General features: G+C 36.4%; 3 protein-coding genes and 1 long non-coding RNA gene across 5 annotated transcripts; 2 read left to right on the top strand and 2 right to left on the bottom strand.

Moving 5' to 3' along the window:
- Nucleotides 1-7,312: 7,312 nt before the first annotated feature.
- On the top strand, nt 7,313-13,968 carry LOC149785611 (uncharacterized). Its single transcript, XR_016425425.1, has 2 exons — nt 7,313-7,474; nt 13,875-13,968. It is a non-coding gene; the product is annotated as an uncharacterized LOC149785611 (long non-coding RNA).
- A 17,237-nt stretch (nt 13,969-31,205) lies between these two features.
- LOC149785610 (arylsulfatase B-like) lies at nt 31,206-58,498 on the top strand. 2 transcript variants are annotated; one of them, XM_089979423.1, is made up of 15 exons: nt 31,206-31,332; nt 31,491-31,616; nt 40,365-40,476; nt 40,766-40,817; nt 41,514-41,617; nt 42,547-42,653; nt 43,171-43,235; nt 44,601-44,705; nt 47,065-47,128; nt 49,151-49,248; nt 53,788-53,927; nt 54,429-54,487; nt 56,758-56,869; nt 57,313-57,485; nt 58,205-58,498. In XM_089979423.1, the coding sequence occupies exons 2-15, from the start codon at nt 31,517-31,519 to the stop codon at nt 58,375-58,377; spliced, it is 1,464 nt and encodes a 487-aa protein (XP_089835549.1). In that variant the 5' UTR covers nt 31,206-31,332; nt 31,491-31,516; the 3' UTR covers nt 58,378-58,498. The 2 variants fall into 2 exon arrangements, with proteins under 2 accessions (XP_089835549.1, XP_089835548.1); XM_089979422.1 differs by lacking the exon at nt 31,206-31,332 and having other exon boundaries at nt 31,359-31,616.
- Nucleotides 58,499-60,959: 2,461 nt separating this feature from the next.
- LOC149785609 (arylsulfatase B-like) lies at nt 60,960-81,974 on the bottom strand. Its single transcript, XM_089979424.1, has 14 exons — nt 81,795-81,974; nt 80,539-80,650; nt 79,909-79,960; nt 78,831-78,934; nt 73,528-73,634; nt 73,346-73,410; nt 72,361-72,465; nt 69,924-69,987; nt 69,334-69,431; nt 67,322-67,461; nt 66,663-66,721; nt 66,088-66,199; nt 65,661-65,806; nt 60,960-63,794 (listed from the first exon to the last, which is right to left on the bottom strand). The coding sequence occupies exons 1-14, from the start codon at nt 81,898-81,900 to the stop codon at nt 63,622-63,624; spliced, it is 1,443 nt and encodes a 480-aa protein (XP_089835550.1). The 5' UTR covers nt 81,901-81,974; the 3' UTR covers nt 60,960-63,621.
- An 8,552-nt stretch (nt 81,975-90,526) lies between these two features.
- On the bottom strand, nt 90,527-137,789 carry LOC149785608 (arylsulfatase I-like). The gene is made up of 14 exons (XM_089979421.1): nt 137,453-137,789; nt 127,283-127,394; nt 126,749-126,800; nt 126,058-126,161; nt 123,226-123,332; nt 101,919-101,983; nt 96,787-96,891; nt 95,543-95,606; nt 94,886-94,983; nt 94,305-94,444; nt 93,216-93,274; nt 91,941-92,052; nt 91,292-91,449; nt 90,527-91,005 (listed from the first exon to the last, which is right to left on the bottom strand). Exons 1-14 carry the CDS (start codon nt 137,556-137,558, stop codon nt 90,833-90,835), a joined length of 1,455 nt encoding a protein of 484 aa, XP_089835547.1. The 5' UTR covers nt 137,559-137,789; the 3' UTR covers nt 90,527-90,832.
- Nucleotides 137,790-140,790: the final 3,001 nt, after the last annotated feature.

Here is a 140,790-nt window from a genome sequence, read left to right as displayed (position 1 = left end):
TTATATTTTAAAGACAAAGTCCCATCATGACCTTGGAAACAACCATTTTAAAATAATAGAAACTTGTTTACGAAGGTTGCTACAAATTCTGAAACATGGTCAGGCTTTAGATCAACACCTGGTGTTTATAAACTGACAGTCAAGGTCAAACTATTTTCTAAAAAAAAGTATCATCTCTAGTGAATAAATTTACATTACAATATCATGTAATGAAAAATAAAAAAATAAAAACTGACAAACAATTAAATTGAAATAAATATATATTAAATCAGTATAATTAAATCAAATATACATAACACCCAAGCTTTCGAGTTTACATTTAGATACATGTACATTTGTTGAAGAATGATAAGATCTTAAGGCTTATCAGCTAACACTAATGAACTGAAGAAGTAGGACACATTTAAAACAAAGATGTATATTTCATTTATTTTAGTTTTGTAACTGTCAATTTGAATACCTAGATTCGATATATGACTGAATTACTGCACAGAACGTAGACAAGTGGTGGGGAAACATTTGCTTACACGCTTGTTAGAACGGCTCTAGGTCTGATTGATTTTCACAAATTGTGTCACCCTGGCTGTAGATAGACGCAGCTGTAAATTAAAGCCAAAGCCAAAACCAAAGTGACCAGGCTAGTACTGCACAATGGATTTTTAAAATCGGGGGGGGGGGGGGGGAATGCTCCCCACCCCCTTCCAATGCAGATGCCAATGATTCTCCGTTTACTTTAAACAAAGAGCGTCCTTTCGATTTGGACTAGACGCCCTGATGCGTCACGAGTCAGGCTACTGATTGCGAACCAGTCATCTGATGGCAATTAATTTGTCAACGTGTACAAAGAACATCTGCTATATGACTGTATTGATAAATATTATTATACATCATTTTACCGGCATACAACAATATGTAGTTACCGTAAAACACCTGAAACATTCTAAATTATAAACATGCCTCTATCGATAAATATTATTGTGCATCATTTTACGGGTATACAACAATATGTAGTTACAGCAAAACCTCTGAAACATTCTAAATTATAAACAAGAGCAATGTCCTTGCAATGTACGAAGTGTGATTTCTTACAAAGAAAAGGGTATCGGTGCGCTTTTAAGATGTTCACAAATCCGTTTAAGTATTTTGCATTAAGGCTTTGCGTGTGTGTGTGTGTGTGTGTGTGTGTGATTTGGACTTTTAACGTAGCTTTAACACTTTTTCAGTCATATCGCTAAGATGTTTGCAGTGTGATAGTTTTTAGTAATGTCTATCACTGGGGCATGGTGACGCAGACATGTAACATGATGTCCCACCCAGTCACATCATCCTGTCCTAACACTAATATCTTAATGCTGAGCGTCTAGCGAGGCAGCTGTTAGTACCATTTTTATAAGTCTTTGGTATGACTCGGCTGGAGTTCGAACCCGCGTCTTCTTGCATTCGAGGCGGACGCTCAAACCACTTATCGTATTTTGCATTTGTTCGTTTTGGTGTTTTACTGCACATCAACACATGTAGGTTATTTAGTGTCGAGCCAGTTGCAGTAAAGTGCCTTGCCCAAGGACGCACCATAGTAGCTGATCCAGGCCGGTCAGATATCGAGTCCAGCTCTCTAACCACTGAGCCACCGCGGCCCAACTCACAAGTAGAGCGATGGACGTACATTAAGGAAAATAGACACAAAAACATCAACGGGTGGAGTCCTTATATTTGGCAAAGACACAGTTATTACAACTGAACATAAATGATTTTAAACATTATGAAATCATTTGTGTTAAAGTATAATGGCCGCCATGCATTGCCTCCTATCTGAAGCCAAAATAAAATGGCGCAAATAGTGTTGATGAATTTAAGAACTCGTTTCTTTTTAAGTCAGATAAAAGGAAACATTTGGCTTTTAAGTGATCTAAATCACCCCAAACTGTAACGGGACATGATGATATCCGTATCATATATCCCGGCTGTAGTTGCCATAAAATTTTTTTTAAAAAATCAGGATTTCCTGAGTCTCCTTGCTTTTTTCAGTCTGGTTCAAATAGTTACAAGTATCATCTATTCCTTGGCCATTTCTCTGATTGAACTGAACGTAGAAATGTCTGAGTTGCTGGAACAAAAATTCACAAGTTCCGGTGTTTGTGTTTTTTTTTTTTTTTTCTTTCTAGGCTAAACCCTGTTACTTTGTACAACAGGATTATTGACAGGTTTAGGTTATGTACTGAGTTTGTAAATCATGTATCCGATATTACGTAGCATAAGAAAAAGTGTCATTGTCAGATTTAATACATTATTTTTTGTCTTTTGTTTTGAAAGGCCATAAAAAGTCATTTTCGATTTGCTTGTTGTATTTCTTGATTTGTTCCCTTTCCTCATCTAATTAACTTCGAGTTACTTCTTGAAATATAATCAGCCAATTTAAATTTTCATCTATATTCTCTAGCTTGTTCAACTTTTCTTTTTTAATAATTCCCTACCACTCTGGGTCTAGAAAGAAAGCAGTGAAGCCTACAATTTGAAATAAATTCAACAAACTATTTATTTTCCTACAATGCAAAAATGAAATTGAAAAAGACTTACGTCATTTTGAATTAAATCTCAAATAATCCTAAATTACTATCACAAGTAAAAAAAATACAGAATATTCCGAATGAATTACAATAGTCTTGAATATCCCGATGTACCACATTGATACAATCCAGATTGTCTTTGAACGAGTTCAAAATATATCCAAAATAATGTACTAATCCAAAGTCAATGAGAACTTAGTAAAACCAATGATTATTTTAAATAAATAATTCCTCTCAAATTACATTTGAACACAGCTATTTAAGATTACTACATACCGATCTTGAAACAGGATGAGTTACTTGCTTATCAAATCCCAATTTATACATATTTCACTTGACCTATAGCAAAATTGAATATGAAGATTTCTGACATATAAATCTTGTCTTACTGTAGACAAGACTTACTTTGAAAACTTTCTATGAAAGTAAGTCTGTTTCTAGACAGTTTTGAACAAAGACGGTATGTCAACATGTTATTTACAACTTAAAATTTTTGACAAAAGTAAGTCATGTAAATATCCTGTGTACGAGAGACCATTATCATAAAGTGCAATCTACAATCATGGCCAAAAGTTAAGCACACCATATAATTATACATGGCACTTGAATAAGTTAGAAAATAGATTGAATGTTTCTTCTGCGGAGATTTTCTTGTTGGTTTTATAAAAGCATTTTTCACATTTTTCAGCTCTTATTGTTGGATATATTCTTTAGTCTTTTCTTTCTTGATTTCTTGGAGTTTCGTATTTTGAATCCATCTATCTCGTTAGGAGGTCCACTTTTAACATGTTGACACAGATTCTGCAGATCCTTTTTGAGGGCGGTAAAGGTACTGTTTAGATAACCTAATTATTCAAGTAGACAAGTTACTTGGATAGCTACTGAAAGTTACTGTTTTTCACGAAATATCTAGCAACCCCTATTAAGTACTAACTAAAGTCACTAACAGGTACTAAAGGTCCCTAATAGGCACTCTCATGTGGTAACTTGTAGTTATTTTGTTTAGTCTCTTTCAGTCAGTAGTTTGATAATGAATACATTCTTAAAATTAATTATCAATTCAAACAACTAATTATCAGTTAAAATGGTTTTTGATGCAAGTACAATTGCTGCTGCTGATTTCCATTAGCCCATATATAAAGCAATCCGAATCACTTTCAGAAAATATAATGAGAAAAGTTTCCACTCGAATTTAGGAAAAACAAAGATTGAAGGATGGCACATACAAAATGTATAAATAAGCAAAATGTTGAATGGGAGAGAGGGATTAAAGCATACAAGTACAAGAATATCGCTCATTGCAAATGTGGGAACAGTGGAAAAGATATTCGGTGGGAAATCATTTAGAGGGATGGAGTGATATATGATATGATTCCCCACCCACCCACTTGTTATGGCGCTTTTGGTTATCTTTATCTAGATGATCGACCACGATGTTTTGCCCAGATCGAGCAAACAATAAAATAAAATAAAATATGAAATTAATGGATGGAGTAACAGGGGTCTGAGTAAAGATATCGAATAGAACATGAGTCCTCGTATGTAAATATAATAATTTAATCAACTACATAAACAAAATGAAATTGAACATGACATTTTACTAATACACTTTTTCTCTAAGAAACATAATTACAAAATTTATGCGAAATGCAATTGATCTTCTGTTATACCGACAAAACAAATTTCGTCATAGAATCGAGTTACTGATCGAACTCAAACTGCCGGCATATCAGCATAACCTGGTTGCTTTAGGTCCTTTGCAAATCACTGTTGGTGACGGATCAACGGTTTCTCTCTCTCTCTCTCTCTCTCCAACCTCTTCGGGCCCTCAGCTGTAACTTGATTCCAGCCTTTTCCTATTACGGGGTGCACAGGTCTGGAACTAATAAATAAAGAAACGCAACCAAAATATTTGCCATGTTTTTTTTTTGGTTTTTTTTCTGGCGTCGAACAATATTCCCACACTTGTTATGTCCGATATCGTCTTATCGTAATTATGTAGACTAAGGCTATGTTCATTTCGCAACCTAATACTGGTACACAATCCTATTAACATAAATCTAATGTCTCTCTAGCAGCTACTCGCGTTCCTAACTGGGACTATGACATAACTAGACCTCTTCGCTAACTTTTACGTCCCACTGTGGGATGTAAACTACAACCTGAACAATGTCGCTCGACACTCGCGGATTCTCTCGGTCAAGAGAATTCACAGCTTAATAATTAATGGACTTCACATCTGGTCTTAACTACATTACTTGCTAGTAGTACTAGAATAAGAAAATGAGGGTTCGGGCTTACCCATTCCTTACTTCGTAAAGAGTGAGTGAGCTAGAGCGTCCACATGGGATTATGCTACTGGGTAATGGTGTTCTGGCTCACCTGCGCTCGAAGGGTGTTCTGGCTCACTTTGTTCCAAAAAAGGGGATGTTTTTCATTATAAGAAATTGGGGTTTCTGTCTCACCTGTGCTTGAACGATGTGGGTTTTGTCTCACTTTGTATCTTTGTGTCCATGAGCGAGTGTATTGCCGTCGATGCAGTATCGATTATCAATGAAGGGACATAATCCTTTTTTGTTTTTTTTAAAACTCATTTTGGCTTTTTTCATGAAGATATCATCGTCGCGCTGGTAATGCAGTACATTTTGGATCGAATTACTAGGAATTCTGTGATGGGTATGGCACAAGTTTCATCCTAATAAACATACTAAATGTTTAATACCACAGCAAATAAATAAATAAATAAAATAAAAAAAATTAAACAAAATAAAATAAAAATAAGACTAGACGATACAAATAAATAAATAGATATTGGATACAAGAAAGCGGATATTGAAACTTGTTAAATACTTAAATAATTTGTATTTATTTATCATTCTGTCTTTCACTAGAAAATGTTTCACAAGATTGATTTTGACATGTTCATTTCATTCAGCATTCCTCATCATTTACGTAGTAAAGAAGGTGGGAGCTTTTGGGACGCCGACGCGTTAGATTTTGAACTTCACTTTGGAAAAGTAACATTTGCTGATATGTGTGATGCAGGAAATGTTGAAGAAAAAAAATAGAAGAAAAAACGGCAGTGTCCAATAACTCTCACTGTCGTAACTACTAAGGAACAAACTTCACACAACGTATAACTGTCGTAACCGGAACTTGCTTGTTTCAAATCAGTGTATTCTGTCACTGTCTACCCTAACAACAAAACAAAACAAACCCCACTTTATCCTAGTTCCTTTCTTCCCTAATTTTAACATTGTACACTTTCATATATTTGCTTTTATTATTTGTTCTCTTTTTCTTCTCTTAATAATATGCAGACGCAGGGCCGGCACGACCATACAAGCGAACTGGGCAGTCGCCTAGTACGCCAGGCTTCAAGGGGCGCCAAAATTAGATGGTGGCAACGGGTGGGTGGGTGGGTGTTAGCGCCAACGTGATAAGTCCCATAAGGCGCTGGCCCTGTACATATGCATGGAGTTTCGTATAATTCTTGAGAGAGGGTCTCATATATATATATATATATATATATATATATATATATATATATATATATATATATATATATATATATATATATATATATATATATATATTCGGACCATATAGGCTATAGGCGAATAAAGTGGTTTTATGACATGAAAATAAAATATTTTTCCCCACAAGTAAAGTGTTATTACAGGGGACATTTGTTTATTTGTTTTTTTTTTGGTGGATTTTTGTTTTGTAATTTTAACATGGTTAAAGCCGGAAAGTCACATCAGTTCTACTTATAAATGCATGGCATGCTTGTTGGGATTTAAACTCTTGCATCATAAAGTTGGTGTTATCTGCTTTTCAGGCTTTTAACTATATGGCATAGATCTGAGACATCGGTCTCGTTCGGGGTTATACCACCTGAATGATTCACAGTAAATAAGCCACACACTAAAATACCGATATATTTTAAATAATTAATTCCCTAAAAGAGAAACGAACAGATATACCATTAATGTGATGATCTAATATGATTAATTTAGTGTTTCGAATATTTTCCTTACAATGAGCTATTTAAATGCACACACTCACCCCACCCCCCTCACATGAAATCAGAAATACTTGGCCTCGTGAACTATGGATTAAATGGATCAAATAAACAGATGTTTAAACCCAAGTGAGTCTCACATTTTCCATGATTAGTCAGAAATAGATTAAGCAGTGGAATCTATAAATAAATTTCGTTTTTGTGATTACAATTTTTTTTATGATTTCGGTGCTCTATGGATAGTAACTTTCCAGTTACAAAAAAACCCCCAAAAAAACCCACACTTCTAGCAGTATGTCCCTACAAAACTTTGAATACAATGAAAAAATAACAGCTTTCGAGGTCTGAAGAAATTGTAAAATCTACAGCTGTGCTTGCTAACAGGTTATATTTATTTTGTACAAACAGAGGCTATGGGATAGGTAGAGCAGACGTGATGTAGACCTACTACACCAGTACATGTTTACATTTATGATGATATAGCGTGAACTTTCGGCCTTGAAAGTGGTTGGCTCACTGCGTCATTTTCAACCAATAAATTTCCATCCTTCATTAGTAAACACAATCACATGACAGTAAAAGTATTTATATACCAACTACAGAGACGTGGCAAATAAAGAGATTGTATACAGTATTCGCGTAGCATAAACAGGGGAGGAAAAAAAATGTCAGCTGCAGACGAGCAGTACCTCGACAAATACGATGAATATAATATAGAACAAGACAAGTACATCCATTCCCACCATGGTGGAAAGGGGCGGACGAAAAAAGAAACTGCACAACAACATTCAAGTCACGCTGAACCTGGTGGTGACACAAGAAAAAATATGCAAAAGTTGGTGAACAATGCTCACAAACAGCAAGAACAAAAACAACATAAATAGAGGTATTTACTCTCTCTCTCTCTCTCTCTCTCTCTCTCTCTCTTATGGACAAATTAATATTCAAGATTTGAATGTAGATATAAACAATTTTAAACGTTACCTTTAGGACGGGTTTGTGTTCGTTGCGACACTGTAAAGGAAAAAAGTCGGAATGAATTTGTTACCAAGTTATTTGCTTCAGCTAAGACCCGAGTTAAGACGGCCAGTAGGAATGTCGGACATGAAACATTTAAAGTGTTTTATTTACTTTCTTACATGTTAAAGAAAACAAAAAAAGACGGATAGAAAGGGAAAGCAAATTACAATCTATGTGGGCTTGATTGACCAAAAAAATTGGACACCAAAGCGAAGGATATAATTTTGTGGGGTTGACGCCATTTATCAACACAAAGGAGAGCGCTTTATAGATGGCGTTATACATGGACAATATGACTAGTGGAGAAAGAACCCCGGGAAAACCCTAGGAAGTGTCCAGGAAAAAACCATTGAGCCACGGGAAGCTAATGGCAAGCTTTCTTACCCACCCACATTGGCCAAGCCAGAGACTCCATCCCATGTGGGCAGAATTGAGAGCAGTGATCGGTAAATGCGTGTATACCACTCTACCCCAGAGCCCCCGTCCCTTGTGATAGCGAAGAATTGCGAATGTGTATAATTACGAAGAATTGCGAATGTTTATAATTATGTAGTCATTATTATATACGCAAAATTTATAACGAGTTTTAAATGTATCTTAGAATAAGAATGTATAATAGGTATTGCAGTACATAACATTACAAGAAATAGTTTCTAAATTTTTTAAGTCGAATACGAATAGAACATAACATCTTAATGTACAGGGATGGACAGCAAAAAAAAAATAATGTACAAAGCAGCCAGATTTAAATGATAAAGTACCGTACTTATGGAAAAAGAATAAAGGCAATTAACTTTTAATCAAAATAATGTAGCAATAATTCAAACAATAAAGTGATAAGTATAGTACATATTCTAGTTAACACATTACCAAAGAATGCGTGAAATTAAATTATAAAAACATTCTTTGAAATTGTCGGATAAAAATCCTGGTCATGTTACAAAATGACTGACCTTGTGCTTAACGATCCACCGTATTGTATGTACAATCAGGTCTACGTGCATATGACTGCAGATTGTCATAACTAGGTCATACTTATACCTGCGGTATGGATCTGCTTGACATTGCTCACATAACCTAATTAGCATGCACTTTCCGCTGGCGAGATATCTGATCAGTGCACAACTTTACAGGCCTAATTATATACCGGATGTGTAGACCGAATTATTGTTTTAACACCAAACATTCAACATTTAAAATATGACACATTCGTTCGTACATGTACATTAATTACCTGGAAAAGACTATTTGCACGACCTACATGTATCTCATCCGGAACGATTCGCCGAGCCCCTGGACATAATTTACATGAAGCTAATCGTATGGTTGCATGTACCTGACATGTGAAGGTCATTCACCTAACTCGTATAGCAAATATGTTACACTATTGACATCTTTTTTAAATTTAAATTGTCAGAAATCAGACGTTTGGTCTTTTCTTCCATAAAAAAAATGAAATTAATTTTCGTTCTTGATTACATTTATATTAAATTTGTAAGCCAAAACTGGTTGCAATCACGGACCTTTGAAATTCTACCAGCGGTTCGAAAAATTCGTGTATATAACAAAAAAGTACAAAGGAACACACACACACACACACACACACACACACACACATATATATATATATATATATATATATATATATATATATATATATATATATATATATATATATATATATTCATATATATATATTCATTCGTATTCTTTCGAATCTTTAACATTTTTTGAACTTCAGTAATAGAATTTCAAAGGCCTGTGGTTCGTTGTTTCACTCATTCCTTTTACAGGCAAATGCATTTAAAAGTATCAGTTAATACATAATGTTTTGGGTGAGGGGTCCAATCCTGTAGGTTGAGCCGCCCACAGGCTCGCATGGTACAAGACGGATAAATGATCCTCCACGTAATAATATGTTAAAATCGTTCAAGCTCTGACTAGTGTTAGCAGTGAACGGTCAGTCAACTCAGTTCAAGAGCTATTTATCTCCATATGCACGTAAACAGTGTATGATAGTTGTTTATTCTTTGAATTTACTCTGGGCTTTTCTTTATTATGGTTTTATGTTTAGCTCGACTGGTCATAGATCAGAAGAGCTGATGGGATGGTTTGTTGTCCGATTTCCGTCCATAATATATTGTCCAACGACTGTCAATATAGCACATGTTTTGTTATCGCCACTCCTCCTTAACTACTTACAGGATTGCCATGAAACTTACCACACTCGTTCATCCCATGGTCAATTTCAGGCATGTGCAAGTTCCTCCAGGGTGCGGACAAAATAAACGATTTTAAAGTCACACTATATGGTGTAAATAAGCGGATAAAACCATACTGCGGACCGGATTCGGTCTGCGGGTCGTAGGTTGCACCTGCCTGGTTAAGTTGATTCCAGATGAAAATGCTGCTGCTCGCACATCCAGTATTGTAGCCAAAGCAGCCATCTTGAAAAACTTAATCGCTTCTCCTTCTAAATGGAAGGTCCTAAATAAAAATGGTGACGAAATAACAGCTAATATGGCCGCCACTGCAGCCATCTTGAATATTTTTGTTGTCGCTATTTCTATGAATGGACGGTCAGATCAGCAAGGGATTTTCACCGAAAAGCTACTTATGATGTATGACTGGTCCTTATTGAAAATTGCACTGATCTGACGTTCCTATCGCGCTTCGGCAGCCATAATGAAAATCTTGTTATCGCTTTTACTCCTGAATATATGGTCATATCAACATGGCGTTTTCGATAAAAGACTTCTTATCGTGTATAGCTGACCCCAAAGGAAATAGTCGCGATCTGGCGTCTAATATGGCCACAGCGGCCATTTTAAAAATCTTGTTATTGGTACTTCTTCAGTATGGATGGTCATATGAACATGGGATTTTCAATAGGAACTTATGACGCCTTATTTATCAAAAACGAAACTGGTGCCGATCTGATGTTCAATGTCGGCCATATTAAACATCTTGTTATTGCTGCTTTCCTGAAAGGATGGTTATATCAGCATGGGGTTTTCACTAAAAGACCTTATGATGTCTAGTTGCCTAAATGAAAATGGGGACGATCTCCTGCCAATATGGCCGCCGTGGTAGCCATATTGATAATCTTATTATAGCTACTCCTTCTAAATGGATCATCACATAAGCATGAAGTTTTCACTAATTGACCTGTCATGTCTAGTTGGTCCTAGTAAAAACGTGCCGAATAGAGTTCACGCCAGCCATTTTTAAAATATTGTTAGGCCAAATAAAGTGTGTTGTTATGGTTACACGCCAGACCCTATTTTTTATGCCGACCCTATATTTGTTTTTCGAAAAAATGATTGAAAAAAGAAAATACAATTTCGTAAGCTAGAAAACATAACAAAGGGATGTAACTTCGATGACAGTTCAACTGACGATGCGACAAACGCGTATTTTCTTGTTTATGCTTCATTTAAATCCATCTGGAACGCACACAAATGGTTGTACCAAACAAACTGCTCTAATAATTTTCAATATAACCTGAAGGACACTTTTCTGTCATTTTCACAGCACTACATGAACGGAACGGCATATTGTCCTAGAGTTTTCACCAGAAGACTTGTTTTGTGGTCTTGTTGATCGTAAATGAAAATCGTGCGAATCTGACGTCCAATATGGCCGACACATAGCGGCCATCATGAAAATTGTTATCGTTACTCCAGAACCGATGGTCCTTTCAACATGATGTTTTAACTTAAAGGTTTCTTATGGAATCTAGCTGGCCTTAAATAGTAATGGTGCTATTTTGACATAACAATTTGGCCCCCACAGCAGACAACTTGAAAATCTTGTTATTGTTTGCGTGTGTGTGTGTGTGTGTGATTTGGATTTTTAACGTAGCTTTTAAAAAGATTTCAGTCCTATCGCTACGATGTCTGCAGTGTGGCAGTTTATAGTGATGTCTAGCAGTGGGGCATCATGCCGCAGGATGTCTAGCAGTGGGGCATCATGCCGCAGACATGTGGCATGATGTCCCCCCCACCCCCGTCATATTATCCTGACACCGGGCCGACCAGTCCTAACACTAACATGTTAATACTGAGCGCCAAGCTAGGCAGCTGTTAGTACCATTTTTGTAAGTCTTTGGTATGACCCGGCCGGGGATCGAACCCACGACCTCCCGCATCCGAATCTTGTTATTGTTACACCTCTTGAACCGAAAGTCATATTCTGGAAAATATTGTGGTATGTAGACTTTTAGCTTCCCAAATGGACGGTGCATTAGTGTCGGGTTTTCATCAATGTACTTCTTATGATACCTAGTTGTTCATAAATGAAATTGGTTCCAGTCATATATCTAATATGGCTGCCATGACAACTGTCTTAAAATTTCTTGTTGTCATTACCAACACTTGACGGATGACATTGTGGCAGGGTGGTCTTCACAAAAGAATTGTCTGCTTTGTCCGAAATGAAAATGTTGCCAAGCTGACATCCGGTATGCGCTAGCTGACATCCAGTATATCTTGCTATCGCTGAAATATATTGGCAATGGCTTCAACATTTGACTGTTAAATGGAAGAAATCGTCTGTCTTAAATTCCTAGACATTATTTTCTCTCTAGAACGTCAGTCCCTTCAAGGGCCTCTTATTTTAAGAATGGTTAGTGCTACTAACATGTATCTTTATCATGGAGCCCACGTTAGTGCGAAGTGAGACGAATTACTTTTGCGACGGCGGCTGCGTCGTGAACAGTCAGTGATTTGGATAAGGTTTTTAATTTACACGCATTTCCTAAATTCTCGGATAGATTCTCATCCTACTTGAATCATTATGAAGATAATTCATTATATGGCATCCTTGCTTATCGTCAATCATTATAAAGCTAAGAGAATTCATTATATGGCATCCTTGCTTATCGTCAATCATTATAAAGCCAAGAGAATTCATTATATGGCATCCTTGCTTATCGTCAATCATTATAAAGCCAAGAGAATTCATTATATGGCATCCTTGCTTATCGTGAATCATTATAAAGCCAAGAGAATGCATTATATGGCATCCTTGCCTATCATGAATCATTATAAAGCCAAGAGAATGCATTATATGGCATCCTTGCTTATCATGAATCATTATAAAGCCAAGAGAATGCATTATATGGCATCCTTGCTTATCATGAATCATTATAAAGCCAAGAGAATTCATTATATGGCATCCTTGCTTATCGCTTTGACCTTAGGATTAGGACCAGTCATACACAATTGACGTGAAGGTTTCGGTTAACAAAAAGGTAGATTGGTGATGCATTTCTTTACGTTACAATATGTACCTAACATAATTCCTGTTGCGAAACGCTGGCTTGCCCCATTGACTGTAGGGTGAAGATCAGTAAGAAAATTTGCGTTTAGTGTTTGCTTCGATGTTGTTATATTTCCTAAACCCGCCGATTGATTTTCTTCGTACTTAGATTTAATCACTATGAATCTAAATATTCTGCTAACATTCCTGCTCAATCTTTTGACCTTTTTGTCACTGTCACAATTTACAGCAACGCTTTGATTCAAGGGTTGAATGTCCGCTGCCTCAATGAGTCTTTGAAAAAGGCACTTGGCTTTCATTTCCTTGGCATAATATAAAGAATAAAATGCCGTTAAAAACTTTACATCGAACCAACCAAGAACTTGTTTACCTATGTTATCCCACAGACTGCATCCCCCATGATCTAGTTATATATCCTAATCTTTGCGTCCAATATGTTTAATGTAGTAGACAAGTTTGGTTCCTTTAAGTGATTTTTATTTTCAACAACCGCGCCGGAATTCGTAATCTGTGTTGACGTCTGACAAAAATAAATCTGCATCTCTTTTGTTAGATTGAAGAGTAGCATTTTAACATAGGTGTAGTCGTATCATTTTAGTAAAGTGGATGAAATATTGGTCTTTTGGGATTGATGACTGAAATAGATGGAACTGAAACTAAGTTGTTTCGATCATTGACAATTAATTTGTTTTGAAAGTGTTGCTAGTTACAAGGTTTGAGCTGCGTAAAAAGGTATATTTATTTCATGCATAGCAACAACAAAAATGTTGTAAAATATCAACCTTGTGGATTGAAAAACGAGCAGTAATTTCTCAACAATATGGTCCCAAATAATTTTTGAAACAAAACAAATCTGTAACATTAGCTATGTTTCATTATAGGAGGGGATTGTAGATTAAAGTTCAATTTGAGAAAAAAAAAGTATTGATAACTAGCAGTGTTTTTTCGTTTAAATTTAACACTGATATTATGCTATTTTGCAGGAGACTTCTGGCATTGATAAACGTGGTTTTACAGACGACAAATGATTTCGGGGCATGTACGGACGAACCCTTTTGCAAACTGGACTGGTTACGATGATTTCTGGACATATAAATATATTGACTCTGTTGATAGAAGCAGAGCAGTGTGAATCTAGCCACATGGATGAGACGATGTGTTGTAGACAAGTTGTATAGATTACCACGTGTAGAGAATATCAAATTCGCCAAATTCCCATTACGTATTGGTTCACAAATGTGCTACAGTTGCCTCGTGCTCACATTAACGCTCACAAGGTCTGGTCAGGATTTGTATGTATTGCGTCACATATCACATTTTATATGTGGAGAGAGGTATACAGTTGTCACTTGTTGATTAATGGCTAGACGCACAGTCTAAGTGTTAGATAAATAAAGTTTTCAATCATGTATTTTTGTTGTGTAACGTCTGTCTTGTCTCTGTTATCTCTCTCTCTCTCTCTGATATATATATATATATATATATATATATATATATATATATATATATATATATATATATGGACACGCACACACCATGCCACTATCATTATGCCAATAAGATGCAGAAACGCTGACTTGCATAATTTTTGTATTGCCTCTAGGCAGACATTGGCGGGTATCGAAGAAACTCCGATACTGTTGGGCGGGGCCTAATGTTCAAATGTGTACAAGTAACAGGAAGCTGGGAAATGTATCTAAATATTCATAATATGTCTTGGCTGTACTTACTTGAAGAAGTAATAAAGGAGAAGGCATACTTTAGTGGCGAACGTCGATAAAGCTTTTTGCGTGAATGCTTTCATGAGCTGATACATGTATCGACCATTTATAACCTTATCTGAACATGGTATCATCTGTGAACCTGAGTAATGTGTTGTCTTTGAATTTGAACATGGTATCGTCTGTGAACCTGAGTAATGTGTTGTCTTTGAATTTGAACATGGTATCGTCTGTGAACCTGAGTAATGTGTTGTCTTTGAATTTGAACATGGTATCGCCTGTGAACCCGAGTAATGTGTTGTCTTTGAATTTGAACATGGTATCGTCTGTGAACCTGAGTAATGTTGTCTTTGAATTTGAACATGGTATTGTCTGTGAACATGATATTACGACTCTTTGGTCTTTAAATGAGCAATAGAAAGAGTAAGAAGCAACAAGCTTTGCAAATGTCAACAAATTATATATTTTAAACAAATATATTTTCCTAGAATATAAAGTGAAAAAACCTGTGAACAGAACATTCGGTTTTGTAAAAAATATCGCAAATAATCCAAGAATTTCTGACACGAGTCCTTATGATTCAAGTACTGAAAAAATGTATGTCGTATTTGAATAAAAAAACCAGTGCTGGAATTATTGATGTGACCGTGATAGTTTATGTCGTAGTGATGTTCCAAAAGTCTTTTGATGAATCGCAAAAATACAATCCAATTCTTCGTATTGCCGTTAACTTATCAAAAGCCTTCTGATACTTTTAAGACCAATGAAACTTGGTTTTCTTAATAAATTTGTCAGGGTTTCAGCAATTTTGGAAAAATTGGAAAATATTTCTTATAGTATCCAGCTATACCCAAAGTTCGCACGCATATGGCAAAACTCACTTTTGGATAAATTGTCAATTTTGCATCATTGAGTCTGTCGGTGAATTTCTGAATTGTCCCCAAGTGATCTTTCCAGGTGTCGATTTGTAGTTGATTACATCATCAATGTAAGCATCACAATTATCTAGACCAGATGTAAAAATGTTCATTAAACGAAGAAAAGTTGAAGGTGAAACTTTCATCCCAAACAGCATCACTTTATATTGATAAAGTACATCTGGAGTCACGAATGCCGAAATGTCTTTTTCCCATTACGTAAAGGAATTTTCAAGAATTCTTTCAGAATGTCAAATTTGGTGATATTTGTATTTCCAATTTTATCAATGCAGTCATCGATTTTGGCAATGGAAAGGAATGTTTTGGTCACGCTGTCCACGTTTCTACAGTCAGTACATAATTGGAAAGTATTATATGGTTTCGGTATCAGGGCAGATGGTGAACTCCAGTCACTTCTTTTTGATTCTATGAAATAATTCTCCAGCAAATACTGAATTTCTTGTACAACATTCATGTTTGAGAGGGTCCATCCTGTACGGACGTTGTTTCACAGGTGTGGAATCTACAATTTCAGTTTCATGGTAAATGTTTTTTGTTTGTGTTGGAACAACTGGAGACAAGTGCTGTTTAAGTTCATTACTTTCTTGTTGTTGCAGATGTGAAAGTTTCTGGTCTTGATAATTCATAATTTCTGAATTATGAAGATTGGTTGCACCAAGGCCACTATAATGTGATTGCATTCCATTGCTTAAACCCTCGCTATGTGGGACAGGTACAGTTAAATTGACCCCATGATGAACAGGACTACCGCTTGGAATATACGCTTTTAAAATATTTATATCCAACGAATATTATTGATGTAATTGAACTAATTTATTTCTTGTTAACTTTATAGAGACCATACTACATTATCTTAAGAAAACTTTGAAGACTGAGGAAGAGAGACAGAACTCCTTTGTAGTTCTGTCGTAGGTTAATTTCATTTTGGTCTTATGTGGTGGGTCGACACAATATACCATTATTCAGCTAAATGGTTCGTCCAGTGCAGGAACGGGTTGTAGATGACCTTTTGGTTTCTTCTGATTGTGTTTTCCTACTATTTGAAAAGTGTGACGAGTTCTGCAGTATGTACTAAGATCACCATTAATCTTGTGGCCGATAAAAAGGATTCAAGAGTTTGTGTGATAAGTCTTACTGGTCCCTAAATGACCAGCCAAAGGAGTTCATGAATAAACTAAGAATTTCCTGTCTATATTACTTTAGAGCTTCAGTTTGATATCACACTGACCCCTCGTCACGAGCTGATACCTCAAGGGATCTCCATTTACTCATAAATACACCATTGTTAAGAAAATAACATAGATGTACTCCTGTGGCTTAATTTTCGTTAATATCTCTCAAACAAACAGGAGATCTCAGGATCTTTTTCCTGTTCTACGAGAAGTGATGGTCGGTTATCACCCTGATTAGAATAAAGAGAATGAGTAGTAAAACATGATCACTGAGATCAAAATATTTTGATTGACCAATACAAGGAGCAAAAACAACCTCATCAAAAGCCTGACCAATATATGTGTCGTCTAAAGGAATACTTTTCCTGACCAACATCATTCTCAAGAGCTTTCTTTGCCATAACTCTAGTAATTACCTGAGCTGGGTATAAATCTGGGATTTCATTTTCAATAGGATCTACCTTCTCATCCAAAGAAGGTTTGTCAGATACACGTTCATTAACCACAATCTTGTCTACACTGGATCATTGCCTTGTAACAAATGAATACCCTCGATGGGTAAAGAAATCACTATTCGGACTGTCACGGTTCCTGAGACTTAAGTCTGATGAAAAATGTACACAGTGGAGAAGAATACTAAAATAAGGTGTCCTCTACTCCCAGAATAAGACCACATTCATTAGATGAAGACTTCTCAGAAAATTACTTAATAATAAAGGACTATGAGAAGCTCTCGTGTCTCTTACAATTTTAATAGGGATAGGATTGGCAGAATCACTCATGATGATATAGAACCTTTCGACCTTAATCGTTCATAGTTGTCCATAATACATTTAGACTGAAGATTCTTTCACGCAGCAAAATATATTTCTTTCAATACATGACCGTGACCTCGACCTCTTAGAAATAAAAGCATTTGCAGTAGGTTTGTCTTGATTTTGTTTCTTATTTTTCCATCCGTAGCATTCATAAATAGCATGCCCTTTCTTCCTGCAATAGATACACATAGGAAGAGATTATGATTTTTGTTCAATCTTATAAGAAATTTGATTCCAAAAAGTTGTGCCAGACAGAGATTTGGAAGTCCTCGTATTAGATTGAAATAGCTTTTTACCGGCAGCCTGCTGAGTGGAAAATTTACTGACAAAAGACACTTTTATGAGCTAAGGAATACTCGTAAGCTGTAAGAGCAGCATTTTCTAAAGTTTTCACCTTGTGTTTATCATGACGAGTCCTTACGTCACTACGGACGAAATTCCGAACTTTTCAACTAAAATGAGCTGTTTAGTAACCTTTTTAGTAACCTTTAACTTATCAAACAATTGTTCTCTTCTCTGGCACATTGCACATGGGTTTGTCCAGTTTCTTTTTATAGTTCCTCAACTTTTGTCGATAAGCCTCATTTACCAGCTCAAAACCTTTCTAGATGCAATCCTTAACCAGACCATGATCAGTACTTTGCTGACAAAGAAGTGTACATGTCACGAACTTCGCCAAAAAAGTGCACTTTATAATAACATTGATCAATGATCTCTTGGTCATTTCAAATTGTTAGCAAATTTCTCAAAATCAGGAAAATATTTATTTGCTTTGCTTACTCTAAAAGGGGGTACTAATCTAATATTTTAGTTGCATCAACATTTGAATGTATGTATAAAGTGGGGATGTGCATTTCACATGTAACCTCAAAGTCCTTTAATCTAAATGGAAATTTCCTTTCTTCCTTTTCTATTTTTATTTGCATTTTCATAGCTCTTTCTCTCTTTTTTCTTTCTGCAACTGAATTGTCTTCTCTCTCTCTCTCTTCTATCTAATTTCATTTGTCTATCTTCTGTATGAAGCTCAAGCTTTCTTGTCTAATTCATTCTTGCATTTTGAATTAAATTTCACAGCTTCTAAATTTGAGCCAGATGGAGACTTACTAATCAAATACAAAGCACTTTTATCCTAAACATTCTGTTCCACCAAATATTTAACCAAAATATATTTTTTCTTGCTTCCTTAAAGAAGCCTTCGCCTTAGAAAGATCCTATTATCTGGCAATCTGAATCAATTCATCCTTTTTCAAAGAGTCTTAATGTTCCTTGGTAGGATTTGAAAAAGCGATCTCCACTTTAGATGCCATTGTATAAGCTTGTTGGTTTCATTCAAACTAAATGTGAAATAATACCCGGGACTTAGACAATTCCAAATCAAAGCGAATTTAAATTTAAAAAACAAAGTGTTAAGGGATATTTTTAAAAAATTCATATCCTGGAGCGCACAAGTTTCTATTACGACTCGATGGTCTGAAAATAAGTAATAGGAAAGAGCGAAGTTCTGAATACGTTTTAGTCATATTCCATAATAAATCAAACGCTGGAAGTGTTGATGTGCCTTCGATGGAAATATATCAGGAGTTAAGTAAAAAATATATTGTAATGTCTCGAGTGGCTTCCACTCGTGACAAAAAACAATGTTTCCAGTTCACGACTGAACTATTTATATCTACTCCCCAAAAATGTGGATTTTATTTTTTATTATACTTTACTTAAGACAAATGTCTTCCTTTCGATTTTGATGGATTTATTTATCAATTTCTGTGTAAATGCGATTATCGACTGCATTAGTAAATACATGGATAAAGTTTAGAAATTTTACAATAATTTTAGGACAGCTACTTTTTACAAATTTAACTTGTACATATAATGTTTCAAGTTGGTGCATTTTGTCAAGTTAATGACTGTTTCATACGAAAATGAAGATGCTTTTCGTTTACACATTTCTTACGCGTATTGATACAGTGAACATACTGGGGTGGGGTGGGGGTGCTTTTAGTAGAAGCATGATAGAACGGTCCAACAAACTTCAGAGTGTAACATTTTTTAACAACGTATTTTAACGATTGTGAATTTACCTGTAAGGATTCTGGTTTCTACTTTGATTACCTCCTCATTTAACGTGAATGTTTGTTTTTGGCTAGGTTGCAGTATATTTCTGTAACATACGGTGTACCCAAATTTAGACTGTCACCAAATTTGGTTGCAATTAAAACTCGCGAATGCCTGCTTTCTCCATCATTTTCATACAAGAATGTGACGGGAGTTAAAATCGCTACTTATCCGGTTCTATTTTTATATTTGATCAGGAGTTGTTCTTAAAAATGTGCATCGTTTGTCCTTGGGCGTTACAGGTTTACGACAACCATATGGGTGACACGGAATATCCAATAGCAGCAGGTCAATGAAGTTCAGTCACTGACGATTTGAATGATTCATCTTGAAATATAATTATCAAAAGTTAATACTTGAGGCCTACATTTTTTGTGTGTTTTTTTGTGGTCCATTTTTAGGCAGTCTTCACAGCGCTTTCTCGTTATTGATTAAATAAACGTATACTAGAGTGAGGGCACCAGGTGGTTTAACGCGATCACACTTCCAGATCACTGCCATTTCACCTCCGCGTGGGTTGGAGTCTCTCGGACTCGGCTACGTGAGAATGTGTGTGTGTGTGATTTGGAATTTTAACGTAGTTTTTTAAAAAATTCAGTCATATCGCTACGATGTCTGCTGTGTGACACTTTATAGTGATGTCTAGCACTGGGGCATCATGCCGCAGACATGGAGCATGATGTCCCACCCAGTCACGTTATCCTGACGTAATGCCGACCAGCCCTACAACTAAACTCATAGTGCTGAGCGTCTAGCGAGGCAGATGTTAGCACCATTTTTCCAAATCTTTGGTATGACTCAACCGGGGTTCAAACCCGCGACCTCCCCGCACCCGAGGCGAACGCTCTAACCACTAGGCCACCGGAACGGCTCGGATACGTGAGATAGCTTGCCAGTAGCTTCTTGTGGGTTGCTGGTTTTTCCTCGGGTTCTTCCTTCACCAGTTATACTGGCCGCCATGTATAGTCTATAATATGAAAAATGGTGTTAAACCCCAAAACAACATATATACTATATCAACAGTCTTGTCACATTAAAACTGTTCATCCTGAGAGAGAGAGAGAGAGAGAGAGAGAGAGAGAGAGTAATACCCGAGTTTGCAAAATCCATTTTTCTTGTTACAAGAAAATACATTATGCGGACTTAATTAAAGTCATGTCACCTTCTGAAAGAAAATAACATTACCGTCCTATTTTACAGATTCTATAAATGCAATCTGTTGACAAGAAGTAATGTGTTTGTTGCACAAACCGATAACTCACATCTAACTGTGCTCTGAATCATGGATCAATATACAACTTTCAAGTCATAAAGGTCAGCAACAAATCGTTTCCGAATATTATATTTACTTTACATAAGTGATACTAATCACCAGGTACTTTGTTTAAAACTTTTGTCACGTACTTTATGAGTGATACACCAAAAAAAGAAACGGGAGTTCCGAACTGAAATTCAAAACGTTAGGTCTTCTATAGTAATTTGTAAAGTAAATATTGCCAATTAAAGCCAGTTATTAACAGTTCAGTAATCCGCTGTCACGTGATTCAATATGCTGTAATAAAAGGTATACTATCTTGTCGCCAACGAGAGAGAGAGAGAGAGAGAGAGAGAGAGAGAGAGAGAGTATAGCTTGTCTTTGATATAACAGTAATGTTCTCATTAAAAGGATACTTGGGGTAAAGTGGTATATAAACGATACAACGTATATAATATACGTATATTTTTATCTACATACAGTTTATAGGTAGTTTACATTTTAAAAGGGAGATAAAACTGAAGACCAGAAGTTGTGCAATCTGAAGGGAGTGAACTCTTCATATATACCCCCCCCCTTTTCTATATGCAACATCCGAAAAAAAATCTTTAGTAAGAATTTCCTTCAAGCTTCATTCACATTTATTAATATATGTTTATTTTGTGTTTCAAAAATAGTGATATGATACTGAGTTCCATCAAACATTTGGGAATTTAAGATAGTAGCCTGATAGCGTGCGGTTTAAAATCTGTTTATTATGGGGTTGGGGTTGACCTTATCATTATTTGGGGTGGGGTTGTTCCTCATGTAATTGGAGTATGTCTTTTGCTGTTTGTCACTGATGTTTGAGTAGATATTTATAGACTGTACATTTTTAAAGCCTGAAATTCGCATGATATCAGTTAGAGAAATGGTTTTGCCTCCTTTTTTTTAATTAGATACTTCCTGCTACTGGTGTTTATCAATTTCTTTCCACCAGTCATTCTTGCTTTCATTGATTTTTTAAAGAAAATCTTTTCATCATGCATCGCAGTTTCTTAATTCCGACGACTCGTTTTCTGAACCATTTTGTGGTTTTCGCTTTGACTTGCACATTATTCGGGGAAAAATAGAAGGAATTGGTCTTGGTGTCGTGGGAATTTAACGCCATTTATTTTAGCAAAGACGGGCCAATAAACGTTCAGTAAATCTTTGGTGGAGGGAGACCCCGGGAAGAACCATCAACCCAAAGGAAGCTCCTGCCATGTTTTGTTTTTTTTTTCACGTTGACGAACCGAAACCAATTTACGCGGACAAAGGTGAGATGTGCGAGTAATCTATAAAGGGTAGACCATTCGACCTACCGGGACTTCACAACAGAGAAGAGATCTTCTGGTTTACAAAATATACAGCTGGTTTTAGCTCTGCACAACTTTTGAATGTAACAGTCGGATCTGTCTTTTACTTGTCTTTGTTTTGATACATTATATGATTAATAAACATGATGTCTTTTCCCTGTTCTCATCTTTGTATTTGCCTATAGTGAAGTTCAAGGTAATCCCGGCCATTCACCTCTTGAGCTTGAGCTCGGGTCCATCTTTTTTTCTAAACAGCGTAAAGTTCGCCAAATGCCGATCTTTTTCAGATGGGGAATTTCCTCGATTAATATTTTTCAATAATTTAGTCACAAGCCTTAAGCAGCAGAGGGGGCGAACAGACCACTTGTCTGAAACCTAATTTGCTTAAAGTATAAGCTTCTTCCGAAATAAAAAAAAATAAGGTCACTACTAACCTGACCGAGAGTTGTGTTTACATATCAGAGGTCCCGCCCCCTCTGCTGCTATCAATTTATCCAAAAATTTTATCAAGTCCAATACGATATCTTGTTCTAGGATCATGTAAATTTATTGTTATAAACCCGTGCTGGGTTGATTGTGCTTGTGAAAAGAAATTTCTGAATTTATTTATATCCATGTCACCGCTGCACCAAGTTTGATGAATATTTCGCAACGTGTGCGTATCGACTCCATTAAACATAACTAAAATATTACAGTTATCTCTGATTACTTTTGGTATTTGTGTGTATCGCTGAGTAACATAAATCACATCAGTGTTTTTATGTCTGTCACGTGAAAACAATTCTGGCAGGATTTGATTGCTTGTCCATCATCACATCATCGTATACAACTAAATTATTAATAAATCCGTCTAAAACATCAACGCTCGGCGCTTCATCAATATCGGTTATAAACTCTATAACATCCTTATCTTCGTCCAGTAATCTTGCGTTTTCATTGAAATCTTTAAGTACATCATAACATCGTTGATCATCAACTGATGGTGCTACTAAATACAACTTATCCCATTTTAGCCATCTCATTATCACATTAAGTAATAATTGCGTCTTACCCGATCCAGATGGACCTATTATTATCATTCTGATCGAATTTGGCAACGCAGGATGGTGTTTAACTGGCTCTTGTTTTTGTGTCGCTGAGAAATCAATTATATCCATATATAAATAATATGAATCTATATTGTTTACGTTGCAGAGTTAAAACTCCAACTAATGATCTATCTACGGTTAGAACAAAAAATGCGAGAATAGCATATGGTGGAAGATGTGCAGTATGTAACAGAAAAAAGTTTTCTTTTTTACCCAGAAAAGATGGTGGTGATATTGCTAAATTAATGTCAAATTTCCCAGGAACCCCATGGGCTAAATACCCTGGAGAAAAACATCTACCAGGATATAATTATTGTGGTCCTGGTACTCGACTTGATATCAGGCTTGACAATCAGGATCAACCAAAACCAGATGAGTATCCCATAAATGATATTGATAAAGCATGTCACGTTCATGATGTGGCTTATAAAAATAAAGATCTACAACATAGGCATATTGCAGATGTGAAGTTGATTCATTCGCTAGATTCCATAAAAAAATAAAAATATCAGAGAATCATTAGCTAAATGGTTAGTAAAATCTGCAATGAAAGGTAAACTCGTATTAGGGGCTGGTAATTAATTATAAATGGAATCAATTTATTATAGTCCAAGGGGATACTGGAGGGGTAAAGCAGCAATTAGTAAACTCGCTGATGCAGCAGCGGTTAAACATTCTACTGCTAAAGCGTGGTTATCCGAACAAGCAATATGGCAAATTTACCTACCATCACCGAAACGAATTCAGTACGCGTATTTCGATGTTAGTGTTCCTAATGAAAGTTCATCAAGCAGATATTCTGTTTTTACCTTATGATACGATTAAAATACGTAGACGTCAAATAACATACAAATACGCGTTAACTGTCATTGACGTTGCAAGTAGATATAAAGAGGCAGAACCATTATCAGCAAAAACATTATCTGAAGTAGCCGATGCGTTTGAACGAATTTATCAACTAGGACCATTACGATGGCCACAGCTGCTACAGGTTGTTTTATCGTCTCAACGATTTGTTGTTTCACATCATCACTGTGGTTGTCAGAAAAGAAATTTCGTAGTTTGTTGATTGATTGTTTAAATTAAGAATTAACAGGATCGGAAAATGACTGAATAAATCCTTCATCGATGATTAGATTTATTTTATCATCGTGGTCATACAATCATCTTATTATTCTAGGAAGAATTTCACCATCAGGTGTAAGAAAGGTAACTCCAGCTAATTTCCAGGGATATACATCTCGATACCATGAAGTTGTTATAAATTTCTTTTCATCTGTAATAAAATCATCCCGACGTGGTTCTGGTGGTCCATGATATTTTGGCGCAATGCCAGGCCAACCTAGTACTGATCTTATCGATGATTGATAAATATCATCGGCGTAATCAGGAGAATGTATCTCAATCGTTGCTGATAACGTCGGCTCATGAACTTTAATCGATATTTTTGCTTCTTTTCCCGTTATTGATTTTTAACAGTGAGGTTAAGTAGACATATAACATTATTTTATTTTTTGTACACATTTCATGTTTTGCTGCCTTTCGAGAAGGAAAATACGGTTTGTTGAAATTATAGTAACTATGCATTTTCTGCATAATACTGCACCTTAAGTTGGTCGTTTCAGACTTTTGAAATGTCATCAATGAAAGAAGTTGTAGAACTGTGGAGTCCCGTAGATATTTTGTTCAAGAGAGAAATACAAGATAGAAAGGGAAGCCATGAAGGAGTTGATAGAATTAAAAAGCAGGCCGAGAAAAATAAGAGAGAATTAGAAAAACAGGCCGGAAAGGAAAGGATAGAATGGGAAAGGGAAGCAGAGAAGGAGAATATATAATTAGAGAAGGGAAATATCGAATTAAAGAAACAAGCAGAGAGGGAGAAGATAGAACTGCTTATAGAAGTAGAGGATATGAAGTTAGAAAGGGAAAAACAAGTGAGGTTAGAAACTTTGGAGATATAAGATAGAAACAGGGAGAGGGAGTATCAAAAACATTCTGAGCTATTGCAAACTAAAATGGAGGGGAACACGATGTTAAACTGAGAGGTCCAAAATTGCCCCCATTTGAAGACGACAAAGATAACATGGATAGTTATCTAAACAGGTTCGAAAGGTACGCCACGGTACAAAAATGGAAAAAGACGTCTGGTCGCTTCATCTTAGCGCGTTGTTGAAAGGTAAACCATTAGATATGTATTCGCGTTTGTCCGCGGCCGATTCGCTGAATTACCTCGCGTTGAAAGACGCACTTCTGAAGAAATACGAGCTAACCGAGCAAGGGTTTTGCAAGAAGTTTAAGTATAGCAAACCCGAGAGAGGCGAGACATTCACCCAATTCGCCAGTAGGACGTACTATTGCTTTCAGCAATGGGTGGAATGTGGTAAAGTCCATAAGACATTTAAGGGTCTTATCGATTTCTTGCTTCGGGATCATCTCCTGACAACTTGTGGCAAGGAGTTATATTTGTTCTTGAGGGAAAAGTCCTTCACGAATTTATATGACATGGCCACAGGCGGTTTTATTCACTGAAGCTCAGAGAGGCTCACAGATCGTCATCTCGTCGGACGGCAAGGGTGGGAATCAGTTCAAGGACGAAAAACCCAGGAAACCTGAAAAACCTTGTAGGGATAACAAAGGAAGACATAAGGACAAGCAAAGTCTCACTTGCAAGGAGTGGGGTCATATCTCCACCACTTGTTCTAAGTGGACGGGACCAGTCCTGAGAGTAACCATTGAAGGCAGACGGTCGGTAGATGGAAAACTCGATGTTTCTCAACGGGCTAAGCGAGAAGGAGTGTATGAGCCAGTGGTGCGTGCAGAGATCGACACGTGTATTTTCCCCAAGGCAAGGGTACCGACGATAAATGGCACTGTCAACGGACAAGAAGTGACCGTTTTACGAGACACAAGGTACACTACTTCAGTCGTGAAACGGAGCCTCGTCCGCGATGACCAATTGCTTGGGTTTAAATCGCCTTGTATGCTACTGGACCAAACAATCGACTACGTTCCTGTCGCAAGAATATGTATCGAAACACATTTCTTGACGGGAAGCGTGGAAGCGTTGTGCATAGCCAACCCGATCTATAAATTTACGATTGGCAATTTACAGGGATCGAGACTCCCAACCATGTCCGACTTTCGATTCTCAACCATCCAAGCAGTGCAAACCAGAGCTCAGGTAAAAGTGGATAACAAACTTCTACGTAAATTAAAACTACCGGAAGCCATTACTGATATCTTCCACGAAGAATTTCTGAACTAGCAAGAACGTGACGCGTCTTTAGACGCAACTGCTGCGAAAGTTTTATCCGGTACCGTGAAGAAGTATATGAACAGGGGTCCTCTAGATTTCTACATCGCAATGGTTTCGTGTATAGAGAGTATACTACGTATGATGGTAGGAACTTCATGCAGCTAGTTGTTCCCAAGAAATTCAGGTCGCATGTACTCAAGATGGCGGCGCACGAGTCGAGTACGGCAGGCCATTTGAGTATGAATAAAACAATGGTTAAGGTATTACGGTAATGTTATTGGCCCAAGGTTAACAGCGACGTAGCACGATTTTGTCATTCGTGCAAGGTTTGTCAGAAGACGGTCTCAAAGTAGGTTCAATATGCAGAAACTCTACGTCGAAAGACCTAGTCAAACAATTCATAAGCTGGTCTTGAACGTAGTATGTGTAGTGGTGATAGAGGATAGGTCGTGTGACGAATCGGAATTCGTCTCCAGTACCGAAATACCCCTTGAATACCCCATTGACGTCGGGAAAGAAGGTATAGACCAGATCAATGAATGCCCGGATTTATCCGAGGATCAGCGCACACAGATCTTGGAGGTTTTGTCCCAATACCCAGACGTGTTTACGGACAAACCAGACCGTACTGGGTTGATTCAACACGAGATCAAGTTGAATACCTCAGAGCCGATCAGGATTAAATGATATCCAATACCCTTTAATGCGCAGGAAACAATCAACGTTGAGGTGGGGAAAATGTTGATCAGGAAGTGATCGAGCCTTCCAGTTTCCCGTACTCGTCCCCCGTTGTGTTAGTCAGAAAGAAAGACGGGACAAACCATTTTTGCATTGACTTCCGGGAACTGAACAAAAACTGAACAAAATCACCATGTTCGATGCAGAACCAATTCCAGACATAGAACGTTTATTTTCAAAGATGGCAGGTCATAAATATGTTTCCAAGTAAGACCTTACCAAGGGATATTGGCAGATACCAATCGCTGATAATGTACGCGAGTTAACGGCTTTCGCAACTCCCAAAGATCTTAATCAATTTAAAGTCATACCTTTCGGTTTAGTCAACACCGGTGCGTCGTACGTTCTTCTCATGCGCAAACTGTTAATCGGTATGGAAAACGTCGACATTTTGCAGATGATATCTTTGTTTATACACATACCTGGGATGAACATGTTAAGGTATTAAGGAATCTGTTCGATAGACTTCACACTGCAAATCGTACAGCTAGGCCCACGAAATTTAGTATAGGGTATTTTAACCTAGAATGTCTAGGGCATCTTGTAAGTGAACTAGGCCAGTTGAAACCCACCCATATCAAATAGGAGCAGAGATGTACCTAGACCAGAAACTAAGAAACAAGTAAAATCTTTCCTAGGTTTGAATGGGTTTTACAGGAAATTTGTCCCCGATTTTGCGGCTATTGCCAGTCCATTGACAGATTTGACTAGGAAAGGGCAACCAAATAAAGTTTCCTGGGGTGTGTACACCAATCTTAATGTTGTCAGAATTGAACAAATCTTTTGTGCTGAGGACTGATGCGTCCGATATGGGTCTTGGGGCTGTTTTTCTACAAGAGCAAGAGGGGATAAAATTGCCCATTGCTTATGCAAGTAGGAAATTGCTCTCTACGGAGCAAAACTACACCGTGAGTGACAAGGAGTGCCTAACCTTAGTATGGGGGATAGGAACATTCCATACGTACCTTTTCGGGAGGGAGTTTACCTTACAAACGGACCATCAGCCGCTCTTATACTTGAACAAAGCAAAGATCGCCAACGCAAGATTGATGCGTTGGGCGTTGTCTTTGCAACCGTATAGTTTCCGAATCGAGGCGATTCTAGGGTCAGAATATATGGTTCTGATTTTGTAAGTAGGGTGTAATTAGCAGATCATTTTCGTTCAGTATTAAAAATTGGATGTTTTAACAATTGTTTATGTTCACATTCCGTTAATTTTCTAAAAGTGTTACCACTTTTTTAAAGGGGGGGGGGTATTGACATGGGGTTGTATAACTAATTTTATTTATTAAATACATGCACTCGGGTTTCGCATTTTGTGTACAACGATACCCGAGGATGATTTATGCATATTGTACAATATTTCGAAACAGTGAGTTCGGTTCATCCTATGACGCATGTGCGAAGTGCTTTCAATGGAAAAACCGAATGCTTCCAGCGCAAAGACTATGTATGACGACTTCGTCTGTGTATAAATGCCTCACCGTAAGATTAAATTTTCACATTACGGAACGTCTTGTCAGTGAACAGTCTACTTTAAGGACTTGCACATCTTCAGCTGTAGAGGTATGTGAATCATTAATTTCTTTTGTATAAGTTATAACTATTTTAGTACCACGTTTATGTTTGTATGTTTGCTATGTAGCTTTGGTTTACGTAGTGTAATGCAAATATTTTCTATTCTGATTTATGACTTAACAAGGGATTTATATTAACAATATAAAGCTACATTTTTAAGAAACGTGTAGTACCGTAGGTATATTGCCGGACACGATTAGGTTTACTTCTGAACCTGTTAATTGTTTTGTAATTATTGTGCCGATAATGTAATCTGTATCATTTACAGTATATAACGTCATTACGTGTTATGGTATATGCCCGTGTCATGCATAGTACACGGAGTTGGCTGTATTTTCAGCTCACCCGAGTGATCACAGAATGACCAGAGTGGTCGGACTGACCGGAGTGACCCGAGTGACCGAGCGATCCGAATTATCGGAGTCAACGGAGTCGACGTGGTGCCAGCTGCATAGCTAACCATCGAAGTCGACCATAACAGCTGTTCAGCTGAATAAATGGTGTTGCTGGTCGAATAGCAGGTGATCGGGCGTTGCTGATCGAGATTGGTGGGCACTGATTTCTTGATTGACCAACCTGGAATACTAACGTTTTGATTGGCCAGTGTGACTGGTAGCCGAGTGTGCTGGTGACGGAGTGTGTAACTCCATACATGTAATCTTTTAGCCGCGAGCTGATTTTTGGGGTTTGTAAAACCCAATGTGTTTTTGGGACTGTAAAGATAATTTATATAGGGGCCCCGAGTACCCGAGTGGTCTAATGCGCTCTCCGTTACGGATCACTGCCAGCTCACCTCTGTCTGCGTGGGTTCGAGTCTAGGATTCGGCCAATGTGGGTATGTGAGAAAGCTTGCCAGTAGCTTCTCGTGGGTCGGTGGTTCTTCCCGGGGATTTTACGGGTTCTTCCTCCACCATTAATACTGGCCGCCATACATAGCCTATCATGTGCTGAAAAATGGCGTTAAACCCCACAACAACAACAACAACAACAATACTTTGTGTATATGTCCTTTTTGTTTACATAATTACACTATTTGAGTGAATACATTTTACGAAATGTGTAAAATACTACATTTGTTTTACTATTAGAGTAAACCAGATCAATCATTTCGTTGCGAAATCCGTGTGAATCATTCACCCCTTGTCCTTGTACTGTGTAAGGTCATTTATTTGTATTTTCATTATTAAGTCCGTGCGTTTTATGTTAATTGATCCAATATTTGGATCATATACACGTACATATTAATCATAATTAATTGCTCATTCAAGTCGTTCGTTATTAAACATTGTATTTGTATCACCAACAAAAGTGTTCTGTTGTAAATCCGAAATCCCACCCGGTTATCATGTTACATCATCCAGTCCAAATTCTGTTTCACTCTCACTACAGATTTCTGTGTATTTTGTCCCTTATGTTTGAGTGGGGTGGGAGAACTAAAAGCAGATAGGATTGCGATGAAATTGTGTACCATTTTAAATTCATTTAGAAAACGATGATTGTTAATTCTTGTTGTCGTTATTTTCATATAATGGTTAATGAGTAGACATCAGATGGCATCAAAGGCGCCGTTAAAAGAATGTTTATATATGCGCATTATTGCGCCATGGGCGGATCACACTTTGATATGACAATAGTGTTGGTATATCAAATTGCTTTATACCAGCACTCTGAAAGTCATGTTATTTTTAATGTATGTGGCATAAGTAGATATATATATATATATATATATATATATATATATATATATATATATATATATATATATATATATATATATATATATATATATATATATTAGCCGAACGACACTGGATTATTAATAAAGTTCGCACTGAGAGTTCCGATTGTGTGTTCTGTCAGATGTGTAGTTAATATTGAAGGACCGGTGTGTTTATACAAATTGCGAATATTGTAAAGACAGGATATAAACCAGTTGTCAGTGTGTTTTTTAAAGTGTGTGTGTGTGTGTGTGTGTGTGTGTGTGTATGTCTGTGTGTGTTGAGATTTGATGGTGCAACCTATATCCAAATTTTTCTACTCGTCTTTTACTAGCTTCGCATTCAAATGTATGCCCTGACATTACAACCTATTATCTGAAACATAACACTGCCACGTTCATCTATGAGCGACAGAAACGACATCATGTGTTTTTGTTATAAAGTTTCATGTATGGGCCTTATCTTCCGCGATCGATTTTGCGAATTAGCGTGACTTCAACACTGCCTTCTCCGTCTTATAACGGTAAATATTATGCAGATGTAGTCATCACCTTCATTTACTTCCGGTTCTTTCCATGTCACATAACCGGAACCGTGCTCTACGTTATCTTCGAACACTGAACTGTACGCGTAGACCAGACTATTGTTAACGTACAACAGTAACAAAATTATGATATGTTAGCACATCCAGACCACAAGATTATACATATGTACATAAGATATAATATAACCTAAACATAAACATAGAAGGTTGACTGAAACACGTTGACCTAGTGCATATCTGATAACGTCAAATTAATATGATATAACTCGGTATACATGAGTTTGTTCAGTAGATCAAGGGCTATAGAGCTTTTCTTTATTACAGACTTAAAGTTTTTTGCCTGGTGCAGCATGATGCGGTTCCTGTTCCCTGCGTTGGTGGGAATTCTCTGCGCTGGTGTGTCGTCTGCTCGTCCTCCACATATTGTGCTGATCGTGGCGGATGATTTGGGTAAGTAAGCGTAGTCGATGACATGCTGACAATTGCACAGTACAATAAGAGGTGGGGAAGAGGGAATGTAGTCTGCGTATGCAAACGTGAATGAAGAGAGAATATGCAGTGTGCTAGAGAATATTATTCTTTGATCGTTGACAACTAGGGCTAAGATGGTGGGGGTGGGGGACACACAACATTTAAAGATGTTTTTTTTTTTTTTTTCTAATTCCAACCTTTAGCGTTCTCTTTATAAGCAATAAATTAGTTTGAATACTGTTAATAACAAGACAAGTAATGATTCCAAGCCAGAGTTTCAAACTACTGCAAATCAAAAACAAAAGGCAACAGACAATGAGAGAAACTGCTAAAATGACGAGAAAACGAGATGATGGGCACGCACAAATAGGAAAGAAAACAAGAGATTATTATATCGATGTTGGACTACTATAGTTTAATTTCAAACTATTGCAATTAAACAGGCGAATTGGAAATATGTTACACTTGCATACAGTGACAAAGACTAAGCAAATAGAAGACGTGGAACAAAGTACAAACAATGTAATAATTGCACATATAAGCCAAGATTATTATTGTGGATTCCCTATGACCTCCTGATGCATATCATAAATTTATTTATACTGTTATTGCGGACCATAAACGTTTACCCACACTTGAATTCAATATGAAAAAGGTATATTTGGAAAAAGAACTTGCAAGACAGAGAAACAAAAGTATTTAAAACAACACATAAAGGAATTTGTAAAGACGAGAGATAATCAGGAACGCCATTTCTACTTTTTTCAGGGGGGATAAAACTTGATGGGGGGGGGGGGGCAAAACTTGACGAGCTTGTTAATTTTCGTATATAGGCAACAGTATTTTTTCATTTTACAGCACATCCCCTAATGACGTCATTGATATAAACCAGCTAGAAACGAATTACGAAAACAATTAGAAGAGGTAATTAAACTTGCAAGCAAACAAGCGAACGAAAATTAAAAGAAGAAATGTGTTAAGGTTTATGATTTAGCTGATGTATAAAATCTTGAAACTTTTATACAAAGACATCTATACCGATACAAAAAGAAATAAAATAAAAACATGCATATACATTTCGACAAATATACTTCCTCCTTCGTTTCCTTTATGATTGAGACCGGTTTCATAAAACTAGATTTTCTGTTTGAATTGTTACTATTGTATTCATGCATGTTTATTAGAGTCTTTCGTTAACTTGATTGTTTATACAATTATAGGATGAAGAATGTCAGCATTATCCCAACATTCACAATCTATAGCAAGATATTAACGTGAACTATCCCATTCACAGGTATGTTGTGCTTACTCAAGCGATACACATTAATTCAACGTGTATCAATAAGGAAGAAAAAATGCCCCTGGAAATTTCCATACCATGCCGTATCACAGATATTTCCTGATTTGCCACAGAACTTCTTTCGAATCATGTGTGTCCAATGAAACTGAAATAGACAACTGCAATATAATGTCGACTATTTTTTTTTTTTTTTTCTTTTTCGCCAGCTTTCACTCTTCAAAACATTTCTATCCATTGTGCGATTTATGTTCCTAGTTCGAAAACTGTATATACTACGTTATCAGTATCGACATCATTGTGAAAAAGAGGAAATTTATTGAAACAGTGTTGCAAGAGGAAGATAGCTACTTGGAGACTTATATGTGAAACAGGATTTAAAAGGCCAGTTGGTTCGTACATTTTTTTCTATGATAGGGAAATAAGTACATTTGTATTTGATGGAGGAAATTGCACTGATTGAACTGTATCGCAGATGCGGGAGGTCGCAGGTTCAAACCCCGGCCAAGTCATACCAAAAACTTATAAAAATTGTACTAGCAGCTACCTCGCTTTGCGCACAGCATTAAGCGGTTAGTGCTAGAACTGGTCGGCCCGGTGTCAGGATAGTGTGACTCGGTGTGACATGACGCTACACGTCTGCGGCATGATGCCCCAGTGCTAGACATCACTATAAACTGCCACACTGCATACATCGTGGCGATATGACTGCACATTTGTTAAAGCTACGTTAAGTATCCAAATCACACACACACACACACACACACACACACACAGAGAGAGCCTGGAAAGGTTACTTGTGACTTGGTTAAATTAGAAAGAATAAGCACACGAAATATGCAGTTCACATTTCATCGTTCAACTTGACAGACCACCAGGACTATCTCTTAAAAATTCGAACTTTAACATTCAATATCAGGCTTCATTTCTTCAAGTCCTTCTTGTCAATAACTGATTTAATGTGTATACTAAATTTAGTTCTTTCAAACTTTGATCTCCAGAGGCAACCGATGAAATGTTAACTGTGGTTTCTGTAAATTAAACATGTTTTGGGAGTTGTTGTAGAGCGATCTTACAAATATGTAAGCTATACTAAATACATTAAGCCTGCTAAAATGGAGTTTCGAATTTTATATTTTTATTTAGATGAAATATATAATAATACATGTTTTGGACTTTGCAGTTTTTTTGCAGTTTTGCTCGGCTCACGGGGAAGAATTTAAGAGAGAGAGATTTCAATGGCATGATCACTGAATGCAACATGTTAACATGTGCTCATTTTTAAAACTCAAAAATATATATTTTAAATAAACGTTAGACAATGCATTTGCCCCTTTCAGACTTGAAAATAAATGAATTTTACTTTCAGATATCGATATCCAGGCTTTCCCAAAGGTCAAAAGAAACGACCATTTCCTAGAAATACGCATGTAATTATGCTATCAAGAGTAGTTTATTGCATTCATACTTCCTGGATCAGTGATGCATTTCCACTTATTAATCATTAAAAGGAGAAAAAAAGAGGAAATATAAAAATCCCCTTTTTGTGATAAATTAACACGTTCAATAAGTTTTTCTTTAAATCCCCTTGGCCTTCTAAATGATCACTCTCATGCAGTAAGGGACAATAATACGTGGAAATCTGTAGAGAGAGAGAGAGAGAGAGAGAGAGAGAGAGAGAGAGAGAATAATAACAATGTTATGGTCAGTAATGTTAGATAAAACATAACAATGCTCTTTGATCAACTTATATAACTTTAAATGTTTGAATTACCTCGTGTTGGTTTGTCATTTCGCTTAAACTATTTAAACACTCGTTTCGAAGTACTCACCGATGATCGAATGGCCACACTTTCACTGATCGGAACTCTAACCATGCAATGTTTGTGGTGCTCTACTTACTGGATTTAAACCAAATTTGATGCTTAAATCCGAAGCATATATTTTCGTATTTAATCAATATGAATAAATTATTGAGCTCAAAGAAGAAGGAAATCAACAATTTCTAAAAAGTATGTTAATATCTGTAATTCCCACAGAACAACATTTTGTAGCGAAAACGCTGGGAAGGGATGTGAAGAGTTAACTCCCTTCACCAATATGCAGTTTCCGGCAGTCAATTTTAACTTTCGTTGGAACAAAATTATGTGTATTTGTATGTGGTTGTAGTTGTTGTTTCGGTTGTAAAGTTTGTTTTTTTTTTGTTTTTTTTAGAGCATGATAGGCTATACATGACGGCTAGTATAAATGGTAGAGGAAGAACCCGGGAAACCCCTAGTAAGAACCGCTGATTCATGGGAAGCTACTGACAAGCTTTCTCACATACCCACATCGGCCAAGCCAGAGACTCGAACCCACGCGGACAGAGGTGAGATGGCAGTGGTCGGTAAAGGTGAGCGCTTTAGATCACTTGGCCAGCTTTATGACATACCCACATCGGCCAAGCTCTAGACTCGAACCCACGCGGACAGAGGTGAGATAACTGTGGTCGGTAAAGGTGTGCACTTTAGACCACTTGGCCAATCGAGCCCTATTTGTGTTTGGTATAAATAAAATATGTGTATCGTATGTAGGCTGTATCTTTGAAGAAGTGTTTCATCGGCAATCCTCTTTTCCTTTCAATGAATAATTTGTATAACGCTTGGCATATAAGATTCTCTCTCTCTCTGTCTCTCTCTCTTGGAAGATGTAAAGAGACGAATATTGGGGGGGGGGGGTATTTTAAGAGAAGGAGCAGTCACTCTACGAAAAACAATTTTTTTTCAAGGCTGAAATGATTTTGAGAGCAAGAAGATGTAAGGTAAAATATGTTCGTGTAAAATGGAATAGGTACGGTTATTATTTCAGCAGCCGTGAACATATTACATCTCTGAAAAAACCAAGTAAGACACTGGTCGCTCCAAAAAATCAAAGAACCACCCAATAATAATATCAAGTAAATTATACTAACGTGAGATACCGTCCCTCTCTTTAACTATACATTAATCTTAGTTGATGGATCATAAGATGTATGCTGGTATTGCAAGAGAATTTTTGGAATTATAACATTTTCATCGACAATAATGCATATATTGAATATTTTGCTCAAACATTACCTAGCAAAAAATACTAGTCGAAGGAAATGATTTAGACAATGTCGAATAAAATATTTAATGTTTTTTTACATTGCCATTTTTTTCTTCAGCGAGTCTGAATAAACCAAATAAAGTACTCATAACCTTTCAATGCTGTGTATTACACAGTGGTTTTGAGAATAGGTTAGTTGGATGAAACCAATCTGGTATCGTAATGTGGGAAATATAAAAGTGAGGAAAAAGAATTAGAAACGATGTCATTGCTAGTGTGGTAATCTATAAGGAGGAGATGAATGTACAATCACAAGAAAAATAATTTTATTTTGTATTGAATTAAAAGTGCTTTAATACATGTCTACCATAATTGATTTTCCAATACATAAAACGGAAATAAGAATATTACAACGCCTTTCTACCAGTCTTCAACATGGACGGGACATTAATAGCATAAACTGGCAAAAAGATAATTGCCACCAGAAGGAATCAAGACTCCGACTGTAGAGCTTTAAATCAGAGTTGATGGGCGGTATTAGCTGGATTTATTTATTTTTTTCGATGTAAAACCATGCCAAAAGGAGACGACAATCAAGAGAGCTGGTTATGTTTGTTCTGTAAAAGTCCGTCTAGATGTAAAACCATGCTAAAAGGAGACGAGAATCAAGAAAGTTAGTTATTTTTGTTCTGTAAAAGTCCGTCTAGATTTATCCCGAAAGTTAGTTATGTTTGTTCTGTAAAAGTCCGTCTAGATTTATCGAGAAAGTTAGTTATGTTTGTTCTGTAAAAGTCCGACTGTAAATGTCCGTCTAGATTTATCAAGAAAGTTAGTTATGTTTGTTCTGTAAACTTCCGTCTAGATTTATCAAGAATGTTAGTTATGTTTGTTCTGTAAAAGTCCGACTGTAAATGTCCGTCTAGATTTATCAAGAATGTTAGTTATGTTTGTTCTGTAAAAGTCCGCCTGTAAAGGTCCGTCTAGATTTATCAAGAAAGGTTTTAATCATCATCAACAAAAAATAAATTCAAACAAGTAATTGATAGTCAATTAGAAATATTTGGTTAGAAAATAAGCTATGATAGAAATTTGTCTTTGAGAATACTATATATATATATATATATATATATATATATATATATATATATATATATATATATATATATATATATATATGCATATTTTGCAATAATAGAACAGAAATAAGTTTAAGTATTTTATTGATAATTACGGTAAATCATTGATTCACTTTCTTAGGGGTTTTTTTGTGGGTCGCTTTGTTTAATTTTATTGCTTCATGTTCTGTAGTAAATATTCCAGTATTCTTTATTTTTCCATCTTACTCAACATTCATACAATCTCAGAGTTTATCCTTTCTTTAACAGGTTACATGTACGTGTGAATGTTTTGGTATTTTCCCATCTCGAGCTCTTACAGTTTGCGATGCACAGCATGGCTTTTGACAGGGTATTAAACCTCTGTTTAAATACATCATTTCGCCCTAAAAATGTTTGGTTTATTTTCAAAATTTGATCTGCAATTATGTTTCCTCTTTCGCTACCACCGTGTTAAATAGGCAGTATTTTGTTCATGCAGTATTTTGATGTCTTTCAAATTTATTATGCTCGAAAGTCGAACGTATTTGAATATAAACATATATTTATTAAATTGTAAGTTGAAGTGGATTTTACTGGATAACCTAACTTTGTAGCACAGTGGTTCTTCTGATTTAGGCAATTGGTTATTGCTTTACCTAGTATTAATCGTTCTCCTCTGTTTTTCAACAGAGTTAAAACTAAAACTACGAACTGTTAAATATATATCTTCTATTCGCTAAACGCGTAACGTATGTGCGAGATATACGGCAAGAATCTATTACGTTCCCGTCTTCATCTTTAATGCTGATATTAAATATGTTTATCGTTAATTTTTGTAATGGCTTCGAATTAAAATTAATATTGTATAAACCAAAGTCCCAAAGAAAAATAAGAAACATTATAATACGTTTTGGTGTCAGTGATCCGATGTAAGAAAAAATATATATTTTATATTTCGAAAACCCACAAACAGTGTCATACTCAGTAGACAGCTGTATAGAACTCCGTCTATTCAGTCCTAACAATACAGAGTTGTAGTTGGCTGGTCACATTGCATAATTAGTGACCAGAATTACTCGAACGTTATGGTTACGTTTTAAGTGCTTGATAACAGCGCTTTCATCATTGTCCTTATTTGCTGTCATACCTTCTTTGACCTTGTTTATGGGAATTTGAAGGCTACAGAAACCATAAGGTATTCAAGCAATTTTTTTGGTTTATTTTGCTGTTGATGTAATGGAATATATTGCACACAGAGTTGATTTGCAAACATTGAAATAGAAGTTGACAAACTCTATTGTCTGCAATCAAATGGATGGTTTACAATTTGTTTTATCAACTAGACTTATAAATATTTATTTCTGTTTCTACTTCTATCACAATATAGCTTAAAATGTTTCTAGAGTAAATTAAAAGTTTTAACAGCGAAGAGTTATATATTTTGCATGTATACTGTATCCTTACATACGTTATCATAACTGACCTACTATACCTTGCTTCTATCTTTCCATATTCCTCTGTAATGTTCTATCTATTTGACGAAGTTATTCTCAAGTTCGTTGTTCTTTTGCAACCCGACATTAATACCTTGTTAAAAGGAGTGGAGTAAGGGCCAAATGAGTACCAAACAAAATTGGAGATAAGAGAACTTCAGAAGTATATGCTATAATGAAGAAAACAACAGGATACATTTGCAAGAAGTATAATTTGTTCTACTTCTTTTGATATAAATACCAGATGTAAGGTATCCTGTGATATTCCGCATTGAACTGTTATCAATACTGACCCATAAATCTAATACTGCAAGAATGTCATATCACTTGGGAAACGGATCTGTTACTATATGTTATCAAAAAGTGATCTTATCAAAAATATTTAGCGTCCTGCATGTAAAGCATTTTTTTCTTTCTGTGCTCCAAAAGGTTATGTCTGTAAATATTTGTGCAATGTATCATGTAACTGGAGACTGAAAGTGAGCTATGGGACAAGGATAGTGTTCACAACTTGTATGTTTGCTTTGCTTTTAAAATCTGATGTCCATTATTTCATTGTTAAAAATTTTCCATTCATCAACTACGCAATAACCTATAATAAATTACTTTATTCCCTTTCATTTGCTTTTATGTTTCCTAATTTTCCTCCACTATCCTTTGCGTCATTTCTTGTATGCATCTTTATCACTCCGTTTTATATATTCCACTTCACTAAGGTGAATTTCCTTGTCTATATCATAGTTTCAATCCCAATGCCCTTGGTGTACTTTTGTATAAATTGTTGTAAATTATTTCCAGTATTTAATAACCTTCTCGTTGACCATAAATGTTGTCCGATGTCCTTTAAATAGTGGACACAAATCGGCCTCAAGCCAGATTCTTACAGATGCTTGATTCGCTCGGTAGAAAGACCTCTTGCATGTAACATTTGGATGCCGATAGCGAATCCCTAATCTGTTTTAAGTGTGTATGCGCAGTCCTTATATCTTTTGTACTTTGTGCTGCGTTTTCTATTTGCTCTACATTTGTTTGAGTCTTGTAGCTATTAAGTTTCGCCATTTATTCACCTTTATTCATTTTTAATAACTTCAAAATAAACTACCGCAGTTTCATTTAAAACTAAGGATCTCCCTAACATTCAACCACGTCCTCGTTCCTTTATGTATTTCATAAGTTTAAAAAATTAAAACTTTCTCTTACTTATTTGTAGTCACGTTCGTTTGTTTTCCAGTATTTGTATTATTTCGTCAGTATTTCCTGTATTTTATTATTAGGGATACTGGGAATACCAGTCATCAATCTATAACTTTTAGCAGTTACTGCAAACAGAGCGCTGACGTTAATCATGCGAACTCATCGGGAAATACAGTGTTCTCTGCATCGAGTGCCTAAATAACAACAGTCAATCATTACGCAGTCAGCAAAGTTTAAATAATACATGTTAGGTTAATGTTAGCTTGTTGCTTGAGATATCATGGCTTTGATAATACAGGGCTTACTGCATTGACCCATCTCAAGAACCGAGGGTGTAGATTTACCGGTCTTATTTTGATGGTTTTCAAGATTTACAAACAGTTTGATACATACTCATCAGGTGTCATCAGAATTATTTGGGGCGGAGAGGCGGCAAGCATGTAGTGGTCAGCTATTAGTTTTACGTATGTAGGCCAAAACATGTTTAGAGGTGAAATCCAGGGGGAGAGGATATGTGCCCACCATGAGTGGGCTCCCAAGATATTCATCAACCGCTGTCTACTGTAGGTTATAATTTCAGGATGGAATGATGTCGGATGGAGAAATCCACAAATGTACACCCCCAACCTGGACAAACTGGCGATCAGTGGGGTCATCTTAAACTCTTCCTATGTCCAGCCAGTATGCTCTCCGTATGTATCAAATAAACATTCTCTTCCTCTTTTTCTAGGTTTTCTGACCCAGATCTGTATATCTATTATTGTTCTATAATTCAGCATATATGATACAATTTATAGTACAGTATCTGTCGTAAGAAATAAATGAATTAAAATATCAAAGACACGGAAAATAAAATTTAAACAAATCGATTATATCAACGAGTCATCATACATATTATGACTAATACATACATACATACATACATACATACATACGTACATACATACCTCGATTATGCTTGCTTTTTCTTCATAATTCCAGGACCAGAAACTGCCTAATGACCGGGTATTACCCTTATCATACCGGGCTACAAGTGAGAGCTCAAGTTCCCCATCTCTCTCTCTCTCTCTCTCTCTCTCTCTCTCTCTCTCTCTCACACACACACACACACACACATACACACACACACACACACACACACACACATGTATTGTCTTTACACAAGCATACGTTATTGCCTCAAACACATTTTAAGACTGTTGGCAAGGAAAGTTAAGAAATGTTTTGTAAAATGTATATGTGTAAAACTTATATGAATCACATGAAAGGAAGCGAGTTTTAAAGGCTGCAGTTTTCTCAGTTTACTTACGTGTGATATTACATTGCAGTATTCTTCTCAGTTTACTTACGTGTGACATTACATTGCAGTATTCTTCTAGATCTGTCAATCAAAAAAGAAGGTATGCACGTATACCTACATATCTATCGTTGTGCGTATTTTAATTAATCCATACTGCAAACCACTTAGAATCCACAATAATCTACACAACTGAAAGCTTCTCGATGCGTTTGACGTGGAGAGAGAGAGAGAGAGAGAGAGAGAGAGAAGTTGCCTTTTGCAGTGAATTTTTGTACTATATTTTGCCTATTGAACAGTTTTGGTAAATTGTTGTTTGTGTAACTCTTCGTACAACGTAGGATTCATTCATTTTAAGACTTTTTCTTTAATGAAACTATTTTCCTCGAGTATGCAATGGACGATAGTTTACCAAATGTACTTTCACTTTAGCATGATGTGATACACCCTTCCATACCCGGATTTTTACCCGCTAATTTTACCACACTGCCGCAAAAGTTGAAGGAACTGGGATACGTCACCCATATGGTGGGAAAGTAAGTGTACATTTGCTGAATATTGCTTGGATTCTTTCTCTCTGTCTGTCTGTCTATATATCACTCACTCTCACCATACATCGATAGAACTGTGTGTAAGCGTGTTTTATTTTTGTTTTGTTTGTTTTGTTTTTTTTTTTTGTTGAGAGACAGAGAGTTTACACATCCTGTCAGATAAAGATACGCTGAGTGTGCAGATACATTGAGTGTCAAGGATGAAATAAAAATACACGTACTTTGACCTAAATACGGACCTCGCGTGATAGTTTGCATCTCAAGAAAGTAGGACTTCAAAATGCCAACATTAACATTAGTTATTGTAGTCTGTATAGTATAAGCGAGGTTTAATGTACAAATTTATATGTTATTTTACAAATATACTTACGTAAATCATACATTTTTGAAAAGTAAAAAAAACACCTGTTGCTTTCTTTCTAGGATTAGCTGACTAATATATTATTGTGATAAACAGTTCGAAAAATTGGTAAAAAGCAAAACCTGTACCCACATAATTCATGTGTATTAATTATTTTGTATAGGGGTATAAGGTAATAGAATTCTTAAAGTTTTCGCTCCTACATTTTTAATAAAGAACGTGTTAGTAATATGACACAGAAGAGTAGTACATGTGCTATAAGATAGCATTGAACATGTATATTACAGTGTTGTAATTGTATATAACAAATTGGTACATCATTTTATTAATGAAGAATTGCTATGTAAATGAAGCACCATACTCGAATATGAAAACAACTCCATTTATTCCATCTGTATAGAAGTATGTCTTCCTCGACTTCTGGTTTATCAGTAAAGATACTTTTGGTTTATCAGGAAAGATCCTGTGTAGTAATAAAGATAATGTGTCGCATTAAAGATACCGTGTAGTATTACTGATTGTGCATTGCATTTGCACTTTTATCTGCTTGAAGATGGCATTTGGGTTTCTGTAATTGGAAGTATACACCAACCTACCGAGGATTTGACACGTTCACTGGCTACTACAATGGAGAGGAGGATTATTACACGCATGTCCGAGGTGAGTTTACAGAGAAATTGCGGTGTTTGTTACATAGGTGATCATGATAGGAATCAATATACACCTATAATTATAACTATGTACATCCAAAATTTTGCTTTTGCTATTGCTTTAATTATTTGTTTATAAGTGATACTGAACCTGCGAACATACCTTAGTGTATATTTATTTATTGAAGACCTGTCATGCAAGATAGTATATATAGCAGAAACTATGCACTTAGCATGATTATTTTACATGCACTGGTGAACACTTGCCTATCCCCGGGATTTAAACAAATTCCATTGTGCAATATTAACAGGGTCACTTTGACTTCTGCATGACCCACCAACCCACCCGGCAAAATGGCTTTGCCCCACCCCACCCGAACTCCCAAAAATTCCTGCGGGCGCCCAAGTTTATACAGAATCACAGAAATAGCTAATGATAAACAAATGCCATTCGGTGGCTGTGACCTAAAATGAAAACTCCCAAACATCAGTGTAGTCCTAATTAGTTCTCTGTCATCAATTTGCAGGTGACGGATACGACTTTCGGTTTAACACGGATGTATATCACCCACCAGAAGGAGAATACTCACCTGTAAGTAGATACTTTTTGATTTATCAAGCTGCCTTAATACAATCGACATAAAGGGATAACTCAGCTTTTAACTAAATGGCTGTCTTATTATTAATTTCAATGTGTCACACACAGTGATTGTTATGTATATTTAATTTGTATTTTAAGTTGGCTTTTCTTAATGACTATGTATTATGTACGTCTGTATTATGTACATAACCTTGTCCAAAATCAAGGTAATGGTGTACCTGGCCATTTATAATATATATGTAAACAATATTATACATGGCTAATATTCCTCTATCGTTCTGGATTAAATATTATGATCGTTGTTAATGGAAGTATACTGACCGCTCAGATGGCCTACTGGTTAGAGCGTCTGCCTCGGATGCGGGAGGTCGCGGGTTCGAACCCTGGCCGAATCATACCAAAGACTTATAAAAATGGTGCTAACAGCTTGCCTCGCTAGGCACTCAGCATTAAGAGGTTAGTGTTTGGACTAGTCGGCCTGGTGTCAGGATAATGTGACTGGTGTGGGGCACACTCTGCTACATGTCTGCGGCATGATGCCCCGGTGCTAGACATCACCATAAACTGTCACACTGCAGACATCGTAGCGATATGACTGAAAGATGGTTAAAGCTACGTTAAAATTCCAAATCACACACACAAACGCGCGCGCACTCACACACGCACACACACACACACACACACACACACACACACACGGAATTTGAGTCTGTGACATTAGTTTTTAAGTTCTTTTTACATTTTCACATTGTATTCTAGGTATATAAATTATTTGTTGAATTTTGCAAAAATTGACGGTTTTAGCTCTTTTCGGCGATGTCGTCAAAGACCATAGAGTCGTTATAATTTAATTAAAACCTACAATGTAAAGAGGGAAACTCAATGAGGATTAAAATCGACTTAAAGGGTCTTTGTACTTTATAACAGATGACTCAAATGTTTCCATTGAAATCTTTGCTAATATAAATTATCTAAGCATTAAGGAATTTGGTGATATGAATTAGAACAAAATATAAGAGATTGTAATATTTACATGTTGACACTCACTAATCGAAATAAAAAAAGAATCTTCCCTTCGATCAGATTGTTATCGTAGAATGTACGAACTACGGAAGACAATCTCAACTAAAGTTTGGTTCTTCTCATTATCGTCAAAGGCATCCAGTTTGACTTCAAAAGTTTCGAATGTATCCTTTCATATCGTAACGTTGTGCAAAAAGCAAGTACATGTTTGGCAAACATGAAACATTATCGTCAGGAGACTTAAAGAGAATATATGCGTGTTATCTTTCAGTAAAGGAAATAATAATGTAGAATAAGATGAACCAATGTTTTAAAATAATTTTGTTATTTCAGAATGTTATCGCCCAAAGAGCCATTGCTATCCTGGATGAAGTTGATCCCAATAATGAGTCTCTGTTTCTTTATTTACCATTCCAGTCGGTGCATGCTCCTTTAGAGGTTTGTGAAGAATTCATATATTTGTTTTTAGTACTGTTATGTATATCTGTAACTTTTATCATTTTTATTCACGTCTGTAAATTGTAGTCATTTTCTTTAGTTTAAATTGTATACGTGAATAGTTTCTTTTTTAAGATATTAAGAACTAAAATTGCATAGGATCTATAAATAGATGCTTACTTACGTGTTGACAGTTACTAATTGTACAGTTATCATTTGGTCTTTTTTTCCCCATTGGACAGGTCGGACAGGTGGTATCTTAGAACAATTAAGTTAGTTCCCATCGGATGGGTTAAAGCACGTGAGTTTTTTTTTACATTGGTGGAAATTTGCGAATTGTCACGTTTGAGTAGTTATAATATGCGTGTTTGAGCTTTTTCATCTGTATATAAATCGCTCGGACTGGAAATTTTCTCATTCTTATTTCTTGTGTTCTTGTTGAAACATCAAATCTGCAGACGTATTTTATTTTGTATTTAGATATTATTTGAGGGGAAAGACATTCGTTTGGATTATTCACTGAAAATAGAATGTGCTCATTGGACTTTAATATTATTTACTATTGTGAATTATTCAAAGGAATTCTGGACAACGCCATTTTGACACGTCAGTACTGTTAGTGGACCAGTATTTTCGTGGATCTCAGATATATATCCAACTTGTTATTCTTTTGGACTTGAATAGAACTTTCTCAAGATTATTTTCTATTCAGTTGTTAATACTGTAAGTTCCTCTAAACATTTAATGTTTTTTACATTGATAATAAATTATTTGTTAAGTTTTACACAATTTGTTGGTTTTGCTTATTTCTATTACTTAGTTTATGACTCTAGAGACTTAACAGTACAGAGCTCGACAAAGACATCATCGGGCGAAGTCGTATCCATATGTATTAATATGATGATTCTTTCTTCAGGTAGACTGCTCTGTTTATCTCGTAATGTTTGAAAACTCAAACTGTTGAATCTATATTGGCATAGTGGATATTACTGTTTTCAATGGCGATTAACGGTATTCTCAACTGCTAATATTTATTTCTAATAGAAAAAAAAACCCCAGCTACTAGAGGCTCTTTTGATCAATAGTACATTTTGGACTCTATTGTAAATAGCACTAGCGGTTGCTGATAAAATAGAGCCATTGTGTAACAAACGTTACCAGTCATTTTAACGCCCGTATGCACATTAAGCTGTATTACACGCCTCTCCCGCAATCGAGTGCACTCCTGTAGAGATTTGTGATTTGTTAAGGATAGTATGGATCATTTAACGTTAATCGTATTAGACAGACATCATTCGATCATTATCCATGATTATAAAACCGATTGCTCAAGTTAATATGTCCACATATTGTCAAAATAATCGTCCAGTAAAGTCCACGGTCAGCCATGGCCTAGGCGAACCATGACTTTGGCATTCCTCCCCAAAAACTCAGTTCCGTCTAATTTTGGCGCCCTTTAAAAGCTGGCACCTTAGGCGACGGCCTAGTTCACCAATATGGCCGTGCTTGCCCTGTCCATGTCATCTTTTCGTGTATTTACCTGATACGTCTAGTTCATTTTTGTCGTTTCAGATACAAATGGCAATTGATTAGTGTCAAAAGGGTTAAAGTAATGACAACAACAACAAAGGCAAAACCCCACATTCCTCCTTAACGTCATGAAATTATACGATATGCGAGAAAATTAATAGTTTATCCTAGCATTAGCCTGCATTCCATAAAGAATTTATTGATGATGTTATGATGATGATTGATTGTAGTATCATAGTCGAAAATTCGTTTTATTCTGAATATGTGTATCTTCTGTCCCGAGGCTTTTTTATTTCCTGATTTAATATTATGATGAAACATACCGTCTCAATCAGATCCGAAAGTTGTCCGACGTTTTTGGTACTTCACAGTGTATATACATTGAAAGCATTCTTGTCACTTTATAGGTATTTTACAGTGTAAATTCACTGAAAGCATTCTTATCACTGTATATGTATTTTACAGTGTGTATCCACTGAAAGCATTCTTATCACTTTATAGGCATTTTACAGTGTGTATTCATTGAAATCATTCTTATAACTTTATAGGTATTTTGCAATGTGTATTCAATGAAAGCATTCTTATCACTTTATGTGTATTTTACAGTGTGTATTCACTTAAAGCATTCTTATCACTTTATCGGTTGTTGCAGTCTATATTCACTGAAAGCATTTTTATCACTTTATAGGTATTTTGTAGTGTATATTCACTGAAGGCATTGTTATCACTTTATAGGTATTTTTTAGTGTATATTCACTGAAGGCATTGTTATCACTTTATAGGTATTTTTTAGTGTATATTCACTGAAGGCATTGTTATCACTTTATAGGTCCCTGAGAAATATGAACAGATCTATTCCAATATACATAACAAGAACAGGAGAATTTACTGTGGTGAGTATCTATGTAGATTACAAGTTGAGGAACTTCTAGAGATAATCTTTAACACGCAATTTGTTAGCTTTGTATGACCACTTAGAGAAAGTAAAGCTTATGGATTCATTTTTTTTTTTTACATTTTCATTTAGTAAGTTACGATTTCACAGGATAACAAACATGGTTAAAATTGATCTGTTGGTGTACGTAACATGTGCATGCATTTACTTAACATATGGCGTCTGAGCACACGCTTTTAAATTGTATCTACTTCTGTGTAATATTTCATTCACACGTTTACCGTATAGGATTGATGCAGTACAATTCATTCCCATGACGCAGAAACAAGCTACACACCTTTTATACCTCTCTATAGTGAAGTAGACCTTTGGCAATATATTCTTTAAGATGTGCATAATAAATAAAATAATAGTGTAACAGTATTTTTATATTTAAAATGAAAGTGCAAGTAACATTGAAAAATCGTTCATAGTAAAATAAACCATGTACGTCAAATTAAACAAGTGAAGGATCATCGAACTAGTTTTGTCACTACAGATGTCATTGTAGTTAGACCCTCTCGAACATGGTTCTACACAAGACGGAATAGGAATCTGGTCCCTGAATTACGTTTTTACGTCATTCTATTCTCAGATCCAGACTTTTGAAAGATAATTTCAATAATATCCGCTTTTTTAATCAAAAGAAACTTTAATTGTCTCTCTGCTTTAAATAAATACACTGTAACTTTTTAATGCATAACTTCGATTGATTATATGCTGAAGTTAACGAAGATACCATGACGGAGATCGGAATATTTTCTTAATTTCACTATTTACACGTGACATGATGGGTCATTTTATTGTGAAAAAGAATCGTGTTTGTAAAACAAAAAGTCATACACAGCCTCAGTTTAATTGCTGAGCAACATTTTGTGTCAAAACGGGATTTTAGTCCTAAAGCAGCGTTCCTTCAAGACCATTTTCGCCAAATCGTAAATTTATTTTCTTCGCTTAAAATCACATTCAGAAGAGGTCAATATTTCATAAATGTATTTGTTTCTGTAAGTAGCTAATTTTCTCAGGTACTTTGAACTTTACAAAAATGATGTCGTTTTTGTTGATACAGTAAAAACTCGCATGAATCGTAAATTTTTTAATATAAAAAACTGGTCCCCGAAGTTCTCACAGAAACTCCACTACCTGTACAAACTGCTTGACTCCAGAGTAATTTTTGATTATAAACGATATATATTCATTGCAAATAAAACGGAAGGAACAGTGGCGCAATTGAAATTTCAGTAATCGTTGTTACGTTTATTAAAATTACATATCCGTTTTAAAAATGATTTTATAGAAACTGTAAAACTTTGCAAGTCAATAGAATCATCCTTTTATATAAGGTTACTTTGAAAAGCTAAGGGTAATATTGGGGGCAATCCGGATAGATATCTTGGTGCACTGAGCTTCATTTCCATTCTGTTTTGTCGTTGGGTAAATAGACATCAACAATAAATAATGAAAATGTTACTATAAGACTCTAGATGTATATATGGGCAAGGCACGTGACTCACGTTGCCTCTGCATTAAATATTCTTTCAGGTAACACTAACTGTTTAATCAATAGATAAAGTTACCTACTGAAAAATCGAAACATTATATCCCGTTTCTCTGAATTAGGAAATATGTTTGCATAATCTTACTTTGTCGAAACTGATTTCAACCTTTGCATGATACGTCGAGGAGTAACAAGATCGCATCGTGATATCTAATAACTGTGTTTCAACAAGTGGCCTTTACGACCACAACAAGAAAACGAATATTTCGGGGTGGATGAGAGAGATCAACCACAAAAGTTCTTATTGAGAGCACATACATGCACTACATGAAACGAAATGAACAAATGAAGGCAAAATTCATAAAACGGAAAAAAATAACATTTTTTTTAATTTAGAAAAATTTAGATTGAAATGCTAAGTACCAAAATGATTTTATTTCTATTATAAATGGTATGTAAATTTTAATAAATCGTTTTGTCTAGGAATGGTGTCCGCATTGGACGAAGCTGTAGGAAATATAACGGCTGTGTTGAGGGAACGAGGGTTCATGGACAATTTACTCCTGGTTTTCACGAGTGACGTAAGATAATTGTTTTCTCCATATTTTTTAATATTTCACTCATGTTTTTTTCTTCAAAGAAAGCATGAGAACTATGAAGCTCGACCAGTGCTTGATGTTCACTCGACTCTTTCCCAACAGTCTTGGGAAGACATTACAATGCTAGGAAAATTATTCAGGTTGGAAGATGCAGAAAGACGTGGGAGAAATTAATTGACGCCTGGGGTGGTACTGACGGGGTTGGTGTGATAACAATGTGCATGAATAACAGAACTTTGGGCCTGCTATCTAGTAACCTTTATTTTGTTTTTATAAGTTTGATAGAAACTGATCAGCAAGGAAAATTATTTGTTCCTCCATTAACAAATATGATAGTACATACATCAGTAATGCAGAATTCGGTGGTCAAATGACCTCAGATAAAACAAAATTTGAAAATAGACCATTAAGCGTGCCTTCAGTTTATTCACTGTGCATTGTTAATTTTATATTTTGGACATACGTAGAATTCGTATATCCATTTATGCATATATTATACGTCTGGTTTAGCTGTTAAAAGTAGGGTAAACGGTTGACCTAGAGAAAGCGTACCCACTTTTCAATCTCCAGCAGAGTTGTTGCCGGTTGATCTCAAAAGAAAAATAATCCATTTTTCAAGCTTCAGTCCCACAGCAACTATCCTAAGTTTGAAAGATATGTCCTTATCACAAATTTCATTTTCCTACCCCAAAGCATCTAAAAGTTTTAATATATTTCTCGGCCACATACCATCAAATAAACCACAAACTAATATTTATTTTTAAGCACTAGCAGCTGCAGTTTCCAACATCAAAGCTAACTAGTGGAAAGAAAAACATTCCGAGTAAAAGTGTATGAAAATTAAAAATTGGACATAAAATTTAAGAAACACAATAACAAATACAGTACCTTAACATTGTTCTGATAACCAGTGTAATGCACAAATTTAAAAAAAAAACAGAACACATTTTTACAGAGATAAAGTTCAATACACTCAAAGCAATTAATTTTGGATACAAACCATTAAACATTTTTGATTACGACATATTAAGACTTGACAGTGATGAGTCTGTTAATTGACACATAACACAGTGTAATATGAACTTTTGGCAGCTTCAAATGGACTGGCCAGTATGGATTGCAATAATGTAACATAAACTTTTGGAAGAACCAATCATTTTCAAATTAATTAGCCAGTATGGATGGCAACAGTATAGCGTGAACGTTTGGCATAATCAAATGAACTTGCTAGTACTGATTGCAACAGCGTAACATGAACTTTTTTTTAGAGTCAAATGAACTGGCCAGTATGCATGGCAACAGTTGGATGTCGAATATCTTTCACGATGCATACCAGAGTTATTAAGATTCGTGCATTGCTTTAACGTTTACTTTTATAAAAATTACTTTTTTTTTATCTGAATATGCAATAATTGATAATTAAACATTTAATTCAAATAATAATAATAATAATAATAATAATAATAATAATAATATAAAACTATTGAACCTAATTTCTAATAACATTAACATTCCAAAATATAATGAGTGAAGATACATCAATGTTAAATCAAATGCTTGATTGTGATAGATATTGACCTGAAAAGAATATAAAACTGTGCATCAGAAATTCACAGGGTCTTTATTGACTAGTGGGTAATGTTGAAAACTTTTAGTATTATTTTCAAACGGATATTTGTAATGAAAGTGTTTTTCTGAGTTTATATATAACCTTTTGTCACTGCTCTTCAGCATTCACATTTATTCTTTTCTTGATTATTTTATTTTTTAATAATATTTTCTTCAGCTCGATCCAATCATATTTTTACATACCTTTATATCTTAGTATTTTGTGTTTTGTTTGTTTTTTCATTCGATCATTTGATCTCTCAACGTTAAAACTTTAACATCTGATAATATTACTAATTTATGTTATTTGTATTTATTACACATCATCCAATATTTGAATGGCCTCCTAAATGATGATAGATACCCTTCGAATAAATGACCGATAAAACAGTATAATTTGTAAATATACTTTGAGTCTTTACATCCAATTGTTTACACAAATGTAAATCAATTATGGAAACAAATTAAACAATATGGCTTCATGTTGATATAAACGGATATAGGTAAATGATGCAAATTCTCACTGGTATGTAGATTTGCAAGCTTGTGAAAAGTATAATGACACATATAACTATATTTTGACTTGACATATAGTTTCTCTAAGTTTGTTGTAAAAATTGAAAAATGGAAATATGTATATGACGCGTAAACATGACGCATTTACAAAATCTAAAGAGCAAGAACTAAAGAACGAAAGATGGATTTAATGAAAGGAGTTAAAAGCTCATTGTCAAGACATTATTAGAGAAAGAAAACATCGAATACTTTTGGACATTCTCTGCACAAAGGACCAGTAGTGGAAAGCTTTAATATATATTTAAAACCTAGAATGTGGAAGTGTTTATTTCAATAAGAACTTATGAAATGGCATATATATTGTTTATAGCGACTACGGGATATAATACCATCTATTATACATCTATATAAATTAATCCAGTTTCAGGAAGTAAATAACGGAAAACAAATAAAGTCATGATTATTTTAGTTAGTTACTTAACAATGCTGTCATTTGGAATGCATAAATTTAAATAAGATGCGAACATTAGAATTTAAAAATACAAATACGTCGTTTCAGAAGTGTACCTATTTAATTGTACATGACATTTTCAAAGTAAGAGAGGCATTATTTGTTTACAAATTTAAATATGTAAAGAGGAGAAGTTTGATTGAATATTTTCTCGAAATGATCTATCTCTGTAACAAATATGACAAATTTTACTACGTAGAGAGATTTTTAAAACAAAACAAGACCAACAAAATAAAAAACAATAAAAGAAATCGAATAACAAAATTTGGTAGAAATATGTACTTGTGAAATGAAAAGGTTACGATGATAGCTGGGCAATGGCTAAAAGTATTGTGTCATTAAAATATACCAAAAATAAAATTAGCAAACCCCAAGATTAGCATATGACCCTGCGGATTATTTTAGTTTGCTTGAATTGGTTTTGAATCCAGTCACTAGTGCCGTCAACCCGAGGGAGAGTAGTCCTGACCTTTCAGTCACCCTTGACCATGGACGCAGTGACGTCGACAGAGATTAAGCCTTACCGTCAAATTAATATTAAGTGCGATGCAGTTGCATCTTCCATATGATCAGGTGATCAGTCCATGAATACAGTAGTTGCTTCCTCATATATCGTTGAATAACATATAAACCATTCATTACACGAAAACAATTTTAGTTATATAGCTATATTAGCATCTTTTTGAGCTTATGCTAAGTTCTAATGACTATAAAAATGGCCAACCTTTGATTTAGTAACAATCTTCTAATCTTCTATTTCTAATTCATACAGCTTGGCTGTACAACTTGTAAATAGTAATAGTGTACAGCGTATATATATATATATATATATATATATATATATATATATATATATATATATATATATATATATATATATATATATATATATATATATATAATGCGTTAGTGCTGTAAACAAATGTCATATACATCTCCAATTTACGGAGAAATAAAAATTAAAGACATTTGGCACAAAGTGATGATGATCTGTAATACATAAATAATATCTAATTACGTTATATGGTATAAAACATAATGATCTATATAAAGTATCGTTTTAAATCATTGGGTTCTGACCAGACATTTCGATCGTAATTGACCGACTTACATCTACAGCTCCTGATCAATGTGAACTATTTTTTTTTTCTAATTCACAAGTCATTTTTGATGTTGGAAAATGTAGCGGCTGAGGCTTGTTAAATATATATCAGTGCATTGCAGAAACAAGTGCTCCATTTGCCCTAGCTTTGATGTCACCAACTACAGATTGAAACGGACCGTTATGCTCCATGTATAGTAGATGTTACGTTAGTAACACTAACGTTAATGATTTAGACGAAGAGTATCACTTTTATATGTTTGCCATGCGAACTACCGTCTTGGTAGGAAATATATGTTCATAGTTGTACACCTGTTGTTTTCAATATACCGAATTCATGCAAGTTAAACAAAGAAATATTGCGTTAATAGTGGCAACATTTCTTGTGATACAGCCAGTTAAATAAGGGTTTTATTATAGATTACATTTGTCTTAAATATGTTATATTGCATTAATCTACACTTTCTTTGCACAATTGAACCTCGCATAATACTACATATATCGAACAAAGTATTCTGTATATACACGATTATATGATTTTGTCACATGGTATATAGATGTTTTTCTATTCACGTATGGCATATTTGTAATTTGTTTTCTCCACTTATGTGTATGCGAAACTATATAGCTCAAGTCCGAATAAAGTTTTATGTTCTGTTATGTCCTGTTTAGAAACCTTAGTTCGTCCAATATTGTTTCGATTACGAAATATTTGAAAAAGTCTCCAATTATATTGATGCTTGAAACGTCTTCATCCAGCACATGTTTCCTCTTTCAAAAACAGAACGGAGGCCCAACTTATTCAGGAGCAAACAATCTTCCCTTACGTGGGGCCAAGACGACCCTTTGGGAGGGTGGAACCAAAGGAGCATCTTTTGTCTACAGCGACACTTTGCTGAAGAAGACAAAGTATTTAAACACTGAGTAAGTGGGTCATGTGATAAACAGATAATGAAACAACTACTATTGCCAAATATGTCACGTGATTGAGAGAGTAGTATTAATAATCCTGTTATGACTATTAGTACTGCCCTGCTAGTAACTATGTTATGCATTATACAGAGAATCGTACTACCACTGCGATTGCTACTAATACTAAACCACTTACCTCTGATCAAAATGTTCGTTGAAAGAAATGGAATCAAGCAAAACATTTATTCTTAGCCAAAGAAATATTTTTTTAAAACTAAAAAGGTGTCTCAAGTGGTAGCAATTTCCAGTTTCCGTCTCCATTTGTCTGTTTGTGCTTGTGGTGGTTATATATGAAGTAATTTCGGCACGATAACACAGATATTCTTTTGCAGATTTTAAAAGCCCTAACAGGCGCGTTGTTTTTTTGAATATTTTATAATCTGTTAGCCCTTTCTTTTTAAATGCTCCACCAAACATCAACTTTTTAAGTATTTTCGTCACAATTTTATGCAGAATAATCCATGCCGTTGACTGGTTCCCAACTCTTCTTCGAGTAGCTGGCGCCAAACCAGGTAACACCCTCCAAAATTTTAATAAGTTTAAACCTTATTTTCTTAAAAATTGCGCAACAAGTTCCAGCAACTTTCATAAGCACTCTGAAACGCTCATATGGCACCTTAGTGTGGACAATAGAGTGCTACTCCTCAATAATATACATGTTCTTGCCTTGTGGTAAATGCATTTTGTGCTCCTCAATAATATTGGTGTTCGTGCCATATGGTAAATATATTTTGTGTTCTCTAGTAATATGCCACGCCGTGTGGTTAATACAGGTTTTGCTCAGCAGTATATACATGTTCGTGCCATGTTATAAATACAGTTAGTGCCCCCCCAGTAACGTATGTTCATGCTATGTTGTCAATACTGTTGGTACTACCTTAGTAATATACATGTTTTGTGAAATGGAAACAAAATCTTCCCTACTTCGTAGTTAGGTTAACAGTTAAAGCCATTTTATGTATTGTTTCCTTGGGAGGTATTGATCTCTTTTGTACAAATCCCAGTTAAAGGATTAACTGTACTTGTTGCAAATATAGAACTACGGTACTGCATACATAAAACTACGGTATTACATATATAAAAGTACGTTATTGCGTATATAAAACTATGGAATTACATATTTAAAACTAAGGTATTGCTCACATAAAACTACGGTATAGCTTATATAAAACTACGGTATTGCTTTGATACGATCTTAAGTAAGTACTTCTATTTGTTTATATTATGTAAAGTCTGCTTTCTTAAACTGATAGTCAACTTTGCTAACCAAGGTTCCGATATGTTAACCCTATCTACAATTTGGCGATTTCAACTGGATTTTATAGTTGCCTCCCTTAGTATGTAATTTCAACTAACCAATAGCGTGTAACAGCGGTGCTCTGTACATCAGCCAGAATGGTGGAGGCAACTGAATTCAAAGGTATACTTGTAAGTTTAACACAGAAACTATGACTACGTACCAGAGAGAAAGCATTGCAGTTGTATTTGAAGGAAGAGATCTATTTGCACAAACACGGATAGGCAGTGGAAAATTGCTTACATGTATTTGTGAGTCCAGTCTAGTTGTGTGCTCCCCATTTCTCGATCATATAGGAACAGTGTTCAAATTTAAACATCTTGATTTTGATTTGATGCGGTGGCTTGCCATCGATATTCACAGAACAAAAGCATTGAAATACAGTATCGATCCATCAAGGTGTAGATAGAGTTAACATATTGGAACCTTGGCTAGCGAAGATGACTGATGGTGGGAAGCTTCCATTAAAGAAAGCCATACAGTACCATAATGTCTTAGTTGAATTGTCTCCTCCGGGTCCAGTATACATTTCAATGTACTTATCCAGTGTTAATAACTCAGCTCTTGGCATTGAAAAGGTTTTAATACCGACTGAAAATAGAAATGTGTAACAAAATCAGAGCGGTTCAGGCAAAGAACTTAGTTAAAAGTAATAATTGATACTTTAATCTTTGTCACGCACTACATCGTTTTCATAAAACATATCTTATAGCAAAATTAGAGGCGAAAACGTACCTCGAATCCAAAGTATATTTTAAATGGCGACGTGAAATTTGAAGCCAGTTTTTGCCTTTTTGCTATAGGTAACGTGGCACATGAACTATGTAGTGTACCAACACCCCTGAAGTAGTGGTTGTTTGTCATAGCTGATTTGTTTTTGTTTTAGACCGATTGTTGCTATTGGATGTAAATGTTGCAGCTAGAGAGAAATACAGCAGCAAACGAATTGCCCTTAGTAGCCCTTTTATTTGAATCTAGATAGATCACCATTATGCATATGTTAAACTGTGTTAAATTATAGTATTACAGGTATTGTTCTGTTTATTGATTGTATGATAATCCTATGGATACGCACGTGTCTGTATACAAAATAGATTCGAAATTTCGTCATCGGCATCAAGTCATTTTATAGCAACTTCCCCCACCAAATAAATAAAATTGCACCCCAATCCGACAAAACAATAACAACAAAATAAACTGCTTCTTTGTTCCACAGAGTACAATGTAAGACTCAGTACAAAAATAGTTTGTGATGCTTGCGTTCAGATGATTGCAGATGAATTATCAGCTTTGTATAGAGGACACAACCCACTAAATCCTTAACACATACACACTTATTTAATTTGAAAGTCATTCTCCTGTAGATGCACTTTTAAATGAAAGGTGGTTGAATTTGTGTTGAAATGAGATTTGTATGCATTATATGTGTATGCCCTAGCTGAGGTAATCGTAAAATAATAGGTTTTTTGTCATGATCCAATACAGATTCAAGTATAGACGGTATGGACATGTGGTCAACAATTAGTGAGAATACTACATCTCCAAGGACAGAGTTTGTTTATAACATTGATGAAATCAAGAAAAATGGTGCTATCAGGTAAGTTCAATGATCGAATTTGAACAGCATATAGATGTACAAACGTAATGAATAAAGGTACCTTTCATAACAACATAATAATTCAATATGCCAATAATTGCAATTGATTGCAAACCTTCGTTTTGTGAAACGTATACTCAATCCCATCGTATGCCACCACTTCTGGGAAGTGTACATAGGTTTTCTTCGGCAATCTTAGGTTGTAGGGAACCTCTAGTAAGTGGATGCTGAAAGCAGATAAAACATCTAAGGCAGACTTCACTGTAAATGCGTACAGAAGGAATTGTGTACTTTATTTTGTCAAAATTAGTTCTGAAAATTACTCGGATTCTCTTCGTCTGAAATCTGTGACAAGTAGATTGTTTCATGTCTTGATTCGTGACCAAATATTCGCGGATGAGAACTACATCAAATATTAGCATGGATATTGCGCTTCTTTTCAGAGTTGGTGAATATAAGCTTATTGAGGGAAGCCCTGGGGCTTTTAACGGATGGTATCCGTTACCTACAGTGGAGGGCGACCTTCAGGCAGAGAGGACAGATAACAGTCAAACGTATTCAGATCAATCAGTTTATGTATCGGATGAGCCCACGTACAGACTTTTTAATATCAAAGGTGAGTGCATGGTTACAGTTTCATATCCTTCATCTATTCCACCAAAAGCAATGCTGTGTCATGAACAATACTTCACCAATATGAAAATGACTGATATACAAAGACAGAGATGAAAGACATCCTCTGAAGACTTCAGTTTCCTATAAACTATATATATATATATATATATATATATATATATATATATATATATATATATATATATATATATATATATATATATATAAACTTGAAATCTTTGGGCAAATCAATCTGTTTCATAGCAGGCACTTAACAAGACATTATGTGAATGACGTCGTCTTATCACTTTCTTATAGTCATCTCTGTATCAGTCTGGCTGTCCATGCATATTTTCGTTTCCCGAGTATGTCAGATTTCAGGCAAATGTTGCACATGTCCAGCAAGATGCATATAGGTGTCTTTTGATCCTTAAAATTTCCCCATTTAGGATCTTTATGTAACCAGAGAATCAAAGTGTAGTATAAGCAGCACAAAAACTGTGAACATGGCGCCATATGGCACCATCATACTTAGTATAAAAATTAAAAGTGTTGGATCATACGGTGCTTTTAATATTAACATAACCGGAGGACGGGAAGGCTATGTCATCCCTTGATGACTCTTGCTATGTGTCGTTGCAAAGAAAACAAGAACATGTAGATTGTTTGACTGCATAGTGATGGAAAAACTCGTCACAAATTGTATTTTCTCTTGTGCAGATGATCCCACTGAACATTTTGACATCGCAGATAAGTACCCTGATGTTGTGGAGAAAATGAAGCAACGTCTGGCTGAGTACAAGAAGTCTTTGGTTCCCGCCAATTACCCACCACCGGATCCCAAATCGGATCCCAAATATTTCAATGGAACGTGGAGTCCTGGATGGTGTTAAGAGAGCTGCTGAATGACATCAGATGTTTTTCCACTATTTGTACATAATTTTGATTGTCTTTTGATAATTTTATAACCTTTGTTCAATACTGAAGTGCAATAAATATACACAATTTAGTAAACGAACTCAATGAATCTATAGGCCCACTGTCGATAAAATTTGCTCAACCATAGTAATTGCAAAGGGAGACATTTTGTAGTACGACCATTGCTTCAAAACTGTTGCTATGTACCTTTATGTAGTTCTCGTGTAATATAGTCAACATATTTTTGAATTAGCCTCTTGGTTGTGCGCGGCTATCAACTCTTGTATAACGAATATTCCATCGAACCAATGTCCAATCTGATTATCTCGATACTTATGAATATATACCTAATTGCATTTTTTCAGGTATAATTTGACAGTCGGACACGAACTTGTCAAGTGAGTCACCCATGAGAATTATGGCTAAATAACATCTACAGTTCTAAATGTTTCTAACGTTGTGTGCCCTTTCGTCCGTCACACTTTCTTGTAAACAAGATAGTTAAAATATTAATGAGTAATAGAAGGTCAGTAAGGACATTTGGCTACCTTGAGTGGATTGCAAAACCTGATTATGTGTTATTGTCTGTGCTTTTATTCTTCAGTATTTGTTTCAATTTTTCTTTGGTTTTGTTGACATGAGGAACCTTAATGGAAATTAGTTGGACAGTATTATTTTTTTGAAAAGTGTTGTAAGGAAGATAAAAGAAAAATCCCTTGAAGGAGACAATTTTAGCACTTTATCCATTTGTCCGCCTGTCTTTCACAGCTTTTTAAACTTTTTGGACTTGAACCTTTTTGACAACCCCTTCCAACAAAAACAAACTTGCAATGATGATTAAGCAAAATTCAAAGATATGAAACATTAAGTAGGTATGTTTATATTAATGTGTAAATTACCTGATTTGTTTGCCAGATCATACAATCTCTTTGTGTTCTGTTTTGTATCGCCTATGCAAACATGGTGAGATTTAGCTATTTTTGGTCGACGTCAGCAACTATTACAGTTTTGAGCTACAGGTTTTAAATTAACATGTCTTCTACATCAGTTGTTGTATTCAAATGAAACTAACTGAATGACAAAACTATACGTCCAAGTTTTATGTCTTGATATTCTGAGAGTTAGTTCGTGCTTGTCTGGCTCCTTGAGTATCGCGCTGGACAACGTACAAGTTTTGCATTAAAGATTTTGAAAGTCGGATATCTTTAACATTAGTGGCTAAATATTGAATTGAAACTTTGGGAAAGTATTGATATGGGTCTAACTTTTATTATGATCTGCAGTGAGTTCCTTCTTGCCTTGTGTGGTTCATTATGGCGAAAAATCTTAAAAATCAAATACAGGGTTCATCCTGACAAGCATACAGACACTTAGTTCAGTGGAACACCTGTTTGCACTTTCTTTAAAACCATTTCTGAATTTCTTTTGAACAAAAGCATGTTTGCACTATTAAGAAAAAAGTTCATGACGCATTCAATTTTGCTAAACATACATCTTTTAACATGTATATAAGATTTTCAGTCTATTATAGCAATATCTGCATCTGTTTTTCATCTTTTTGATTTTGAGATATAAACCCTGTGAGCACGTATTAGCAAAAGCCAAAGAGGCAAAGAAGTTAAATTTGCAATACATGTATATAGGTACACGTAGATGATTGTTTATGATTTTAAATCAAACGTTTGCAAAGCGTATTTCTATATTATTCAGTGTGTGGGGACGATTCGATGCTACAGTGCTTTAAAAAGACGAAACTTGCTTGTTTTTTCTATTCAGTTTTCAATATTTCAGTCTCATGGCCTATCTGAGGACAAATATGAAACATTTTAATTTATGGACAGCTTAAGTTTATATAGATTTGCCAACCTCTTTCGTTTAGATGACGAGTAAATTCTGTACTTTCAAAGTCAAGGAGTTAGCAAGCCCCAATCCCAACAACATTTCATTGTATTCATCTTGCTAGACTTTACTTTCCTTCTATAAAGTAGCAGGGTCATAGAAAGTAGTGTATACATTTCGTGTTGTGGTACGAAAACGTAAATTCTGATTAAAAAGTCACTAGATCCGCATGAAGGTGAAGCCTCGACCCAAAGTATGTGTCCTGTGAGGTGTTCCAGACAAACAACAGCGAAGATCAAATTGGGGTGTGTGAATGCTGAAATGGAAACTACTAGACCATTTGAATTCTAAAGAGAACTAGCAAACCAATTTGATATGTTTTACAGATTGTAAATAACAACACCACTCTGTGTTGAATTCGGCAGTGTTCGGAGAGAAGACAGAAATAAATAAACGCAGCAATGTCGGTATCAAGAGATAATATGTAGTTGTTGATAGTTTTGTCGAGATAAACTTTGGTTAAAGCTAGATGTGTCGCAAAATAAGATCAATGTTGATATGTTGATGTTAAATATTAATGAAGATATTCTGCAATGCTTTAGAAAATATTCTGTCAAGATTTTACATTTAATTATGATAATATTGATATAAGCATCATCAGCCATGATAGATAAACAGTACAGTATTGAAAGGAATAAATAAAGTATTTGATATGAGAAAATATAGACACGTTTATTCGAATAAATATACAGTTCCTTTTGAAGATCTTACAAACAACGACTTGAAAAAAACAGAGATATAATTAATGAAAAGCAAAGTTATGTTTAAAGCACCACATGACAACTCGGTATATAAAGTACCTGTTCTAGAATCCAATATAGGAATGGCAAATTTGACTTAAATCTGAAATCATCCATGTATTTAAAAACTGGATGCAAATAGCAAAAAATTAAAGTTTCTCTTGTAGACGGTCGTCTTGATGGCTTGTTCATAACACCTAAAAAGATTGCATCGAGCATAAGTTTTAACTATTTTAAACGATCAACAAAAATATTAATTAAGATTATATTTACCACACCACCTTAAGTTCAAGCTGTTTACACAAATATCATATTAAACGAAACGAAAATAAAATGAACAGAATTGAAAAAAAGCAAACTTCTCAGCTTTCCTATACATTGCATAAGAAAGAGAGAAACATATTTCACTAAAAAAGAGATTACATAAGTCACATGGATAACCAGTGGGAGGAAGAGATTGTCGACATGCAAACATATGAAAAATACAAAGGATGTAATTTTGACTGCGTATACATTTTTAAAGCGAAAATTTGCTTGCTACTAAAACTGTAAGCACGAAAATGAAGATCACGTGCACCATGCATTCAAATAAATTCCTCAAGATAAAAAATTAAAAGATACAGTGTAATGTTACAAAAAAGAAATGAAGGATTTGCTCGTTGTAGAAGGAAACTATCGAATAAATTTCAACATGTTCAGCCACAAATGCACCTGTGATGGAATGGTTTAACATATCCCTACTGACGAGCATGTGTACGCATTTCACTCAAATAGAAACAGAAAATGTGTTAATGTTTAACTAGATTTAATTCAATTTAAATTGTGTCCGCAAAATTTCTTCTAGTCAGAGAGACCTACACTAAACTTTGCGCAGGACCTACTCTAGGCGTAAGGAAGATGTCGATTACAATTAAACGGTCATGGTCACTGTAACTGAAAGAAGAAAAAATGGATCTGCAAGATAGCTGACGTTGTATACCGTATACACAAGCCACAATTTCCCAATTGCTTGCATGTAAAGGTCGAAACGAAACCTATTGCTTTGGGGATTCCAAAGATCAAAACTCAAGGTTACTGTACTGAATTTGAAAAATATATTTGTACACTAACATAAGTTGTACGTCACAGACATAGATCAAACCTTGTGCATGGCTTACACGGTTGGCAGGAAAGAATTCAATCGATCTTGGGGTCAAACTACGAGAGGTCAAGATCACTGTGATTGAATTAAAACAAATTGTTTCTGCACAAGTCTATAGTTCTATATCACATGCCTGTACCAAACTTTGTCGATGGCTTGCACTTGGAGGTAAGAAAGAAGCATACAGTTTAAAGGATGAACATTAGAAGATGCTGAAGTATTATACTAGATGTTAAATTTAAAAGGGTTGAGAAATTTTGACATAAATATGGATCTGATGTACTTACGTTCTCACTTGGTATTATATAACATAAAAATTACAAGTGCGCCGTGATAACTTCTCACCAATAATTGTTATCACCTTTTTCTCGTTTACATCTAGAGCTGTCAATGACACTATTAACTCTAGGTGTGGCATTATTCACATCAATTTCTTAAACGTCCTCCAGATATGTGTTCAGTTCATAAGCTTTCACAAACTTCCTAAAATAGAATCTCTATGTCAGCGAAGTATTTGTTATAATGATATGACATTTCCATATGCAAATCGCGGCCTGTAATATCTGTGTCGATCTTTGAGAACGTAACACTTTAAAACGCAATTATTGCGACAAAGGTTCTTAACAACAACAAAACAAACATAAGTGATCTGTAAGGTTATGTGGCACTTACTGATCCACTAAAACTACATGGAAAGCATAAAAGTTATCATTTCGAACGATTGCTTTACTTCAAATGACGAATAAAAATAACAACAAAATATCACGTGATGTGCCATGCATACTGGTAGAATCGTTGCATCTGCGTTGTAAATAATCATTGAAAAACGCGTTCTAATAAAATGACATCAACTATGTACAAAAAACTAATAAAATTATGTTGCATAATGTGCTCTTTCGTGGACAGTATCAAAAGTGGCCACATGTGTCGAAATATCTTCTGAAAATCAAATATCTTCTTGGAAACGGCAAATATAACTACATAGTTGTCAGATGTTGAAGCCAACTTAAAGGAATTCATTAATGTGTAAAGATCAAAAACTGAACCTTTCAGACAGTACATATGACTATTATCAGTAGCAACATTATTATGTTAATTAACAGAACATAAAATTCCATAAAGAACCCTCTCGGTGGCTTTCGCTTCCCCATTGTTTATATTGCCAGTTTTAGAAATATTGTTGCTATTACACTGGTATCGTAGACGATGAATTTTATATATATATATATATATATATATATATATATATATATATATATATATATATAATTGCAACTAGATTATATACACACAGATGGGAACATTCATGCCAGATTTCAAAAGCGGAGAAATGATTTCAATCCACACCGCTGGTGGTTATATTAGCAGAGTCTCTCTCTCTCTCTCTCTCTCTCTCTCTCTCTCTTTCTCATGAAATAAAAAATTAATAATTGACACGCCTAGCACCATCCTGGGCTCCATGTTCCGTTGTAATACTTAGGGTTCGCTTTCGGATCAGGGGGCGGAGAATAGGCGGGAACCAAAGACTTTTTGTACTCGGCAAGACGATTTTTCAATTTTTCAAGAACATCTGGATACTTCTCGGAGATATCAAAATGCTCAGTAGGGTCGTCTATTTAGAGAAAATGAAGAAACACTGAGATAGCATTGCGCAGACAGCTACGTTAGATAAGGTTTTAAATATATTATTATATCCAATGTTTTAACGGTACTATTATATCCAAGGTTTTAACGGTACTATTATATCCAATATTCAGTATATAGCCCATTTATGCATATCTCTGACTCACGCCAAAGTTTTCAGTGTGAGTGACCGGCTATATACACAAGGTATTATCAAAGCATGCTTCGTTATTTTATGTCAGGCCATGGTTTACTGGATTTTCCAAGTTAAATATTTGTGATAATTCACTGGAGTGCATTACGATAAATATTATCACTGTCACGTCAATAAAAGTATATTCAAGAAATAAGAGCTAAGTTTTGCGCCGCCTTGCAAACAGATAAATGAAGATCAAATCAAATAATATACATCCATTTTGTATTCAACGTTTCTTAATGTACTACTTTGCCTTGAATTAGGAGGGAGAATTATGTTACTACTGATATTTTCCATGCGAATGTATACAAAACAAAGCAGAACATTAACAGTAAATAACTGACATTATCGCGAGGGATGCAATAAGAAACATGCTGTCAATATGTTATACATACTGCTAGTAAATGCGTTTGAGCATAAAATGAAATGAAAACCTGCTGTCAATATGTTATATATGTTGTTAGTTAATGCGTTTGAGCATAAAATGAAATGAAAACCTGCTGTCAATATGTTATATATGTTGTTAGTTAATGCGTTTGAGCATAAAATGAAATGAAAACCTGCTGTCAATATGTTATATATGTTGTTAGTTAATGCGTTTGAGCATAAAATGAAATGAAAACCTGCTGTCAATATGTTATATATGTTGTTAGTTAATGCGTTTGAGCATAAAATGAAATGAAAACCTGCTGTCAATATGTTATATATGTTGTTAGTTAATGAGTTTGAGCATAAAATGAAATGAAAACCTGCTGTCAATATGTTATATATGTTGTTAGTTAATGCGTTTGAGCATAAAATAAAATGAAACTTTTCTGTCAATATGTTGTAAGTATTGTTAGTAAATAATGCGAGGTATGCAATAAGAAATCTGCTGTCAATATGTAATACATATTGCAAGTAAATATTGTGAGGGATGTAATAAGAAATCTGCTGTCAATATGTTATACATATTGCTAATAAATATTGCGTGGGATGTAATAAGAAGTCTGTTGTTAATATGTAATGCATATTGCTAATAAATGCGTTTGAGCATAAACGAAAATGAAACGCTGCTGTCAATATATGTTACACATATTGCTAGTAAATGGCTTTCAGCATATAATAAAATGAAAATCTGCTGTCAATATCTAATAAATAGTGCTAGTAAATGCCTTTGAGCATAAAATAAAATGAAAATCTGCTTGTTCCGAACGATAAACGGATATATTTCATTTTTTTTGGTAAAAAATAATAATACAGTATTTTCCCCCACTAGATGAAATAAATTCTTTATTCACTCCTTTCAAGCAGATATCCTGATTGTATATGTACAATCTGCTTTTAATCTAGAAAATTCTCCGACCTTTATAAATGCATCTTTTCATCTTAATCAACTGACACATCTAATCGTAATTGCATCACTGCATCTTAATCACACATGACATCTGACTAATTGTTATTTCATGGCAACATCTTAATCACGTGTGAAATTTAATTATAATTGGATCCTTGGATCTTAATTACACGTGACATCTGAATAGTTTAAGTAAAGAAGACGTTAGTGTTTTCTTGGTGAAATCGTTCTGAAGACAAACTTTGTTAGTATTACCTAAACTACTACCAAGAATTTTCAATCGCCTTCAACTCTGTGACAAGACGATTATGTAATATGCTCACGTTTGATGTCAAAGAGCTGGTATTGCGTGTCCACACTAAGGCTGCCCCCGGAGTCCTCTTGCTGAAAGTCGAATTCTCTGGTAGGCAAGGGGTACCAGTCATTACTTTGTCCAGGACTTCCCTCAATTAACTTATAGTCACCAACTCTGAGGAGGATAACTAATAAGAATGAAACGTGTATGTCTAGTACGAGTGCTTAAGAACACAATATTTGCAGGTAATTTTCGAACACCATTCACCCTGTCTCCTTTTTTAGAATTTTTTAATAAGATTAACAAGCTTTGATTTAAAATTTATAAAAATATTTTAAAAAATTCAGAACTCAGATATATATATATATATATATATATATATATATATATATATATATATATATATATATATATATATAAGAAACTGTGATATGAATACAGTTCTATTTACTTACCTAATTGCCGCATTCTTGTCAATGTCATCTATGTTATAGATAAACTCTGTTCTCGGCGAGGTCTTATTTTCACTAAGTGTTGGCCACATATCCATTCCATCGATGTCAGGATCTATATATATATATATATATATATATATATATATATATATATATATATATATATATATATATATATATATAACATAGTGTAATATATATTATTGATCTTTCGTTGAATCTTGTTTACACTTTATGTATAACTCGAATGTCAAACTTAAACTAGAATTATATTGATATTGTTTTCGGTACTACAAGTGAACTTTATAAATAATTTTAAGAGAATGACTATAAGATAAGTTGATTGAATCATCAAAAACATCCATTACCTATACCTTTTGGTTGCCTTGTTCCTCCATTTGTATTTGGAAATATAGAATTAGCCCGGTTTCAATGTTACGCTGTATTTGTATTTGGATGTAAGGAACGTGCCCAGTTTCTACGTTACTTGAACACTTTGCAACTCGTACTACTTTAACTAAAATGCATGAAATAGACAGAAGATCACAGAATAAAAATAAAGAAACTTAAGTTACCAGGGCTACCACCCGCCACGCGTAGTAGGGTCGGGAAGAAGTCCACTGCGTGCATCATCCTGCAAAATATAACATAGAAGTAGTCTGGTAAAAAAAATTGATACTTAAGATAAATATTATTATTGCTTTAAATGTACTATAAAGTAGTAATCTGATTTGAAATAATTTGGGTAAATTCGACATAGCATATATAGCAAGGAATCACGCGTGTCAGGGATTGATTGAGATAACTGCAATAAACTGACAATGAACAGTGCAAAACTAGTTTCTAACTAGCTTGAGCGCTTTCGACTCCTAATGAATCTTTTTCAAAGGCAATTACAAAACACAGACGAGAAAAACAAATAAAACAGAAAAACCATTGTGTTTGCAAAACTTTACAGGACTATTTCTGCAGGAGTGAAACCTTTAAATGTATAATATTTCAACTAGTTTACTTCAACTTTTTGCAGATGTTGGTAAATATTTTATGTTGACCTAGAAATCGATGAGCCATAACGACCTCTGTAATTTTATGTAAATTTATGTAAGCACAAATTATAATATAATTTATATATTTATATCATCTACTAAGGTGCTCTTACTTAGTCGTCATGTTCGATGTCGACGTAGTAGTTGCCCACGAGGCTAGACTTTTTGTACATTTCAGGAGTACTTACTCTGTGTTTTCATAATTTGTCTTCTTCAAAAGGGTCTCACTGTAGACAAAGGCCGCTCCCTTCGTGCCCCCTTCCCAGAGAGTGTTTTTGTTTCCTCTTAAGGGAAGATTGTTAGCTCCATACTGGAAATTTCCACCATTCTGTAATGAGGAGAAAGCCAAACTCAGTGTTTATTTTCAATAAGATTACTGCGATTATATATATATATATATATATATATATATATATATATATATATATATATATATATATATATATATATATATATATATATATATATATATAATTGTCAAATACAGTCAGCAGAATAAGGATGTACTTGCATACAAACAAAGCAACACGTGTGTTTTATTTTGTGCTGATAGAAAGAACGAGTGCTATATGGCTAGTAATACGATGAGGACGACAAGCAAAGATTAATTCATATCACACATCATAGGTTTTTCCCGGTTTTATTCTTTTTGTTTACCCACTCAGAACACAACCTATAAGTTGCACGTTATGTTTTTTTCATGTACCACTTTTTAATGCATTACACGTGTTCTTTACTTATGCATAATTTATTCATCAAATTTTAATCAATGTTCAATTGACTTCATGTGGACTGGATACAAGATTTTTGGTGTGCATGTAGGTACTGAGCATATGAATCAAAGGCCAAATCAACGATGTGATTGCACAAGGGGTAGTTAGAAGGTGCTTATTATTATTGCGCTGTACAACATAGTTCTGTATTAGTGAAAATCATATCAGTACTCCCCCACCCGTTCATGGTCATTCCCGTGCACTTTTAATCACTTTCTCAGTCTGATCATCCAATTTTTTAAATGTCATTGTGTATTCACTTTTAGTTTTGTTCTTCATAGACTGGAAAACTGCACTTGCAACCATGGCGGCTTTCAAATCTTCTGGAACTCAAGGAAACTTTCCAAACGGCACTGAGCCAAAAATGACTTCGTGCTAAATCGGATATGTATGGAGGATGGGGCAAAGTTTGAATGCTTTGCTCCTGAAAGGAGTCTGTAACGATTGCGAACTTATACACCGGTGTATTGTCATAAAATAAACGGATACCTTGGATACCGGTGCATGGACAATTGGTTCAGTAGTGTTCCACAGCTTTTGGCAACACAAGCCAAGCTTTAATATTTTCCCTTCAGTCGGGTTTAAAATGGTAAATGAATGTTTCATCACCTATCAAACGTCTCTGTGCACTCTTTATAATTGGCGACAAGCTGTTCTGCGATTTCAACCTGAATCGGCTCTCGATCAGTGATCAACAAATGCGAGACCCATTTTGCACAAAACTTTCTGAACTTCAAACGATTCTACAATATACTTCAAACAAATGAAATCGTAACGCCTGTCATAATAGAAATATCATCCACTCTTTAGTGAGCATCTTTATCAATGGTTTCCTTGGCCAATTACAGTTAATTGACTTACAGAATGTGGGTCATATTCCATGGATTCCTGACCATCTTGAAACGATGAAACCAATTCAAAAAGTGTATGATATAACAGAGGATTATATCTGTAAAATGTATCAAGTCTGCCTTGATATCAGTGGGAGAGTACCCTAAAAGTGCCCCAATTTAAGAGTATTTTCTTGTTCAGTAGCAGGGTTATTTCTTAGGTCACTGTCGTTTCCCGATGTTACGTCGCACTCATATATATGTCAGTGTCAAGTATCCCAACATTTGCAGCTATAGCTATAAATCATTGTGCAGAACGTTAGTTTGTCCATGGATCGAGATTAAATTTATTGATAGGTCAAAAGAAGCAAGATTTTATAATATATTATTCAGAACTTTTCATATACACATCGTTAATTAAATACACCATGTGTTTGCATTATACAGCTCACAATGCAAACACAGATTTAAAAATTCCATATAGGAGAAAGATAACAGTTTTGTCTTAGTTTACCAGATTCAAGTTATAGCCGGGAAAGTTAACAGTTCGTTGTTTAGACTGGTCGTAAGAATACAGGTAGAAAGTTAATCTCTTACGTCACTTGTGAAAACTAGAAGGAGATTATCCATGAATCCTCTTTCCCTTAGTACATTGGTTATATTTCCTACTGCCTCGTCCATTGCCGATACCATCCCTATAAAATACAGAATTGTATACAAAATACGTCAACATTACATTTATCGATCAAATTTATTTTGATAGTGGCGAACAGTTTCAGACTGCGTTTTAAACGGCATTTATCTGACAAAACACATTTCCTTTAGCGGTTAACAGCTAAAATTGTATTCTGACCGGTAAAATATATAAATTTACAAAAGCGATTCAAACTAGCTGATCATGATGATTAACATGCGATAATGTTGGCCTCATTTTCCTAACAAAATGTTTAAAATGAAGTGTATTCAATAGACAAATGTTTATAGACAAAATACAGGGTTACAGAAAAAAATTCATCTTTTGCAAGATGATTGTAGCCTGAAACCACTTTATCCATATGTAAATGCTGGCCAGAAACCATTTTTAATAAGTCAGAATATATTGCTTCAATTAATATTTTGATAATTAGAAAGTAAATGAGAATCCTGTCACAGATTACATTCATCTTTATACAGTGTGACCGACTCACCGCAATAGATTCTCCTCTCCTTGTTTTGGATATTGGAATATATATTTTCATATTTTTCGGGAACCTGGAAATGTGACATAGACCATTTTTTAGCAAAGATTTTATAAATTTTAATACATAAATATCAGAGATTTATAATATTAGGAAATAACCAGCATAGATGGGCAAAATGATCATAGATGGGAATGGAGAGGCAAAATTTGCTGTTGAAATAGTTTTTAAAGTGATAATTCTGGAGTGGTGAAGAATAAAACTCCAAGGCTCAATAACGCTCAATAACGATATTTTTGAGAGATTATAACTATGTAACCTTACCCACTCATGATACATTTACACATTTTTAGGATAAATATGCGTTTGTTTTTTTAAAACAAATTTTTTTTCCTATTGCTATAAATCCAGTTGGTATTGTACATTTACCCATTTCTCCATTTCAAGGACACATCTGACCAAATGTAGAGAGGAATGACTTGCACAAAAACCGTATCCTCCTGACAACGGATAGCTATGGTTTGATATATAAACCGTATCCTCCTGACAACGGATAGCACTGGTTTGATATACAAACCGTATCCTCCTGACAATGGATAGCATTGGTTTGATATACAAACCGTATCCTCCTGACAACGGATAGCATTGGTTTGATATACAAACCGTATCCTCCTGACAACGGATAACAGTGGTTTGATATACAAACCGTATCTCCTGACAGCCTATAGTATCAGTTAGAAATAAAAGCAATATCCACCTGACATCATCTGGTATTCCTTAGAAATAAAAACCATATCCTCTTGACAACGTTTGGTATTGTATAGAAATATAAACCATATGTTACTGATAACCTCTAGTATTGGTTTGAAATTAAAACTACATCCTCCTTACAACCTTTGCAATATTGTAAATCCTCTAGATGTATTGTATGCATGTCCGTTAGAATAATTCCAAACACACGCAAACGGGCATTCTTTTATGCAGAAGCCAAACACTGAAACAGCCATCTATTCTATTTTATAGTGGAGATTCAGGCTAATGCACTTCCAAATTTGAATTATTGCACACACACACACACATATATATATATATATATATATATATATATATATATATATATATATATATATATATATATATATATATATTATGTTACGTGTTTAGGCTCTAATAAATAGTAACAAAGAAAATGTGAAAACAACAAGCTTTGTAAAATATAACAAATAATTTATTTCCCTGGAAAAACTATGCAAAAAATGAGGAAAATAACTTACGGTTTGAAGAACCAAATCCAAAAGAATCCAAGAATAATCCACGAATTAAATTTAGAATTCCTAGTAATGAAATGTTCTAATGAATTTGAGTTCGAGCCCCCGATGAAAAATCCGAAATGGAAGGCGATGACGTAACCTATAGCCAGTATAGTGTTGTTGTGTCTACAGTTCTTTGTTGTCCCACAAAGAATAATATTCCGGTGTTTGAATTCCGAATAAAATTTAAATAAATGTCTTTGTTCAAGAACTATGTATGAGCACTTAAATATTCCCAGTGAAACAAATTAATCTTTTAGAATCCAAATAGTTTGAAGTAAATTTTAAATATAACTCAACTGGTCACAACAGAAAGACACAAAGCACCTTACATCCCAGTGTTTTGAAGCCCGGCTGACTAAATTCTCTATAAACAAAGGTTATGCACAAACTTGAGACGCGAAACCCATTCCCGGATGAGGGTTAAGCTTCCAGAATTTGGAGAACACTGTAGAATTTATGTCTAAAGTCACGTAGTCCCAGTAAGTGACGATTTCACCGTTATCAATCACTTATTAAGAATGAATTTAGAAAAAGGAAGTTGTTTACTTGTTTCTCAATCAAGGTCAGGAACTAGATCAGCATTTAGATACAAAGTTTGGTGTTTACGACAAAACAATCAGGTAAAAGTAATTTCTGGAAAGTATTAAATTCCAGCAAACAAAATTACATTACTTAACATGTAATGAAATAAAAATAAAACGATTTTACAACTTACAAACAGTTAAATCAAATAATATATATATATATATATATATATATATATATATATATATATATATATATATATATATATATATATATATATATATATATATATATATATATTCTCTTGCATAAACATGACCCTTTTCGTGTTTTATGCAACCAAATATGACCAACAGACAGAAAGAAAGAAATAGAGAAATATACAATTTCTTTGCAGATTCTTTTCGAAAGTAATTTGCATTTGCGTGCATCAGATAATTTCGAATAGGGCCATTTTTGTTAATATGAGTTACTTTTGATCGTGTATAACGCCTGTCAGCTACATTTAGAGTAGATTAGTATCTACCTTTATATAATACATAAGATGATATGGGCTTATGTTGATGGAAATGTGGTGCGCGTTATACACGGATGAAGAGGGTACAAACCTGTAATGGCTCATGGACAGACTGGAAGGGAAGGTACAGGAACAGAGACTCTTTTTGTGGATCTACGGAATTAAGTATGTCGATCGCCCTTTTGGCAAATGTGTGCTGCAAATATAAACGTTAGGAAAATTATATTGTTTCTTTTAAAATTTGGAAATACATCCATTTCAAGAAACTGAGATTTTCACGTTTAGGCATTGTGGTTAGATTGGTCTTTATTTTTTCTAAATTGGAACAAAACTTGCAACGGGTACAAGTACATCACTATAATTAGGAATTTTTATATAAATTGAATAAATATTACATATTCCCTAAACAGGCACTTCTGTAACCCAGTCTCTCTCTTAACTGGGCAGATATTTTGATCTGACGAAGCCCTTTCTGATACAAATTAAAACTCTTTATTCTCGAACCCTTTTGGAAAGATCCGAACATTTGGTTCCATCGTTTCATTGCAAAATAGTATGTGTATAATGTTGTAATTAAATCAATTTACCTTTAATGTCTACGGTGTTTTATAAAATTGTTAATACAAGGTCAACATTTTACAATTTCCTCATGCAGGTGGATGGCACACCTTGTAGTAATATTTCTACTTAATGGCAATGCCACATCATTGAAGATTCGGTCAGAAACTCTTTTAAAAAATGTAAATTTCAAGAAATTTATTGATATACAGAATATACAATTGTAACACAATGTTAACGACGATTATCTTATACAAAATAAACTTGTAGATATTGCATACGATTAAAGGATGACTCGTAGTGGAGCACTTGACCGCCATGATAGTCATGAGTTATTGTAGTTTAATGTCGAGGAATGGTCCAATTGCATTTTGAAGAGTAGATATGATTAATAAAATTACTATATGTAATTTTCATCTGAACCACTGTTTAACAAAGTGATGCATAAGAAAATGTGTTTTTATTTACTTTTGCCTTTATGTACCAATTTTCGACAGACCAATATAAATGCGACTTACTGCAGAATATTCGCCCTGTGTCGGGTAGTGCACGTCTTTGTTGAATCGAAAATCGTACCCTGTACCTGAAGAAAGGAAAAGCAACATATATAATGAAGATTCTTCGAGAAATGGAAAATTTAGAATTGTAAAGGCGTGGCAAGGCAATGCAAATAAATCTCGACTCCTTACGCCTGACTCACCTTCCTCATGAGTGTAGTAATCTTCTCTACCGTTGTAGTAACCCATGAAACTGTCGAACCCCCGGTAGGTCGGGGTGTAATTCCAGTTACAGTAACCAAGGTGCCACCTTTTGGAAGTAAAATAAAAAGTAAAATGTTAAAATATAAATCATACTAACATATCTCAAATGTTTGTCAGAGGATATAAAATGGGTTATATTCTGAAACATTGGGATCACCATTGAAGGATCAGGAAGCAATGCCACTCTTTTGGAAAAACGTTCGCCTGCGATGTTGTTTTCTTGTTTTCTATTACAATTACCATGTATTAAGCACTAATATTTTCTGATGTTATGGAAACACATAACTGAGTGAACTGATAAATCAATTAGCTTTGTGTATATGAGTTCGGATTATACTAATTGGCATTCTTATGTCTTGAACGTTAAAATGACTCATTTATTCTACGAATTTCAAACATTATTTCCTTGATAACTACTGACCAATCTCAATACTACCAAACTTGTCAAAATTGATTGAAAAATATGCCCATGACTCATTCATGTCATATTTAACCAAACACTTGCTGTTACGCCCTAATCAATCAAGCTTTAGACAGAAACATTCCTGTGAGACTGCCTTGATCAGACTCCCTAACTGATAAATGGCTTCAAGCACTTGACCAAGGTAGAATAACAGGATCTGTATTTGTAGATTTCAGGAAAGCTTTTGACATGGTGGAATGAAATCCTTTTAAAGAAACTGAAAATCTACCAGTGTGATGAACTAACGTTTAGATGGTTTACTTAATACTTAAGTGAGAGAACACAACATTGGAATAATTAGATATGGAGTACCACAAGGTTCATTTCCAGGTCCAATACTATTTATTTTATTTTTAATAACGACCTACCACTTTCACTAAGAGACTCAATATCATCTACAGATCTCTATGTAGATGACACAACTCTGTCAGACATCCAAAACACAAAGCATGAACTCGAAATTTATTATACAGAATACCGTAAACAAACTGGAAAACTGGTATACATGCAATGGCATGGTGGTCAATACTGGTAAAACTTAAACATTACTTATCTCAACACGGCAAAAAAGGACAAAATCTTGATAGTGATGAACTATGTCTGACATGGAAAGATAAAAATTTGCAAATGGTCTGTCATTATAGATTACTTGGTGTTCTGGTAGAAAATAATCTGTCATGGACTGAAAATATTAAACATATCAGTAAAAAGGTCAATTCAAGTTTATGTCTTCTCAGTAGGATAAGACATTTTCTTCTTGAAAGGCACAGAAAACTATTTTATAACAGTTACATTCAACCCTATTTAGACTACTGTACTACAGTACTGAGTAATTCAAATGATAAAAACATAGCAAAGCTGGCACATCTTCAAAAAAGAGCATTTGGGCTAATATCAATTCAGAAAGAAAGAAAGGAAAATTTAGCTGGTAAGTTACAAAGATTACCTATTAAAGACCGAATCTGTTTGAGAAAAGCCAAAATAATGTATAGGATATCCAATAATAGTGCTCCTGAATATTTACAATCACTATTCCAGTATAGGCTACCTGGTAATTTTCCCCACCTGCGATCCATGTCTACCAAACAGTATAAAATTCCCAGACCAAATAAGGAATTATTTAAAAAGGTTTCCAATACTCTGGAACTTTGCTCTGGAATAGGATTCCAGTTGAGATTAGAAATCCCCACTCTATTTCCTTCTTCCAAACCCAATATATCCAGTGGCTTCAGAGATGCAGCTAAAATAAATAAATTCCTTAGTATGAGGGCCTCAAGGTAACTTATTTCTTAGCTAATTGTGTTATCCTCTATAGATAAGGTAATCATCATTATTATTATTATTATTATTATTATTATAGTTTTTCGAATATTCGTTTATATGTAATGCGAATCATGTAGGATAGTGATCGATAATACATGTCTGGAAATATCATGCCAATTAATTGTTAGTTAGCAAATATTCTATTTAGGACATGAAATGAATTTCGTTATATTATCTGTATAATTAAGAGGTTATTTCTTTTAACCGATAATTCGAGTGCCTGCCTGTCGACATTTAGTCCAGTTAGTTATTTATAGTCTATATCAGTGCGTAATGGTTCATTAAGAGGTATGGATTATGTTATATTTCAGTTAGGGTACTAAACGGCCCGTAGGGGAGAGGCATTAATTTTCTATCCTAAGGCTTGTGTATCAGCTGGTCAGGCTGCAAGCTCACCCATATTAGCTTTAGTTCTTATTGAATAATGATATGACAATATCTGTCGTAACGAGAGAGAGGGGGGTAACGTTCGATATCAGAAGTAAAAGCCTGACAAATATTTAGCTTGCTTATTTATTTATTTTAAAAAAAGGAAGTTGCTCCATATATACACCCATACAGTGTGCAAAGACGGGAGACATCCAAATTACGGCCGATGACCCGAAAGAGGCTGGAGGGAGAGAAGAGAGAAAAAGGTATACGACTCCACTCACCTGACCCGAACGTTGAATTTGGAGTAACCGGCGAGCAACCAGGTTATGCAGGTATGCTGGACAATTGAGATCGATCACTCACTCGATTTCATTACAAATTTATCTTCTCAGTTTAATCAGAACGGTTAAGTTTTTTTTTTTTATAAACTTCGTTATTATTTCTCAGAGAAATGTATCCTTCACTTGTTCTGTTTAATTTCATTTTGTTTATATAATTGAATAAATTGTCAAGTTTTAAATCCGGACAATACCACCGTGGTCGATCATCCTTAAGATAAAGATACACACCACCAGGTAATAGACTAATATAATATCCACTTACAAATGAATTATAATTTTACAGTTTTTCTTAATATTTGTCATACACTAAATCAGTTTCTCATCTCACTAAGAATGTGATCTATAATTGTATTAATACATTTTATGATAACTTTACATGACTCAGAACTGCTGCACATCCTTCATTATTCAAGCAAGCCTAAGCGGCAGCTCCTATCAAGTGTGGTTTCCGTGATCAGCCACTCACGTACTCGAAGATATATGAGAATGTACCACTTACTTTCCTACCATATTGCTCAAAGATAGATGAGATTATACAACTTACTTTCCTACCATATTGCTCAAAGATATATTAGATCGTACTACTTCCTTTCCTGCCATATTGCTCAAAGATACATGAGATTGTACAACTAACCCTCCTGTCATATTGGTCTAAGATATATGAGATTGTACAACTTATTTTCCCACCATTTTACTCAAAGATAGTGCAGCTTGCTTTCCCACCATATTGCTCAGAGATGTATCATACTGTACAGCTTACTGAAATTGTGTATCTTGCTTTTTCACCGTATTGCTCAAAGATATGCGAGATTGTGCAGCTTGCTTTCTCACCACATTGCTCAAAGATATGCGAAATTGTGCAGCTTGCTTTCCCACCCTATTGCACAAAGAAGTACGAGATTGTGCAGCTCACTTTCCCATCCTATTGCTCAAAGATGTGAGGGATTGTACAGCTTACTTTCCCTTCCTATTGCTCACATATGTGAAAGATTGTAAAACTTACTTTCCCACCCTATTGCTCACAGATGTGAGAGATTGTACAGCTTACTTTCCCGCCCAATTGTTCGCAGATATGAGAGATCGTACAGCTTACTTTCCCACCCTATTGCTCAAAGATGTGAGAGATTGTACAGCTTACTTTCCCTTTCTATTGCTCACATATATGAAAGATTGCAAAGCTTACTTTCCCGCCCTATTGCTCAGAGATATGAGAGATTGTACAGCTTACTTTCCCACCCTATTACGCAAAGATGTGAGAGATTGTACAGCTTACTTTCCCAACCTATAGCACAAAGATGTTAGAGATTGTACAGCTTACTTTCCCAACCTATAGCACAAAGATGTTAGAGATTGTACAGCTGTCGTTCCCAACCTTTCGTTCAAAGATGTGCGGGATTGTACAGCTTACTTTCCCACCCTTTTTCTTAAAGATGTGTGAGATTGTACAGCTTACTTTCCCACCCTTTTTCTTAAAGATGTGCGGGATTGTACAGCTTACTTTCCCACCCTTTTTCTTAAAGATGTGCGAGATTGTACAGCTTACTTAACCATCATATTGCTCACAGATGTGAGAGATTGTACAGCTTTTTTTCCCCGCCATATTGCTCAAAGATGTGACATTGTACAGCTTACTTTCCCAGCATATAGCTCAAAGATGTGCGAGATTGTACAACCTACTTTCTCACCCTATTCCTCAAAGACAATCGATTGTACAGCTTACCTTCCCACCATACTGATCAAAGATAAGCGAGTTTGTGCACCTTGCTTTCCCACCATATTGCTCAAAGACATACGAGGTTTTACAACCTACTTTCCCGCCCTATTTCTGAAAGACATGCGAGATTGTACAATCTACTTTCCCTCCCTATTGCTCAAAAACATACGAGATTGTATAACCTACTTTCCCACTCTATAGATTAAAGACATACAAGATTGTACAACCTACTTTCCCACCATACGAGATTGCACATCCTACGTTTCCATCCTATAAATCAAAGATATACGAGATTGTTACAACCTACTTTCCTAACATATTGCTGAAAGACATACGAGACTGTACAACCTACGTTCCTAACATATTGCTGAAAGACATACGAGATTGTACAACCTACGTTCCTACCATATTGCTGAAAGACATACGAGATTGTACAATCTACTTTCCTACCATATTGCTGAAAGACATACGAGATTGTACAACCTACTTTCCTACCATATTGCTGAAAGACATACGAGATTGTACAACCTACTTTCCTACAATATTACTCGTAGAAATACGAGATTGTTACACCCTACTTTCCTACTATATTGCTGAAAGACATGCGAGATTGTACAAACCTACTTTCCTACCATATTGTTCAAGAACATACGAGATTGTACAACCTACTTTCCTACAATATTACTCGTAGAAATACGAGATTGTTACACCCTTCTTTCCTACCATATTGCTGAAAGACATACGTGATTGTACAACCTACTTTCCTACCATATTGTTCAAGAACATACGAGATTGTACAACCTACTTTCCTAACATATTACTCAAAGACATATGAGATTGTACAGCCTACTTTCCCACCATATTAATCAAAGACATATGAGACTGTTTAACTTACTTTTCCGCCATATTACTCAAAGACATACGAGTTGTACAAGCTACTTTCCTACAATATTACTCGTAGAAATACGAGATTGTGAAACATACTTTCCCACCATATTACTCAAAGACTAATGAAATTGTACAACTTACTTTCCCACCATATGCGTAGAATAGCCTAATTGTTTCAGCTTCTGTGGCAGAGTGGTGATGTTGGTGGGTATGTATCCTGGGGTATCATCTAGAATTACAAAATGCTGCAATGGAAATTATTCTCTTCAAAAATCAAACTTACCCAGATGATTGTGGAGTTTTGCCCAATGTTCTAATTTTATTAACATCATTCGAATATATCCAGACTCACTATTTATAAAGACTGTCCATTTGTATTTATCATTTGGAAAAATGTAGCAACTATTTTTGTTTCAAAGATGGCTATATCCCTCCCCCCCCCCCTCTCTCTCTCTCTCTCTCTCTCTCTCTCTCTCTCTCTCTCTCTCCTAGCTCAGAATGCATTGCACTGTATCCATGCTGTCTTGGACTTCTTTAAAATAAAAGCAAACCACACCACACACACACCCCTAGAAAGAACAAGCAAAAACAAAAATTAATCCAATGCACCCTCGTGATCTTAGATTAGAACATTTAAATAGACCATCCTGGTGGGACAATGGCCCACTTCTCTATGAAGAAAAGCATAACTGAGGAAACAAGACAACCGGCCATTTGAAAATGATAAGGGAATTAAAGAAAACTAAAGTGTAATAATGACTTTAAATACTGAATTTCAAGCAGAGTAAATATCGTAATTCAAACGTCATATTTGAATTTAGACCTACCATACACGGGGACTATTCCAATATGAATACAGTTCAGCTAGATCTGGTATATAGTACTGATCACAGCAAATTCCTGGTTTTCCTGCATGCATGCATACATACATACATACATACATACATACACATGCATGCATGCATGCATGCATACATACATACATACATACATACATACATACATACATACCTACATGCATACATACATACATACATACATACATACCTACATACATATATACATACATACAGACAGACATGCGTAAATACATATATACGTATATTATATATATTCACACATAATACATACATACATACATACATACATACATACATACATCCATACTAGATGAAGTACAGATAAATAGGATCCTAAACACATTCATAAAAACGCCCACCTGTAATCCAGTATGATATGGGTAGAACCCTGTCATCAGGCAGTTTCGGGTCCTGGAACAAACAAAAAACAGGTGAAACGTTTGGAACATGTAAGACCTTCTCTCAAGTAGGACTTACAGGACATATGTCAACGCAAACAAAATGGACTATGTTGATAGATGATGAGTAATTAACGACTTTACTTTGGATCTAACTTTCATCTTCTATAGTTGTCATGTATGTATGTATGTGTGTGTGTGTGTGTGTGTGTGTGTGTGTGTATGCATGCATGCATGTGTGTATGTATGTATGTATGTATGTATGTATGTATGTATGTATGTATGCATGTATTTGAACATGTAGGTAGGTACGTAAACATATATGGTATGTTTGCTTACAAGGGCTTTTGCATGTGTATTGGTTAAAGTTTCAGGAATCAAATATAAACATAAAACATGTTGCTGCCGCCAGTAACCACCTCTTACAACATGGATAAGTCGCATCGAACCCGTTCTGCATTTCCAAGCGTGATGGATACACAGTGTATTTGTTGCCTCCTTTAACCACATTTTACGGAATGGAAGAGCCCGTATGACGGTCATTTTGGATGGCGAATGCGCATTTTACTTTCTCTTCATTTCAGTACTTACGGAGTACAAATAGGCTGAACATAGGAGGAGTTGAGGATGACACCATTCTGGGCCATTTTATCCAGATTAGGGGTGTACATCTGCGGGTTGTGCCAACCGACGTCATTCCAGCCTGGAATAAAAAACATAATTAGTTTAGGTTTATCATAAAGGTGAGGGTGGGGGCAAAGCAGGATGGACATATGTAGAACCTCATACTGTATTTTTCTCCTTGAATTAGACACTATGGTTAAGTTATTTCGTCCATCCAGGGATTTCGCGACCCATCCCCTCCTCTCATCAATTTTTTGTGGTGTAAATAATTTATCAACATATCAGTTTCAAATTATTTTCATTAACTTCCGCTTTGATCATTTAATAACGGCATTCTTCAAGTTATATTAGAGCACAGGGAACCGTCTAGCTACGGTACTTTACGGGAACTAACTTAAACATAAGAACCCTCAAGCTACAATAATTCAAGGGGAACTTGGCCTCTTGGAATAAAAACCACACAAAGATACAAACACGCGACACACACACACACACACACACACACACACACACATAATATCTTTCCAAAATCAGAAAATTATTCTTCTTGTAAAATAAAAAGATTTGCCATGAACGTAATCGGTATTGTTCAGTACAAGTGTTTTTAAATGCCATGTTTAAACAAAAGAGTTTCTAGATGCCATGTTTTCAATAAAAGTGTTTTTAGTTCCAGAACGGCTGCAAATTAGTCGTTACATCCTGTAACTAGACCACAGTTTTAGTACTGTCAGCTACGAATGAGTCCATGTAACAAAAATTAATTTTATGTAACGATTAAATTCATGGAGGCCGCCCGTGACCCCAAAAGCCAGTTTGGGCAATGAAAATATCAAATCTGGCTCGAGTGCAATCTAACCCTTGAATCATTTGTGTTTTCTACAAACAGTACAATTAAGTAAATATGCTTGTTTTGTTTTGGGCTTTTCATCGTCTTTGTTGTTGATTCAAATTTTCACTTTTGAGTTTGAGCTCACTTTTACGCTCTCGCAGTTTCGTAACTTTGGGCAACGATTTGATGAAACATCAAAGACGGTCAATCCATTATGGCTCAAGCGATGGGGTGGGGAGGAGAGACAGACACAGAGAAATGTACATATATGATTGTTACATATACGCATGACATGATATAACATGTTTAAAAATTTAAAATAAACGACATTTAAATTCAAAACTAAACTCATTATATTATTCATATCGTTATTTACAAATGTTGGCTCACTTACCCAAATCGTCAGCCACGATAAGTACAATATGTGGAGGGCGTGCAGACGACAAAGATAGCAAGACAACTGCTACGAGCAATGTCGGCAGAAACATTTCTCTCCTCATTTTTGAGCTGCTATATAGTGTATGTGATGTTCCCTGTGACTCGTGATTTACTTAAAAACAGCTTTTTATGCATTTTTGTCACAAGACTATCATCATGTGACTAATGTATGTTTGATTTATTTGAGTCGGTCTAGTTAGTGCTCAATTATTTTTATGTTCAAAACATGTGACTTGAAATATCACAGATTCGCATGAAAGATTTAATTGGCCTGAATCAAGTAATACACATACAACCAGGCTCGGTCCAAGGGCAAGGCGATTGAGACAACCACCTTGGTTCCCGCGCTTTCAGGAAAACAATTCCGCACTGCAGTTTGTTGACTGGGGACCCGCTCATCGCATGCTGCCTTGGGCCCCTCACATCCCAGGGCCGGGGCCAGCACACAACACTGAATTAACATTTTAATCTCATGTATATACACGTGCTGTTTTCATACTTTATAATTTTAAGAACATACATGTAAAACAGGTATCTGATTTAGACATTTTATTACAACCTTCCTTCCTTCGTTTCTTCCGCTCGAGTTTACATGATCGAGACCAAGCTCTGGGGACTAGAGCACACCTACTTCATTTCATTTTCTCTGCTATTTCCTCTTCGCGTCCATTTATGGTTTTTAACAATCTTTACCTAACATCCCGGTACCTGTAGCGCAAGGTAATATCTGGATACATATGAAGTGGAAAAAAAACGGAGTCGATATTCAGGCAAGTAAGACGAATGGCTGTATGACATGCTCGTACAAACAAGAATGTAAAATATTTAACAATCTGAGCCTTGCTAAACTGTTCTTACGCACACACACACACACACATACACACACACACACAGAGCGTATAGCTTTTGTTTACCGTGTACGTGAACTTCACTAGCACCCCACTTGAAACCCTCCCCCGAAAGATATAAAAAAATCGAAGTAACTCCCGCCAAAGTTACCTGATTTTTACTGTAATTAGTAAATTTATGAGATTTTGAGAAAGAATAAGTATACATTTTTTCAGTTTACTAAAATGAGCTTGTGTGCAGCATTGTTCTCTCCACTGGGCTTAAATGAATAAGATGGTAATTCAGTCTTGGAGACAATTCAGTCACGATGATGTTCCCCATTTTACGTGAAGTGCAATTTGCATTTATTTACTATGGATGAGAGAAGAGTGACAATATATGATTCATTCAAAATATTCTCACGTGTAGTAATTCACTTGAACCAAATAACAACATCTTAGATGGCAGACGTCATGTTGTAAGCGATAGGTTTTTCATTTTTTTTTTCCAACGTGTGGAGTCGACCTACCTAAAGGCATTATATTGTAGAGATGAGCAAGATGACACTCGGCTACGACCACACACATTTGATAACACTCGGCTACGACCACAAACATTTGATACATACGTAATTTGGAACCTAAAAATATGGCCGGAGCAACTGCACAAAGGAAGCACGCATCATACTTGCTAGGATTCCGGTTTTTAAATGTATTTTGTTACCTTCCCTTTACTCTTATCTTTAGGAGGTAACTATGCTACGTAGTAAGAGATTGACAAATTTGGTGCTGTGTACAAGTTTCACTAAGAGATGGTCATATACAGAAAGACTACAATATAAAAAGAACCTAGCACAGTATATTGTTTTTCACTGACACGTTCCTGTAGTAATATAACACTAAAATAAAACAAATCCAGAATTCGTAGCACAATTATATCGGGATACAATTGCAATTAAAAAAAAAACAATAACAAAAAGAAACACAATTTTTATAAGCGGTCGCATGAGTTGCCACTAACACACTCATATAGGGAGATACTACAGCACTATAGTTCAAAAGGGTATTAATAAAGGCCTCTTTTTGGCCCCAAAATTCAACAAATATTCAAAAACGTTGTTTATCTGATAATTCTATAGTAAATTTTTTTCAACACTTGAACAACTAAACATTGCAATTGATTCTTGAAAAGTATCTGATATTACGTCATGTGCACGTGCTCATGACGTCACATTTGGCCATAAAATAGCCATTTTGCGCTAAACTTGAAGTTATTTTTAAGAAATGTTTCCGTCTGAAAATATTGAAAAGAGATGATGTCGATATTAAAATATATCTAATATGTACAATCATCATGCACGCTGTCTTCTGTAAGCTGTGTACTCTTGGCATTTAAGAAAAAGTACTGAGTTATCCCCTAGTAAAGCAGAAAGTAACATGTGTATAAACAACTGTATTGTATACGTCTAAGATCAATTGATCCGACATAAAACCTCCAACCCTTTTCAGAATTCCTATTTCCTTATCTACTTTTTTAATGCATGTCCTAGCATGTTTTTGTACTTGGAAAAACTATTTTCAATAAAGATACCTACAAGTTTGGCACATTAACGGTTTTAATTTTTAAAGGTTTTCTTCTAAGTTCAACTCTCTACATTTGACTGGGTGGATAAGCATTGAGTTTTCTGGAATAGCACATTGTCGTAGACTGTAAATCTTCATTGAGTTTTCTGGAATAGCACATTGTCGTAGACTGCACATCATTTAGTTTGCTGCCAATAATGCTAATATCCATTACTGTCAATTACTGTCATAATATGGTTATCATCTGCATGCATAGACAGATGAAAATTTTATACATTTTGGAAAATCTTTTATCTGTAAAATGGAAAAGAGAGGGCCAAACTTTGATCCCTGTTGTGCTCCGTGGATATTATCTTAACATCAGATATAGTACTTCTTCAGCTGACCACTTGTGACCTACTTTCGAGATATGATCAAAGCAAAGCAACGAGGGTTTTGTATGCCAGTAATTTCTGTAGTAAAACATTACGAGTGACAGCATCAATTTTTTTTTCGCAGGTTTTATAATAAATTTGATTTCTAGTTATCAGTATTCTTTAACACGTGATCAGCTAAACTATTGGCATGTGGACTTTTTGGATATAAATGCTTCATTAACTCTCAAAACTCACCGGCTTCTAAAACAACGTGTAGCTATTGGAATTAAAAGCTAGATTATTACGTAGCATTTAGAGTCTCTAGACGACGAAACCACAACATCATGCATCCAGTCATAGATCTGTTTATTAAAGATGAGGCAGATGTCATTTGCTTATTGCAGCATGGTTTAGGTTACTTGGCCGATAAAACAAATATTTGAATGTTTTAATTTTTTCACAAATGCATCAATTCTACTGAAATGTAGTTCATATCATTCATAGTTTAACTTTTTTCTTTGTTTTGATATGTGACTTCGATCATGATGAGAAAATAACAATGTTATTTGAATTTCTCATAATCATAACTTCAAAATGAGATTTGTTGTAACTTCAAAATGAAATATGTTTTAACTTCAAAATGAGATTTGTTGTAACTTCAAAATGAAATTTGTTTTAACTTCAAAATGAGGTTTCAACTTCAAAATGAAATTTGTTGTAACTTCAAAATGAGATTTGTTGTAACTTCAAAATGAAATTTGTTTTAACTTCAAAATGAGATTTGTTGTAACTTCAAAATGACATTTGTTTTAACTTCACAATGAGATGTGTTGTAACTTAAAAATGAAATTTGTTTTAACTTCAAAGTGAGATTTGTTGTCAATTTCCCTCACTAAACTCCTAATGAGGGCAAATGCATAACAACTGAACCGGAAGTAGAAGGTATATGCAGTGTTTTCAGACTGTTGTGTACACTTGGACTATCTTCTAGATATTTATGTATTTCTATCAAGACGCTTTCATAACGTGCCTTATATGAACTTGTTAAATGTTCGGGCAATGATGCATTCCAGATTTTGTTTCAACCACTCAAACACCTGCGTCTTTGTGATCTAGCCATAGTTGTTTCATGCCTGGTGATACAATGATGGATATAAAATAATGTTTTGCAAATAAATAGCATCATGTGAGCACATCAAATATTCACAAGTACGTTTAGAAATCACCCATGCATACGTTTATCAAGTATTCAATTTCATCTCCCCAAAAATCACATTCAATTTCATCTCCCAAAAATCACACAGGCATACGTTTATCAAGTATGTTCAATTTCATCTCCCAAAACATAGATTGATATTATCTCATCAAAACATACATTTTGTTGCACTGCTCCAAAATTACAGGTATTCACTATAGTTGTGTTTAAAGCAATAGTACCATATATAAGTACGACATCACTCTTTCTCTCTCTGCATTTTAAATGAGCACTCAGGTGACATTATGTATTTCTACTTCCCACCTGTATACTATCGTACTTTACAGTGTAGGGCAACTACAGGAAATATGTATATCATGTATAAGGCAGTCATTTACAGCGTAAAGCAACTGTAGGAAATATATATTTCATGTGTACGGCAGTCATTTACAGTGTAGAAAACCAATAGGATTTTTTATCATGTGTAAGGCAGTCATTTACAGTGTAGAACAACTATAGTAAATATATATTTCCTGTGTAGGGCAGTCATTTACAGTGTAGAACAACTATAGGAAATATATATTTCATGTGTATGGCAGTCATTTACAGTGTAGAAAACCAATAGGATTTTTTTTCCATGTTTAAGGCAGTCGTTTACAGTGTAGAACAACTATAGGAAATATATATTTCCTGTGTAGGACAGTCATTTACAGTGTAGATAACCTATAGGAATTTTTTTTCATCTGTATGGCAGTCATTTACAGTGTAGAAAACTAATATGATTTTTTCATGTGTAAGGCAGTCGTTTACAGTGTAGAACAACTATAGGAAATATATATTTCATGTGTATGGCAGTCATTTACAGTGTAGAAAACCAATAAGATTTTTTATCATGTGTAAGGCAGTCATTTACAGTGTAGAACAACTATAGGAAATATATATTTCCTGTGTAGGGCAGTCATTTACAGTGTAGATAACCTATAGGAATTTTTTTCATGTGTAAGGCAGTCGTTTACAGTGTAGAACAACGTTGGAGAATATAGTTATCAAGTGACTGCTGTTTTGTATCCAAGGACATTCTACTGCGCTCATAGTTACACAAATTGTCAAAAACTCCCTGATTCCATCATTACTTGAGCATTCTTTCACAAATAATCAAGATAAGCGTTCATTGCTATAATTTTACATCTGGTATCTTTTGTGGCTGTGTGTTCTACGGCGCTCTTCTTTACAGATCACTGTCCGCATGGGTACGAGTCTCCGCCTCGGTGACCTTGCGTATATCAGATATTTTTCCACTAGGTTCCCATGGGTTTGTAGTTCTTCCCGTGGGAGGAGGTTTCCGCCAGGGTTTTACTCTATCAAATATACTGCCTTTCGTGTATATATCATGTCGTTTGCTGAATAATTGTATAAAACTAATAACAATAACAAACGCAAAAACATTTACATCCTAAAACGTGCCGAGATTGAGCAAGTGTCCCGCAAGTGGGACATTTTGCACTGATTGACCCATCTATTAGTATCTAGATTAGTCCAGTTTAGAACCTAAAAAAAACCCCAGTGTTCTACAAATAGGACGTTTTGCATAAATCGACCTATCTATAAATACAAAGGATTATATAGTCCAGTTTGGAGAGGAAAATTACGTTGTAATTTTTTCAAGTCATCTTCTCGTAATCGTTTATAAAATGAAAATCAGTCTTAGCGAGCCAACATTAGACAAAGTTTATATCATTATATTTTGTCAGTCTTGTTTAATCGTACGGATAAAGGTAAACGTAATTTTTTTACTTGATCACGTTGGCATAACCCTTCGGTGGTCTCTAACAATTGTTTTTCGAATGCTGATACGTGTTCCAACGCTAATACGTGTTCTAGGGTCATTTAAAGTTTACACGGAACTTCCATGTAAACCTAACATTTTACGCTTTATTTGAAGGTGATGAAATTTTCAGCAGGTGCTCTACTGTATTAAAGTTACATCCGTATTCACAACGGAAGTGTCTTATTGGTATGGCTGCAATGTAGTAAACAGTATACATCATTCGCACGGCTGCCGGGTACCCACTGTGGCAAAGACTATTCGCATAGTGACGGTGTCTGCTGACAGTGTGAATTATAATTATGATATTGCATGCCAACAATTAGAGACCATTATTGTTGGACTTCATGACTAACGATAAAGGGTCTGCATCAGTTGTTGTTGTTATTGTTGTGTAGGGTTTAACGCCATTTTTCAGCACACGATAGGCTACACATGGTGGCCAGTATTAATGGTGGAAGAAGAACCCGGGAAAACCCCGGAAAGAACCACCGACGCACTAGAAGCTACTGGTAAGCTTTCTTACATACCCACATTGGCCGAGTCTGCATCAGTTGTTTTCTTAACTGTTTTAACAGACACAGTAAAAAGATAATACAAAACACAAGGAATAATTAATAAATTTAACTCGGTTTGTTAGAAGTGTAATTTACAGTGGACGACTTCGAAATTCCTCTGTAAATTAGCCATCTTTTGCACGTCATTCTCGGTCGTTGTCAGCAAGGTTTTATTGATACAACTGGTTCCTGATTTTCTTCATTTTCTTCATTTAAATATGGGTATTGTTACAGGGGAAAATAAGCGTTAAATTGTACCAGTTTTAATAATAACGACTTGAAATTAGTTGCAAAAGTTGGTATATTTTATGGACGAGAAGATCAAACGTATGCTTCTCTGACAACTTTAGTTCCTAAATCTGAATATTTAACATTTACCATTACTACTTTGACAAAAATACACGACGTCTTGTGTGGATTAAGCCAGAGGATCAAAACCAGCTGTCGAACGGATTCGTTAATGTGGATTCTCTTCTATATGTTTTGTACTAGTAGACAGAAACATTGGCACGTGAAGCAATACACCCATATTACGATTTTACAGCTAACAAAACTACTGCGTTGAATTAGGAACAATTATCTATCGTGCAGTAACTTATTTCTATGCAGGAGCTGGTGCATACCTCTAGTTGTTAACCTTGTGACTGTACGAACGTATTTCGGTAAATTATATATATATATATATATATGACTGCCGTACGAATAGTCTTTCAAAATGAGATATACACGGCCGGCGTGCGAATAGCCTTGGCCCTTTACAATACTCCGTTTGGACTTGTACACTCTATAACTGAATATTGAAATATATTGGACACGATGTTATATGGTACAAAATGCTCGAGTTTACGAGGACATCCTACGCCATGAGGGCCCACTATATTGTACTATCAGTCAAGAACCTTTTACTATGTACTTAAAAGTAAGCACGTTCATCATTATGTAATAGTTCATGGATAACACGTATGAAACAAAAACTATTTCAACAATTTGTTGAACATTTTACGTTCATTTTATGAATGGAACCTGATTAACATGAGTAAGCCGCGCTACGTCACTGCAGTGGAAGTGTGCGTACGTACATGATTCTCATTCAGCAGTCAACGAAACTAAGTTGGCATGCAGTCTAAGAAACACAACGAAATATTGATATTTGGAAAAAATGACGAAATACATAAATAAAAATTGAATATACCATTAAGAAAGCATTAGCCAGACAAATTATGTCAAAGGTTATCGTTGTGATCTTCCTAATGTTGTAATTATTACTCTTATTATTATTATTATTAAGAAGCAATTGTAAGTGTGGTACACTGGACACATAACTGAAAAGAGAAGGCATAATTGACTACAAAGCAAATTGTTTCCTCATTGGAAATATGATGAACGGGGATAACATTTTGATTTTTAACACGAACTAGAAAATTGAAACTCCGATCAGAGATGCTAGAACTTCATTCAGAGACGATAAAACTCCAATCAGAGACGTTAGAACTGATCAGTGATGCTAGAACTCCGATTTGAGATGCTAGAAGTCCGATCAGAGATGCTAGAATTCCGATCAGAGACACTAGGACTCCCATCAGTGATGCTAGAACTCCATTCAGTAATGCTAGAACTCCAATCAGAGAAACTATAACTCCGAGCAGTTATACTAGACCTCCGATCAGAGATGCTAGAACTCCCATCAGTGATAATAGAACTCCGTTCAGTGATGCTAGAACTCCCATCAGAGAACTCCGATCAGAGATGCTAGAACTCCCATCAGAGAACTCCGATCAGAGATGCTAGAACTCCCATCAGTGATAATAGAACTCCGTTCAGTGATGCTAGAACTCCCATCAGAGAACTCCGATCAGAGATGCTAGAACTCCCATCAGAGAACTCCGATCAGAGATGCTAGAACTCCCATCAGTGATAATAGAACTCCGTTCAGTGATGCTAGAACTCCAATCAGAGAAACTAGAACTCCGATCTGATATGCTAGAACTCACATCAGCGATGCTAGAACTCCGCTCAGTGATGCTACAACCCCAATCAGAGAAACTAGAACTCCGATCAGTTATGCTAGAACTCCGATCAGTTATGCTAGAACTCCGATCAGTTATGCTAGAACTCCAATGAGAGATGTTAGCAATTGTGTAAGGCGTCATTGGGAGTGCAAAGTTGAAAATATATCGGATGCATAAACCCATCAATGTTGTGTCACCTGAATTTCACCAATCTTAAGGGTATGCTATACTGTAAATATAATGCGGTATTAGTGAAAACCAGTTTTAGTTTATTGTATTTTGTTTTTCAAAAACTGACACTTTTGTTCTTGCAGAAACACAAACACAAGATATCATTAATGTGTGAAATTTAATGACATACAATATTAAAAATGTAATAAATACTATAATATAAGGATTGTTTTCTGCACAAATAACTGTACGTCGAAAATGTAAATCGGACAGTTCAAACAAAAAGACGTTTTTTTTTCAAGGATGGTGTTTTGCTCATTCAAAAATGGATGAGATGAATCCTTACTACCGAATGTCAAGTCTGTTATCTTTTATATATTCCATTTTTTAAATTCTGAGTTAAGGACGAAGCAGGAAATGTTGAAATTTCGAATAGATTAAAAAGCGTTGTGTTAGGTCCGGTAAAAGTCTTAACACCATCCCGGACTCCACGTTCCATTGTAATATTTAGGGTTTGATTTAGGATCCGGTGGCGGGTAATTGGCGGGAACCAAGGACTTTTTGTACTCCGCAAGACGTTGTTTCAGGCTGTCTACAATAGCAGGGTATTTTTCGGCGATGTCGAAATGCTCAGTGGGATCGTCTGCTCAGAGAAAACAAAAGAAGTATATTTTAAGAAACATTCTGTTTCTATCTCTTACAAGATAAACGAAACGGGGATTTTAATGCAGATATTTCTTTCTTAAAGGACAATTAAGGTTCACATTGTCTTTGTTTTGTCTAGTAAAAGTTGAATCCTTCATGTTTTCACAGTGAATTCAAATCGTACTAGGTTTCTAAATAGATGTTAAAAACAAAACAAGTAAACAAATGTCACAGATGAAACATTAAATAATTTATTGTACCAATCTATTACATTCGATACTTACCGGTGATTAAAAAAAGCCGATATTTCGGCTCGGCAGAGCTGTCGCCTGCTTGGTATTTGTCTAACTCCTCCAGATGAAGGTCTCCTTCAACCTTAGGCAATGGATACCAATCGTTGTATTTTCCTGGGCTTCCCTCTATAAGCTTATAGTCACCAACTCTAAAGATGGTCACAGGAAGGAATGTTTATACTTCGATGTTGGTGAGATTTAAAATTTAAAGACTGAGTTCAAAAACAGTATATACCATAAGTACAGCTTGAAATAAGAAATATATCCCATACTATTCCATGCGTTTCTTACATTTCGTGTTCCATGTACAGTGTTTGAGACCTTACTTTGCACTACCATAAACAGCTCCGAGGTGTAATTTTGTTTTGTCATGTCACAGTGTAATTTCCTTATTTATACAAAATTCTATGATACAGCTTACATGAATGTTATGTCATTGTTTATACTCCTTGTTTATTCTTAATTCTGTTGTAAAATATCAAAATTTCTTTATGAAAGGTAGTTTTAGTTTCTAGTAGGTATAATTTCACATTCTTCAATACATGCATTTGTAGCATTGTTGTGAACTCAGTATTAATAACAAACTACTTGGTTGCTAGATTGCATAAGTATAATACCAATACATACATATTGAACACACCTGATAGCGGCATTATGGTCAAGTTCATCGATGTTGTATATGAACTCTGACCTTGCTGAAGGCTTATTGTCACTAATTGTTGGCCACATGTCCTTTCCGTCTATACCAGGATCTGGATTAAAAATAAAATGTCATTCAACTGACTTTGCTGACATTTTAGAAGTGGACTACGTTTCTAAATAAATGTTGAGGTACATGTTTTAACTAAAAAAGTGTATGTATGTATGTATGTATGTATGTATGTATGTATGTATGTATGTATGTATGTATGTATGTGTGTGTGTGTGTGCGCGCGCGCGCGCGTGTGTGTGTGTGTGTGTGTGTGTGTGTGTGTGTGTGCATTTGGATGTATTGATAGCAACCAAATAAACATGTTTAGCGACGATTTCACAGAGACGTAACTATTCAGTTCTAATATATCTTTGACAGAGCAAAATACTGAGGCATACTTTAACAAATTCCACCATATTAGATTCTACCAAGAAAGTGAGACTGTATACAACTGGATAAAAATGAAAGTTTCCATAGGTTCCTACCATGGTGTATGTTAAAATCCCGTGAATTGTGAAATGATGACTTAGGAAGCTCAGTGCAATGTCATCTGATCTATGGGAACAACTTGTTCTTGCATTTTTTCTCAGTATTAAAATCAGTTATCATTGAGTAGTTAAGACACTAAATTTAAACATGTTAGTATTAAAATCAGTTATCATTGAGTAGTTAAGACACTAAATTTAAACATGTTAGTATTAAAATCAGTTATCATTGAGTAGTTAAGACACTAAATTTAAACATGTTAGTATTAAAATCAGTTATCATTGAGTAGTTAAGACACTAAATTTAAACATGTTAGTATTAAAATCAGTTATCATTGAGTAGTTAAGACACTAAATTTAAACATGTTAGTATTAAAATCAGTTAACATTGAGAGGAGATAAATTTTAAACATGTCAATATTAAATCAGTAGCACTGAGCAGTTATGACACTAATTTAAACTTAGCTAACAACGTGATATGTAATATGGAAGCAAGAACTTAGAAAAGAGCGAGAAAATGATAGGATATATAACTTATTCTTAGAATTAGATGCTGCTTGTATCATCCTCTTCGGTTACGTTTCGTTTATATTTGATTGGACATCGTTTCGTTTATATTTGAGTGGACATTGGATGTTCATGCAGAATGCTTAAATCTAGACTTGTACATTTGCAACGGAATTTAAATTTCGATACAAGAAATTCATTGACTAGTTTTCAAGCAACAATAATGGTTTACCTGCAGTGCCACCAGCCACATGAAGCAGGGTAGGGTACCAGTCTACTGCGTGCATGATTCTGCAAAACAGATTGTCATAATAATCTGCACAGTTGTCCGCTATTCATAAAGAAAAGCTTCTCCTATCAGAAACACTATAGAGGTCACCTGAATCTGATGTCAAATAACTCTATAGACGTCACTTAACTATAGAAGTCGTCTGAATCTGAGGTCATAAAGAAGTCGTCTGAATCTGATTTCAAATAACTCAGTATATCATCTGAATCTGATATCAAATATATGATAACGTCATCTGAATCTGATATCAAATATCTGATAAACGTAACCTGAATCTGATATCAAATATCTGATAACGTCATCTGAATCTGATATCAAATATCTGATAACGTCATCTGAATCTGATATCAAATATCTGATAAACGTCACCTGAATCTGATATCAAATATCTGATAAACGTCATCTGAATCTCATATCAAATAACTGATAAACGTCATCTGAAGCTGATGTCAAAAGTGGTAATTATTATTTGATCATTCATCCTTTACAAAGGAGTTCAAAAAATTGATACTCGTTCTATATATATATATATAATTATGGGCAAGCATGTTTTTGATTTTGTTTTAATGCATAAACATTGTGTTGGTTGGACTCAAACATCTAATGAATACGATATTCGATACTGAACTTTTAACATAAGTGGTAGTGGTGGTTGTAGCATTAGTATCAGTAGATGTTTATTTTGGCTGTTGTGATGCACGTAGTAGTAGCAGTAGCAGTAGCAGTAGTAGTAGATGCAGTAGTAGCTGTTGTTGCATTGTGTACCAATAATATTAGAAGTTTTTCTTCTTCTCAGTGTACCAATAAAAGAAGCATTTTTTTGTATTCATGACCAGTAGTAGTAGTAGTAGTACTAGCAGTAGCAGTAGTAGTATCAGCAGAAGTAGTAATAGTAATTGTATTTGTTGTAGTATTGGTAGAAGTGGTAGTGTAGCAACAGCAGCAGAGTATAGCAATAGCCTTAATGCGAGAAGGAGGAGGAGAGGAGGACTCCTTTTGAAAGGTTCTCCATTTTATACATGACATGCTTACTCTGTGTTTAGATACTTCGTCTGGTTTAGAAGAGTATCACTGTAGACGAAAGCTGATCCCTTAGTGCCTCCCTCCCAAAGGGTTGTCTTGGCGCCTCGTAAAGGAAGATTATTCGCTCCTAGATAGGTGGGCCCGCCATTCTATTGTTGAAACAGGACAAAATTTAACTGACAAAAATGTACTCTTATCAACAAAAAAAATTTCAATTGAAATATTCAATAATGTTAATATATATTTAATAAAAAATATTTCAACTGAAATAATCAATAATGTTAATATATATTTAATATAAATAATTTGCTTTGCGAATTTTAGTTACTGCTCAATTGTGTATGCTGAGTATCAAAGCTAATTAAAAAAGACATACATTAATAAGTAACTGCATTTTCTAGCTTTCTTGACTTGATTATGCTTGTACTATTTTTGTTATTATTTTGGACAGTGTTTCGCTTTTCCACTCATCTATCTCTCTGTTTACCCATCTGTCTATATATCTATTTATCACTTACGTTACTAACATCGTTTATTCATTTCAACAAATAAGACCAAACAATTTTAGCGACATAAAAATAATCACTTACATCTGTTGTGAAAACCAGAAGTAAATTGTCCATAAATCCTCTTTGCCTCAACACAGCAGTTATATTTCCTACTGCCTCGTCCAGTGCAGATACCATGCCTTAAATTAAGTTTGTATTTCAATGACCAGCTCATGAGTCAAAGTACAATACGATGATATAACGCACAACGACATAACATGCTGAACAATTTCCACTGGACATTTCAATTAAGTTCATATAATAAAGGCATCGAGTAGAATTTTATTAAAATTAATTAATTCCCCTTGGAAACCCCATTTTATATTTGTTGAGATTCTCTGTCAGAACCTTTGACCTGTAGCTTAATTTACTTATTGGAAATGTTAGCAACAGTAACGATATTACAAAAGTGAGATAAGATTTCAGTCTCGGACAAAATTTAATTTTAAATTCTGACAGCGTGGAGCCCTTAAAGAAATTTAATAATAAATGACTAGAAATACCTATAACAAAAGTATTTCATGATTAAATAAATAATGTTGATTATACAGACCGTGTTTCACTTTACATAAAGAATTCTGAACTCAATCAATTCAAATTTAGCTTTCATATTTCTGTTTTCTATGTTAATAGGACTTTGGTCATAATTAGCCGCCTCATTATGTGTTTTAAAAGAATCCACCAAGAGTTGATACTCACCGCAGTAAAGTCTCCGGTCCTTGTCTTCAATATGTGCATATATCTTCTCAAAGCGCTCAGGCACCTACAAATAAATGTAACAAAAAAGGTCAAGTTCAAATCTATTACAAGTTCCACAGAAAATTCAACCTTTTGAAGTCTCGTGTTATTTACAAAATTTAAGTCAATTGATCGCGAAGAGAATATACGGTTGCTTAACAAGCAATGATTTTCAAACCATTTTAGCAGCATGGAAGCAAATATTAACGGCATATACCAAAAATGTTAATTCAAGAAAACCTGGCATATCCAAGGAAAAGAAGCACATAATATCAATACAGAAAATGGGACTTTAAATGCAGACGACCAATAAAGCCTCCAACGACCAGAGCATATTGTCTCCTTTCCAGTAGAGAATAAAATAGTGTACAGGCACAGTAAATCCATTTCAGAAATGGTAGAAGAACGACAACGACAAGATTTAAAAAAGTAAAGAAGCTGCCAGTTTTCAAGACATGCTTAGAAACGTAAACAAAAATCTTTCTAGAAAGCACTCTTTGTTGAAAATAGTGAAATGCCATTTACTGTATGGCTCTTCAAGCTGAACTATCAAAATATAACACGTTTGCAATGTTGATTATGCAACGTGGAAGCAGTTACATTTTCAATAACCCGTGTTTATGCTTCATTTCTCATTCAATAATGTTTACAAACGGAAATAAAAATAAAAAGCAATCTCATCACAGAAGTACATGGTATTTGTAGACGAAGTAACTAACATACTATTGAAAATACAGTTAATAAATCTAAGACCAAACCAGACTGCCCCTTACAATTGGACTGTTGGATTTACATGTAATACAGTGTATATCTATCACTAAACCAGACTGTCCCCTTTCACTGTTGGATTTATATGTAATACAGTGTATATAGAACACTAAACCATTCAGTCCCTTTCAGTTTCACTGTTGGGTTTACATGTAATACAGTGTGTAACTAACACTAAACCAGACTGCCCTTTGTAGTTGCAGTGTTGTAATTACATGTTGTACAAACGCAAAACCAGACTGTCCTCTACAGCTTGATTGACTATAGATAACTGCAACAATGACTTCATTCGTTCGTCTATTCTTAGTTCACTGATCTATACAATAAAAGAAATTACTTGAATTATACGTAGATTTGTGATAAATAATGACAGGATGAAAACAAAATGTCGCATAGCAAATCAAAGAAATCAAAATCAGTCTAAACCTAATACAAACCTCTAGAGGGGCATGCACCGACTGGAAGGCAAGATACAGGAAAAGGGAGTCATTTTGCGGATTCACAGAATTCAGTATGTCGATGGCCCTTGTGGCAAAGGTTTGCTATAGATAAAAGATTGAGAAAAAGCTATATGATCCCCTTCTGTGATTTAACATTGTGCCACCCTAAGATATTCGTTCTCATTGTCATGGATAATGAAGATATGATGAGCCATTACCGATCTGTGTGTACTCGAACAAACATGCTTCTACGTAAATTTAAGAACTGTTCATTGAATATCAAAATTAGATTATTCAAATCTTCTTGCTGCACTATGTACTGTGCTCCTCTGTGGACAAACTTTAGTGAATGTATGAAAAGAAAACTAGTTATTGGTTATAATAATAGTCTTCATTTTCTATTAGGTATTCCTAGGTGGAACAGTGCCTCCAACATGTTTGTAAATTAGAATGTATTCAGTTTTGATGAAGTAATGAGAAAGTATGTTTTCTCAATGATGACAAGAATATCTAATAGTAAGAACTGTATATTGAAATCTCTTTGGAACTATGACATTGATTTAAATTCTCATAGTATTAGTAGATGGAACAAATTATTCTTTAAATAGGCCATTTAATTTCATTCTAAACAATGCATGGCAAAACTAATTGTTGTAGATGTATCTGTATACTTGTCTGTATGCTATATATTCTTTTATGTTTACAATGTTTTTACTTTATATTTTAATTTAGAGGTATGGACTTTGTAGTCTGAAATAAAGAATTCTTATCTTATCTTATTTTATACGGTAATATTACATCAAGATATATATATATATATATATATATATATATATATATATATATATATATATATATATATATATATATATATATATATATATATATATATATATATATATATATATAAGTTCTGACAACCAATGGCATTTCCGGTCTACTTACGTTTAGTTACCTATCAGACTAAACGTTGTATTTAGCGTTCGGGAGAGTTATCGTTGTACCGTATACGCATGCTCAAAGATTTCCGCTTGAAATGCGGTTTTTGTCACTTGTGAGAATAAAGTGATCGAAGCAACACATTTGTGTTATGCGTTCTCATTTGAGATTCAACAAGAACACAACCTACAAACATTACAATAATCACGATATAGTCATGATATAATATTAAAGTATTTTATGTGAATTTGAGTTAATTTTTTATGCTTTGCTGGTTTCATTTTGTATCCAATATGACGTCATAATCGGATAAGTGATGGACATTACGACTGATTTCTGACATGCTGTCAGTGCGTCTGTAAATCACATAATGCTTGAACTTCAATGGGTCCAGCACGTGCTAGAGTTTGATTGACATAAGGCTATAACGACACTTTCATCAATATATATATATATATATATATATATATATATATATATATATATATATATATATATATATATATATATATATATATATATATCGCCTACACATGCTGAGGAAATTGGAGTTAAGACCTTTCACCAGCACAACAACCCAACCCCACAATTCACCCCCACCAAAACAAAGGGTGTATGAGGTAGAGTTTACCTGAAGAATTAGGCTGTATCTTTCGAAATGTGAGAATTAGGCTTATTTTTTTAAATGCGAGAATTAGGCTGTATCTTTTGAAATGTGAGAATTAGGCTTATCTTTTGAAATGCGAAAATTAGGCTTATCTTTTGAAATGTGAGAATTAGGCTGTATCTTTTGAAATGCGAAAATTAGGCTTATCTTTTGAAATGCAAGAATTAGGCTGTATCTTTTGAAATGTGAGAATTAGGCTGTATCTTTTGAAATGCGAGAATTAGGTTTATTTTTTGAAATGCAAGAATTAGGCTGTATCTTTTGAAATGTGAGGAATTAGGCTGTATCTTTTGAAATACGAGGAAGGACAAGCCCCATTTTCATCACTTACACTGATAAGCCCCATTTTCATCACTTCGATTGATAAGCAGAATGTGACGAATGTTATTACATTGTAGGCAGCGAATAAAATGTGCTCATTTGGAAACACGTTATCTGTCACGGATTTAGCATAATTCAAAGCCCAAAAATAATATCAGCAGTAATATTCTAAGAAAAGTCTGGAATAAATTGACATCAAATAGACAAACAATTTGAAAAATGAATCTGGTGATAGTTATCCTGCTTAAACAGATTGTGTAAAGACCATGCGAGAATGCCTGTCGTGCAGGTTTGAAATCATTCGGAATGGCTGAGGTTATCGACTATGTATAAGCGAACAGATTCATGCACGAAGAATGATCGGTGGGGGGGGGGAGAGAGATTTGAAATGTGTGAAGAGACTATTTTGATGAATAACTTTAAGAGAGAGACATAGAGAGGCAGGCAGAGAGACAAAAAGATGAAGAAAGAAAGATAAAGATTTGAAATGTGTAAAAAATAATATTTTGATGAAGAAGAAAGACAGAGACAGAGAAAGAAAGAAAGAGACCTGAAATGTATAAAAAAGAGACTCTTGATGAATGAGACAGAGAGAGAAATTTATTTTTTTAAACACTAATTTGATGAATGTTTTGATGAATAACTTTTATGTTTATACCCCCAAGTTTTTTATTTTATTCTATTTTAATTAATGTAGAAAATTAAAATGTATAAAATTAAACAGTGAGAAAGGACTAAGACTGAGAAACTATTTTGATCTGTGTGAGATCAGTACATTATTTATGACGAATAAATACATACATACATACATACATACATACATACATACATACATACATACTTACCTACCTACCTACCTACCTACATACATAGATACATACATACGTGGCCCCGAGTGGCCGAGTGGTCCAAAGCGCTCTCCGTTACGGATCACTGCTATCTCACCTCTGTCTGCGTCTGTTCGAGTCTCGAATTCAGCCAATGTGGGTATGTGAGAAAGCTTGCCAGTAGCTTCTCGTGGGTCGGTGGTTCTTTCCGGGGTTTTTCCTGGGTTCTTCCTCCACCATTAATACTGGCTGCCATGTATAGCCTATCGTGTGCTGAAAACTGGCGTTAAACCCCACAACAATAACATACATACATACATACATACATACATACATATATACATACATACATACATGCATACATACATACATACATACATACATGTATTTGATTTGCCTGTTAAAAAACAATATGAGTTCCTCTTCTAACACAAAGTACGTTATTCCAATCTTATAATAATACACACACTAAAATAACAATCAACAAGACTTACCTCCTTCTCACGAGAATAAATAGTCGAGAAACAAAACAAATTTCAATTTTTAGAGTGCTACAACTTTATATGAGAGAGCTTGCCAGTAGCTTCCTGATGGGTCGGTGGTTCTTCTAAGGTTTTCCCGTGTTCTTTCTTGACCAGACCACCGTGTATCATGGGCTGAAAACTGGCGTAAAGCCAACAAAAACCGAACAAAATTTACTCAGACTACCGGTAACTCATCGCAAATTAAACTAATAAATATGACAGAACATAATAGCCATTTGCAGAAAGACAAACTTGCATTGACTTGATCGGACTGTTCGCGTCAGCTGGGACAAACGTTTATTCACTTGATCCTATTTTCATGTCAGCTTAGACAAACTTGTATTGACTTGATTCTACCGTTCGTGCCAGCTGAAGCAAACTTTCATTCACCAATGTTTATGGACTTAATCGTACTCTTTGTGCCAGATAAGAGCAATTTATTGACTTGATCCGCATGTTCATTCCAGATAAGATAAACATTATTGACTTGATCCTACAGTTCGTGCCAGACAAGATCTTCATTGACTTGATCCTACTGCTCGTGCCAGACAAGATCTTCATTGACTTGATCCTACAGTTCGTGCTAGACAAGATCTTCATTGACTTGATCCTACTGCTCGTGCCAGACAAGATCTTCATTGACTTGATCCTACAGTTCGTGCTAGACAAGATCTTCATTGACTTGATCCTACTGCTCGTGCCAGACAAGATCTTCATTGACTTGATCCTACAGTTCGTGCCAGACAAGATCTTCATTGACTTGATCCTACAGTTCGTGCCAGACAAGATCTTCATTGACTTGATCCTACAGTTCGTGCTAGACAAGATCTTCATTGACTTGATCCTACAGTTCATACCAGACATGATCTTCATTGATTTGATTTTACAGTTCGTACCAGAGAAGAGCAACTTTATTGACTCGATTCGCATGTTCGTGCCAGATAAGATCAACTTTACTAACTAGATCCTGCCAGCTGAAACGAACTTTATTGACATGACCCTACTGTACGTGCCAGCTAACACCAAAGTTTATTGAATTGATCCATCTGTTCTGTTGGGATTTAATACAGGTGGAGATAAGGTGACGTATGAGACTGACACTTGCATTCATCAGCTAAAACACCAGAGTCTAATTCGTTAAATTGTACTTTCAATAAATAAAAGATCTGAGTTACAGACACTGGAAGGCTAAATACAGAAACAAGTTTACCTGCTATGTTTCATTAACTCCACTCTGTAAAGTCAATTTACAGCTAAAACAAATATATTGTACGCGAACAAACAGAAACACGTGTTGTTGAAGTGTGTGTGATTTGAATGTTTAAATGTAGTTTTAACAAATTTTCTGTCATATCGCTGTGATGTCTGCGGTGTGGCAGTTTATAGTGATGTCTAGCACTGGAGCATCATGCCGCAGATATGTGGCATTATGACCCATCCAGTCATATTAGCATGACACCAGGCCGACCAGTCGTCCTAACACTAACCTCTAAATGCTGAGTACCAATCGAGGCAACTCTTAGTACCATTTTTATAAGTCCTTGGTATGACTCAGCCTGGGTTCGAACCCGCGATCTCCCGAATCCGAGGCGGACGCTCTAACCACTAGGCCACCGAAGCGGTATTGTTGAAATAATAACTATCAGCAGCTTAAGACTATATGAACCTTTTCTTTCGCTAAATATGTAAACCGATTATCGAGCCCTTTTTTCTCCCACTAAATAAGCAGACTGACCATCGACACTTTTCTCTCACTAAATATGTAGATTGATTATCGAATCTGGAACTGTTTTCATTACACGTTAAATCAAGTTTTAACTTTATTTCACATGATGATTATGCAAAACTTACCGCTGAATATTCTCCCTCTGTTGGATGATATACATCCTTGTTGAACCTGAAGTCATAGCCGGTACCTATAGAAATATGAAAATAAGTTTGGAATCCGTTTCAAGCATCTATTTATCCATCCATCCGTCCTTCCTTCCTTCCGTCTGTCTGTCTGTCTGTCTGTCTGTCTGTCTGTCTCTCTCTCTCTCTCTCTCTCTCTCTCTCTCTCTCTCTCTCTATATATATATATATATATATATATATATATATATATATATATATATATATATATATATATATATATATATATATATATATATATATATATATATATATATATATAAGTAGTATATGGGGATACCCTAGCTTCAATGGGAATTAGCATTACAGAACCCCCTGGGACACTCTAGCCTCAATGGAAATTTAACATGGGGAAAAATCATGGGACATTCTAGCCTCAAGGGGAATTTAACATGGGAAAGTCTTGGGTCACTCTAGCCTCAAGGGGAATTTAACATGGGAATAGATTGTGGGTCTGTTGAGCGACAAGGGAAAATGGAACAGGGTCGGGACCCTATTTTAATACGGTCCCGACCTGATGGGTCTATGGAAATGGAACAGGCGAAAATTGAAACAGGGAGGGGTCTCTATTTTTTTTTAAATAAATAAAAATAAAAAAGGGGTAGGCAATTGAAAGTCAATCTCTTTTCGAGAAATGTGGGTGGCCCTGAAAAGGGCCTTTGGGTTTATGTTAATATGCCCTTAACATAAAGGGCATCTGCAACATCTTCTTCGTCTTAGGCTTCGTCTAATGATAGGTCCATAGACTAACACTCTTTTCAGGCATCCTTCCCTCTCCACGTAAATCCTACGTATCCATAGGCTCGTGTCGGTCCTTTGGACAACTGTCCACTCGGATCGGACATACATAGGTATGTCCGTCCTGAACATCATCGTTGACACAAGCGTTGAAGAGTGTACGTCGGTCCACATGTTGAGGCGCCGAGAACAGGTGAATCAATGCAGTGAACTGCACTTATTTATAGGGGGAGGAAGGATTGAAACGGATTGAGTTCATTGACCAATCCAAACACGCGTTACAAAATTCAGTCAGCCATCGTCCAATCGGAAGAGAGCAGTCTGTGACGTCACGTGGTCTATATAGATTCGCTAGCGCCTGTGTGCAGTCAATCTATGCGACAGTTATTCAACATGACGGAAACTCAGAAAACGATCAATTGGGGTGCACCAGCACTGGAGACCACCCAAGGGAACCCGGACTTACTTTCAGAAGAGGTGAACTGGGATTTTGTGGATTTACTTACCTCGCAAGAATTTGTTCCGGAACCTTCGTCACCTTCTTCATTGCCGCACGTGGAAAATTTTAGACAGAGACAGAAAGAAGAATTGGAGAAATTTATACAACGACAATAGGAAGCGGAACAAGCTTTTCTCCTACAGCAACAGCAGCAAGAAGAAGAGGTAAGAAAAAAACAAGAAGAAGAAGTAGTACTAGCAAAGAAACAAGGGTGTGAAAATCAAACGGTCACGGTACTGTTAGACATTTTAGCGGAGTTAAGAAGTCTGAAACAAATGTATCAGACTTCTTTATCACGACCGAAGAGAATACGACCTTCCCGAGTTAAACACTCCAACCCTGTAACTAAGCCTACCGTGCCACCCTTAGTGATTTCAACCAAATCATCATCATCATCATTATCAAAAGTACACAGTCCAGAAGTAGGCCTTGGCCGTGCCAAAGGCTTAAGGCAGTTAAAGTTGATTGCCTAAACTCACTCCTACACCAAGAAAAAGGCCCTTTTCAGGGCCACCCACGTCTCTCGAAAAGAGATAGACTTTCAATTGCCAATAACTAAAAAACCCATTTTACTCAATAGTACATGTCTGTGTATGGGTGTGCGTGAGTGTAGGTTCATATTTTAAAATCAAAACTCAAAGACACTTACCTTTTAATACCTAATTTATTCTTTTACAAATATTTACAATCCAATTCACAATTCACAATTCTCAACAGAACACTTTAAAAAGTTCATACACTTCTTCTGTCTCATTGTTCACTCTCTTTGTTTTTTGAATTTCTTCACCGTCACAGTCTTTTCCTCCTCTTCCTCCTCACTTTATTCCCTTCTTCTTTTCTTTTCCTGTTTCTTTTTCTTCACCTGTTTGTTTTCTTCCTCTTCTTCCTCTGAAGAATCCCACTCTTCTTCTGACTCTTCTTGTTTCTTTTTTGGGCAATCTGGAGACCAATGTCCTTTTTCTTGACAATAATAACAGGTATCTTGACTTTTGTCTATTCTATCCCCTTTTTTTCTTTTTTGACGGTCTGGACACTCTGAAGACCAATGCCCTTTCTTCTGACAGATATAGCAAGTATCTTGACTTTTATCTCGCAAGGAAGGAGAGTAGTCCGTCGGCTGGTCTGAAGAGAATTTTCGGATGACCCATCGCAAAGCTCTGATGAAACGTTTAATCTGTCTAGTCTCTTCCATCGTTGTGCTCGGTTTGAGAGTGAAATGAATAGTGAAAGGACAAGACACACACCCTTTTATATACGCTGGTTTGCTAGGGCTATAAATTAGTCCATGGTGTTTAAACTTTAGTCCTTTGACGTTTTGCTATCAAGATGAAACGATCCAATTCATTTGAGAAGAAAGAAGAAGAAAGTAAGAGGCAAAAACGTGATCTATCGCCTCGTACCAGGGCTGAAGTCTTGGCACAAATTCATGTCAGTGATTTTGAAGAGGACATGAGTGAACCAGAATCCAAACCCTCTAAACAAAGTTCACCACCCTTAGTCAACCCTGAAAAGTACTATGACATTCGAGAGACAGAAAAACGCTCCTCTAGAAAATTTTGAACCACGGCTTACAAATACACGGTGAAGTTTAAAGATTTCAAGTCCGACGTACCGTTGGAGAAAGCAGAAGGGTTCATCACCGGGGTGTGGGATTCTTTACTTACCACACTCAAGCAACAACGTCAACCCAAAGAAGACGATCGCTTGAGACTTTCCATACAACACGACGGTTTGAAATCCCCTGTTTGGATCGAGTTTAGCAGCCCTGCAGAATTGACCGCTTCCAATGTCATGGACAAGATTCAACACGTACAACAATCCAATGACCAGTTTGACATCACCGATGGAAAAGCCACACTGTTTATGACCCACGTGTCTCCTCCTCAAGGGGCTAGACGCAAAAAGATGTTATTGGTGGACGAGCTTCGCAGCACCAAAACAAGTCTTGTCCGAATTAACAACCGTCAAGACCAGATGTGTTTAGCAAGGGCTATCGTGGTGGGACGTACTTATGTCAACAAGAACGACACGACAGAATGGAAAAGAGCCTGGAAAACTATTCGACAATCGGACCGAGCCAAACAACGAAACGAAGCAGAACTCCTGTTACAGCAAGCCGACTTGCCCAAAGACAAACCCTGTGGCATTCCTGAAATACAAAAATTGCAAGATGTCCTAGCTCCACGCTACACCTTGAAAGTGCACCCTCAAGAAATGCGTGGGTCTCTGTTGTTTCGAGGGAAAGACTTTAAGGATGGAAAATACATTCACGTCTATCATCACGATGACCATTTCGATACCATTACCAGTATCACCGGATTCCTGGGATACGGTTATTACTGTGAGAAATGTGACTATGGTTATAATAATCGAGAGCAACACAAACATTGCTGATTGAAATGCTCAGGATGTTTGGCCTGTCCACCGTGTTTGAGCGAAGGACAAGAACCAGTGCATTGTCCTGCTTGTCTGCGCACGTTTGTCAGTCCTAGCTGTTACCAACAACATTTGAAGACGCAAGGTTCACAGCAGAAATACGTTTGTCAACTGCTGTGACTGTGCCCCGCGTGTGGACAAGGCATACGTACCAATAGTGCCAAGGCACACGTATGTTCAGGAAAGAAAAAAATGTCACATTTGTCACCACATCGTGGACTTGAAACATCAAAGTTACATGCAAAAATACCAACCCCAACAAGAGGAAGATGACGGTCACAAGAAGAAGAATAAAGGCAATTTCATCTTTTTCGATTTCGAATGCATGCAAGAGACCGGTATTCACATTCCTAATTTCTGTGTGGCTCATCGAGCGTGCGAAAAGTGCATTCAAGAACCTATTTTCAGTCATTGCCCTCACTGCAGCAAAACTCCTGGAGGGCGTGAAAAAATCTTTCGAGGACCGAACACGCTAGCCGATTTCGCCCAATGGGTCTTAGACCCCATCGACAAGACGTGGAGCCAAGAGGACATCGAACGTTACGGAGATTGTCATCGCCATGCCACGGTGATGGCTCACAATTTCTCCGGATACGATGGACAGTTTCTTTTGAGGTACTATACGGAACATGGCACCGAACGTCCTAAAGTCACTTTGAACGGAGCCAAAATCATTTTCATGCAAGTGGGACAAGTGCAGTTTAAAGATTCGATGAGCTATTTGGCCATGCCTTTGAGTCGAATGCCTAAAACGTTTGGAATGACAGAAATGGCTAAAGGGTACTTTCTACACTTTTTCAATACCGAAGCCAATCAATATGCCGTTCTACCCCATTTGCCTGAGGCTCACTATTACGACCCTGACAACATGCGCACCGAACAACGAGAAGCTTTCTTCGCTTGGTACCAGGCTCACGCCTCGGACCGTTTCGACTTTCAGGAAGAAATGTTAAAGTATTGTCGTTCCGACGTGGACATTTTACGGCGTTGCTGTGGAAAATTCGAGAACTGTTCATGGAACACGGAGGGGTCGATCCTTTGAAAGAAGCTTGCACCATTGCCAAAGCGTGTTCCTTAGTGTACCGACAACAATTCATGCCAGAAAACACCGTGGCTGTCATCAGTCCTCAAACGACCAACTATGTCAAACGTCAATACTCGGTCAAAGCCCTACGCTGGTTACATTACTTGTGCGACAAGGAAGACAAATGGATTCAGCATGCCCGCAACGGAGGAGGCGAAAAGACCATCGGAACGCATTCGGTCGATGGCTGGGACTTAGAAAACCCCAAGATCTTGTACGAGTTTAACGGTTGCTTATTTCACGGATGTCCCGTCTGTTACCCTGACCGTGACACTAAAATCAGTTTTTACAATGAACCATGGAAAACTTGTACCAGGACACTTGTCAGCGACGCCTTAAGTTAGAACAGGAAGGATACCAAGTGGTGGAAATGTGGGAACACGAGTACGATCAAGGTTTGAAAACCGATCCCGAGTTTAAACGCCTCGTGGAAAGTTACCAGTTCATGGACCCCCTGAACCCGAGGGACAGTTTGTACGGAGGAAGGACCAATGCCACCTGTTTGCTGTACCAAGCCGACGAAGAGAAAGGAGAAGAAATCAAATACTTGGACGTGTGTTCGCTGTATCCCTACGTGTGCAAATATTGTCGCTTTCCTGTAGGGCACCCACAATTGTTCACCGAACACATCGACCTGGCCAACATTCGACAATACGAAGGTTTGATCAAGTGCAAAGTTTTGCCTCCCACGAACCTATACCATCCCGTCTTACCTCACCATTGCCAAGGCAAACTGATGTTTCCTTTGTGCCGTACTTGTGCGGAAACGTGCAACCAAGATCAACCTTGTCATCACACCCAGGAAGAACGGACCTTGACGGGGACGTGGGTCAGCGTAGAATTGTTCAAAGCTTTGGACATGGGATACCAACTGTTAGAAGTGTACGAATTTGTCACTTTCCCAAGACACAACAATACCACAAAGGTGACCCCACGCAGAAAGGCATTTTCGCAGACTACGTGGATGCCTTTTCGAAACCGAAGCAAGAAGCCAGTGGCTATCCTTCCTGGTGTCACACTCCCGAAGACCAAAAGACATTCAAAGAGAAATACTGGGCACAAGAAGGCATCACGTTAGATCACATCGAGAAAAACGAAGGCAGGCGATCGTTTGCCAAAGTGATGTTAAATTGCTTGTATGGTAAAATGGCACAACGACCGTGTTTACCCAAGACGGAATATTTGACCGAACTTCCCGCTACCTCCAGATGATTCACGACAAAACCAAATTCATGAAACACGTGGACGTCGTTCGCGAGAATTTGATCTTGGTCAATTACGAAGAAGATCTGGACTTTGTACAAGACGACCCCTTTGGAAATGTCATCATTGCGGCTTACGTGACAGCCCATGCTCGCTTAAAATTGTACAAAGCTTTAGAACTGTTAGGGGAACGTGTCCTGTACTTTGACACGGATAGTTGCATTTACATCCACCACCCGAGTCAACATCACCCTGACATCGAAGGAGACCGTTTAGGAGCCTGAACAGACGAGCATCCCGACGACAAGATTCTAAGTTTCGTCAGTGGCGGTCCAAAAAACTACGGCTACGAATACCGGGACAAACAAGGAGAAGTGCACACGACGTGCAAAGTGAAAGGATTGACTCTGAATTATCGTACCAGTCGTGTGGTCAACTTTGGGGTATTGAAAGAAGCCTTGCAATCTGGAGAGGATGAACACTTTAAAGTGACCACTCACCAACCCAACAAGATTGTACGTTTACCCACTCACCACATCGTCAGTCGATCCCTGGAAAAAGTCTATCAAATCGTGTACCAGAAGCGAGTGCGACTTCCCAATCATTTCACCTTACCGTATGGACACGTCGGTATTGGTCTGTATATAAAAAGGAGCCCTAGGCAAGATCGATGGTTCATTGTGACTATCAAGACCAAGCGAACATGATGAATACTTTCAGAGAAACACAAAACAAGTTCAGAAGGGCACAATTCAAGTTTGGGGGCTCTGAAGTGGAATGCGATTGTGAGCCTTGCGATGGGAACGATGCTGTACGCTGTGACCTTAGCGATGCCGTAAAGCATCATGGGAACTTTGTTCTCATTGCCCCTATCATGGAAAGTGATGCTGTGCGTGTCAAAACTGAGGGATGCGAAAGCGATGCCAATCGTCCTCTTGGACACTTTACTGGGTTTCATTTTAAAGGTGAATGTCTACCTTCACGTCTACCTCCCTACGGATGTCATCCAGCCCTGAGCAAACTCCTGTCCATGTCACCCAACCCTCATCGAAACGAACCTGTGAAAGACGAATATTCGTTTCCTGTGCGTTTGTCGGAATACTGCGACTTTGAAAATCGTCTTCAATCGTTCAAAGGAAAATGGCCTAAGTATCTGGGAGGACCGACCCCCGAAGAATTAGCCAGAGCCGGATTTTACTACTTGGGTGAAGGGGATAAAGTCAGGTGCTTCAGTTGCGGTGTGTCATTTCACCACAGGGAACCGCAAGATTCGGCCTACGTAGAACATGCTCGATGGTCACCGAATTGTCATTACTTACCCTTAGTGGGACCGAGACATTGAAGTAACTTACCATGGCGTTGACGAAGAAGAAACTAGATTGGCTAGGAGTCAAATGTTGGACATCACCAAGACCAGTATTTAAACTTCATTTCAAAAACGATATTGAATCATTACGTAAAGAACTGCAAGAGAAGATTTGCAAGGAAGTTTGGCAGGGGTTTGCCAGAGTGAAATCTCAATGGGTAACTGTAGAACTTTTGTGCCGAGAAATTTCACAAGAGGAAAGTGAAAAAAGTCAACCAGTGTGTTAGATTTCTCTGGGTCAAGTGTGCATTCATCCTATTATATCACTCTACACCGTTTACATCAAAAGAGTTCAGTGAGATTCTTGGACGTTACCGTGAATGGCAGTGGTCAGAAATTACTCACTATGTGGATTACTTTTGCTCTAGGAGAAGATTGTGAATTGTACGGACTGACCTATTCATGGATACTTTACAAGAGAACATTCGTACTTTGCCTGTGGAGTTGAGAGAACGCATTTACCGAGAGCTGGTCAAAATACAAGTGAAACATAAAGAACAGTTGCATCCGGTACGTCACCGGTGTTTGAACCACTGGTACCTGAATGCTATACAAGGACTGATTCAGTTGAAAGTGTTCCATTGGACAGACATTGATCAACGACCCCCTGGTTTTAAAAAGAATTGGTTTGGTATTGATAATTCTATCTACTACATTGTAAACTTACTGGATCCAATTCCAGAGGAAGAGTTAACGAATTACCAACATCTTTTACGCAATGTCAACTTAGTGAAAGAGGAAACTTCTGAACGAATTTTAATGTGTAGATTAGTGATTAAACGATTTAGATTCGACAATGAATTAAAATCATGTCTGTGCAAACGGTACATTTCTTGTGTCAGAAAGAGAATTTAGTATGACCTATTCATGGATACTTTACAAAACAACATTCGTGCTTTGCCTGTGGAGTTGAGAGAACGCATTTACTGAGAGCTGGTCAAAATACAAGTGAAACGTAAAGAACAGTTGCATCCGTTACGTCACCAGATGTTTAACCACTGGTACCTGAATGGTATAAGAGGACTGATTCGTCAGAAATTGTTTCAGTGGTCAGACCTTGTTGAACACTTTGAGTTAGTGAATGAACGAAATGATTGTAATTTTGGTTACTTCGAGATTCATCTAGAGCAACGCATTGAGGAAGACAAGTTAAAGGATTACCAACATATTTTACGTGGAATCTGCCTAGCGGAAGAGGAAACATCTAAACAAACTCTTTACAGTTTGGAGCATTTAAATTTCCCACTGCAGAACGAAGATGTCTAGTTAGAAAGTACCTTTATTGCTTCCGAAATAAAGAGACTATAAAATCAGAAATCCATGCCACGGCTTATGTCACATGTGATTGAACAGATTCCGTGGAAGGAACTCAATGACCATATTCAAACCGTGGGTCATTACCATCAATTATTACAAGAACTGTATCCATTTAATTTGGGACGACAAGTGGTGTGTGTCTTAGTGACTTATTTTCTTGGATTTCGTTTACCAGCCGATTCCTTGTGGACTCTTTACGATCAGTACTTACCACTCCAATGGCCTTAAATGGTCACGAAAGACTCCTTTTACTCAAAGCCTTGCGTTTTCATCTGGATACTTCTCGACCTCTACGGGAAAAAAAGATTCGTCAACTTTTAGCTACCGAAGACGTGTATGACGATGTGTGTGTAGCTTGTGACTTACACCCCCATTGGACAGATGTCCCTGCCTGGAAAGAATGGGATTTTGAGGCTTGGACCCAAGAAGTGGCCCAGTATGCACGAGAGTTGTTCAAGGAAAAAAGTCACTTTTCAACGTGTGTTAGTGACAGTGCCAGAAGAACCCGTCACTCAGGACAGGACTGTCGTGAACATGCCTGAAAGACCCTTTCGGGAGGACACTTGTGTGACCTTACCCCCTATAGAACTGGTCAGAACATTACCCAAAACATGTTGTACAGACACTTGTTTCTCTTGTACGTTGATGGTTTTCATGTGCCTTTTATCGTTGTACTTAAGCCTTTGACTTTTATGTATTTTTGTCTTTCGTGTTCATGTTTAAAACATTCAATAAACGTGTTCTGAAAAAGTATATAAACTCTTGTCTTGTCTGTTTTCGTGTCACAAGTGACATTCCTAACACTATGGCTACCTCTGCTGTCTCTGCTCCCTCTTCCTCCACTGTCAAAGTCATCGACGAACACTTAGATCGTGCCAGTTGGGAGGCTTTGTATCTTCGCCATCCCTTTAACATGCTCATTGCTGGACCTAGCGGTTCAGGCAAAACCGAATTCGTCAAACGTTTGATCGAACACAAACATCATTTGATCGATCATCCACCTCAACGCATCGTGTGGTGTTACAAAGAGTGGCAATCGGCGTACAGCCTCTTGCGAGAAAGTTAAGGCGATCCCATCGTGTTTATGGAAGGCATTCCTAAAGAAGACGACGGCATCGTCTCTGACTCCCGTCAAACCCATTTGGTCATTTTCGACCACATGTAAGGAGAAGACGAAGAAGAAATTAAACTGCGGTTTACGCGCAAAGGTCATCACCGTAATGCCAGTGTCGTTTACATCACCCAAAATTTGTTTCAACAAAGTAAAGCCCATCGCACCATCAGTCTCAATGCGCATTACGTGGTCTTGTTTAAAAGCCCTCGAGATAAATCGCAAGTGCAAGTCTTAGCCAAACAGTTAGGGACGCCTTGGCTGACTCAGGGGTACGACGATGCCACTCAAACTCAACACGCCTATTTACTCGTCGATTTGAAACCTACGACCCCCGATGATTTGCGATTTCGCACCCAATTGTTTCACCACTGAGGCCAAGACGGAGGGCCTGTCCTGTACACATCTCCGTCCTCGACTTAACTTCACTCCACAAAAAATCTATAAAAACCTCAGACACTTTTCGTCTGTCTCACACAGTTTGAACATGACTTTCCTTCAGTCGCATCTTCCCGTCAAATTGATTCGTGCCTTGTATTGCATCAGTCGATAAAAAAATCCACAAATACGGGCTCGTGTCTTAGAAGCTAGTCTCAAAGAAGTCTTACGATGGTTCACGGTGACAGCACGTCAATTACTACAAGGGATCATTCAGATTCCTCATCAAACCAAACGCTTTTTTGATCGAAACAAAGTCGCTTTGACCCAACTGGCCGATCCCCGCATCGACACTCAAACCAAAAAACAAATCATTTTGAAACCTGGAGGGAGCGGTACTCTAGGAGGGGTCATCATTCGCTCTCTCTTAAGATGGGATCCTAATGCTCCCAAAGTTCTCCCCAAGAAAAAAGAAGCCAAACGAAGCTCCAAGAAGAAGAAAAAGAAAAAGACCAGGTCCCCAAGGAGACCTGTGTCCCCAAGAACTTCTCCAGTGGTGGGACCCTCCTCTTACCAGGCACCACCCGGGAAAAAGAAGAAGAAAAGCCCCCAGAAAAAGAAGCAGAGAAAAAGTCCCGAGAAAAAGAGAAGTCCCCAAAAAACTAGTCGCAAGAGAGGCACTTCGGTCAGGACGCAACCTTACACTCGCAAACCACGACCAACAACGGCGGTAACCCAGTCTCCGGTAGCCTCAGGTTCATTCACTTCTCCGTTGATGTCACCAAGAACTGAAGAGTACTTGGAGACGTTGATCACACCAAGAACTTCTCCGTTGATGACCCCAAGAACTTCTCCAGTGGCAGGACCCTCCAATTTAGTGGCAGTGGCTGCTGCTCACAAAGTACCTGCTCCCAAAATCAAAGTCCAAGAAAGATCGGGTATGTTACAAAGTTTACTGGATTTGTCCAAGCAAGAACTGGCTCGATTTAGTCCGCTGCGTTCCCCTGCACGACGTGTCATGCCTGTCCTGAAGTTGATACGACGTAAAGACAATCAGTGGCGACGCGTTCCAGTATAAAAAAGTGTGTGTGTGACCAAGTCGGGGTATCAGTGTTTTTGGTGCTCCTGAAGACTTAAAGATGTCACCCTCCAGAAAACATCCTTCTTCTAAAACCCAAGGAAAGAAAAGGAAAGGACTGCCACCACGTTCAGTCAAACATGGGGACATGTTATCTGTCCTGTCCAAAGCTTCTCCACCACTACGAAAAAACCTCATTCAATCAGCCTCCAAAGAGGTCATTGATACCGTGTGCGAATGTTGTTTGAACGTCTTGAAAGGTACGACCCCTTTGTCCAAACACCAGAAACAATGCTTAGGCAAACATCGTCACGTTCTTCGCCAAATGGTTCAAAAGAAAATTCCCCTTCGTCAAAAGAAGAAGATGTTGGTCCAACGTGGATGAATTTTACCCCTCTTGCTAGGCCCATTGCTGAAAGGAATCTTGGGAACCATGTTGGGAGGACTGGTGGGAGCAAGATAAAAAGGCCCTCTGAAGTCCCAAGATCTCAGAATCGACCCCTGACATCCCATGGAAGGACGAAAACTAGCTTTAGTGCCTTACAAACGATGGATAGAATACCATCGTTGGCAAGAACAACGCACCCCGCATTTACCTCCCAATCCCCATTTGAGCGAAATGTCCCAGTTACAACACGAATTGCAGTCCTTGATGGATCGCCAAGATTTGTCCGAAACAGAAAAATCGCAAAAGTACGGTCAACTCTTGCAACGACTGCAACTCTTTCACCAGAAAGCCTCAGACGAAACAGCTCTTCCAACTCTGAAAGATTTTAAGACCTTGATGAAAAGTACAGCACCATAACCAGTACCACTACCACCACTACCAGTGACCAAGACAGAAAAAGGAGAAGAAGAAGAAGAAGGGTTTCAAAATCCTCCAGAAAAAGTACGCAAGTTAACAACACCACCTACTTCCAGAATTGGATGGGTTAAAAAGATGATGACCACTCCTTCTTTATCAGAAGAGAAAAAGAAAGTGAAGACAGAAGTGAAGACAGAAGTGAAAACAAGAACCGACATCCCCCGCTCAGACATCCTCCTCTTCGACACCTTTTGCCGGTCGCACACGCAAAGCATTGCAATCCAAGAAAGTACCCCAAGAGAAAAACAGTAGCATCTTCCAAGAGTGGGTACCTTATTAACACACAAACCAACAAATGGAAAAAGTGTTAGCCAACATTTAATACGATCCCTCGCATCCTGCAGGTTACGCAGGAGTTCAAAAATTGTATCGTGCTGCCAAAACGCAACTGAAAAGTCTCCGTTTACCTCAAGTGCAACGATGGTTACAAGAACAAGCTACCTACACTTTACACAAACCCATTCGACGCAAGTTTTCCAGAAGTCGCACCCGAGTGGAAGGCATCGATCATCAGTGGCAAGCCGATTTAGCCGATGTCTCTCATTTGGCCAGCTACAATCGTGGCTACAAATATTTGTTTTGTGTCATCGACGTCTTTTCCAAATTTGCCTGGGTCGTGCCCTTGACTTCCAAATCGAGCAGCGAGTTAATGCGAGCCCTGCAACGGGTGTTAAAACAAAGCGGTCGTCACCCTCTTCGATGGCAAACGGACAAAGGCACCGAATTTCTGAAGCAAGCTTTCCAAAAAGAATTAAAGAAACGTGACATTATTTTTTTTACCTCCGAGAATCCCGAAACAAACCAGCATCGTGGAGCGTTTTCAACGCACTTTGAAAGAACGCATGTGGAAATATTTTACGCATCATCACACTCTGAAGTACATCAACATCTTACCGCACCTGGTGCAAGCGTACAACCAATCTTACCATCGAAGCATTGGACATGTCCCGCAAGAAGTGACTCCCGAGAACGAAGTGTTGGTGTTTGAGCGCCTGTTTGGTACGTCCCCGACGAGGGCTGTCCACAAGAAAAGCGGAGTGTTGCCCGTAGGAGATTGGGTACGCATTGGCAAAACCAAACGCACTTTCGACAAAGGTTACTTACCTAACTGGACGACCGAATTGTTTCGTATCACTGGACGAGTGCATGGTCGTCATCCTGCCGTCTATAAATTAGAAGACATGAACGGCGAAGTGCTCAAAGGAGCGTTTTATTTGCCCGAGTTACAACGTGTCACCAAAAAAGAAGACGACGTGTACGACATCGAAAGCATTCTCTAACGCAGAACCCGTAAAGTGGCTAAACGACGTGTCAAAGAAGTCAAAGTACGTTGGAAAGGATATCCACCCAGTTTTGATTCTTGGATCGACGCTTCGCAAGTCATCGACTATAAAAAGAAGTGACCATCATGCCCTTTCACACAGACGCAGCTACGTCGACCACTCCTTCACCCAGTTCTTCTCTGCAAGATTTACAGAAACAACCTTTGTGGGTGTGGTGTGGAGAACGTGTGCCTAAAACGCAAATCGTCTTTTTCTGCCAAATCTTCGTGGTGTATTGTGTCATCGGGGCAGCCATTGCCAATTTGAATTTGCAACAAGGAGACAAACAATTGTGGACCATTTTATTGAGCAGTTGCATCGGTTACCTGCTTCCCAATCCCTCCCGGAAACCACGGGAACCTTGTGTCCAGTGCCAGTGCCAGTCACCACTCCAACAAAAACAACCACAACCCTGTTTTGGGCGGAGACACGCCTCTGACGTCCAGTAACCCCTCGGACAGCCACAGAACTCTGAAATCATGAGTCACCAAAACCAATTTTACTTAACCTTACCCAGTGACAGTTCCATGGAGGTGTTTCCCAAGAACACGTTGTGTTGTTACACAGCCAAATTACCTAAGGCCATCCCATTAGATCACGAAGCCCATTGGGAAGTGGCTTTAGTAGAAATCATTCACCCGACCCAAGTCCTCAATGTTCTTCCCCATCAAAATTTTTTTACGGTGGAAGTTCATGACGAGCCAATGCAAAAGTACTTGAATACCCATGCCAAATATGATCACAAAAGCTATGATGACAAAACTCAAACGTGGTCCTACCACTTGTTTATTCCCTCAGGCTATTATTTTAGTGGTCAGCATTTGGTCAGCACCATTGCCTCCAGATTTAATGTCGTGTTTCTGAAAGCTTTGGAAAGTGTCAAAAAAAGTGTCACCATGGAATACCACAAAGCAGCTCGTCGCTTCCTGATGAAATTTGACGGAGGTAAAATCATGTCTATTATATTTTGTCCTGAATTGTTTGACATGTTGGGCGGGGACATGAACATGAGAATGGCCATGATCAAGGAAAACGAATTACCAGTCATTTCCGACAACGATTCTTTTAGCAAGTTATTTCGTTTCCCGGTAGAACTGAACCAAGGACTGAATTTGATCTTTGTGTACTCTGATGTGGTGGAGTATAACGTGGTGGGACACACCTCCGCACCGTTACTGCGTGTCATTCCTTTCAAAGTGGATTCTGTCACCCTCGCTGACGAAGAAGGTGGAAACACTTACCACGTCCACCGCGAATTTGTACATCCTCACTATTTGCCTGTCAGCAAGTCGTATTTGGACACGGTCAACATTACTATAAAAGGAGATCTGGGACAAAATATTCCATTCACCAAAGGAAAAGTCACGGTGAAACTCCATTTTCGAAAACGGTTCTCTCACGACTCGTAAGTCATGTATCCAGTGTACCGAGGGGTTGCTCAACAGCGAGGACACGGTTTAGGAGATATGTTAAAATCGGCCTTTCGTTCGGTGGTCCCAGTCTTGAAACCGATGGTGACACGCGGATTGCACGCCTTGAAAGATGCCGCACTGACACACGGTAAAGAATTTCTCCAAAATGTCATCATCAACAAACAAAATCCTGAAGAAGCCTTCATTAGGGCAGGCAAAAATGTCTTGATGCAAACGGGCAAATACCTTTTGGGCCGACGAGAAACACCTATAAATGTCCTGCACGCTACCGAGTCAGGCATTCAGCAAGGACAAGGCAGAAAGAGACGACGAAGAAAACACCCTTTCACCAGACTTCACACTTCTAACGCTAGAAAGGCAAAGAAAAGAAGAACCGTTCGAGACTTAGACGTTTTCGATTATTAAAGTATTGAGACACAGAAAAAATGATGCACCGAGAGTCTTGCACCTGTTCCAAGTCGGAACTGGATCTGTTTGCCATGCCCCCCACGATGATGACGATGCAAGAATCTCAGTGGGTGGAATTTCATCCCGTCTCCTCTTTGACGGATTCCGCTCCCAACGAGTTTGAAATCAAAGGACAACCCGAAGATTACATCGATCTGAATAGCATTTAGCTGTATTTGAAAGTGAAAGTGATCAAAACGGACAACACCAATCCAGGAGGCGATGCTAGAGTAGCTCCTGTCAACAATTTCATGCATTCCTTGTTCAGCGAAGTGGACTTGTACTTGAATAACAAACTGGTCAGCAGCAACATGGATACTTACCCATATCGTGCCTACCTGGAAAATCTCTTGACGTACGGAAAAGAAGCCAAGAATACTCATCTGGATGCTTGCGTGGTATGGAAACCTGACACGGCAGGTGCAGCCACGTTTAGTGACACAGACCTGACAGAAGATGACAATCCTCACAATGTGGGGTTTAACGACCGTCGCAAGAAAATTCTGCAAGGGCGAAGTTTAGAACTGATGGATCGTTTGCATTTGGACATGTGGTTACAAGAAAAGTATTTGCTGAAAGGGGTGGATATCCATCTGAGACTGAATCGTAGCAGTGCCGCTTTCCATTTGATGGCCCATGCCAATGAATACAAAACTATCATTCAAGAAGCCCGACTTTACGTGCGTCGTGTGGAAGTGTTACCTAAAGTGGGAAACGACGTCAGTCAGACGTTGAGCAGAACGACCGCCAAGTATCCGATACGACACGTAGAAGTGAAAACGTTCACCATTCCCGCTGGACAGCGATCTATGATCGAAGATCATCTGTTCCAAGGACAGTTACCCAAGCGTTTGATTGTTGGTATCGTCAGGAATTCAGCCTTCAACGGAACCCACCATCAAAATCCTTTTGAGTTTCAACATTACAATGTGTCCAAGATCGAAGTCAGTCGCGACGGCAAGACCTTGTGTATCCGACCCTATGAGCCTAACTTTGGTGTCACGAAGAATTATTTGAGATCGTACTTGTCCCTGTACGAAGCCACGAGACAGTTAGGAACCAACACCAGTCACGGTATTTCGTACGACGATTATGCAGGAGACTATGCTTTGTGGAGTTTTGATTTCACTCCAGACCAAGGCAGCGACGAGGCACATTTCCACCCTATAAAATTGGGTCAGATTCGTGTGGAACTTCAGTTTGCAAATCCACCTCCAGATCACACAGTGAACGTCATCCTGTATGCAGAATTTGACAATACCATAGAAATCAACAGTTTGAGAGAAGTCATTCTAGATTATTAGAAGCTATGGAAGACTGTTATCTCTCTTTACCTAGTGGAGAAACTCTGAAGATGGAATGTAAGGAGACCGTGGAAGAAGAAGAAGAATCCCAAGACGAAAAACTTATCATGATGAAGTCAAGATGGCCAGAACAAGAGACCCATTTAGTCTCCTGTTTTGTTACAGTCCTGGCAGATATAATGAAAGAATTGATCAAGGAAGAGTGCTATGGATGTCACAACGATCATCCCAGTCAAATTCATCACGACAAATGTCTGATGTTAAGTCAAGAAGAATAATTGGACGAGTATCTGGACAAAGCTTGGGATCACATCGAAATAGAATTCGTGTTGAACGAGTGGTATAAAGGCTTGGATAAACATTCTTCTCCTCCATTAACGTCTCTGGAGTGCCGTCGCATCGAATCTCTCTTTGACCAGAGTAAGAAGTCGGATCTAAACGCCTTTTACTTGTCAGACATTTTCAAGCAACAAGTCAGGTTCGAATTGATCACTTATCATTACCTGTGAAGAAGAAGAAAAAAAAAAACACACAAAACATGGATATCTGGGAACTTTATTATCTTTTGAACCACAGCTCGTACACGGCTTCTTGGAATCCTGTCGTCTGTGCTAAAGATGAACTCCCTCATCGTAAACCTCAAGACCATCTAGCTTATGTGAACAACACGGACGACAGTCATCTCCCAGGAACCCACTGGGTAGCCGTCTACTTTCCTCAAGAAGGATGTGTGGAATATTTCGATTCGTATGAATTACCTCCTTTGGAAGACGATATCATTGACTTTATGAGAAGAAATGCTTAGACCACCCGATTCAATAATGTGAAATTACAAGGCACAGATTCCTTGGTGTGTGGACAATATTGTGTGTATTTTCTGCATCATCGCAGCCTGGGTTATTCCTTAGAACATTTAGTGACTCATTTTGATCCTCGTTCTTCTTCTAGAAACGATGTGAAAGTAGATCAATGCTTTTGTGACCATTATGCTTATCTTTTGTCTCAAGCTAGGAAACGTAGTGTCCATCAATGGCCTAATGACTTCCAACAGTGGAAATCACAATTTCATTCGCAACGTTGTCAGCCTTGTCCAAAATAAAGTGTGAGTTGGAAAAAATGTTTGCCATTTGAAAAAAATGTTTGATGTTATATTGTTAAAAATGTTATAGTTGTTTGTTAGTGTTAAGTGATTTTGAATAAAAAAAATGTTGTTTTGAAAAAAAATGCCTTTGTCTTTTGTTTGGCTATAAGAATTTTGATTCATGCTCTTTGACTTCTTACTATCCCTCTCATGACACTCATTGAACGTTCCGGCTCGAAAACCGTGGAGGGATGTTTTCCTTCACGTCCGCGCTTTGACTTTAAAGCCGGGGGTAGCCTCCAGTCTAACCATCCATTGTCGACTCATCCTCCTACGAAGATGTGCTCCAAACTAGCTAAGCTAAACGAAGCCTACGTGAATTTGCATAGGGTCAGACACAGTCTGATACCGAAGCCAGAAGAGATAGAGAATGTGAGAATGTTAAAAGTCACTGAAGACCTGATAGAAGAGCTTTTCAGAGAAGAAATGAACAGGGAGAAAGAAGAATGGACAGAGAAGTACAGACTTCAGAAACAACAGAGAGAGCAGCAACAGCAACAACAGCAGCAGCAACCTGACAGAGGCTTTGTCGATTGTCGTATCGACACCAAAGAGTTCTTTTTCTCTTTCCGAAGATGCAGACCTATCGTCAGAAAGTCTATCGTCAGAGGACGTCGCATTCTTAGAAACTAAAAGATTGCCATAGCAAAGAAAAAAACAGCCCTTTTCAGGGCTACCCAATACTCTAGAAAAGAAATAACAATCGATTTGCCAATGTGTGTATGTAGAGTAGTGTGAATATAAACACTGACTCTTTTGTGGTTTGAGTGTATGTGTTTGTGTGGATAGTAGATAATGATCATGTTTTTTCTTTTGCTGTTTGACGTGCGTGGAGAGTAGATTTCGGGTTTGATTTGACTGCTTTACGTATGTGGATAGCATATTGAAGTGATTAATGAAAATTTTTAAATTAGTAATGGGTAGTATAACAAAGTGAGTGAGTGTTTCTTTTAGGTCCGCGCGTTGTTTGGTCATGATCTAGGTAATATAACTTTTGTCTTAGGGGATGTTTTCCTTCACGTCCGCGCTTTCACTATAAATTAAAAATCGCTCGGCAGTCTAGCTACCCTTGTTGATTGATCAACAATAAAAATGAGTAGCAGACTTGAAAAACGTTTTGAACTCCAGATGCACCTGGAATATGCCAGATGCCTCCTGAACGAGCTGGCTGCGGAGGCCCTTGTGGAAGAAGCCAGGATAGAACAGGAGGAGGAAGAGAGAAAAATGGAAGAAGAGGAGGAAAGAAAGAGAGATCAGGTGTCACCCTATGATATACCCTGTGTGCAAGGTGACACCTGAGGCAAGGACATCTCCCCAACCTGTAGCTGCACCACAGTTACAACAGGAGGTAAGGATGCCGATTCATCCTAGAATTAGAAATAGAAGAAGAGAAAGGGAAGTCTTCACTATTCGAGAGACAGAAGATTGGAATAGTGAAGCCACTCAACCCGCCTCTGCGCTTACAGCAACAAGGGTGAATTGGCAAGGAGACGAGTCGAAGATGTGTGTGCGGTGTCAGACCAGGAAGGTGCCAGCATTAGATAGCTGCATCTGGAGTTTAAAAAAAAAACAGCCCTTTTCAGGGCTACCCCAATCTCTAGAAAAGATATAGTAATCCATTTGCCAATGTGTGTATGTAGAGTAGTGTGAATATAAACACTGACTCTTTTTTCTTGTGTTTGTGTGTTTGTAAGCGCTCACGTACGTTTGTGTGGATAGTAGATTATTGGGTTTTGTAAGAGCTTAAGTTGGTTAGTGTGGATAGTAGATTTGGGTTTCATTTTAATGCTTTGCGTGTGAATAGTAGATTTGGGGGTTTGTTTATTGCTGCTTCATGTATGTGGATAGTATATAATATGAGATGAGAAAAGTAGGGGATGCTTTCCTTCACGTCCGCGCGTTTAAGTGATGATCTAGGTAATATAACATTTGAGTCTTAGGGGGGATGTTTTCCTTCAAAACCACGCTTTAACTACAAGAACCCACAGTATTCGTCATTCAGACCATTCCACGGAATAAACAAAGAAGATGGAGGTGACAAAATTATTCAATCTATTAAGAGATATCTATTTCTGGATAATGGATGCTGAATACGTTGTAAGAAGAATAGAAAAGGAATGGAGTGATGGAAATAGGCAAGACTTGTTAACTATTCAAGTCAAAGGACTAAAGGTAGCCAGAGATCTCATCGCAGGAATGATAGAAGAAGAAGTCAACAAGTCAAGAGGATGTACTGACCCACCTTATGTCAGAGTGGGAAGGTTGAAGGAAGCACTGGACCATGTCATCCAAGTCAGGTGCTTCCTAGAAAAAGTATTGTATTGGATGGAGTGGCGATACGTAAAATGGGGGTTCGACCAGTTGACAAAAACGGAAGAAGTAATGAGGAAAGTGCTAACGGAAGAGGTAAAGAACATCAAAGAAAAGTGGTATAAGGAAAGAAAAGAAGAAGAAAATAGAAAGAGAAAGAAAGCTTTGAGAAACTCAACAATAACTGGATAAGAATACAGGAGAAATTCCGAGCGATAGGTCATCCTGACTGGATGCCTGAGTCAGAAATAAAGAAGAAGACAGGAATAGTGGCAAAAGTCAGAAGATGGTTGAAGAAGTGGAAGAGTTAGAAGAAGAAGAAGAAACCCAAAGGCCCTTCTCAGGGCCACCCACATTTCTCGAAAAGAGATAGACTTTCAATTGCCTACCCCTTTTTTATTTTTATTTATTTAAAAAAATAGAGACCCCTCCCTGTTTCAATTTTCGCCTGTTCCATTTCCATAGACCCATCAGGTCGGGACCGTATTAAAATAGGGTCCCGACCCTGTTCCATTTTCCCTTGTCGCTCAACAGACCCACAATCTATTCCCATGTTAAATTCCCCTTGAGGCTAGAGTGACCCAAGACTTTCCCATGTTAAATTCCCCTTGAGGCTAGAATGTCCCATGATTTTTCCCCATGTTAAATTTCCATTGAGGCTAGAGTGTCCCAGGGGGGTTCTGTAATGCTAATTCCCATTGAGGCTAGGGTATCCCCATATATATATATGCCAGTACTTAAAATATACTCCATTAATTTTACACGGATGAATACATGATTAAGTGTGGCCCATTTGATCTTAGCTAAGTTTGTACTGACAGCTTCTTTCGACAGTAAACACACTTTTTATTTAGTACAAATAGAGTTTTTGAAAACGGTGCATACGACTGCGAATGCCAACCCACGAAACACAGGTCTGACTGGACAGTGATGTGCAAACTTAGGTGAAAAAGATGGTCAAATAAATAAATACCTAAAATCATCTGGAAGATAAACCCCTTCGAATAAAGTTAACATATTTTCACAAAAGGTTAAGAGGAAATCGTTCTAAAAAATTATGCTAAATAAAATACAGAAGTATTTTTTTTAAATCCGTGGAATATAGACTAACGATGATGATAATATAGGTGGTAATGGTTTTTGAGAAAATGTGGTAGTGATGATGATAGCAGTAACGATAATGACGATATAGGTAAGTGTTTCAAGTTATCTTACCGACGTCGTGAGTATAATAATCCTCCGCCCCATTGTAGTATCCCATAAAGCTATCAAAACCACGGTAGGTCGGGGTGTATTTCCAGTTACAGTAACCAAGATGCCACCTGTAGGTAGTTTGAAATTAGTTAACTATGAGTGTTGTTAAATAAGCATCAGCAATTAAGATCTTTTTCTTAGGTAAGTATTTCAGATACATTGGTATGGGTATGTATTTCAAATACATTGGTATGGGTAGGCATTTCAAATACATTGGTATGGGTAAGTATTTCAAATACATTGGTATGGGTATGTATTTCAAATACATTGGTATGGGTATGTATTTCAGATACATTGGTATGGGTAGGCATTTCAAATACATTTGTATGGGTATGTATTTCAAATACATTGGTATGGGTATGTATTTCAAATACATTGGTATGGGTATGTATTTCAAATACATTGGTATGGGTAGGCATTTCAAATACATTGGTATGGGTAGGCATTTCAAATACATTGGTATGGATATGTATTTCAAATACATTGGTATGGATATGTATTTCAAATACATTGGTATGGGTAAGTATTTCAAATACATTGGTATGGGTAAGTATTTCAAATACATTGGTATGGGTAAGTATTTCAAATACATTGGTATGGGTAGGTATTTCAAATACATTGGTATGGGTAAGTATTTCAAATACATTGGTATGGGTATGTATTTCAAATACATTGGTATGGGTAAGTATTTCAAATACATTGGTATGGGTAGGTATTTCAAATACATTGGTATGGGTAGGTATTTCAAATACATTGGTATGGATATGTATTTCAAATACATTGGTATGGGTATGTATTTCAAATACATTGGTATGGATATGTATTTCAAATACATTGGTATGGGTATGTATTTCAAATACATTGGTATGGGTAAGTATTTCAAATACATTGGTATGGGTATGTATTTCAAATACATTGGTATGGGTATGTATTTCAAATACATTGGTATGGGTATGTATTTCAAATACATTGGTATGGGTAGGTATTTCAAATACATTGGTATGGGTAGGTATTTCAAATACATTGGTATGGATATGTATTTCAAATACATTGGTATGGGTATGTATTTCAAATACATTGGTATGGATATGTATTTCAAATACATTGGTATGGGTATGTATTTCAAATACATTGGTATGGATATGTATTTCAAATACATTGGTATGGGTATGTATTTCAAATACATTGGTATGGGTAAGTATTTCAAATACATTGGTATGGGTATGTATTTCAAATACATTGGTATGGGTATGTATTTCAAATACATTGGTATGGGTATGTATTTCAAATACATTGGTATGGGTAGGTATTTCAAATACATTGGTATGGGTAGGTATTTCAAATACATTGGTATGGATATGTATTTCAAATACATTGGTATGGGTATGTATTTCAAATACATTGGTATGGGTATGTATTTCAAATACATTGGTATGAGTATGTATTTCAAATACATTGGTATGGGTATGTATTTCAAATACATTTGTATGGGTACGTACTTCAAATACATTGGTATGGGTAGGCATTTCAAATACATTTGTATGGGTACGTACTTCAAATACATTGGTATGGGTAGGCATTTCAAATACATCTGTATGGGTAGGTATTTCAAATGCATTTGTATGGATACGTATTTTAATTACATTTGTACGGGTAGGTATTTCAAATACATTTGTATGGGTAGGCATTTCAAATACATTTGTATGGGTAGGCATTTCAAATACATTTGTATGGGTAGACATTTCAAACACATTTCTGTGGGTAAGTATTTCAAATACATTTGTATGGGTAGACATTTCAAATACATTTGTATGGGTACGTACTTCAAATACATTGGTATGGGTAGGCATTTCAAATACATCTGTATGGGTAGGTATTTCAAATGCATTTGTATGGATACGTATTTTAATTACATTTGTACGGGTAGGTATTTCAAATACATTTGTATGGGTAGGCATTTCAAATACATTTGTATGGGTAGGCATTTCAAATACATTTGTATGGGTAGGCATTTCAAACACATTTCTGTGGGTAAGTATTTCAAATACATTTGTATGGGTAGACATTTCAAATACATTTGTATGGCTAGGGATTTTAAATACATTTGTATGGGTAGGCATTTCAAACACATTTGTATGTGTAAGCATTGCAAATACATTTGTATGAGTAGGCATTTCAAATACATTTGTATGTGTAAGTATTTCAAATATATTTCCGTGGGTAGGTATTTCAAAAAACACGTGTATCGATAAGTATTTAAACATAAAGTGAATCTTTTCAAGGAAATTACAGTATTGTGTATTAAATCCCAAATATTCTTACATGTTCTATCTCAAGAAAGAAAGGATAGACTGTTCCAAATTCATTCCGATATTGAATGTGCTGATTTACCAACAGTCTTGATGTATCACAATGATATAATCTAGAACGTCTTTGAATGAATTCACAATAACCCCAAATAGAGTTTTAATCCAGTCAGTGAGGACTTTAGTAATTCCAATGAATGATTTAAATAATTCCTCAAGAATTATATCTGAACACAATGTTAAATAACTCCAAAGACTGGTCTTAAATAGGAATTAATATTTTTGTTTACCTCTGCTTTATATAAATACCTAAGACAAAATAAGATGACCAGGATATGGGTCATGAGTTCGCTTCCAGAACATTCTAAGTTCAGAAGGCCATGTCGACATGTTAATAAATTACCATTATTTTTCAGCTAGTAAAAAATAATGCAGGCGTATTTATTTATTTATTTATTTATTTATTTATTTATTTATTTGTACTCACTTTCCCACCATGTGTGTGACGTATCCCAATTCTTTCAGCTTCTGTGGCAGAACTGTGAAATTCGCTGGCAAAAATCCTGGGGCATCATCTTGCACTACGCCATGCTGAAAATGAGTTGATGAGAATATACTTAGTAACAAATATGTATTGAAATTAATCTATCTGAGAACGATGCAAATTTTACTTGATTGCGTATTCCCTGAGATGTTGAATTTTATAAACAATGTCAATAAAATATATGACATTGAATAGAACATTATATTTCTCTCTTCCTTCTCTCATATACCTGCCTATCTACAGACACACACACACACACACACACACACACATAAACATACATACATACATACATGCATGCATGTATGCACGCACGCACGCACACACACACACACACAGACATGCATGCATGCATACATACATGCATGCATAAATACATACATACATACATACATACATACATACATACATACATGCATACATGCATACATACGTATGGACGTAAGTAAAAGCCCAAAAGGCAAATATTAATAATTTCTGACATTGGAACATCATCTTTTTACATCACACATGCAATTGTTAAACATACAAACTTGCTTTACTAAATGGTTCGACCATCTAAAGATTAAGTTTAGGAGATGCAAGAAAATATTAAATTGATTTAATTGGCTGTAATTGGGAATGGGACTCTCACCTGTAACCCGGTATGATATGGGTAGTATCCGGTCATGAGGCAGTTTCTCGTCCTGAAAATTCATGCAAAACCTATATCAAACTTGCATTTAAAATTAGCAAAGAGATGTGAATATGCAGTCCGACTGTTTTGATGTTTATCTCTCTCTCTCTCTCTCTCTCTCTCTCTCTCTCTCTCTCTCTCTCTATATATATATATATATATATATATATATATATATATATATATATATATATATATATATATATATATATATATATATATATGTATGTATATATATAATTTCTCATTTTGTACGTTTAAAGCCTTGTAAGCGAATTGTGTTGTCTTTTCTTAGCAAATATTAAATTTAATCCCATAGCAAAGAAACACAATTGGATACAGATTTTTTTAAAAAAATGCACACTAGATAATTCTTCTGAATAGTAACTTTAGGTAGTGTATAGAAAGGCCGCTACCAGTGACAATCAATATATGTTATTTTGTTTCTATTTAAAGCATTATATTACTTTAAAACATTAATTTGATACATACGGAGAGCAAACAGGCTGGACATAGGAGGAGTTTAAGATGACCCCACTGGTCGCCAGTTTGTCCAGATTGGGGGTGTACATTTGTGGATTCCTCCAACCGACATCATTCCACCCTAGACAAAAGTATGGTATTTGTTGTTATCTCAACCGGAATTTTAAAAACTAAACATATTTTATCCGTAAAGAAAAACATTACAAGTTCTAAGGTCATTAATATCCACCTACTTTATGCCTCATGGACTCAGGTTCGATTCTCCATAAACTTTTAACTAAACCACTAGTACAATGCAATTGACAGTCACTTCTTAAATAGTAAGAGGGCAGAAGTAAATTATGAGGATGTCACTTGTAACACAAATGTGTGATGACAACACATGCTGTTAATATAACATATTTTAATTAACAAATGTAACAATTAAATATATGTTAACAGTTCGGTGCTTATCTTATCACAAGAGGTCATTTTAAAATATAATTATGGTTTATGTGTAAAATCACTACACAGGTTTAAGAAAACATCAAGCATATAAAATCAATTAGACTATGTCAATGATCAATTTATATAATAAATAAAATAACAGATAAACCCTTGCATAATTTAGGTCAGTCCATTTTTTTCACTTCCTCCATATCTTTGACATAACTGTAGGAGAAACGGGGAAAGGTTTGCCCAAGAAGGACCAAATAAAGTCCCCAGACGGAAATGAAATTCAGACAGTTGACAGTTGAACATAAATACATATTGACAGTTGACAGTTGAACATAAATACATATTGACAGTTGACAGTTGAACATAAATACATATTGACAGTTGACAGTTGAACATAAATACATATTGACAGTTGACAGTTGAACATAAATACATATTGACCATCACAGAAGGCGTAAAAATTAACATTAATAAAGTCAGTCGATACAACATGAAAATTTTAAAACATACATCCAATCTACAGATAGCGACTCTTGGTTAGAGAAGATGACTTGGGGTCAGTCACTTCTGCTATAGCCACTTCCCACTAATTCAAATGTCACGAGTTTGAACACTACTTAAGTCTAACACAAGAAAACGGATACAGTGTATTTGTTCTTTAATTTCTATAATTTTCAAATTACTAATAATGTTCAATGATATACATATTGCTATATAACTTTACTACAAAGCTATTGCTGTGCTAAAATTTAGCCAACTTTCGGGTCATTCTTTGCCCCATCTTCTCTAGCCCTATGATCGTCAATTCCACATCGTTCCACATCAACCGTTGGCATATTTAGCTAACTGAAGCGATCCTTTCGACAAGTGCTCTCTAGCGGATTAAGGATACCCCATGGCCAGCGAAATATGCCGTTTCGGGTAGCCAAATATGCCAAGAGTTGATGTGGAAAGAAGTAAATCGGCGACTCTTTGTTGGCGAAGATGACTTTGAGTCAAGCATCGCTTTCTATAGCAGTTTTTCACTGGCTCAAATGTCTCGAGTTTGAACCCTATATTTTTGCATATTTACAGATTATTACGTTCAGATATTTACAGAATCTAATTATTAGCCATTGCACATATTTTGGGAGCAAAAACATTTTTCAGTTTCGATACTAGAAGGTTTCTCAGCATGTTAGCAACACATCCCCCATCCCCAAATAGCAGGCTAACGCTGGAACAACGTGACATTGGCAAGGTCGCTTGGGGATTTTCAACGTCATACCAACGTTGGTCCATCATATACAAATAATGATATTTTTGCAAAAAATGAGAGAGTGAGAGATATTATCAGAGGGCACAAATGCAAAAGTGGCAAGACTGGCCTTCAGCAACTGCAAAAACATGTCAAAAGTGTTTGCCGGAATGTCAGAGTTAATTTAAAACTGGCCCGAGTTAAAATAAAAATGCCACAGGCGTAACGTGTACGTTAGTCCAATGTTGGCACAACACATACAAATAGTCTCTGCTTTTCAAGCAAGGGAGATAAACATATTCTTGGTTTTGACCTTAGAGGGCACATGCGTAACTATAGCAACACAAATGGGATGAGTGAGTTTAAAAGAAGGTTTGAACATAAAAATACAACAAAAACGGTATATTTAAATATTGGGATGCAGCCGCGAGTTTCGAACCCGCGACCTGTTGTTTGGCAGCCGGAACACAGACAATTGTAGGTGTTTATATATAAGACTGAGCTGATAAAATAACAGGCGGATCCTAATTTTATCACAACTCTGGCCTGAAATTTACAACCCTTTACTGGAATTAAGACCGATTAATCAGCCCCCCCCCCCCCATCTGTGTTGATCCTGACTGACTATATGTGAGTCTGACGTCAACTGTTTATTAAAATGTGCAATTTTGCTGCATGCAGATCTTTCCGGAACACACCTGCGTATAGTTTAGACACTTATCGGTGTTTGTAATGGCCATATCTAGCGCAAAATTTTCAAAGTGGCAACAGGGCTGAGGGTTGTGCTATTCCACGTGGATTTACAAATCGAAAAACATAGGATTTGACCCGGAAATATTATGTACATATCGGCAAAAGAACCCTTCAGTCGACGGTAGCTCATCAGCCGCAAGAAATACCGGTAAGCGTATACAATGTACACCGATGTGTGCAGTCAAAATTGCCTGCCGATTTGTGCAGATTTTAATCAATAGGCGATATCAATACCTAAACCTACAGTCGGGCTACAAAAAGTGCACTCATTTATACTTTCGGGTAAACACGCACAAAAGTTATGAGCGGCAAAGAATTTGTGCCATTCCGTCTGCTGTGCTAAGTGCTTAATGATAATAATATACGCATACAAAGTTAATATTATGACGATAATCTGCTAAATAGTACGAATTGCACGTGATTTCAGAAAACGAATATCTAAATGAAGGATATAATGGATGTGGAAACCATACCACTGTAGTGCATATTGAAAAGAAAAGTAGCAACGCTTTGATTGTATGTGTTTAACTACGAATCATATACTTTCAAACAATCACACTATAGCCTTTTACTGGGCATTTTGTAATTTTGTTGTTGTTTTTTTTTTCTACGGCCAAACTTTCGGTGAAAATTCGCTTAATTTTTAGTAGAAAGGGATGTAAATTTTCGCTGTTTGCACCATTTGTTTTACCAGTGTTCGGTAGAGTACCTACTACCCCACCCCCCGAAAAAAAAAATGTGTGAAAAAAAAATGAGAAAGATCCTGAAGCATTACGCTCGTCATCCACTTCACGTTTTGTGGGGCTTTCATGGTTTTTGTGTCTATGAAAGAAAATGATTATAAAATTATGACATGATTGATATAAACGGATTTAGATTTTGGGTTTGACAGAGAAGAAAAGTATTGACTCTGAATATGAAGTACGACTCAACATCGGCTGGACTTGGACCATAAATGGTGCATGATTCAATACTTGGTAAATGAATTATTAAGAATTAACTTGTTTTAGGGCTGCAAGATTCTGTTTCATCAAACAGGTGATCATATACAGCTAAAATTTCATTTTTCCCTCAGACAAACGGCTTTTGTCTGCGGAGTTTAATATATTTATAATAATCTCTGTAATTAAGACCAGTCTGCACAGAACTGTTTAGCATGGCAGGTGCTGACACGATATACCGTGATGGGACATAACGCCATCAGGCAAGGAACAGAGTATATGGTCACAAGCAAGTAATTATTTGAAAGAGCTACAGAGCCAGTCTGGGGGACGGGGTCTATTAAACACTGTATTTAAAGAATGAAGATCTCTTTTTGAATGAAAATAATTATTGGAAGAAAAAAAACGTTATTTTTCAGCAGAAAGCTGCGTATGAGTAAATTGTAAGCATTAATTTGGCTTAACTTGTCACCATTTTTTTTTTTATCGTTGCTGTCGCCGCACATGTACCATTGAATGTAAAGTGATGATCTCACCGGATTAGATTTGTTTGGTTACCTACAAAGGAATTTTTGTCAAAAACAAGGCACGCATCATATAATTTTCGTTGTTTTAAAACTGTATTGGTATAACAATCATGCGATGTCGGCGTGATTTATACATTTGCCACAAAACTATAGTAATTTGGCCAAATATTTACGTTACGGTCACTGAAAATTTCATATGGCCAAATATGTACGTTACGGTCTATGGGAATTTCATTTGGCCAAATATTAACGTTACGATCTATGGAATTTCATTTGGTCAAATATTAACGTTACGGTCTATGAAATTTCATTTGACCAAATATTTATGTTCCGGTCTATGGAAATTTTATCTGGCCAAATATTTACGTTACGGTCTATGGAATTTCATTTGGCCAAACATTTACGTTCCGGTTTATGGGAATTTCGTCTGGCCAAATTTTACGTTACGGTGTATGGGAATATCATTTGGCCAAATATTTACGTTACGGTCTATGGGAATTTCATTAACTGTCGGTGCGCAAAAGACGTCGTAGATGAGGCAAGTTAATTCCTGGGAAGGAGGATATTATTCACCAAATATGAATTTTTATAAACGTTATTTGTTTGTTGAGAATGACGATGAAGAAAGCAGCCAAACTTTGATATTTTTTAATTAATTATGCGTGGAAAATTCGGATGATGACAATTACATGTGGTGCTGTTCAATCATAACGACTCAGGTACCTATTTGCTGTATATATCGAAAAGATGCAATAAACTAAAAACGATCTCATTTAAGAACATAGTAATCGAAGTCAATATTTCAAACTTTGTGACGTTTCATGAAAGAGCAGTTCTTTTCCTGCTTCCTTTCCTTTGGTTGTCTGGTGGCATGATACACATGTACAGGCAGCTTTCATTCATCTGCCTTCTAGACGATCCAAAGTGGAAACGAATTTTTCAACATTCATAATTGTATCCCTATGTCTGACGGTCACTTTTATGCAATACTCTGTTGGGGGGGGGAGGGGTAACCGATTGTGTTGATTAATCAAGATTAAATATCAATGTCTGAAGATAAACATAAATAGTATTCTTATTCTTAATCTTCTTCCTTCTTCTTCTTCTTCTTCTTCTTCTTCTTATTATTATTATTATTATTATCATCATCAACATGTCATCATTACAAGAACTGGCTGTCGCTCTTCCTCTTTTTCTTTCAACACACTGACTTTGAGAAAGACAGAAACGATATATATAAACGTTATACTGTACTCATTGCCTTGTCTCTGAAAATATAATTTTCCACATGATCTGGGCTGAGTTGTTATTATGAACCCATTGGCTTGTCTCTGAAAATATAATTTTCTACATGATCTGGGCCGAGTTATTATGAACCCATTGGCTTGTCTCTGAAAATATAATTTTACACATGATCTGGGCTGAGTTGTGTAAGGCTGTAGTTCATTGGGAATTTTGTTTAGCTTATCACCCATGTTTAAAAACTCCAGGATTTATTATTAACAAGCTGTACGATGTTAGGTAAACATTTGTTCAACTGATCACTACTACTGTTGGTTCAACTGATCACTACTACTGTTGGTTCAACTGATCACTACTACTGTTGGGCCAACAAAGCCAAAGATGTAAGCTCAACAGATATTTACCAGTGCTGGGTCAGCGTGGTATAAACATTAGGCTTGAAAATAACCGTCAGTGTTGGGTCAACGTGCGATCAACGTTAGGTCTACATTTAATCACCAGTGTTGCATCAATATGGGATCAATAATAAGCCTGCAAATAATGACTCCTAATGGGTCAACGTGGGATCAACGTCTGACTTACAAATAATCACTAGTGCTGAGTCAACGAGTGATCAATGTTGGTCTACAACTAATCACCAGTGTTGAGTCAATGTGGGAGCAAAATTAAGCTTACAAAAAAAATCAGTGTTGGATTAAGATGAGATTAGCATTTAGTCAAGTGACAGATGCCTTTGCTGAGTCAACGTGGATCAGTGTTGGACTAACAAATTATCACCAGTGTTGAGTTCAAGCGGATCAACATTATTGTTACAAATAATCACCAGCGTTGCGTCAACGTGGGATCAATGTTAGGCCTACAAATAATCACAAGTGTTAAATTGCGATGAGATTGAGTCAACTGATATGCCTTCTTTAGGTCAGGCGGATCAACGGTGGGCCAACAAATAGTCACAAATGCTGGTGTGTGTGTGTGATTTGGATTTTTAACCTAGCTTTAACAATTTTTCAGTCATATCGCTACGATGTCAGCAGTGTGACAGCTTATTATGATGTCAAGCACTGGGGCATCTAGTATTAATATTAGTACCCTTACTCGTACCTCGTGGACGGGGTACTAACATGAGCATATACGTGTTAATGGAGCAAGCCGGGTGTGATTCACACCCGGCGCTCTTTTAGCCTAATAATAACACTTTGAACATATTCCTTGCATATAATCCAATAAATTGAGTAGTCCTCTTATTTAATACCGGAAGTATCGAAAATCATTGTAGAAATAGTTGTAAAATCTCGTTTACCTTTTATAGCCGATATTTTCGTTTCGATCGTCCGCCATATTATTTCAAATTATGATTACTTCCGTTCTCAGCCTCGTTTGTTTGTGTGCCATATAAGGACATTGACGCCTTATTTGGAAATGTAAACAAATCTTAGTAAAAACTTGGCGCCGTTTGGGTCAGAAGTTCTGGGCATTAAAAGTAAATACGGTTTATCGGCAACTTTGAAATTCCACCAAGAAGCGATTATTCGCCACTTGATTGATAATAATATAGCGTAGAATATCCCAAATATGGTCTGGCAAGCCTTTCGTATAAAAGGGGTCACGGCGAGAGTGTCGCGTTATCTGTCATGTCGGACAGGATGAGGTTAGAGTAACCATGCCAATTTATTTTATCGTGTAAGGGCTTAATAAATTCAAAATAAGCCAAACTTCTTTCACAACATGATTATACTTATGTAGTTAATTTCTACACTGTTTGTTTTTCTGACTAGAGTGATGATTTTTTTTTTGCTCCATTACATGATATGGGATCAGTTCGTAGCCTCAACCACACCAAATCAAGCTGAGGCTACGACATCGTAGCTATGGGGCATCATGCCGCAGACATATAGCATGATGTCCCACACAGTCACATTATCTTGACACCAGGCCGACCAGTCCTAACAGTAACCTCTTAATGCTGAACATCAAGCGAGGCAGCTGTTAGTACCATTTTTGTAAGTCTTTGGTATGACTCGGCTGGATTAAACTCGCGACCTCCCGCATCCGAGGCGGACGCTAACCACAAATGTTGGGCAAGCGTGGGATCAAAGTTAGGCCAGTACATATTCTGTAACAGCTGGGTCAACGTTGGCTCAGCGTTGAACAGGTTAATTTTCAACGTTGAATCAACGTTAAGCAGACTGATAAAATTACTTTGGTCCAACGCTCTAAATCAACTTTGGTCCAACGGCTGTGCTTATTTGGACCAGCGTTCTAAGTCAACTTTGGTCCAACGGCTGTGCTTATTTAGCCAGCGTTGGTTGAACGTATACTTGGTATTCTGGCCTTCGTTTATATTTGATTTAATTATAAACGTTAAGCTGGCCGGTGCCCATTGCTATTCTTTGATTTACTTTGATCTAATATCGTCATATCAGTTATTCACGATAGTATGTAACACAACATTGCCCCACTTGATTGAAAATAAAAATGGCAGGGACGTGGAGGCGCTCGAGGGTTTGTGGCCCTACTTCGTTCCTGACAAGTTGCATAGCCACCTTCCAAGACACGCGCGCTCGCGAGCGTGCGCACACACACAAAATGAGAAATTGTAATAATAATAATAATAATAAAACTGTATAGACGTATGTAATAGAGTTTAACGGAACATTACATAAAACTGACTATTTGGCACCAACAAAAAGAGAAATTCGCAAAGATTAAGAATGAAAAATTGCACAAAATCCCTCGAAAGATAAACCCTTCCGAACAGATGTAAATATGAATGAACAAGATATGAATTTATGGATAAAGATTCTTAAAATTCTATAAAAGGTATACAGAACTGACATATATATATATATATATATATATATATATATATATATATATATATATATATATATATATATATATATATATATATATATATATATATATATATATATATATATATGTATGTATGTATGTATATAGTAGAGCATAATTCTATTAAAAAAGAAAGAAATATACATTGCAAATCAGATGCATTTTTGTATTGTTTACAGGTTAGATCACAATCTTTATGACATTTCTGTGTCCAAACTTAGAATTTTTCCAAACATGAAACATTAATTTGTAAAGAGGTATCGAGCCCCTCTCCAAAATGTTAATATAATCCTGTTTCAGACAATACTGGATCCTCCCCTAGAGTTCATGTACTTATATAGAATCGGACGATGAACAGAATTCATTTCACCCACCTCCTTGTTTCTCAATCTTTTATGACACCAAAGTGTACTGCCATGAAATAAAGTACGTGTAGTTTTGTCTACACTACACAATGGTATATATCTCAATGATTTAGGGTTAGTGCGGAGTAGACTCGCATATAATTAAACCTTACTGCAAACAGCATAGACCTAGATCTGCCATAGCACAATGGGTAGGCACATAAGGGTCTATGTTGTTTGTTCAACTGATTACTGTTAAATACATAATCTATGATCGCATGATGCATTTTGCACAAGCCGATATATGTATATAGCTGGAACAATATCAAATATTTGTACATGCATCGCTACAAAATAAACGACGCACGTCAGGAGCGACCTCCCTCTATATGGGACGATGACGTCACGAAAACCGATAAGATCCTCCTACTTTATAAGAATCGGAGTTAGGTAGCACGAAACCTGACATGAGCCTATTACTTTATAGTCCTCAAAGTTAGATGACAGCACGAAAAGCGACAAGATCCACACACTTTACAGGACTCAAAGTTAGATGACAGAACGAAAACCGACATGATCCACGCACTTTATAGGCATCAAAGTTAGATGACAGCACGAAAACCGACAAGATCCACACACTTTACAGGACTCAAAGTTCTTCATAATCATATATTCTAATTGTAACATTGAGACACGTGATATTGACCGATTATTTTGTATAGTCGAAATTAAGTTTCGTGTGTGTGTGTGTGTGTGTGTGTGTGTGTGTGTGTGTGGAGAGAGAGAGAGAGAGAATGTGATTAAATTAGTTCCTAAATATATTCGAAAAGCATCACTGACTTGGGCACGTGGATGACCAAAGCAACAGAAACTTTCAAACGAGCGAATGAATGAGGATGAATGAGAATCGCCCATAATTGACCCAATGGATCTGATGGAAGAACCGGATGTAGCCATGAAATTCAAAATGGTGACAGGAGGTAAAATTGTTCTATTCCACGTTTTCTACAAGTTGTCAAACATAGGATTTGATTCGGAAATATTCTTAACATATCTCCGAAATAACCCTTCAAATAACTGTGATAAAAAAGCTGAGAAATACCGGTAAAAGTCTAATGTGTGCACTGATTCATTGCTGACAGTTTTGCCTGTACCAATTGCATGATTTAATGAATAGGCGAGATCAGACTCTAACCGTCCATAAGTATCAGTACAGGATTAGATGCCGATTTATTATACTGCTTTGATAGCAGTTGAATAGAGTCAGACACTGTTGGAACAAAGTTTGATTAGCAAATACAAATTATGTCAGATTCATTTATTGGTTCGAGCAATACTAGTTGTTTCAGCCTACCGCGTTCGAGTCAGCGAACCTTTTGCCAACTGAATATAATCTATCTTCGATAATTTCTCTTTAACAAATCCGCCATCCTGAATTGTAGAATATATTTTCTACATGCATCATAGTGAGTCAAACACACATTGTACACTCGTCTCCAAACACTGACAAATGTAAATCTTTCACATTAAATTGCGCGTGAATCCTTTTGTTTGTAAATATTTCTTACCACGCGATTTGATGATACCTCCTTCGTTGAGCATGTTTATCTATAAACATGTTTAGCTGACACATGCATGAATATGGCCATAGCAATTAGGGAAGTACAATATACGAGCGACGAGTCGTGAGTTGAATACTTGTTTATTTATAGCTAAAGTCTACTTGTAACTAACTTTTTTGCAAGATATAATTTTTTATAATAACAACAAAACTGGAAAGTTGCATATCAACATCCATCCACTACATCTTTTGAAAAGGATAGTAGAACGTTGAACTTTCTTACCTAAATCATCAGCCACGATAAGTACAATGTGTGGTGGGCGAGCAGACGACATACACACCAGCAGGAAAATAACCAGCGAGGACAGCAGAACCCGTGTTTCCACCATCTTTGTGAAGTAGAAAAATGTAAAGTCTCTGTTGAAAAACCCGGTGACTTTAATTCACAGCTTTCTGGTGACTTTATCGAGGGGTTTAACGTCAACCGTTTGCTCTTAGTAGATTCGACTCTAAACGCGTGCTATATTCTGCTACCTCGTTCAAACCTCTCCATTTAATTATCAGATATACATATCGGAAGACCGCATAGCAAGCGGTCCAAAGGCGCCCGAGGCTGTGCGGTAAACTGGGTCAAATCACGTGAAGGAAAAGGAGCAACGGAATAGAATGGCACTTGTTCGAACAGACATATAGTGTAACCTTGAATGATTGACCCTTTTCATTATCATTATTAAAAGTTCCTTCCTATAATTTTGTTTAGTGATATGTCTGGAATTAGCTTATATTAAAAAGGAAAAGGCAAATAGATTATTTTCTCTATATCTCTGTTGACTGATCTGGTGAGCTAAGTGGTTAGAGCGTCCACCTCGGATGCTGGAGGTCGCGGATTCGAATCCCGGCCGAGTCATACCAAATGATCTTTACAATAATGGTGCTTGCAACTTCCTCGCTTGGCGCTCAGGATTAGGAGGTTAGTGTTAGCACTGGTCGGCCTGGTGTCAGGATGATGTGACTGAGTGGGACATAACGCTACATGTATGCGGCTTGATGCCCCAGTGTATCATCACTATAAACTGCCACATTGCAGACAACGTACCGATAGGACTGAAAAATTGTTCAAGCTACGTTAAAAATCCAAATCATACATACATACATACATACATACATACATACATACATACATACATACATACATACATACGAATTTCTGTCGATCTATGGAGAACACATTAACTTGGGGCCAGAGAACAATTAATTAGATTTATGGGGACAGGTGCTTGTTAAATCGCTATACTGCAAAGATTTCTAATGCCTGTGTCGGGAGAGGAAGTGATTCTTAGTTAAGCCTTTGTTTGCTTAGCCGTTTGACGACTAGAAAGGGGGACGTTTAACTTTGATTTTATATCGGAACTGTCAGATTTGAAATTTTCCAAATCTGTTGTTTGGAACTGTATAAGTCATGCTAACCTCACTTTTTGGCGCCTTCTTATAAAAGGCGGTAATTATAATTAATCCTGATTGGTTACGCTAAATAAGAGGCGTGGTAGCCACACGGAAAATGGTGGGGATTAAATTGCCTCATCGAAAGAAATCTAGTCAGTCTGCAATTTTTCTGCAAGAGTGAAAATATAAGGGACTCCGAGACTGAATTTGGAAGAAATTCTCTCGTAAAACATTGGTCAAAGGGATTGGATGTCTGGAAAGTCAACGGACACAATTTTGGCGGTAGAAGCGAACAAAGCTTGAAAGCACAGGAGGAAATAGCTCGACGGACGTACCCACGGACATATCTACACACGTATCCACTGCAGTATCTGCTTACGTATTCACCTACCCACACAAAGTTTGAGGGCCGAAAGTGGGCGAGATAGCAGGGATGTTGGAAAAGGGAAGAGGTGAAAAGACCGAGAACAACCACCATAGTGATGTTGGAGTGGACCGGAAAAAAAGCAGGTTATGAAGTTGTACAAGGCAGTGACTTCGATCGTTCACTCGATTTTATGATGAACTAATTCTATCATTTAAAACAGATCGCCTATTTATTTCAATATATTTGTGTTTGAAATTCGGTGAAAAATTTATTCCAAACAGAAGTGTATCTCCCTAATCTAATGTATTATCCCAGTTGTTTATTTAATTGATTAAAAATTTTGTTTTTTACATGAACGGGGGTTCGTTTCATTCTGTTCTGTATATCTGCTCAGATCTCTATTTATTCCATCTATAATTTCACACTTTATTTTAAAATTTACTCGATCCGGGCAACAATACCGAGGGAGATCACCCTCTAGATAATGATAGCCAAATAAAGCGGACACTTTGTAAGAAGGTACAACCTCATAATACCACACCGCCAGTAGCAGGTCGTGGGTTCGATCCCCGACCGAGTCATACCAAAGAATTACACAAATGGTACTAACAGCTGCCTCGCTTGGTGCTCAGTATTAAGAGGTTAGCGTTAGGACTGGTCGGCCCTGTGTCAGGATAATGTGACTGGGTGGGACATCGTGCTGAGCGCCAAGCGAGGCAGCTGTTAGTACCATTTTTGTAAGTCTTTGGTATGACTCGACCGGGGATTGAACCGACGACCTCCCACATACGAGGTGGACGTTCTAACCACCAATACAAAACCTATCAAAAACCGAAAACAAGCCTTCCACCCCGCTGTTAATGTTTAATAAAATAAGACAGAACAATATGTGCGTGCTAAGATTTCCATTGGTGAGTTGTTATTGAAATTTATATAATTCTTGTTGTCACAACGCAATACCCATATACTGATGTATTCGTGTGTTGCTAGCTCTGTTATTGCAATACAGTACCCCATATACTTGTGTATTTGTGCTTTGCTAGCTCTGCATTACTGGCACATGTAGCTGCATACACGCTATGTAGAAGGCAATTATAATATCGAAAAACAAGATGGATGCCAATCATTTAATATGGGTTTTTGTTTCTTGTTTGTTTGGTTATTATGCAGCCAGTTTACTTTGCTCTTTAAAATTATAATACATTATGATTACCATGACTTATTTTGGAAATAAGTGTGTTACAGAGTTCCAAAGATGGGCTTCGGCCATAAAAAAATCTATGTATCATTTTGGAGTGGGGACATATTTTTCACAAACAATCTAAATAGAGACGTTTGGCTTTAATGAAGTATCTTGTTATATTACACTCCATGTTAGGTAACAAATACATACTTTTGGAATCCCTTTAATATTTGTATTTATTGTGACTTTCTTTAATAATATATGTGTGCGAGCTGTATGATTTTTGTACCAAACTTATATACATTACTACCTTGCATCAAATTGAGCCCTGGTCAAAGATGGTCGACAATTTTGGAACAATCTAACTCTTTACTAATTGTAGCGCTAAATTTCAGTAATTCGGTGGAAGCAGATTGTACATCAAAAACATATCTTTAATTTACAAATATTGTTCTATTGCTTATTTAACCTTTAAGTATCGAGAACGAGCGAGCGGCCCTGAGTGAGAGGTAAACATTATCTGTATCGCTTGCACGTGTCTTTAAAACTATTTATCAGCCAATCTGTAATTATCATTCTGAAATCTTTGAAAACGAGACCCGTGTCATGGTCGATTATGAAATTATCT

This window comes from Sinohyriopsis cumingii, chromosome 13, assembly GCF_028554795.1.
Source record: "Sinohyriopsis cumingii isolate HCF-2022 chromosome 13, ASM2855479v2, whole genome shotgun sequence".
Lineage (NCBI taxonomy): Eukaryota > Metazoa > Mollusca > Bivalvia > Unionida > Unionidae > Sinohyriopsis > Sinohyriopsis cumingii.
Note: the sequence above shows the minus strand (reverse complement) of the source record. Positions and strands in the feature narration are given on the sequence as shown.

Bases quoted from the DNA above. Each gene is read 5' to 3' on its own strand.
- LOC149785609 (XM_089979424.1), bottom strand. From the start codon at position 81,900: ATGAGGAGAGAAATGTTTCTGCCGACATTGCTCGTAGCAGTTGTCTTG. The intron at 78,935-79,908 runs GTGGGCGTTTTT...TTTCCATTGCAG, and splicing joins CATATCATACTGGATTACAG to CATTTTGTAATTCTAGATGA. The intron at 63,795-65,660 runs GTGAGCATATTA...TTCTCTAAATAG, and splicing joins CCAGCTCTTTGACATCAAAC to ACGACCCTACTGAGCATTTT.
- LOC149785610 (XM_089979422.1), top strand. From the start codon at position 31,442: ATGAGTTTGTTCAGTAGATCAAGGGCTATAGAGCTTTTCTTTATTACA. The intron at 54,488-56,757 runs GTAACACCCTCC...GATCCAATACAG, and splicing joins AGTAGCTGGCGCCAAACCAG to ATTCAAGTATAGACGGTATG. The intron at 56,870-57,312 runs GTAAGTTCAATG...GCTTCTTTTCAG, and splicing joins AAGAAAAATGGTGCTATCAG to AGTTGGTGAATATAAGCTTA.
- LOC149785608 (XM_089979421.1), bottom strand. From the start codon at position 137,558: ATGGTGGAAACACGGGTTCTGCTGTCCTCGCTGGTTATTTTCCTGCTG. The intron at 126,162-126,748 runs GTGAGAGTCCCA...ACTCATTTTCAG, and splicing joins CATATCATACCGGGTTACAG to CATGGCGTAGTGCAAGATGA. The intron at 101,984-123,225 runs GTAAGATAACTT...ATATTTCTATAG, and splicing joins TTATTATACTCACGACGTCG to GTACCGGCTATGACTTCAGG.